The 144,179-nt window shown below is 34.6% G+C and overlaps 11 protein-coding genes across 18 annotated transcripts in view; 8 read left to right on the top strand and 3 right to left on the bottom strand.

Annotated features, from left to right (window-relative positions):
- Positions 1–1,825, top strand: part of dagla (diacylglycerol lipase, alpha) — a 44,956-nt gene extending 43,131 nt beyond the window's left edge. The window contains exon 20 of the mRNA XM_051115823.1: positions 1–1,825. This exon is cut by the window's left edge and continues 1,081 nt beyond it. The gene's annotated coding sequence lies outside the window, so the exon portion shown is untranslated.
- Positions 1,826–4,051: 2,226 nt separating this feature from the next.
- arih1l (ariadne homolog, ubiquitin-conjugating enzyme E2 binding protein, 1 like) lies at positions 4,052–19,839 on the top strand. 2 transcript variants are annotated; one of them, XR_007828137.1, is made up of 13 exons: positions 4,052–4,493; positions 6,292–6,359; positions 6,514–6,658; positions 6,819–6,967; positions 7,065–7,131; positions 10,115–10,221; positions 10,458–10,500; positions 10,635–10,706; positions 11,154–11,284; positions 12,688–12,745; positions 12,880–13,140; positions 13,225–13,467; positions 16,611–16,647. XR_007828137.1 is itself a non-coding variant. In XM_051115826.1 (13 exons), exons 1-13 carry the CDS (start codon positions 4,185–4,187, stop codon positions 16,693–16,695), a joined length of 1,608 nt encoding a protein of 535 aa, XP_050971783.1. In that variant the 5' UTR covers positions 4,053–4,184; the 3' UTR covers positions 16,696–19,839. The 2 variants fall into 2 exon arrangements, 1 of the variants encoding a protein (XP_050971783.1); XM_051115826.1 differs by having other exon boundaries at positions 4,053–4,493; positions 13,355–13,467; positions 16,611–19,839.
- A 4,976-nt stretch (positions 19,840–24,815) lies between these two features.
- Positions 24,816–46,374, top strand: plekho2 (pleckstrin homology domain containing, family O member 2). Its single transcript, XM_051115825.1, has 6 exons — positions 24,816–25,180; positions 32,384–32,533; positions 35,325–35,447; positions 38,996–39,100; positions 39,241–39,339; positions 40,613–46,374. Exons 1-6 carry the CDS (start codon positions 25,172–25,174, stop codon positions 42,218–42,220), a joined length of 2,094 nt encoding a protein of 697 aa, XP_050971782.1. The 5' UTR covers positions 24,816–25,171; the 3' UTR covers positions 42,221–46,374.
- Positions 46,375–51,950: 5,576 nt separating this feature from the next.
- On the top strand, positions 51,951–65,721 carry ankdd1a (ankyrin repeat and death domain containing 1A). The gene is made up of 15 exons (XM_051115990.1): positions 51,951–52,116; positions 53,623–53,726; positions 54,220–54,318; positions 55,340–55,438; positions 55,686–55,790; positions 57,664–57,762; positions 58,005–58,103; positions 58,190–58,288; positions 58,399–58,497; positions 58,782–58,880; positions 58,970–59,068; positions 59,174–59,269; positions 59,360–59,561; positions 62,456–62,587; positions 62,951–65,721. Exons 1-15 carry the CDS (start codon positions 52,077–52,079, stop codon positions 63,010–63,012), a joined length of 1,533 nt encoding a protein of 510 aa, XP_050971947.1. The 5' UTR covers positions 51,951–52,076; the 3' UTR covers positions 63,013–65,721.
- Positions 65,722–67,316: 1,595 nt separating this feature from the next.
- Positions 67,317–73,415, bottom strand: spg21 (SPG21 abhydrolase domain containing, maspardin). 4 transcript variants are annotated; one of them, XM_051116014.1, is made up of 9 exons: positions 73,286–73,415; positions 72,802–72,866; positions 71,838–71,999; positions 71,600–71,680; positions 71,375–71,520; positions 71,183–71,291; positions 69,926–70,033; positions 69,173–69,313; positions 67,317–67,996 (listed from the first exon to the last, which is right to left on the bottom strand). In XM_051116014.1, the coding sequence occupies exons 2-9, from the start codon at positions 72,862–72,864 to the stop codon at positions 67,871–67,873; spliced, it is 936 nt and encodes a 311-aa protein (XP_050971971.1). In that variant the 5' UTR covers positions 72,865–72,866; positions 73,286–73,415; the 3' UTR covers positions 67,317–67,870. The 4 variants fall into 4 exon arrangements, with proteins under 4 accessions (XP_050971971.1, XP_050971972.1, XP_050971973.1 ...); XM_051116015.1 differs by having other exon boundaries at positions 73,261–73,351; XM_051116016.1 differs by lacking the exon at positions 73,286–73,415 and adding an exon at positions 73,075–73,246.
- A 702-nt stretch (positions 73,416–74,117) lies between these two features.
- Positions 74,118–88,524, top strand: clpxa (caseinolytic mitochondrial matrix peptidase chaperone subunit Xa). 2 transcript variants are annotated; one of them, XM_051114730.1, is made up of 14 exons: positions 74,119–74,650; positions 75,228–75,379; positions 75,522–75,639; positions 76,656–76,810; positions 76,928–77,090; positions 79,125–79,166; positions 80,557–80,733; positions 81,986–82,150; positions 82,251–82,339; positions 83,344–83,508; positions 83,676–83,978; positions 85,612–85,704; positions 85,819–85,925; positions 87,356–88,524. In XM_051114730.1, the coding sequence occupies exons 1-14, from the start codon at positions 74,596–74,598 to the stop codon at positions 87,444–87,446; spliced, it is 1,875 nt and encodes a 624-aa protein (XP_050970687.1). In that variant the 5' UTR covers positions 74,119–74,595; the 3' UTR covers positions 87,447–88,524. The 2 variants fall into 2 exon arrangements, with proteins under 2 accessions (XP_050970689.1, XP_050970687.1); XM_051114732.1 differs by lacking the exon at positions 79,125–79,166 and having other exon boundaries at positions 74,118–74,650.
- Positions 88,525–91,251: 2,727 nt separating this feature from the next.
- On the top strand, positions 91,252–97,484 carry pdcd7 (programmed cell death 7). The gene is made up of 5 exons (XM_051113824.1): positions 91,252–92,280; positions 94,217–94,355; positions 94,611–94,841; positions 96,364–96,451; positions 96,545–97,484. The coding sequence occupies exons 1-5, from the start codon at positions 91,330–91,332 to the stop codon at positions 96,663–96,665; spliced, it is 1,530 nt and encodes a 509-aa protein (XP_050969781.1). The 5' UTR covers positions 91,252–91,329; the 3' UTR covers positions 96,666–97,484.
- A 126-nt stretch (positions 97,485–97,610) lies between these two features.
- Positions 97,611–116,331, top strand: ubap1lb (ubiquitin associated protein 1-like b). Of its 3 annotated transcripts, none has more exons than XM_051113946.1 (6): positions 97,611–98,363; positions 100,432–100,570; positions 103,997–104,575; positions 110,746–110,943; positions 115,075–115,176; positions 115,630–116,331. In XM_051113946.1, exons 2-6 carry the CDS (start codon positions 100,439–100,441, stop codon positions 115,762–115,764), a joined length of 1,146 nt encoding a protein of 381 aa, XP_050969903.1. In that variant the 5' UTR covers positions 97,611–98,363; positions 100,432–100,438; the 3' UTR covers positions 115,765–116,331. The 3 variants fall into 3 exon arrangements, with proteins under 3 accessions (XP_050969903.1, XP_050969902.1, XP_050969901.1); XM_051113945.1 differs by having other exon boundaries at positions 100,428–100,570; XM_051113944.1 differs by lacking the exon at positions 97,611–98,363 and adding an exon at positions 99,527–99,904 and having other exon boundaries at positions 100,428–100,570.
- A 4,139-nt stretch (positions 116,332–120,470) lies between these two features.
- kbtbd13a (kelch repeat and BTB domain containing 13a) lies at positions 120,471–121,973 on the bottom strand. The gene has a single exon (XM_051115874.1). The coding sequence runs from the start codon at positions 121,971–121,973 to the stop codon at positions 120,471–120,473; it is 1,503 nt and encodes a 500-aa protein (XP_050971831.1).
- Positions 121,974–124,750: 2,777 nt separating this feature from the next.
- On the top strand, positions 124,751–130,691 carry rasl12 (RAS-like, family 12). The gene is made up of 6 exons (XM_051115735.1): positions 124,751–125,024; positions 125,130–125,242; positions 125,677–125,733; positions 126,465–126,538; positions 126,674–126,864; positions 129,895–130,691. The coding sequence occupies exons 2-6, from the start codon at positions 125,131–125,133 to the stop codon at positions 130,226–130,228; spliced, it is 768 nt and encodes a 255-aa protein (XP_050971692.1). The 5' UTR covers positions 124,751–125,024; position 125,130; the 3' UTR covers positions 130,229–130,691.
- Positions 130,692–130,899: 208 nt separating this feature from the next.
- On the bottom strand, positions 130,900–142,834 carry si:cabz01068815.1 (solute carrier family 51 subunit beta). Its single transcript, XM_051115734.1, has 6 exons — positions 142,721–142,834; positions 141,753–141,811; positions 134,513–134,878; positions 133,229–133,348; positions 132,957–133,047; positions 130,900–131,710 (listed from the first exon to the last, which is right to left on the bottom strand). The coding sequence occupies exons 1-6, from the start codon at positions 142,831–142,833 to the stop codon at positions 131,332–131,334; spliced, it is 1,128 nt and encodes a 375-aa protein (XP_050971691.1). The 5' UTR covers position 142,834; the 3' UTR covers positions 130,900–131,331.
- Between the last annotated feature and the right edge of the window lie 1,345 nt (positions 142,835–144,179).

Genomic DNA, 144,179 nt, shown 5'->3' with positions numbered 1-144,179 from the left:
CCTTTTCCTGAACGGATTGTAGAAACATGCATGCGTAGCAACGCGGCCAGTCCGAGACTTCCAGACTTATGGACCATTAAGGATTCATCAAGAACAGAAGACCTCATTTTGTACTATTGTAAGACATGTCTGAATGCATTGTGTCTTGTGCACCACCATTATGAAGTGTCCTAATCGCTGCCTGCAACACACGAGAGCCTGACAAGCTCCTTCGAACACTAAAGATGTTGCTAGCATATCGAGAAGCTTGCACAAATGACCCTACGTTCACATTACAGTTATGTTTACATTGACACCAAGCTATCACAAAGGTTGGCAGTTTCGAATAAGGGAAAGGCTGGGATGGGAAAAGGGAAGTTTATTAAGATACGGGTGGTGTGCAAATGACAAGCAGTGGGGGTAAATTTCCTCAGGACCTTGAAGAATGGGACAAAGATGTCTCGGGCGAAGGATAATAAATAGCTCCTTTTGTTTGGATTGTACTTTTTCATTTTTTAATCGAAGATTGTGTGGAATGTCCTGCTGAGTATGTGTAATCGGTGGCACTGACGGTTGGTGGACATCTATGAGTTCTCGATGTGCATGAGAAAATACTGTATGCTCGTGTAAAACGTTTCATTTTGCTGACTTTTGTCATCTCTTATTTACATAAATCCACTTGAATTTACGCATGCAAGTTTTATATAATTTCCTTTTCCACCGATTGCCAAAAAAGCCAACTTCGTACAAGTCAAATGTTTGAACTCTGTGAAATTAATATATAGTTACTGTTATTATTTATTTTTACGAACCACTGCCCATAAATGCAAACGACATCTGGAAGAGTTGTCGAATGGTACGAGACGTGCACCAGTCACGAAAAAGCGCCCTTTAAATGGCTCGCCTGAATCTGCGACGTCTTTTACGCAGCACGAGACGCGTCCTTCGAGAAAAGTTTCATTCGGTATGGGTATGGCGTGCAATCAGTAGCAAAATAAGCATAGAGAGATTTCTTCTCATCTGCTTTTTTTTAAAAATCATTTCTACTGTTGTTGCTATAATACAATAAATAGTGGTTTATCTCGACGGCGAATATTTTAATAACTTAGACTTGCTTTTTATATATCGTTTCAGGATGAAGTGTTTAAGTTTTTGGGTGGTTGTGTGAAAAAGTACAGCGGTTTAAGCGTCGCAGGTCACAGATGCATCAAGTGTTTTATTTTGTATGCATTGTAATTGTATTTTATAGCATGTAATAATTTGTTAATTGGTTATAGGTTCTGCATGTGACAGAAACAAACTTATCACTTCTTAGGTTGATTTTTTTTTTTTTTTTTTTTTTTTCCTGACGTAAATGATAAAACGTTAGGTATATAGCATAAAAGTGCTTATTTTCCTTTACTAAATAACTCCACTTTCTAAGCTGTGACTGCTGTACTTTTTCACAACAAAGTTGTGTATAGCACTGCCTTTTCACGTGAGTGTAAATACTGTCTTGTTTCCAGTTGTTGTGTTCAGAAAATAGATATAAAATCAATGGGACTTACAATAAAAGCTCTATCATGTACCATAGTGATGAATTTATCTCAAATGTATAGCTATATTGATATATCAACATTATAGAGAAGAAATATGACTATTCAGGAACGAAAATCTGATACTGTGGCCATATGCTGACTTCAGATAATATATAATTATTGAACATTCATTCTTTAAAAAAAGAAGAAAACTCTTTTCATGTCTGTCACTACCCTGCCAGTCTTTCAACTTTCAAGAATGAGAATGTATTTAATGCACACACTTACACTGCCCTGCCTGTAATAGAATAAAACATATGGATCTCTGACTGACTTTGTTCTTCTTGACTTCTTCTAAATATTAAGCCGTCTACAGTGATTGTGCTTGAATGTTTTTTAAACTTGAAGTTTACTACATAATGAATACAACACAATATTTCATTCATTTTGAATCATTAAGAAAAATAACTAATTTTATGGGCCGTAAGCACAGCACCACAGATGACTTTCACTTCGTTGCAAAAAAACGTAAAAAATAAAGACACAATATAGAAATATTCTTCGTTATCTGGACTGTTTCTACAGCATGACGAGAAGAAAAAAAAATATATAGATTTTTTTCTTGAATTTATGGGAAATATAAATCTTTCACTGACTTTGTTGAATAAGAAAATATTTTCAACACTTAAAATACAGAGGTCAGAGGTCATGACCTCCTTGTTCCTAACAATTTAGTGTGTGTATATATATATATATATATATATATATATTTCTGAAGCATTAATTAGTCTGAATAGTAATTAGTAGTCTTAGTAATTAGTGTTAATTTAAACATTTACTAACAAATTGATACAATCAATACAATGATACAATCATTAATATTTTAATAAACTAATGATAACAAAGATTAAAATGTAAATACTGTAAAAAAAATATATTTCTCATTTGCCGTTAATGTTAGTTAATGCATAAACAGTAACCTTGGGAACTTATTGTAAAGCATTATCAGAATCTCAGTAACTGCTAACCAGTTAGTCCCAAACTAGCTATAGCACCTACTGAATGACACCTAATTTAGACAGGGCATTTGTTAATAGAAAATGAATTAAACAGCTCATATAAAATTTTGCTTGACTATCTGAGAATTAAAACTATTATAGTTTTCATTAATATTTTGAATTTGTTTTTATGTTTCCTATTTGCATTTAAAAGTCAGTTAACGTTTTAGTAATTTTGTCATTTGTAGTAGTTTTAATATGTTATAATTTCTATATTTATTTCAGTTTTAGTTACTTTAGAACATAAAGTTAAAGTAAATAAAAACAACAAATGCTGCCTCGGCAAGAAGCTGAAATGAAATATTTTAAATATTTCATTTATTTACAATATTTTTTACAGTAATGTTTTCATTTTATTTATTTTTTAATTATATAAACCATGCAATCCTATGGAAACCCATTTCTGCCACATAAAAAAAATCATGCTTTAAAAAGTCGAAATTATGACATACTTTTGTCATAATTACAAGATAAGTCAAAATTATGACTTACTAAGTTGGAATATGAGAAAGAAGTCAAAATTATGACTTAAGTCATAATTATGACTTAAAAAGTCTAAATTAGAAAGAAATAAAGAAGATTTACCACTAGTCAAAAGTTTTTGAACAGTAAGATTTTTAATGTTTTTTAAGTCTCTTCTGCTCACCAAGCCTGCATTTGTCGGATCCACATATAAAAAATTATGAAATATTTATACTATTTAAAATAACTGTTTTCTATTTGAATATATTTTAAAATTGAATTTATTCCTGTGATATCAAAGCTGAATTTTTAACATCATTACTCCAGTCTTCAGTGTGAAAAAAAACAGCATTACTGCTTTAAGAACAGCATTTATCTAAAATAGAAAGTTTATTCAATTTAAGGCATCCTTGCTAAATTAAAGTATTAATTTCTATCATTTTTCTCCCATAAATAAAAGAAAATTATACTGACTCCTCCATTGAAATACAGATAAATGCCGATCTTTGGATCTTTCTATTTTTCAGAGAATCCTAAAAAAAATGTTTTAAATATTGATAATAATAATAAATGTTTCTTGTACAGCAAATCAGCATATTAGAATGATTTCTGAAGGATCATGTAACACTCCAAGACTGGAGTAATGATGCTGAAAATTTAGCTTTGATCTCAGGAATAAATTACATTTTAAAACATATTTAAATTAAAAGCAGTTATTTTAAATAGTAAAACTTTCACAATATTACTGCTTTTGCTGTATTAAATAAATGCAAGCTTGGAGAGCAGAAGTGAATTCTTTAAAAAACCCAAAAATCTTACTGTTCAAAATCTTTTAACTGGTAGTATATATATAAACAGCACAGCTTTCTAATTTTTCAGATAGTGTTTAGGTTTTGTAAAATTAAAAAACATTTAATTTCCACTATATTTACATTTATGTATACTACAAGTAGGGCCTAACTAACAGAAGGAGATAAATGATTTCCTAGGAGGACAACTGCAAAGCATGTTGGATGTTTTCTGTATTGGTCGACTGTAGTGAGTGACGCAGTAGTGACGCGGCGGGTCTCTAATAAGGATCCGCTCAGTCAGTAAAGCGCAGGTCAAACAGCGATAGACACCCTCACACACTGACACTTTATTATATTCACCCGTACAACACTGAGACATGGACTCGGACGAGGGCTATAACTACGAGTTTGATGATGAAGAGGAGGAGGAAGAAGAGGAGGAGGAGTGCAGCGAGGACAGCGGGGAAGAGGAGGCCGAGGATGAGGACCTGGGCGAGGTGGAGCTGCTGGACCCCGCCGTGGCCGGAGGAGAGCCCGACGATTGCGTTGACACCGGCGGCGGCAGTGGCGGCGGCGGCCTGGGGCCCGGCCAGGATGATGAGGACTACCGCTTCGAGGTGCTGACCACCGAGCAGATCCTCCAGCACATGGTGGAGTGCATCAGGGAGGTCAACGAGGTCATACAGGTAGAGAACAAACAGCTTTATTGTGATTTTCCTGGGAGTTCGTAAGTTTGTTTATGTGGAGGACTGATGCTGTTAGCATTTAGCATTAGCGGCTAACTGATATGAGAGGACGACTGTTGCGAAACTAAACATTTGTTTTTAAATCTTAGTCATGGTTTCTTTACTATTTTTAGGTTTGTGTTGTGGTGCCTTGTGTTTGTGTGTTATTTTAGTAAATGTAAGTCGTTTTTCGTCAGCTAGATTTAGCTAGTTCTGCTAGCGCGACCCAGTTTACAGACTGAACTTTATTTGACAGCTTTTATGGATAATATCTAAATGTATCGTATGTGTTTAATCTTCTTAAAATTGTGTTATGAGTCACATGACAGTGTGTTTTATGTTTTTGCTGTTGTTTTGAAGCAGGCGAAAGTTTAGCGCTGTCACCTCAGCTAATGCTACATGACACATTTGTTAGAATATTGACAGTTTCAAGCTTATGAAGCATGTTTGGTTTTCCAAACCACTCACAAACCACTTTAAAAACCTGGGTTGACAACATCTGTTGAACTCAACAAAAGCACATCTATCAAACAAACTAGCATTGCAACTTTAGTGAAGATCAGAAAACTGGTGAAAAATTATAAATGTGTATTTGTACATGGACGGATGACAACCATTGGTGTCTGTTGTGTATTTTGTGAGTGTTTAGGAATATATCAGGAATATAGGAATAAATGTTTTTTCTAAACGAAAAGAAAGCTGCTAGATGAATCTGCATCAGTTCTTGGCATGCATGTTGTTATACAAAACACATGCATGCGTTATTGCACAATACATTTTTAGATACTTATTGATTTGTTTAGCATAGGGAAAACCTCAAAGTATCAGTGTTGTCTTCGTAATACTAGACTTTAATATATCACCCATAAATCGAGCTATTAAAGTCTTAATGGTGGAACAGTACTAAAAAATTGTGTTTATTAGTGAAAATATTAAAATATGTGCTTTGGATGGGCACCCATTCAGTCTCAGGGTTGCAGTTAACTGATAAATAGCTTGACAGACAAATTGCTTAGCCTTTTGATTTGTAAGCAGTCAAGTGGGGAAAACCTAATCTTGTGTAGCCAGATGATTGACATGACAGCAAAGTTTAGTACACTCTGCAGCTTATCCTGACCAAACACCACCCACTTAGACAGAAAAAGACCATCTGAGCAAAGCTGTTTTTTTGTTTTTGTTTTTTATGTAATAAGTGGTTCATGTAATATACCACAGTAATAAAAGAAAATGTCAAAGCTATAAAATCTATAATACATATTATTAAAACTAATTAAATAAATAAAAATGAACAAATATTTAATAATTAAAAATATAAATACACAAAAAAAAAATCAAAGTTATAGATAAAACAAAGATTATTGGAGTACATTTTTTAAATATTTTAAAAATTGCTAGCAATTTCTGAGTAAAAATTAAGTATGTATAAAAATAAGACCGAAATGCTGTACAAATGCTGGGAAATTTTGTATCAAAAGTAATAGGTGGAGATAAATTTGGGTCTTGGCTCTTAATATGGACCAATCTGAAATGTCACTTTTGTAATGTTACTTGTGCATTAGAAACAGCAATTATAGGACAGTTCATATCTGTATTTTAATGTGAGTGTGGCAAGCGGTTTTTGAGATTTCTGGATTTCCCCATTCAGTCAGATGAGACTTGGATTCCCGAAATAGCTGCAAATATGGCTGTAGAGTAAACAGACTTTCCTTGAAAGGGACTTTGGTTGAACTAGACCTGTCACCCCTTATGTCTCTTTCAGAACCCAGCTACGATAACCAGAATACTCCTCAGTCACTTCAACTGGGACAAAGAGAAGCTGATGGAGAGGCAAGTTATTTTACTGTATTTATTTATTTATTTTAACATTGTCATAGAAGATTTGCATAGCTCAGTTAAAGGAGATAGTGATAATAGATATGAATGAAGATTTATAATCGATCTGTGTGCTGTTTGAAAGAGCAACATTTAAATGGTGTTGCAGGTACTTTGATGGAAATCTGGACAAGTTGTTTTCAGAGTGCCACGTCATAAACCCCAGTAAAAAGCCCAAAACGCGACCAATGAGCACACGCTCCTCCAGTCAGGATATGCCCTGCCAGATCTGCTATCTCAACTACCCAAACTCGGTCAGTCTCCCAGTTAAAGCCAAATGTCATCTTGTTCACTACCACTCCTAAATCTTCTTCAGTTCCTTAGAAAGGCCTGTGATAACAAAAGTCCATTGAAGTGACTCAGTTTGCACAACTCTGTGACTTATGCGATAGGAATGTGTGTTTCCTTTCCTAGTATTTCACAGGTCTTGAATGTGGACACAAGTTCTGCATGCAGTGCTGGGGTGACTACTTAACCACCAAAATCATTGAGGAAGGGATGGGACAGACCATCTCATGTCCTGCTCACAACTGTGATATTTTGGTTGACGATAACACTGTAATGTAAGTGCTTTTGGGAATTTAGCTTGCTTATTTCAGGATTTTTGTTCTATATTTTGTTTAATATTTTTTTTAAGAGATTTTGTTGGTTCTTTTGTAGGCGACTGATCACAGATTCTAAAGTGAAGTTGAAGTATCAGCATTTAATCACAAATAGTTTTGTAGAGGTAAGATGTTCTTCATTTTTGTTGCATAAATTGAGCGTTGCTTGCTACTGCATGAATAAACTGGGTTAAAGGTACCAAATACCAAAATATCAAATCAGTTAGTATTTGGGATTTTATTTGAGAAGGAATCTATTATTTTATTTTATTTTTTAATACATTTAATAATTTAAATAGTTAATCCAAATGACTGCTGAAAATTGACTGACTCTCAAGCCATCTAAGATGTAGATGACTTTGTTTTTCATCTGAACTGGTTTAGGGAAATTTAGCATCATTTGCTCACCAATGATGCTTTTGCATTATTGATGCACTATTTCCTATTTAATACTGTACAGCCGCTTTGTCACAATTCTGTATTGTTAAAAGCGGTATATAAATAAAGGTGACTTGACTTGACTTGACAGTGGATCCTCTGCAGTGAATGGATGCCGTCAGAATGAGAGTCCAAACAGCCAATTAAAAACATTACAATAATCCACAAGCAGGGCCTAAAATTAACACTCGGCAAGCGCCAAATGCAAGTAAACATTGGCATTGGCGAGTAAAGCTTTTACAAATTATAACAATGCCATGTGAGAACAACACCTAGATTTAAAGAGATTTGCTGTTTCTGACGTAAGCGTAATCTTTCCCGAAGACAAACCCATCGTGACTGGTTAGTTTTGTCATAAACGAGAAGAGCAGATCAAATAATATGATATAGGCTACGTCTACATTAATCCGGACACATTTGAAAATAGAGTTTTCATTTTTAAAACGCTCTCCATCCACACTAGTGTTTTCAAGCATTTTCCAAATGTTTCTCATCCACACTGAAACATAGGAAAATGTTAAATTCGCCATACTGCGCATGCATAAAAACTCACTTAAAAGATACAGACGGAACAGACATAAGTTTTAATGCAAATCTTGGCATATTTACGGAAATATCTCATCATTCACTGACGCATCCATGTCACACGCTCTCATGTTTAATCTACAAAGCAGCTGCCCTCACGTTTAGCTGCACGAGTCAGGACAGCAACTGAGTACATTTTGTGTCATCTTTTTAGGACTGTAATGTGAAGAGTGTACAAATATATCTTTAGCAGCAGTGTGAAAGTGAATAGCACATAACAGCCACAATTACCGGTATAAACATAGATATCTATTGGTACAATATGCATCTCATGACTAAACATGCATCATCGTTTTCACAGTCCACGCTGCAACGCGAAAACAGCGTTTTCAAATGTATCCACTTTGAAGAGCGTTTTCAAAAAGCTCAGTTTTGCTTGACCAAAAACGCTGTCTCAGTGTGGACGGAAGGCCAAAACTGAGAGAAAAAGATGCGTTTTCAAACGAAAACATATTAGTGTGGACATGGCCATAAACGGGCTGATAAGGTCAGGGCAGTGTGATGGCTAGCTTGTCCCTAGACAAGGTTCTAATAACTTTTACCTTATGAGATATTGCTGCTTTATTTTGAAAGATTAACTTTTCCCTTCTATATTTTTCATAACTGGAGAATGTGGTGACATGTACCTGGGCTTTTGCCGGAACAGAACGAAAACATGAGTCAGAACGTCATGACGGTTCTCTTTGTTTTAGCGAGCGATGGTGTTTCACTGATGATGGATAAAAGAGAGGCTGGCTTGTATTTGATACTGTATGCCTGTTCCACACATACTCCGTTTGCAGTGCATATTTTTTCCACGCTCATGTTGACGGATGTGAGGGTTCACAATGGACACGGTTGTGGTCCGGCAGTTTGTTCCAGGAGTGGTGCATCTGCAGCAGTACAGCAATCATTTCCATACTTGAGTCTATTTTTGCTGTGCTGGACGTGCTGAAATATAGTGACCGCTCATTGTTTGCGCTAAATATGAACATGGATTGACACGAAAATGTAGTAATTACACCATAAATGCATATAATTAAAGTAACTGTCTGTTTTTGCAAAAATAGTTTCATGGCCAGTAAAAAATTTTTTGGCTGGTAAATTTTCTGAGGTCACTGGCCATTGGAAGGTGTGCCAAAAAGTTGGTTTTAGGCCCTGTCCACAAGTAATCCACACCACTCCAGTCCATCTATTAACATCTTGTGAAGTGAAAAGCTGCGTGTTTGTAAAACAACAAATTCATCATTAAAGGGGTCATCGGATCCAAAGTTCACTTTTACATGTTTGAAAATTAATGTGTTTGGCAGTGTATGTACAAATCTACCCTATAATGATAAAAATCCATGCAGCGGTTTTTAATTAATCTGGAAAAATAATATCCCCTTTTTCAAATCGAGCCATTCTCAGCCGCTCCCGTGATAGTTGGTTGATATGAGCGTCTTACCGCAGACCCGCCCTAAATCAGCTGTAACAGTCCGACCTCCATTGTTTTGATGGAGGAACAGGGATGTAAATTAGACAAGAATATCTCCGATTGCTTTTTCCTATAGTATGAGTCCTCTATCCATAATATTGCAAGTCTTATCTGATTCCAGAGAGAAATATGCACACATCATGCAATGTATAGTTTATAAGTGAAAACAAACAGTCCAAAACTGACCAACTCTTTTAATAATCCATTATTATGGATTGTCAGCTTTTACTGTGCCTAGAAGTGATGGTTTAAAGGTAATGACAAAGTGGTTTACTACAAACCCGCAGCATGTGATATTTTCATCAGCTGTTTGGACTCTGATGGCACCCATTCCCTGCAGAGGATCCATTGGTGAGCAAATAATGTAATGCTAAAAATTTCTCCAAATCTGTTCTGATGAAGGAATGAACTCCTATACATCTTGAACAACCTACACGACTATGCTTAATGTAATATGGCTGGCCAAACTACTGTATATCTATACAAACTGTATTGTCTCATACTGTATTGCTTATAAAAAATATATTAATATATCATACAAACTCAAAATACGGATCAGCCCTTGTATGTAATACTGTCTGTCTGTTGTGTAGTTTTTTTCCACTGGTTGTCTCTTTGCTCTTCTACAGTGTAACAGACTGTTGAAATGGTGTCCGGCTCCTGACTGCCACCATGTGGTCAAAGTTCAGTATCCTGATGCCAAACCAGTTCGCTGCAAATGCGGGAGACAGTTTTGGTAAGAGTCTGATACAGAATGCAGTGCAGAGCCTCCGTATGTTAATGCTGCAATAATTATGTTAGTATACGCAGTTTGTTCTGCTGTGCACCCTTTTCTGTCATTACTGACTCAACGCCAGCTGTATACTGTTATTTTTTTATTTGTAAGAAAAATATCAGCGTATGGCTTTGGAATAGCATGAGGGGGATGACAACAGCTCTTTGATTTATTTGTTTTGTTTTCTCAATAAATAGTTTCAATTGTGGAGAGAACTGGCATGACCCTGTAAAATGCAAGGTATGTTAACATCTAATTAGGCACTCATTGTCATGTTTAGGTTAGATTTATTTCCATTGTTGTTATTGGTATTTTTAAATTAGATTTGTCCTGAGAGGTTTTCCTTTTCTTTAATTATATTTCTACTTTTGAAGTGGTTGAGGAAGTGGATAAAGAAGTGTGATGATGACAGTGAAACATCCAACTGGATTGCAGCAAATACCAAGGTACTAAGGATCCATCAACACTCTGATGGGATCTATGTAGATTTTTTTTTTTTAATCAATTTACTTGATTTTATGTATGTATGTGTGTATGTTATTGTGATGAAGATAGTTGTACTATTTTAAGCATATACTGTGTCCAGAGATAATAGAAACTTTGTTAAACAGGTCCGGCTGTTTGTTTAACAAAATTATTTGCATTTATTTGCCTGGCACTAACAAACAGATATCCAGGACAAAAGAGTAAAAATATAGAAATGTGTCAAATCTTCACTCTGCAAAGTGTACTTTTGTTAATACAATACTTTATTGATTTAAATGAGTTGAATGGTTTATTTTATTTATTTTTAGTTTATTTTCTGTTGTAATCAGCAGCATGTCAAAAAACTTGCATGTAACCCAAAATATTCCTTTAATACATTTGGGTATTCCTGGTTTTTTTCGTGAAAGGAATGTCCCAAATGTCATGTGACCATTGAAAAAGACGGCGGCTGTAATCACATGGTGTGTCGAAACCAGAATTGTAAAGCAGAGTTCTGCTGGGTTTGTCTCGGTCCTTGGGAACCTCACGGCTCTGCTTGGTGAGTCTGCTTTACCTCTTATTAAAGGGGTCATAATGTTGCTTAAAAGAATATTAATTTGTGTATTTAGTGTAATGCAATGTGTTTATGCAGTTTAAGGTTCAAAAACACACATTATTTTCATCACATTATTGTTGCTTCTGTCTGCCCTGTCTTTCTGAAATGCATCAATTTTTACAAAGCTCATCGTTCTGAAAAGCATGGTGTGCTCTGATTGGCCAGCTGTGGCGGAAATGTTATGCCCCTTACTATATGTGACCCTGGACAACAAAAACAGTCATAAAAACAGACATTATACATAATCTGAAAGCTGAATAAACTTTCAATTGATGTATGGTTTGTTAGGATAGAAGAATATTTGGCCGAGATACAGCTATTTGAAAATCGCCTTTAAAGTTGTCCTAATGAAGTTCTTAGCAATGCATATTACTAATCAAAAATTAAGCTTTGATATATTTATGGTAGGAAATTTACAAAGTATCTTCATGGAACATGATCTTTACTTAATATCCTAATGATTTTTGGCATAAAAGAAATGTTTTAGTTTTTACCATACATTGTATTGTTGGTTATTGCTACAAATATACCCGTGCTACTTAAGACTGGTTTTGTGGTCCAGGGTCACCTATTTGGAATATCAGCTTCCAAAGCAATACTGACACCCATTATAAATGAGGCCTTTGTTGCATCCAGTGGGGACATAATTACTGATTATAATGACTTTTACTGTCTTTTTACGCATTGCGCCGTGGTAAAGATACTATGTAAACGTAAAACCATGTCTGCATTTGTGATTGTCGAAGCGACAAGCATTAAGTGCTACTCTGCACTGCTCAAAACTAGTGTTTGAATAGTCAATCGCAAACTCTTTAAATATGAAAACGTACTTACAGGCTGCGAGTCAGAAGCGCCATACTTTCCTTGCAAATTTGGAATTGCCCCACTTTTTAGAAACAGCCTAGGCGCACAGCTGGCACAAAACTGTACTCTCACTGGTTCAGGAAACAGTCCTGCACACTCAAATATTTGGGCTGTACTGTACTGGAACAGTGTTGTAAATACAACCTTTTCGGAAGGCCAAACAAAGTAGTTTTGCTTCTGCAATGGAACACACAACATCTCCACAACATGGCAGCAGCAGCAACAATACTGCAGCGAAAATAAAAGTTATGCCTTCTTTCTTTGCATATATATTTGGGCAGTGTTATGCAAATCTTCCCACATAGTGTGACGTAGATATGTAGGGGCGTGTTTGAATGAGTCGTTTTAGGAAGGTGGGTAGGAGTCTTATACTCGTATACTCGAAAACATGAAATCGCATCATATGACCCATTTAATGCTTATGTTTATGTTATATCTTTGTGGAACATTGAAATAACATGTAAATATCACACTGATTACAGGTACAACTGCAATCGTTACAATGAAGATGATGCAAAGGCAGCCAGAGATGCTCAAGAGGTACTAAGTCATCTGTAATCCATCATTTATGTATCCAAGGAGACTTGGAGGAAAGCATGACTGCCTGTTCAGAGCAAATCATCCCCTATAACTGTTGTTCTCTTTGGAATGAATGTGTTTTGTCCATGTCGCAGCGATCCCGTGCAGCCCTGCAGCGCTACCTCTTCTACTGCAACCGCTACATGAACCACATGCAGAGTCTGCGCTTTGAGCACAAGTTGTACGCGCAGGTGAAGCAGAAGATGGAGGAGATGCAGCAGCACAATATGTCATGGATCGAGGTGCAGTTCCTGAAGAAGGCCGTGGATGTGCTGTGCCAGTGTCGCTCCACGCTCATGTTCACCTACGTCTTCGCCTTCTACCTCAAAAAGAACAACCAGTCTATCATTTTCGAGGTGAGGGGAAAATCATGTTTTTTTTTTTTTAATTGCACAACCCCATGTTTTATAGCTGCAAAAATAACGACTGTTTTCGGACAGGTTTTCCAAACACTTCACCTGTCTGCCCTTAGTAGGACTAACATTCAAACTATATTTTCATAGCATTACATTGTTTACACTTGCTGGAGAAATCAACACACTGATGTCCTTCTGTTATGTTTTTTTCCAGAACAATCAGGCTGATTTGGAGAACGCTACAGAGGTGCTCTCGGGTTATCTAGAGCGAGATATCTCCCAGGATTCTTTGCAAGATATCAAACAGAAAGTTCAGGATAAGTATAGGTGAGAGATTTTTCCAAAAGCACAGTGTTGTGTATTTTTTATCTTTTAAATGCATGGAATTATTGTATATTTGACTGTTGCTTGCACGACTCATGCAGTGCAGTTATTTTATATGTTAGCATTATTTATATGCTGTTATAGTATTTATTAGTATTTTTAATTGGATGCTTTAGTTTAATTTTTAAGTTTTGTTTAATTTTTAGTCATTTTATTATGTGCTTTTGACTTTTTAAAATATTTCTATTTAGCTTTAATTTCTTTTTAAGTATTAGTTTTAGTAATTGTAGTACTTATTTAATTGTAGTACTACTTTTATTTCAGTTTGTTTATTCAGTTCTATTTTTTCAGCATTAATTCAATTTACCGAAGTGGTTTTTAATTAATTGATTGAACAATAATAACACTGAACTTGATAAAAAAAAAACAGTAATATTGTAAAATGTTATTACAATATAAAATAATGGTTTCTATTTTAATAACTTTAAAATATAATTTATCTGTGTGATGCAAAACTGAATTTTCATTAGCCATTACTCTAGTCATAAGTGTCACATGATCCATCAGAAATCATTCTAATATGGTGATTTATTACTTTTATTATTAGAAATCAGTAGAAATCTTTTCTAACAATATAGGTCATTACTATCATTTTTTGTTATCTATTTAACACTTCCTTGGTGAATAAAAGTTAATTTCATGAAAAAAAGAGAATTACAATTTACTGACCACAGATTTTTAAATGGTAGTTTATGTTCTTACAGAAGGATCATGTGACGCTGATGACTGGAGTAATGATGCTGAAAATTCAGCTCTGCGTCACAGGAATAAATTACATTTTAAAACCTATTCACGTAGAAAACCATTATTTCACATTCCAATAATATTTCACAATATTACTGTTTTTTTTGTATTTTTTCAAATAAATGCAGCCTTGATGGGCATAAAAAAGTTCTTTAAAAAATTGTAAAAATATTACAAATGAATGGAAGTATATGTATTACAATAACATATAGGCTCCAATATATTTAAAAAATCCAGTAAATTGACAGCTGCATAGAAAAGCATAATTATGAATATCATAATACTAAATGAAGAAAATGAAATGCACAAAGAACTCTCAAACTGATTTTATATAATACAAACACATCTGTTGACTCCAACATCTGTTACGGTGAATTACATAAGGTGTTGGTTAATCTAAGCCAGCGTAGTGCACGCAAGCAATTTGTTTTGAACAGAAAACATCATTAATTAGCCAGCATCCAACAGGAGTATCTAGAAAATTGCAAAATTGTATATTTTTAAGTATTTTATTGTCACACTGTGTGCCGTAATAATTAGGATATGCAATAGTACAATTACATTTGCAGCCACATATAAATTTGTAATGTTTCTAGTCTCAGTATATAATGCATTCCCACTTTCTTTACAAATCAGAACAATTTTCATTGAATGTGAACACAAGATTTTTCCAGGATTTATATTAAGTATAACTAAACATAGATGTTTTCATGTGCATGCTGCTTTTTCGTCTTGTCAAAATTGGTTATCCAGTCTGTTTTGGTTTCCATTGTTTTTCCAGCTATTTTGGTGTTTTACAGTATTTCTGATGGTGCAAATTCTGGTACATCCCTAGTACAGACCCAGTTTATCTCTATTCACCTTATTTTTCCCATACGAGCTGACGCGGGTATTTGTATGTTTTATGGGTCTGGCTTCCAGTCTCATCCGTGTCCAGCTATTTTTAGGTGTACAAAACAGCTTGTTTTGCTGCTTGATATTGCAAATTGGTTTCTTAAAGGAGAACTCCACTTCCAGAACAACAATTCACAAATAATTTACTCACCCCCTTGTCATCCAAGATGTTCATGTCTTTCTGTTTTCAGTTGTGAAGAAATGATGGTTTTTGAGGAAAGCATGTCAGGATTTTTCTCCATATAATGGACTTCATTGATGCCCCGATTTTGAACTTCCAAAATGTAGTTTAAATGCAGCTTCAAAGGGTTCTAAACCCAGCCAAGGAAGAAGGGTCTTTTTTTCTGAAAATTATTTTTTGTATACTTTTTAAGCACAGAAGCTTGTGTAGCACAGGCTCTGGCATGCGCGTTCACGACGCTACGTACTATTGAATCACGTCGAAAGGTCACACTGGAACATAGTTTTGTTTTTACAAACAAAAAGCTACAACGATGTCCTTCTCTCAAGTTGTGGGAGAAAATAAGATGAAGTTTTTCCGCCATATTCAGTACACAGACAATGAACTTACATGTGATTGGTAGCAGTGATGGGAAGTTCAGATCATTTTACTGACTCGAACCTTTGAGTCTCGTTTAAAATATAATAAAAATGTTACGTGTTACTTCCCTAACACATCTACTGCTTACACAAACGTTGATCACACTACAAACAAGACAAAGCTATAATGCTATAAGAAGCAAAAAAATATTAATTCATTGTTTACCTGGGTCTATAGTCTATGATTAGCTCACCTCTTATCTGACAAGTTTTTGGGTTCGAGTCATTCGTTCATCACGTGACAGCCCCATAAGATGAACGAACAACTCAAAAAACCCGAAGACTCGAAACAGGTGAACTAATTCCAGTACAGAACCTGATAGGATGTTGCGCATGTGCGACTGAACGAATCACTCCCCGAGACGACTCGTTCTTCCCGCGTCACATTAAAGATTCGTTCAAAATGAACGAATCATTCAAGAACAACCCATTACTAATTTGTAACTAACCGTGGACGCGCACAAGCTTAAAAAGTATACAAATTTTTATTTTTCGAAAAAAATGACAGATTGTTTCACTAGATAAGACCCTTCTTCTTCTTTAGAGTCCTTTGAAGCTGCATTTAAACTACATTTTGGAAGTTCAAAATCAGGGCATCAATGAAGTCCATTATATGGAGAAAAATCCTGAAATGTTTTCCTCAAAAACCATAATTTCTTTACGACTGAAGACAGAAAGAAATGAACATCTGGGATGACAAGGGGGTGAGTAAAGTATTTTTAAATTGTTGTTCTGGAAGTTTTACAGTTACAGTTTTAAATCAGGGACATTGTTAAAACATTCCTATCAGAAATGTGTTGAGCGCTGCTTACGTTTGAGGACTTTCCTGCGTTTCTCGTCCCGTATAGATACTGTGAGAGCCGGCGACGAGTGCTGCTACAGCACGTTCACGAGGGCTATGAGAAAGACTTGTGGGAGTACATTGAAGACTGAGCAGAAGCGCTGCGTCACAAGCTTCGGAGCATAGAAAAGCAGCGAACACGCTGCGGTCTCCAGTCGGCCATCACCGCAGCCCCTCTCCATGTTGCATCCTTTTTACGTGGCATCTGGATTTTTGTTATTATTTAGCGTTTAAGTTAATTTTACTGAAATAAAAAGGTAGAATATTCAAATAAAACTCCTACGTCAGTATTGCAGTCTGTAAGAGTTGATTGTCAAAACGGCACGGAAATGTATTCCATTCTCCAGGCTTTCTGTGGAGATTCTTCAGTAGTCCGTTTTTTATTTTTTTAGTGCTTTTTGTCATTTTGTCTGAAGTTGTTTTTATAGTTGGAGTTGAGATTGGCTTGTCTTAAGCATAGCTTTACAGGCCTGAGCCATGCGGAGTGTGTTGTGTTTTGGGAATGCTTGGTCAGGTGGCTTTATGCAGAAGTGTGTATTTCAAGCTGTAAATAGCACACGTGCATGGAACGTGGAGTGGGATGCATCTTTTTTTGTTTGTTTGTTTGTTTTTTTGGAAAAATATTTATTCTTTACAGATATTCAAGAATGTGTTTAAACAACATGAGAAGAGGTCACGTGACATTTTTGCCTCGTGTTTTTTTGTTTAGTTTTTTTCGCTGGAGGTTAACGACCTTTCCAGAACATTGCACACCCGAATCAGAGGCATAGTAACAGCAGGGTAACGGTAGCCTTAATTACATGCAAATATACAATGAATAAAAAGTAGAATTGCATGAATCTCACACAAAAATATCTGGGTCGTATTTCACCCCAAATTCAAAAGGAAAAAATTTTGCAAGAAAATTATGCCTATTTTTAGAAGCAGTATGTTAATTATGTTCCACTAAGTTTGCATCAAGTAATTAAATTTATTAAAATTAAACCAAATTCTCATTACTAAAATGCAAAACACAGCTCATTAATTTGGGAATAAAAGTTTTTTTTTTTTTTTTTTTTTTTTTTATATACAATGCATTGCATTATACAATGCATTGGCATTATGGAAATGAGAATTAGAGGTTTAATGGTCTAAAATATTTCCCTTTTTTATTTAAAATATATGGAAATAAATAATAAAATATTTTGATATTTATTCAATATAAATAATAGTAATTACTATTAATGTATTATTTGCAATAATATTGTTGTTATTATTATTATTATTTTTATACAGAATAAAGATTAACATTTGTTCATTTCTGTTATATATAATGTAAAGATCATTGTGATTTATAATAGTATTTTTAAAATATTAGTAGTAGTAGTAGTAGTAGTATCACTATTAACTTTATATATTATTGAAATAAATAAATATTTTAATATTTATTCAGTATAAATAATATTTTTATATAATTACTATTCACATATTTTCAATAATAATTTTGTTATTATTATTATTATTATTATTATTATATTATTATGCTGAATAAATGTAAAATATTTTACTGATTATTTCCATTACATATAATGTAAAGTTCATTGTGATTATAATAATATTATTTTTATAATAATAATATTATTACAATTACAATTTAAATATTTATTCAATATAAATAATAGTAATTACTATTAATGTATTATTTGCAATAATACTTTTGTTGTTGTTATTTATACTGAATAAATATTAAAGATTTTATTTCTATTATATATAATATAAAGTTCATTGTGATTTATAATAATAATATTTTTATAATATTATTATTAGTTGTAGTAGTAGTATAATCACTATTAACTTTACTGTATATATTATTGAAATTAATAATAAAGTATTTTAATATTTATTTAGTATAAACAGTAATAATTACTATTAATGTAATATTTTCAATGATGTTGTTACTGTTACGCTGAATATATATCAAATGTTTTATTGTTTATTTTTATTACATATAATGTAAAGTTCATTGTGATTATAATAATAATATTATTACAATTACAATTTAAATATTTATTCAATATAAATAATAGTAATTACTATTAATGTATTATTTGCAATAATTTTGTTGTTTATACTAAATAAATATTCAATATTTTATTGTTTATTTCTATTATATATAATGAAAGTTTATTGCAATAATAATAATCATCATTTAAAAATATAGATTTTGTTTTTGAGGTGAAATATGACCCAGAAATCTTCTCGACCGTTTACATGAGATTCACCGAATTGCTCTCATTGTCAATTGCAGTTCTGGATGTGGACGTTTTAAGTGTTTGGTTTGAGCTAAGATCGACTGGAACATACACTCATTTGTTTTAATGAGCCATCTCGTCTTAGTGGATGTTTGGCTGAACGTCTTTAAAAACAGCTGTTATAGCGAACGCACTACCAGATGTTCCATGAGAGCAAACTTGAGTGACATTCACTCACTAACAACTAAAGTCTCAAATGCTTTTACCTGTTTTTCGTTTTCTTTTTTAAACGTATGCACCTTTTGTAGTGTGAGAGGAGGCAGATGATATATTGAAAGCACTGTTGTATTTCTTCACACGACTGCCAAGTGGTTACGAGGCTTACTGGTACTGACTATCAAGCACTAATGTGGAGTAGATCGAAAAACGAAACACTTCATAGTCAAGCCTGGCTGTCATGAACAAAAAGTTGGCCTTTTCTGTTCAACTAAAAGGGCAAATATGAGCGCTGTGTTTACACTAATATCAGAAATGGCGAGAGACGTCGAGCTCAGTACAGTATGCGAACAGATGTGACACCCGTTGTTATTTTTTTATTTCGCAAGTCACCGTTTTTCCTTTCTGTAGGTCATTTCATCACCCCGTTTGAGTGCATGGTAATCATTCTCAGTGCATCAAACATGTTTGCATCTGAACTCAGTTTGTAGGGTAGTTTACAGCAGCTTCTACTAATTCTAATGTCACATTTTATGGCCTCCATGATTGGCACTTGAAGTTTGTGCTCATGTTTAATTAATCTCTCATTGGAAAAGGAAAAAAAACAACAACTGAGAAACAGCAGTGTTGCCTGTGTTGACAGATGAGATTTTTTTTCACCAAAGTGTGAATATATGAATTAAAAGTGAACAGTCTCTGATTTAGAGAAATGTTCATCTACGGTGGCTTTCCTGTGTTATAACCATTCTTATAAAAATGTCCTATTTAAATAAATCTCATTCAAAAGTATTTGGGTGAAATCATTGTTTTTTTTTATGCTTGCTGGAATTTTATTGATCTATTTATCAAACAGCTTGTCATGTCAAATATATGCGTGCTTGTGTACTGGTCATTATAATTTGTTAATATTCTGTGCATATACATAGATATATGTGCATATTTATTTTTTTATAGAACATTAAATTGAACTTAATTATTGTGCATGTTGAATACAGTGTGAACTTGAAAATAATGTACTTATTTATCATTTATTTCAGTTACACTTTTTTTTTACAGTGTCCTTGTTACAGTATAATTATGCATTTAAGTACTGAGTAATATTTAGTAACTACATGTACATATTATTGCACATACTATGGATTAGGGTTAGGATGAGGGTTTGATTTAGGGTCAGTTGCATGTAATTATGCATAATTTATTTTTATTTATTTTACAAGGACACCATAAAATAAGTGTTACCATCTAATAATAATAATGGTAATAGTTAGTATTAATGTTGTTATTATTTATACTTAATAAATATTAAATATTTTATTGTTTATGTACGTTATATATCATCAATAATCATTTTATTATTATTATTATTCTTTATACGGAATAAATATATACTAAATATACTTTATTTTTTATTTCTAAAATATAAAAAGTTCATTATGCTTGTTCATTATGTAACTTTTCATTATATATTATATAAATAAAGAATTTTAATATTTATTCAGTATAAATAATAGTAATTACTTAATGTTAATGTATTTGCAATAATACTAACTATTACTATTACAAATAAAATTGTTTATTTATTTATTGTTTGTTTGTTTTGGTCCTGGTTTAAATAAGCCTTAAGTTGCATATAAGTGTCAATCCATGAATGTTTATATGAACAGATTATAGGGAGCAGTAGGGGGCGCAATACGCTTCAGAAACTCCAGCCAGAAAAATAAAGGAGGGTCTTTGTGTGCTTCCCCTGTCCTCTCACTGCGGATGGGTGCGGTTTCACATCAGTGCAAGATTCATATAGCACATCATTTTAAACCATGCATGCTCACATGTATCGCACTGCATGCAATCCAAGTGTTATTTCCACTCATCTGTGCAAAGTGTAAAACAAAAAACAAAAAACATGCATCCTAGATTATGAGGATGGATGGTTACTGTATAAATAGTATAAAAGTAAAGCATGTGTGTAAAGATATTCAAATGTATTCAAATACAACAAATATAAAGACTCATTTGGATATAATGCATCTTTGTAGATGTTTCGTTGGTTAGAGATTTCATGTAGACTGTGTTGTTGTGTTGTTTCTCTGTGAAACAGGAACTCCTCCCTCTTCACTCTTTCTACAAGTAAAGCCACACCGCATATTACTGAAATATTCAACCTGTGCACTAGTTGACAGTCATCAGCCATCCTATTACTTCCTCTTGTGTGGTACTCTTAATGCATTAAACATTAATGTTGATTTTGTACAAGGACGCATTAAAAAAAAGACTTATAGCTGATAGCCATCCACCCGAGGAAGTATGACACATTTTAGAAAAAACACCTGAGGCTACATACAAAGCGTATGTGGTTTAAAACACAGCATGTGGTTTGCGTTTTGTGGCTCAGAAGAAGCACTAACTGCTATATTGGGGAGAAACTGTAGTATTAAGTACCTGATGTTGCACACCAAATGCTATATAGCTTGCAAAATTTAATATTTATACTTATGAGTATCACAAGATAGTGTGACAGACTTGTAAAAAGGAAATGTGCTAAATAAGTACAGCCCCATTTTGATAACCCGAAAGTGGCGTCTAAGCAGTGGTTTTTCTAAATGAATACCCCCATCTTGTACAAAGGTCAAGGGGGAAAAAAAAATCTGATATTTTTATCTTATCACCTCAGGCCTACGTGAAAACAGAAACCGAGTGGTTGTATTTATAAATAGCAGATAAGGTGGGTAAGTGCAAAAGCGCTGGCTGACACATGAAAATTTCCAGTTCTCACTGGGTCGCAGACTTGCGTAAAAAAAAAGGTACTAACTAACATCACCTGCCATTGTGTTTATGATGTGATGCGTGATTATTAGGAAACTGGTTGCATCCTCTTCCTATTCGGTTATGACACACGCTGACGCGCTCCACACCCCCAGGAAGTGCAACATCTCTGCAGATATATGCTTTGGCCTGCTTGTGCAAACATGGAGAAATCTAAATTAAGATTTGTATACTTATTTGTACTGTACTTGAGCCTGTTTACTGTATGTGCAGCATGCAGAAGTACTCTTTCTATCAGTGTTTTATTAATAAACTGCACGAACTGTGACTTAAAAGTCACAGTTGGAAACGTCTTAAGTTGAAAAAATGTGTCTTTGTTTTCACAAATTTTGTATGCAAATTGTGTAATACCCAAGGTACACTTTTCTAGTTATTGTGCAGTTAATTCTGATATTGTATTTTCAGAATGTTTTGGAATATTTGTCCTCTGCTTAAATTTGTCACTACTGAAACTTCTTCCTTGTAAATATATTTTTTTTCTATTTTATTAAAGTTTTCAGAGGTAAATCAATAACAATTACAACTTCAAATTTAAGAATTCATTTGTTCGAAAATACATTGAGCCAAACACTATCATAACATCTTAGTTGATAATTCAGTATATATGTTATTTTTGACAAAACATCCCATGTTTTGGTTGTGACTTGCACATTTTTGCTAATGACAGTAATGTTTTGGTAGCGACCACATCACATTACAGAATTTTAACCAACATACTAAAACACTACTAAAACGTACGAAAATACTAAACATTTGCATAACTCTACTAAAATTGTACTTATTTCCCCCAAATAAAGGATTATGTGTTGCCTCTTTTCACTTCTGAAACAATGATTGTACCGTAACTCCACCAAATCACACCACAAAAAATAGATATCGCTACCGAAACTTCTCCAAATGCACTGTAAGTAAAAAAAAAAATAAATAAAAAAGAACTCTAAACCCTAAATTTTAAGTTCAGTCAACTCAAATAAGTGTAGTCAACTAGTTAAGTTGTGCTAAGTGACAACTTAGATATTTGAGTTGACTTAACAAAAAAATTGGTTTGTTAAACTTAAAACAAACCAATTTTTTTGAGTTGAATCGACTCCAATATCTAATTTGTAACTTAACATTTCAAGTTGACTAAACTTTTTTGAGTTGACTGAACTTAAAAATTTAATGCAGCCAGGTAACAAATTATTTTAAGTCGACTCAACAAATTGTTTTTTACAGTGTTTTTCGGAAAGGGATAACACCCCAGAAAACAACAATGTCACTACCAAAACTTCACCAAATGTTTTGATCGTGACTGTTACGGTAGTGACGATTTTATGGGATAACGCCCTAAAAACAATGATGTCACTGCCGAAACGCCACCAAATGTTTTGGTTGTGACTGTTACGGTAGTGACCATTTTATGGGATAACGCCCCAAAAAACAAAGATGTCAATGCCGAAACGCCACCAAATGTTTCGATCGTGACTGCTACGGTAGTGACAATTCTATGGGATAACTCCCCAAAAAACAAAGATGTCACTGCCGTGTTTCAGTCGTGACTGTTACAGTAGTGACAATTCTATGGGATAACTCCCCAAAAAACAAAGATGTCACTGCCGAAACGCCACCAAATGTTTCAGTCGTGACTGTTACAGTAGTGATGATTTTATGGGATAACGCCCCAAAAAACAAAGATGTCACTGCCGAAACGGCACCAAATGTTTCAGTCGTGACTGTTACGGTAGTGATGATTTTATGGGATAACGCCCCAAAAAACAAAGATGTCACTACCGAAATGGCACCAAATGTTTCAGTCGTGACTGTTATGGTAGTGATGATTTTATGGGATAACGCCCCAAAAAACAAAGATGTCACTGCCGAAACGCCACCAAATGTTTCAGTCGTGACTGTTACGGTAGTGACGATTTTATGGGATAACGCCCCAAAAAACAAAGATGCCACTACCGAAACTCCACCAAATGTTTCGGGCGTGAGTGTTATGGTAGTGACAATTTTAAGGGATAACACAATTTTAGATAATAGGTTGGTTTATAATAAAAGGATCTTAGTAAACATCCAATATTTAAATACTTAAATGCTTTATATGTGCAGTATATGTAGTTATACTAGTTGTGCTAGTTTACTTAGCATTTGCATCATGCAAACACATTTATGCTTCCGTGAGTTTTATTTACACCCTTTTTTTTACTACTGACACATGAGTTTTTCCTTTCTCTCCATAAATATCATATTTTCCTAATCTTAGGAATTCTGTGACTTCAAACGGAAGGTCTTAAAGGGATAGTTCACCCAAAAATAAAAATTCTGTCATCCTTTAGGCTACTAACCCTCCACTTGTTACCCTCCACCAGTGTAAACAGGGCAGTGTTGGGCATGTTACTTTAAAAAAGAAATAGTTATAGTTACTTCTCACAGATAGTAACTGAGTTACTAAGGGGGGAAACAGTAGTTAATTTGATTACTTGTTACTGAAAAAAGTAATGCCGTTAGTAACGACATTTGTTTATAACGCCGTGATTCCCATCACTGAAAACAGGGCCTTAGAATCCTGGCTTTTTTGGCAATTCTAACTTTACATTTCGCAGTTCTGACTTTTTTCCTCAGAATTCTTTTTTCCCGCCACAGAACAAAAATTCAAACAGTAATTGCAACTTTGTATCTCAAAATTCGAACTGTACGCTGGGGAGGGGGCGGGGGTACGCTGTCAAAACATAAACACTGTTATTAATCAGGCTATTGTAGGTTTAAATATTACTAATTTATCACAAAAGACTTAAGTGTTGTTTATACAGCATCATTCAAATAGTTCAGGTGTTAGAGGCGCAGAGAGACAATTCGGCTTAAGTGAGATGGACCAAAATAGATCTATACAAATTCCATTCAAAAGTCTTTTAACTGGAAAGTCATTTTAGACCTCCCGCGATAGCCTACGACTGTCAAAGCGAAAGAGTGAACGAGCTCAGAGATGGCATTCTTGGCGTTCCGAGGCTATCTAGATAGGCGGCTCGCTGTGTTTTGAGACGCGGCCGTGTCTCTTGGCAGCGGCAGCGGCTTTTGGGGACTTACCGGAAACCAAACTTTTTTTTTTCTTCAAGCCTCAAACTTGTAACTGCTGAAAGTCGAAAGAGGAAAAAGAGCAGCAGTCCCGTTACATTTCAGCCTCATACACAGTTCCTTGTTTTTCATCGTCATGTTGGATGTGAGAAAGTTGAGACGAAGAGAGATCAACAGTTTTAACCCGAGATAAAGTCCTGCGTCGAGCGTTTTCTTCTGCGCATAACGGGATCTTTGTTTTTATAACATGGAAGATGTGAGTATTTCACATATCGTTCTTTATCGCTGAACAGATGGTGTTCTAAAATGGAACATTTTAGCATTATTTGGAATGTGCAGTGTCTGTTGCAACTTTTTAGTCTTCTTCATTTGGGATGCAAAGCAAAACTCACTTGACTTTACGTTAACTTTGACTTAGTTAACTTAGTAACCAGTGCTCATACTGTTATTTGTCATGCGAGTGTATTGAAACGACGGGTTGCATCACTTGTTTATCTGAAGCGTCTTTTGTGCACTAAAAACTCATCTTGAAATGCTCCAACAGTGTCAAACTTAGTTAAGAAGTAGCTTATTAATATTCTGTTCATCAGATCGAGGTGATGTTCCTTTAGATCGGTACCAGGAAGTACTTCAGCAGCATCCAACACCCCTTCCAAAGCAAGCCTTGTGTTTGTTAACTGGTTTATGGTTTGACAGATAGATAGACAGACAGGCAGACAGATAGATAGGTAGACAGACAGATGGATAGATAGATAGATAGATAGATAGATAGATAGATAGATAGATAAACGGATAGATAGGGCAAGGATATTTAGATTGATAGATAGATAGGTAGATAGATAGGTAGATAGGGCGTTATCCATCTATCTTTATTAGTTGTCTGTCGGTCATCTGTCTATCTGTCATCTATCCATTTATCTATCTAACTATTTCTGCCTGTCTGTCTATTCATCTGTTTATTGTCTATCTGTCTATATCTGTTTTTAAACCATTGGTATGTTAAACAGATAAGCAAATCTTTCTGCAGAAAAGATCATCTTACTATGTAAAAAGTAGTTTCAGGAAATACTAAAATAAGGAAGTAACAGTGGTCAGAGTTGAAAAACCCACACTGTTAATATGTAGTGTACATAGCTAGAATCGTTACCTTGACATTAGCATGCTATCACGGTTATCATTTATTAGAACAGACGTGCCTGAAGTTGAAATGTGAGTCGAGATGAATAGTGACAGATGCTTGTGTCAGGAAATCCATTTGTGCCTGAATGGCCTTTGTGTACATCGTGGCCAATTTGATGCCATATTTATCTGAACATAATGACAGCATGGAAAAAACATACCCAATTTAATGTGACGTTAAGACAAGGACCAGCTGCTGTGGTCACAGTAAATCTACGGCTGCATCTGTGGTTTATATACTTCAGAGTGCCATGAGAATACTTCTCACTGTTCAGTTTTTTTTTTATGAAGATCACCCAGTGTTTACCTCCTAATGAAGCTCTTAATGAGGCTGCGCTGTCTTTTCGGCTTGTTATAAACTTTTAAAAGCAGCAGCAGTAATAAAGCACTCGTGTGCCATTTTTGTAGTCATTTATCTTTTTACTATCAGCGTAACGTCTGCGTCATTTTGCAGCTTGTTTTGGTCAAGAGCCGCCAACTTATACAGGAAGAGACTGTCTGACCGTCATATAAAGAGACCAACCAGTGTTCATTTAGTTTTTATGTGGCATTTAGTGGCTGGTAAACAGTGTTGGGTGTAATGTATTACTAAGTAATTAATTACTGTAATTTAATTACTTTTTCCTTGGAAAAAAAAGGATTACTCTTCATTTTTCTGTAATTTAGTTAAATACTGTATCGACGATAAAACACTTCTATGTAAATTGTAAAACTATAGTGGATTTAACATAAATATTCAGTTCAGGAATAATTTATGCAATTTTAAATTTACTTGAAAGAGCAGTTTCAAGTCTATCATTGTATTGTACAAGTATTCCAAGGTTGATATGGGATTTAGAAAATAATAAGTTTTTAGAGAGAGTAACTAGTACAGTAACTGACACTGTTAAAGATGTAATTAACAGCTAGTAATTAACTACTTTAGGGTAACTTAGACAGCACTGCTGCTAAATATGAACTAGTCAGTGCCGGAATAAAAGAAAAAAACTTTATCAAATATTTTTTTTTAGTCCATCCAAAAATAATACACTACCATTTGAATGTTTCTATACAGCAAAGATGCTAAAAAATATTTTTTTTATATTACATTTTGTTACATTTTGTAACATTTTATAATGTTACACACAAATTCAGAAAAACTGTATCAAAAAATAATACTCTACCATTCAAATGTTTCTATACAGCAAGGATGGCAAAATTTTTATTACATTTTGTAACATTTTATAATGTTACAAACAAATTCAGAAAAAAATGTATCACAATTTCCACACAAAAATGTAAGAAATGTTTTTTGAGCTGTAAATTAGCATATTAGAATGATTTCTGAAGGATCATGTGACATTGAAGGCTATAGTAATGATGCTGAAAATTCAGCTTTGTATCACAGAAATAAATTATATTTTACAATATAATAACATAGAAAACAGTTCTTTGAAATTGTAAAAATATTTCACAATATTACAGTTTTTACTGTATTTTTATCAAATAAATGCAGCCTTGGTGAGCATAAGAGACATAAAAATTTTATTTTTAAAACATAAAAAATTTCACTTTTGAATGGTAGTGTATGTAATATTTTCAGCCATACAAATCAGAAAACACTTTCTGTTAAAATGTTTGTGCACAACATGCAACATGTATGCATTGGTCAGTGAATGGGCTGTGGGTGGTCTGTCTGTACGCATGCTGTCCAAAGCTGAGAGCGACCCGTTGTTTGCTGTCTTGCTCAAGGTTACAATGGTCAGAGCTCAAGGCTGTTTTCTTGAGGGGCTCAAACGAGCAACCTTTTACGTTCTGGCCGTTCTGAGTTTACGCCACACTATGCTCCCTCCATGCACTTGCGCATTCCAATTGATTCTTCCTTTGTTTGGATTGACCTGGTTTCACATTGACAATTGTCTCTACCTGTTTTGTTAAGCGGTAAGGACTCGTGTAGCAAGAATACTTAATTCCTGTAAAATCTCCAACGTTGGTTGCTATTTCCTCTTTTATACTTCTCTGATTGGCATTCGTGTTTTACACTTCCCTGATTGTGATCTTGCAAATACACTATAGATTTACTGCAGCAGTTGTTTGAGATGACAGGTTTCCATTCATTTGGACAGAACTATTACTGGGCCATGGAAAGTCAGATGCTTGCCAAAATTTGCAGTGTGAGTCTTTGAACAAGTTGAGTCGCTTTGCTTTGGGTTGCAGCGAGGTCTTGGGAAGAGCCACACAGATGATTCACATTTAGATATGCGGCGAGTCGACAGGCCGGGTCAGCGTGCAGCACAGAGCTCTGATATCTGACCCAGATGGGGCTTTGTGCATGCATGGCCTTTTGTATGCATATGAAACATATGATAGCTAAAGTGTGTCTCACCACCATACAATCATACAGTTATATGCATGGATCTTCAGTGTTAGAAACCATTTTCTACTGACAGTATAGTGTAAATTCAGTTTTTGAAAAAAAAAAAAAAAAAAAAAAAGTAACTATATTTTGTGCATTATATTTTTTAATAATAATAGTTGTTGTTTTACTTTTTATTTAACATTATATTATATATTATGGGTAAGTTTTATATTTTTGCCTTTAAAAACTGTTATATAATATATAAAGTTATAAAAATTATAATAAATATAATTATATAATATATCAAATGAATAATAATAATAATTGTTTTTTACGCCTTACGTAAACTGCTTTGAAAAGTTTACTGAAGCTTTATAATATAAAATTTTATTAATAATTGTATTGCTATTATTAGTAATAATAATAATTGTTGTTGTTGTGGGTATTTTACTTTTTATTTATTTATTATTTTTATAAAGTTATATATTTATGTATACTCCTATATATATACTACTACTAATAATAATAAAAGTTTTACTTTTTATATTTTATCTTATTTAATATTATTATATTATATATTATGTATTGTTTTTATATTTTTGCCTTTTAAAAACAATGTATAATATATATATAAATTATATGTAAATATGAATATATGTATACATATAAATATTTTTTCATGTTTTATGTAAACACATTTATTGGAGCTTTATAAAATTATTATTAATACTAGTATTGTAATTAATAATAATAATTGTTATTTTACTTTTTATTTTTCATATATATTATATTTATTGTTTTTATGTCTTTGAAAATCATTAAAACAGTACAGTACATAATATATAAAAATGAATAACAAATAATAATAATTTTTATGTCTTTGTCTTACACAAACTTTAAGAAGCTTTTATAAATTATTATTAATAGTAATATATACTACTAGTAATAATAATAATAATTGTTGTTGTTATTTTTTTACTTTTTATTTTATTTTATATTTTATACTATGTATTGTTTTAATATATTTGCCTTTAAAATCAATACATAATATATAAAATGAAATAATTGTTTTTATATCTTTATGTCTTACGTAAGCTGCCTTGAAACTTTAATGGAGCTTTATAAAATTATTATTAATATGAGTACTATTATTATATCACATTATTTTTATTTATCATTTTATTATCCACCAGTAGAAAATGTTTAAAAGGGTGACATCTTAACACTTTCACATTTATGTTTATAGCTCGAATGTGTGGGAACGAGTTATACTGCGAAATATACTTGGTGTTAATGATCTGAACAAACCCCAAACCCTAGTATGAGCAAAAGCAAAACTGATGCATGTCTCAGCAGACACTACCAATGTAACTTCTCGCTTTCTTAAATTATCTCATCTAGTACTGCGAGTTCCTGTTTGATCGGCGTGAGCCTAACGTATGTTTTGGCTCGTTTCCTGTTTTATCATACACTTTGAAACACTGAACACTCTCTCTGCTGTCATATGTGCTCCGCTTTGTAGGTCCAGTTTGGCTCCGCTCTGTTTTTTCACAATATCGATTTTTCCGTCCCACCCAAAGTCTCTCTCCAGCGAGTGTGTTGTGATGTGCCGTGCGCTCTGCTCCAATTTACACACAAACAGAACAAGCAAAACAAAGAGCCGCCTCACGCTCCGTCCCCCTCCCTCGGCACAGACGCTGCGAGGGCATGAGTGACCTGTCGCCCATGTTGGTTTCCCGGACGGGGCGATGTGAGAAAGTCATGGCACAGTGCTGCTCCTATTATTCTCCAGGTTTTCCTCCCTCGGACAGCTGCACCTTCTCTAATGCACACGCTACTCTTTCCAAAAGGCCTAGTGAAAGTGGAAAAACAGCTCGATGACCTCTAAAGAGACATCCTGAGGAATTTCCTCACATAGAGTCCTATTGAAAATTCATGGGAATGCAGCTGCATTGGGCTACATTTTGTTTTCTTAATTTGATAATAATTGCAAAACTTTATCTCAAAAGCATGCAACTATACACAGTCATGAAAGTTAGAACAACTGTTTTTCTTTGTGAACAAAAAATATTCTCGTAGCTTCATAAAATTATGATTTAACTACTGATGTCAAATTGACTCTTTGATCAAAGTCCTTAATACCTTTCTGGGCCTTAAACATGCTTGAACATAGTTGCGTTGCTGTCTATGCAGCGTCAGAAAGCTCTCGGATTTCATCAAAAATATCTTAATTTGTGTTCTGAAAAAGAACAAAGGTCTTACGGGTTTGGAATGACATAAGGATGAGTAGTAAATGACAGAATTTTCTTTTTTTTTGGTGAACTATCTCTTAAAACGTAATATTGCACCTTCAAAGTTTAATTCTGAAGGTTACAGGTTTAAATCCTTAATCCTAAATTCCTTAAAATAATTTAATATAATAAATAAAATATACATATATAGTTGAGGTCAAAAGTTTACATGCACCTTGCAGAATCTGCAAATTATTAATTATTTTGCCAAAATAAGAGGGATCATAGAAAATGCATGTTATTTTTCATTTAGTACTGACCTGAATAAGATATTTCACATGATAGATGTTTACATATAGTCCACAAGAGAAAATAATAGTTGAATTTATAAAAATCACCCCTTTCAAAAGTTTACATACCCTTGATTCTTAATACTGTGTTGTTACCTGAATGGTCCACAGCTGTGTTTTTTTTTTTTTTTTTGTTTAGTGAAAAATCCTTCAGGTCCCACAAATTCTTTGGTTTTTCACCATTTGTATGTGTTTGAAACCTTTCCAAAAATGACTGTATGATTTTGAGATCCATCTTTTCACACTGAGGACAACAGAGGTGCAACTATTACAGAAGGTTCAAACACTCACTGATGCTCTAGAAAGAAAAATTATGCATTAAGATCCGGGGGTGAAAACTTTTGAACAGAATGAAGATGTGTACATTTTTCTTATTTTGCCTAAATATCGTATTTTCTTTTCATTTAGTACTGCCCTTCAGAAGCTACAGAAGATAGTTGCATGTTTCCCAGAAGACAAAATAAGTTAAATTTACCGATCTTCAAATTCAAAAAGTTTTCACCCCCTGGTTCTTAATGCATTGTGTTTCCTTCTGAAGCATCAGTGAAGCGTTTGAACCTTCTGTAATAGTTGCATACAAGTCCCTCAGTTGTCCTCAGTGTGAAAAGATGGGTCTCAAAATCATACAGTAATTTTTGGAAAGGGTTCAAATACACAGAAATGATAAACCTAAGAATTTGTGGGACCTAAAGGATTTTACTGAAGATCAGCGGGCAGTTTAACTGTTCAGGACAAACAAGGGAGTCATGAACAACTATCACTAAACAAAAAAAACACAGTTGAGGATCATTCAGGTAACAACAGTATTAAGAATCAAGGGTATGTAAACTTTTGAAAGGGGTGATTTTTATGAATTCAACTATTATTTTCTCTTGTGGACTATATGTAAATGTATTTTATGTGAAATATCTTATTCGGTCAGTACTAAATAAACAATAACATGCATTTTTATGATTCCTCTTATTTTGGTAAAATAATTAACATTTTGCAGATTCTGCAAGGTGCATTTAAACTTTTGACCTCAACTGTACATTGAAATAATAATAGTAATTCTTTCCATAGCAAACACCAGTAAGCATAATGATAAATTCAGATAAGACCCCCAAAAGTCATGAGAAAGCTGTAAAAAATGAAACGGAGCAGATGTGGAAATATAGCATCATCTGTCCTTTCTGTTAAATTTGAAAAGGTGTCAAAGGTCGTATGAAACCCATTGGCCGGCCAAAAAATGATAATCTGGCCGCTGCATACTTCATCCTCCCATTTGAGGAATGCTCTTACTGGATCTCAATGCATGCCAAGTCAAACTGAAATTTTGGTTCACTAATAAAAGCTGATTTCCTTCTTCCTTTCCAAAACAGGGTGTGAAAGAGGAGCCGGCCAAGCCCAAAGAGGTGACGAGCGCTGGGAAGGCGGGCTGGTTGAAGAAGTCTTCAGGGAAGTTCTTGAGCAGCTACAAGGACCGATACATTCAACTGGAACGAACAGTGATTGCGGTCTATGAGAATGAGGTAAGTCTGCTAAGTCATGATGAAATGTAGACTACGAAGTCAAAATGAAAACCACCCCAATGTAATTTCACAATTCTGTGTATTTTTGAGTAAAATGTTATTGCTCAAGAACAAATGTTGGTAGGGGCTTGATTGTAAATCTGTTTGGACTGGAATGGATTGTAAAGTGGTCCATCATACCAGTGCTAAAACAGATTTTATTAATAGCTGTTTGGCTGTTGTTTAACATTGGTTTAACCTTTACATTGACTAATGTAGCGTCCTGTTTCAACTGAAATGAAGTCTTGTTAGAGACTACAGTTATAATGTTTGCATGCAAAACCAGTCACAAAACATGTATACATAATAAGCTAAATACATAAGCTTTCCATTGATGTATGGTTTGTTAGGATAGGACAATATTTGGCTGAGATACAACTATTTGGCAGTCTGGAATCTGAGGGTGCAAAAAAAAAAAAAAAAAAAAAAATCAAAATATTGAGAAAATCGCCTTAAAAGTTGTCCAAATGAAGTTCTTAGCTATACATATTACTAACCAAAAATTAAGTTTTTATATATTTATGATAGGAAATTTACAAAATACCTTCATGGAACATGGTCTTTACTTAATATCCTAATGATTTTTGGCATAAAAGAAAAATAGATAATTTTTACCCATACAATGTATTTGTGGCTATTGTTACAAATATAGCCGTGTTACTTAAGAATGGTTTTGTGGTCCAGGGTCACAAATGACAGCAATTAGATTAAGAAAGTATTAAGAAAATACTTGTTTGTACTCAACACAAGTTTTCTAGAAAGCTAGTTTTTGTTTCCGGATGATTCATTGTTTATTTCCATCCCTAATGCAAGCAGAAAGTAGTCAAATTAATTATTAGCCGTCTCTGCTTTATCAAGACATTTAAAATGGGTTACTTTTTTTTTTTTTGCCAAGTTGTTCACAGAATAAATAAATACCCACACTGTAAGAACTCTTAGAGTTTTAGAGTTTCATAAAACTAAAAGAGTTTTAGAAAAACGATCAGTGTTATTTTACTAATATTCATATACTATTTACTTAATTACTATTATAGTTTTTATTACTGTTTTGAATTAGTTTTCATTTTATATTTTATTAAAAAAAATATACATATATATGTGTGTATATATATATATATATATATATATATATATAAAGTTTATTTTTTTAGGAATTGTATGTGCTTTTGTCTATTTTATTAGTTTAAAAAAAAATTCTAATAATGTTTAATTTATTTTTATTACATTTTTTGTTTTATTTCCATTTATTATTTCATTTAGGTGCCAAGTCAACAATTTTCAGTTAGTTTTTTTTTCATCTAATATTTACGCTTCTTTTTCAGGCTATCTGCAGGATTTTTTTTTAAGACCTTTTTAAGACCTGCACAAATAAAATTAATACCATATGAGCATGGTAGGGCAATGTCTAACATACTAATCTGTAAAGTGACTGCATGATTTACAGTTCAGATGCAGGTTTTCACACACACAAAAACAAGTTTTATAAAATTAAAATTTCACATTTCAGCCTTTAAAACATTTTTAAGAAAATAGATGTAGTTATAATAATTTAAACAATTATTATATTAATAAAATAACATGTAAACATTTTACTGCCTTAATTGTTTACATTTCTATAATGCATTAGCTTGTCAATACACCAGCTCATATTTTCAACTCTGCTTGTTTGCTGCATAAAAATATGGGTACTTTTTTTTTTTTTTTTATTTACAAAAAAACAGCAATTGGGCTGATTGAAAATGCAAAATCATTCTCTACCAGCAGGTGGCACTTTTGGAACGGCAGAAATATAGCCCTCCTTTTCCCGTTTAATTGTCACATTAAGCCATATCACCATTTTTTTGCTATAATTAAAACTTTCTTGTACCATTTAAGACTTTTTTATGGCCTTAAAAGTGATGGACAAATTTAAGACTTTTTAAGGACCCGGAAACCCTGTTTTTATTTCAGTGAACAAAAATGCTTTTAATAGTGTCAGTTTTAATTTTACTTAACGCTAACTCTGCATCTGAGACAAAGATAATACCATTAAATAGCAATTCTGTCTCTATTTACTCACCACTGTCTTTTTATGACTCTTTTTCTTCTGTATAACATGCAAGGAGTTAGCAGAATGCCCAAGCTGCTCTTTTTGAATTGAATGGTGACCACAGTGGTCAGCAGTGTTGGAGAAAGTTACTTTTAAAAGTAACACATTACAATATTGCGTTACTCCCCAAAAAAGTAACTAATTACATTACTTTTTATGTTACTTTTTATGGAAAGTAATGCGTTATGTTACCTTTGCATTACTTTTTATGTCTGGGCTGGGCTTGCTTGTTTGATTTTAATATAAAAAGTACTATTTTGGCAAACGTAAAAGCCCTTTTACACCAAAAGTGAAATGAATAAGCCTCAGGGTGAAGGAAAAGTAAATTCACGTCTGTACAGTAAAATGCAAAAGAAGAAAGTTTATGTATTTAACATTTAATTATTGCAGGTTTGTGTCATATTCTGAGTTGCATTTCCCTGTTTTTATTCATTTTGAGGAATAATGAATCAGGTTTTTTTTTGTTTGCTCACTATCTCCATGTTTTCTGTAGAAGTGAGAAAGCCATAAAGGTTTGAAGCAATTATGGTGTGTAAATTTTGATAAAATTCATATTTGGGTGGACTGTTCCTTTAAGTGAAACTTCATCGAGCAACCACTGAGCAATACAATTTTCCTTTAGTTTATCCTTTCACAACTAAGAACATTTTCCTTGTCGTGCAGGAATTGACAACATGCCTGGAGAAACTGGACTTGGACAACTACGAAACTTGCCACGAGTTAAAGAGTCCTTTCAAGAAGAAACACAGACTGGTACTAATACGAAGCCCCAAGTGTGGTAACAAGGTAATAATTAACATTTCAGCGTTTCACCACGTCAAATATATCAGTCTACCATTTCCTTTGTGCGTGATATAAAGAGTGGCTCACATTAGGATGACAATGCAATACACAGTTGTCGATGGCTGGCTTGCAGTCGTGACGTCAGCGGTTCAATATGGCACGCACTAGAGGCACACTGGGTCATTGTACTGAGTCTAATGAATCAGACACATATCTGAACGGACACATGACCAATGTGAGCCAGTTACTCATGCCTCATGCTCTGTGTCACTTCACTGCTTTCAAAGTTGCAATAAATAAGGGCAGAGAGCATGTGTGAAAGGTCGCTTTTTGCACGAGTGGCATTTTTCTCCTAGTGCTCGGTGTTAAATATTGCAACACTTGTATAAAATTTGAGATAAAAAAGATAAACATCCTGTGTTACATCTGAGTTCACCCAGTGCTAATTTTCACATTGTTCATACTTTATTATGGGTTGGTGATTCATATTATAAGCCTTTGGTACTGTACTTTAATTTAGGTTTTATAACCCAGGTTTAAAGATGTTACATGTTGTTGACTCTTGGCCTTAATTTAAGGTTAAAAAGATGTTAACGCAGTCATATCGTGAAAAGCAAGACAGCATTTAGTAAGGCATCATTTCCTGTCCTGGTATTTATGTGTTCAAAATGCAGAGGTAAGATTTCCTGTATATCTATGCAAATACTTGTGGTATATCAAATCAGCCGCAAACCTAAATTTTTTCACTTTCTAGTGAAAAGTGGATTTTCCTCCATAGACGGTATGTGGAGTGTCAAAATAGCAGGTGCTGATGAATAAACATGTTTTTAAAGAAAGTTCTGATTTAATGACTCTAAAAATGGCAAGTAAAATAAATAGTAATATTTTCTTTCACACTTTAAATACCAGTGTTATTTCTTTCTTATTTATTTATAAAATTAAATTAACAAATTTAATTTTAGTAACCTTTTATTTTTCAGTTTTTACATTAGTTCTCATTTAATTTTTTTTTTGTTTCAAATTAAATTTGTTTTTGTCATTTTTATTATTTTATTTATGTATTTATTTTTATTCCGTTTTGGTTTTAGTAATTTTAGTATTTCAATTTATAGTTAGATCTCTTAAAAGTGATTTGTTTCTCTTAGACTGAGTATTATTGGTCTGTACTCTCACTGTATGTCAACAATGAACTCATTTAATCATTTTTTCTCCCATAAGGAGTTTTAGAAAAACATCTGAGCAGTGTTATTTTACTGTTATTTATATACTATTATAGTTTTTATTAATATGTTGAATTAGTTTTTATTTTATATTTTAGTTTTTAATATTTTATTTTTTATATTTTAAAATCGTTTAATTTATTTGCCTTTTACTTTTTGTTTTATTTTATTTCTGTTAGTAATTTTACTGCTTAAACTTACTTCATTTATGTGCCAAGTCAACATTCCTGATTTGTAGTTAGTTTTTCATCTAATATTTATCCTTCTTTTATTTCATATTTATTTTACTTTAATTTTAGTTAAGGATAGCATCTGCATCTGAGACAAAAATAATACCAATAAAAAGTCTGTCTCCATTTACTCATCATCATCTTTAAATACGTATTTTTAAAGAAAGTTTTATTTTAATGACTCTAAAAAAGTAAAATAAGAATATTATTTTCTCTTACACTTTACATACCATGTTATTTCAGTATTATCTATATACTATAGTACTGTATTATTTATTAATAATTTTAATTAGCTTTTATTTTTTGCAGTAATTTTTTTTTTTCAATTCATTTTTTTGTCATTTTTATTATTTTTTATTTATTTGTTTTTATTTTAGTTTAGTTTTGGTTTTAGTCATTTTGGTATTTCAACTTACAGTATTCCAGTTAGTTGCTAAAGGAACATTTCAAATTTTCATTGTTATTCATTTAATATATACATTTTATTTAAATACAAACATGCACGGATCTCAGTGTAATATTTTGTAATGTATGACCTAAATGTATTTTAAATCTTTTATTTTATTTTGTATATAATAATTACAAATTTTATGTATTACGATGCTGATCAAGTATTTGCCATGTAAATAGCCCAATGCTAACATGCCATTAAAAAATTACTAAACATAAACAAACAAACATAATACACTTACTCGCTTTGACACTCAACAGGGTGTTTATAAATTTGCATAATGTTTTGAAACAAAATAGTTTATTTTTATAAAAATAATAACTGTAGTCTTTTAATGGCAGTTCCAGATGGTTTCACCAAAAATACAGTTTTTGATGTTAAGCTCCACCGAAATGCATTTTAATTCAGAAATTGAAAGCATATTAATAATAGAAAAGGTGCATTGAAGTCATTGTCTGTATGAACTGCATTTTTAATGTATGTTAGCATGAATTAATAGACCTGTTAAAAAGAGTGCCATGCAGTTGACCCAGATACAGTTTTAAGGACATTGCGCTTTTAAAAAATGTTTAAGCATTCAGCGTCTTTTTGTTATGCGGTGAAATATTTTTTAGAGATAAGCTTTACTTTAAGCTTGCGGACTGCTGGATTGTCTTACTGTCAAACCATTCTTTTCTGGCACATCAGAGCTGCTGGTAAATGATGACTTCATCCTGAGGACTGTGTACAGTGTTTCACATGATATGTCATAACTTTTGGACACACACGGTCTGTGTCATACTGCTCCATGAGCTTAAATCTATTATAGACTAATTTATTCTGTGCCTATTAATTCTAAATATGTATTGTTTACTGTACACTATAACACTGAATCCAGACTCTTGGAGGTGGGGAGAGGACTTGAGAAATGCGGAAGATACCTAACAGGCGAAATATGCATTATTACTAACAGATGACGAGAGCGAAGCGTTGGCGAACTGCAAAGAGCCTAGCAGATGTCAAGAGACTTCTCCAGAAGAGAAAATGTGTGTGTGTGTGTGTGTGTGTAAAGAGCAGCCAGACCAGCATGTCACTTTTTCCTCTCCTGAATACTGTGACCAGCCAGCTGTATGAGTCAGGCACCACAGCCTAGTGTTTTATTTTATAAGTAAACCTCACGTACTGTAGTTCTTGAAAAGGGTTTAAAGATTTAAGAGATTCCAAACCCTCCTGTTTGACAAATATTTTAGACACACCCTACTCTAAGAGCTTAAATCTCATGCTGAGTCTGGCAATATACAGGATGCAAGACAGTTTATATAAATCTAACTGAACAATGGGACATCCTACGGATAAATCACTTAGTATTTTCCTGTTTCATTTTGATGATGTTTCCAATAAACAGGGACGTTCATTGCAAAACAGAAACTGGATCTACCTTTAGAGTGCTGAATGCAACTGTTGAAATGTGGTTTGGCAGCTAATGCATGTTATCCAGCATAAGATTAGCTGCTGGATCCAGTTTGGGTTATTTCATAATTTCATTTTGTAAAGAAAAACAAAGTAGGATTAGCGTGTGCAACTGAAGCTGTCATTTTTTCAACGCTTTATTCACGTGTGCGCACGTACTGGTTTCTGTGACTTCATCTAAATGCGTTGTGTTCATTTTAGGTCCATGATGTTAAACTTCAAGCCCAAACTCCTGAGGAGAAAGAGGCCTGGATTAAGGCACTCAGTGAAGGAATCAGTAAAGCAAAGAACAAAATTTTTGATGAGGTACTTTTATTGTTCAGCTTGTGAACAGTGATTTTTTTTTTAAAAAGACACATGCACATGAATGTGATCTTCATGAATAATGTGGCGTTATATAAATGAACATAGTTACAGAAACATATTTTGTATGTTTGAAATCTCAGGTTAAAGTTGATGAAAGCTGCTCTTTAGAACATGTTACACGGAACCGACCAAAGGGAAACCGTGGAAGAAGGCCTCCAACAAGGATACACATGAAAGAGGTATGATATGATCATTTCACACATACAAAAAAAGCTGTTTGAGAACAACTAGGTCTATAATACATGCTAGGGCAACATTTATTTGATCAAAAATACAGAAAATCAGTAATATTGTGAATTATTATTATTAAAATAGAAATATTTTGTTTTTTTATTATGTGATGGCAAAGCTGAATTTTCAGCAGCCACTACTTCAGTCTTCAGTGTCATGTGATCCTTTTGAAATAATTGTAATATGCTAATTTGGTACTCTAGAAACATTTATTATCATTATCAGTTTTGAAAACACTTGTGCTGATTAATATATTTTTTGAAAAAGTGCTCATCTTTATAGAACGTTAAAAAAAACTACATTTTTATGAAATAAAATCAGTGTACAATGTAAAAGTCTTTACACTCTAAAAAATGCTGGGTTAAAAACAACCCAGTGCTGGGTAATATATAGACAAACCCAGCAATTAAGTTAAATGTTTAACCCAACCTTCTGGTTAGCATAATTACTAGAGGAATTAGCAATAAACAAAAGGTGAACATTTATTAATAACCTATTTTAAAAAATATATCTATATAAATGTTTATTTATTGAACATGTTAATAAATGTTCATTTTAAGCAAGAAATATAGTATTTTTTAAGCAATGGTTGAGTTAAATAAAACTACCTAGAAAGTTGGGTTTTAACCCAACTCCTGGATCAAAACAACCCAGTTGCTGGATTTGTCTGTATTTCACCCAGTGCTGGGTTGCATTTAACCCAGCATTTTTTTAGAGTGTATTGTCACTTTTGATCAAATGAATGCATACTTACATTAAAGGAGAACTCCACTTCCAAAACAAAGATTTCACATATAGTGTACTCACCCCCTTGTCATCCAAGATGTTTATGTCTTTCTTCAGTCGTAAAGAAATTATGTTTTTTGAGGAAAACATTTCAGCATTTTTCTCTATATAATGGACTGCTGTGGTGCCTCAATTTTAAATTTCCAAAATGCAGTTTAAATGCAACTCCAAACGATCCCAAAATGCAGTTGAAAAAGATCCCAGCCAAGTCCATTATCAGTCCATTATAAGGAGAAAAATGCTGAAATGTTTTCCTTAAAGAGCTATTTCTTTACGACTGAAGAAAGAAAGACAGACATGAACATCTTGGATGACAAGGGGGTGAGTACATTATATGTAAATCTTTGTTTTTGGGAAGTGGACTTCTCTTTTAAATCACTAACAACAATAAGCCAGACATATCCTCTAAATGTATTATTGTTACTATTATTACAGGTTGCGAATGTAACAAGTGAAGGAATATTGAGACTAGACCTTGATGGTGAAGTTATCATGCTGAATGGAACTCATGACTTGAATACAGAAGGGGATAAACAAACCGAAACTTCTAAACCATCTGTGGCGATGAGCAACATTCCAGAGGAGGATGTCGATGAAGAGCCCACTCCCCAGAAGAAAGTTATAAAGCCACCCATGCCACCATCAAAAGACAACAAACCCAGTGAAACTAATAAAGAGGATGAGCCCAAAAATGAGGAACCTGCAGCTCAAAAGAAGATGCCACCGATGCCTCCATCAAAGGACTCTAAACCCTGCGTCTCTGTTGATGGGGCTGCTGTTGAGAAGAAAGTCTCAGATAGTAAAGAGGAGGTCGAAGCAGAAAGCACAGACTCTTCCGAACCAACTCCTTCCACCAAGAGTGCCCAGCCCCCTACACCTCCTTCCAAATGTATGAAGCCTAACCAGTCGGTAACACCAGCCACAGTTACAATAGAAGAAAAGGAGGAGGAAAAGGAGAAGAATAAGGAGGTTGACAGTGAAGGTACCAAGGTAGGTGAAGCCTCAAATGAGAAAGAAGACCTGGATAAGTTAGAAGAGGTAGAGACCTTTGTTCTATCCACAAAGGTTATGAAACCACAAGTAGTGATGTGGGATTCACCCAGTATACCATCAAAGGAACCTAGTGCTGAACAAGAAGTGCAAAACTCAAAGAAAGCCTCCAATACCACTGGAGAAGTTGCAACCTCACTAGATCCTCTCCAACTTAACCGTACTCCAGTTTCAACCCCTGAATCTGTAAAAAAGAGCCTTGGGCCCCCTGCTCCACCCAAGAAGAAGCCATTAAAGGCACATGCCAAGAAAGAGGACACTCCCGCACAAAGTGACCCAGTGGTCCTTACCCACTCCGCTGTTTCATCTTCAGAAACAGCTGACATCAAATTGACTATTCCAGAACCCCAAAATGAGCCAGCTGGTGATGTGTCAAGTGAAGATTTGGAGGAGAAGTCTTTGGACAGTGGTCAGCACTCAGGAGAGGAGTCTGAGTCCGGTGACCATGTTACGCCATCCTCCGCAAAGCTCAAAGGAAGCTCCCAAGCACTAGATTTGGAGACCAGCGAGGATGATCTAGAACCATCCGACAGCAAAGCCGAGAGTTTGGAGGAGCCATCGTTAGAAACCCCGTCCACCACCTCAAAGACCTCAGTCTTCAATGCACATCCAACCCCAAGCCAATGCGCCAACAAGTCCCTGCACTTCACCATGCCTCTCAAGCATTCTCCCAAGACCCGCTCTGCATCCCTAGGTGACCTCCTTGCAGAGAATGCAGAGAAGACGGAAAACACGGGAAAAGAGTTACCAGTTAAACCACACGGAAGTGATGTAAAGGACTTGCAAAGCAAAGTGTCTTCTGAGATCAAAGAGACTGGCGAGCTGCTGAACGCAATCGCGACTGGACAGAGTGGTGAGACGGAAACGAAGGGGGATGCCAGTCCAGAGATCTTGCTCTCTGCAGCAATGGAGAAGCTCAGGAAAGCTGACCAGTTCTTGAAGGAAGCCAGTAATCTTAAAGATCTTAATAATAGAAACAGATTAAGTTTGTAATGGTAAGTGTGGGTGCAAGGAACCTGTTGGGATGATCTATGCTAAAAATGCAATTTTACAGTAAATGCAAATGATCAAATGCAATTTCCAACCACTTTCAATTCTCCGAGCAACTTGCCTTGCAAGGCAAAAATGCCTTAAGGCCAAAGTATACTTCTCTTTCTGCGTTCCACTTTGTTTCGCGCATACCTGTCAATGTATGCTCAACCGCAGATGGATAAGTTCGACACTTGCGCAGTACCACCTAGTGCACCCGTTCTGTCTCAACATTTACCTGTCTGCGCTGTTGTATGTGGACACAAAAATTGGGATGCACGCAAGCGATGTGCGCAGTCGTCCTCAGACACTTCTCATGACAAAAATTGCTTCACGTGGAGAGTCCGTGGACCGTTGTGGAACGTGGATGGCCAAAGTATACTTGAGGCTTTAAAGTTTTGGTAATGTTGGTGTATAGCCTTTACAGCAGGGTTCCTCAAATGCTCAAATCTACAAATTGCATGTTCCTCAAAAGTTTAGCTCAAATCCTGATCAAATTCACTTGCCTCTAATTTTCTAAGTTTCCTCAAGACCTTGATGAGCTTGCTCAGGTGTGTTTGATTAGGGTTGTTCGCAGACTGTTTGGGCTGCACGCAGGTGGTGTGCGTGGATATCCGCGGGCACTTCTGATGACGAAAATTGCATCACATGTACTGTCGCGAATAGTGGACGGCCAAAGTTTATTTTGGCCTTTACTGCAGGGGTCTCCAAACTTCTCCAACTTGCGTCAACACACCTGCCTGGAAGTATCTAGCCTGCCTAGTAAGACGTTGATTAGCTGCTTCAGGTGTGTTTTATTAGAGGTGGAGCTAAACTCTGCAGGACACCAGCACTCCAGGATTAAGATCCCTGCTTTACAGTTTTGATAATGTAGCCCAGGGGTGGCGAACTCCGGTCCTGGAGAGCCGCAGCCCTGCAGAGTTCAGCTCCAACCCTAATTAAAACTCACCTGGCTGTAGCTTTCTAGCAACCCTTCAGACCTTGATTAACTTGTTCAGGTGCGTTTGATTAGGGTTGAAGCAAAACTTTGCAGGGCTGCAGCTCTCCAGGACTGACGTTCGCTACCCCTGATGTAGCCTCTAAAGCAGGCATAGGCAAACTCGGTCCTGGAGTGCCTGTGTCCCTGAAGAGTTTAGCTCCAACTTGCCTCAGCACACCTACATGGAAGTTTCTAACATGCCTAATAAGACCATCATTAGCTGCTTCAAGTGTGTTTTATTAGGGCTGGAACTAAACTCTGCAAGACTCCGGCCCTCAAGGACTGAGTTTGGAGACCTCTGCTTCATATTTTTGTTAATGCAGGTATTGGCGAACTCACTCCTGGAAGGCCAGTGTCTCTGCATAGTTTAGCTCCAAATTGCCTCAACACACCTGCCTGGAAGTTTCTAGCATACCTAGTAATACCTTGATTCGCTGTTTCAAGTGTGTTTTATTAGGATTGGAGCTAAACCCTGCAGGACTCCGGCCCTCCAGGACTGAGTTTGGAGATCCCTGCTTTATAGTGTTGGTAATGTAGCCTCTAAAGCAGGCAAGGGTCCAAACTCGGTCCTGGAGTGCCAGTGTCCCTGAAGAGTTTAGCTCCAACTTGCCTCAGCACACCTACGTGGAAGTTTCTAATATGCCTAGTAAGACCTTGATCCGTTGGTTCAAGTGTGTTTTATTAGGGTTGGAGCTAAACTCTGCAGGAAAATTGATTTCAAGGAACAGGACTGAGCAACCCTATCTCTAAATCAGGGTTGAAGTCCTCAAGGTCCACTTTCCTGCAGAGTTTAGCGCCAACCCTAATCAAACACACTTGAACAATCTAATCATGTTCTTCAGGATCACTAGAAGTTACAAGCAGATGAGTTTGGTCAAGGTTGGAGATAGACTCTGAAGGCCAGAGCTGAGAACCCCTGCTCTAGATGATGACACTGCATGTTGTCGGTAGGAAGACAAACCATTTTCTGTCCAAACTGAGTAAGAACTTTGAGCTTAATTTGTACATGCAATTTTATTTTGTGGAGAGACGTGCAGAATACACCTGCCTGGAAGTTTCTAGCCTGCCTAGTAAGACCTTGATTAGCTGCTTCAGATGTGTTTTATTAGGGTTGGAGCTTCCTGCTGGTTTGTCATGTAGTGTGGTTTTAGCTTGCTTCAGCTGACCAATCTCACTTTAAGATTACTGTGTTTCTTATTCTGTAAGTTTAGTTATATTTGGCACTTTGTTAGATAGATTTAACCCCACATAAATTACATGTGAGCATAACCACTATTAGGATAAGTTAGCGTTTTACATATTTAACACATTTGTTAAAGGGAGATATGGAGTAAGTTGAATTTTGCACTGCAACTTCTGTGTAAAAAGGAGGAGTTGAAAAATAAGAGTTAATGGACATCTCTTACGTTCATAAAGTTTCTGGCAAATATGTTTTAAGCAGAAGTCTCAATTTCACACCAATTTTTCAAAGCAATTTTGCTGACTTAGTCCAAACTTAGACCACCGGCCCTGTTAACCACACAACCTCTCTTCAAAGCCATCTCAGCCAATCTGAATATACAAGATAATTCACAAGGAGGTTGTTCTGTTTGGCCCCCTCACCCCCAATTCCTTTTTTTTAAAGTGTGTTTCTTAAGAACCTTTTTTCAGTAATATCTGTCAGGTAGGGTTAATAAATTAATAAAATTACAGCACCTTAAACTTATAATATATAAAGGTTCATAATCAGTTTAAAACTGAATATATAGTATATGAAGCATCGCTATATATTTTCTGTTAAATATATATTTTAAGTGCAAGTTAGAGTTTACAGTTACTGTAGTCTTTAGTTTGCATTTGCATTCAGTTCTATATGATTATTGACTACCTATTTTAAAAAATATCCACATTACTATTTAAAATGTTCACAAATACAATACTGTTCAAACATTTGGGTTTGGTGAGACTTGCTTACCAAGATGGCTATTATTTGATTAAAAAATACAGTAAAAACAGTAGTAAAAAAATCAATTTAAATATATTTAAAAGTTAGATTCATTCCTGTCATGATTATTATTTGATATTATCAAATTAATGTTGAAAACAGTTGTGCGGCTTACTACTTTTGTCGGAACCGTAATACATTTTATTTTCAAGATACTTTGATGAATAGAAAGTTCAAAAGAAATTGGAAATATAAATGTCTTTCCTGTCACTTTTGATCAATTTAATGCATCCTTGCTGAATTAAAATATTAATTTCTTTCAAAAATCTTTCTGACTGAAAACAACTGTAAGTTTTAACGCCTTCGTTTTCTGCCAGCCTTGTCTAAAAGTGTTTGCACATGGTAGCACTGCAAAAAGCCACATAATCGTGCAAAAATTAGTTAATAGTTTCTTCCTTGTGTTCTTTGTCATGTCGATGCAGTGGGCACAGCAGTTCCCTGTTCACACAGTCTATTAATAATCTACAGATACAAGTTTCATGCTACACTTCGCCTTTAGAGTCTTCATGCAGAGAAAGCTGGTTAACAAAGGCTATTATGGGTAACGGTTACTGACATTCTGCAAAACCAACTGTGTAGAAGTTGACAACATCAAGTTCAGCTTATTCTAGACCTAACAGAATCAAGAATATTCCCATGATGAAAAGTGTTTTTTGTGGTACCATTTTGTAAGATATGATCTTACATGTAAATATTCCTTGACATAAAGTACATAGTCTTTAATAATGAGATTTGTTTTTAGTTCTTTGTCTTTTGCGCAGTATATTAAGTGTTTTTTTTTTTTAAATTTCCCTCTGAAGTTTCAATTTGTATCATTTATCACACATTTTTAATGAAACTATAGCTCAGTGAATTTTTGAACATTGTTGTAAATAACACGGCCACCAGGGAAATGCTTAATATTTAAGTTATTAATGTTCTGACATATTCATGTTTATTGTCTGTCTAAAACAAAGCTTAAGAACAAATTTAGAATTACTGTTTACTGTTAAATGTTTACTGAAGTACTGGTTTTATGTCTTACAGTATCTGTTAATTGCATTACTAACTGGACTAATATTTTTTTAGATCTAAATGCATATTAAATGTGCAAAAATGGGAAATAATTGCTTTGCAAAGCATGTCTTAATAAAGACAAAGTGTCTTTAATCTTCACTATCTTGTCAGAATTTTTGACTTTATCCGCCCATTTCTATATATGAAATATCATATGCCGAACATGTTTTTGTTTTTAAAGGGGTCATCGGATGCAAAGTTCACTTTTACATGTTGTTTGAACATTAATGTGTGTTGGCAGTGTATGTACAAATCTACCCTATAATGATAAAAATCCATGCAGTGGTTTTTAATTAATCTGTAAAAATAATATTCCCTTTTTTCAAATCGAGCCATTCTCAGAGGCCGCTCACACAAAAGTTGATTGACATGAGCGTCTTACCTCAGATCAGCTGTGACAGTCCGACCTCCATTGTTTCAATGCCGGAGCAGGGATGTAAGTTAGACAAGAATATCTCCGATTGAGCGATTGAGGTGTTGTGTTGCTGGATGTAATAATGAAAATAGTGGTCATTTACTCCCGACATCTGAACCGCTGAAGATGCAGTGGATTATGTTTGTTTGTGAAGGGAATGCGTCTCCCGATCTACATAAATGCGTCTATGTTTACACAAATCATTCATGATCCAGCTTCACTTACAGCAGAAGTGAGTAAAAGTTTTTTTTTTATGAATTTCTGCAGTCACCTTTCCTAATAACGTGCTAGTTAGCAAGTTTTGTGGCTAAACGCGCTAAATGCGGCTATAGTAAACAACCTCTCAGAGCAGCTCATCACTCCACAGAGAGAAGGGAGGGGCGGGACGAGCAGAGCTCATTTGCATATAAAAGAACAATCCATCAGAATGGGTTGATTTTTGCAGAGCCCATTTTGACAAGGTAAAACTGATGTTGTTTTACACAACCATTGAGAATTTTTAACCAAAGTATATTATAGATTTTCATTAAGACCCTAAAGAATCATATCAACTTGGTCATCTGATGACCCCTTTAAAAGAAACCAAAATGAATGCTATGTTTGAAAAAAAAAAAAAAAGACTTTCAACAATGTCTTTGCATTAAACTTTCTAGATGTAACTTTAAGTTTAAAGTTTCTTTTATAAACATAATTAATTTAAACAGTGATGTGTGTTTATACTAAAATATCAATATCATCATAGAATTAATGTATCTAAGTGTACACACAAATTGAATATACATACACGGTGGTTTACAGATATGGTCAGTTTAGAATTGACTAAAACAGGAAGTGTTTTATATACAGAAGTTTTTGCTTTTAACATGTCTATGTGATGTCATCAACTGGATTGCATAAACAGATTAAATATGCTTTAGGAGAATCAGTCTAGTGTTTTTGTTCCTGGTATTTCCTACTATTCCTAGGGACCAAATGTCCCCTCAAGAATAGTAATACCGGTCATTTTGACCTTATGTGGACATTTTTGGTGCCCATGAGGAAAACAGCCTGTAAATCATACTAAATGAATTGCTGAGAATCTAAAATAGCATAAAGTTTTGTGTGAGGAGTAGAGTAGAGGGATAGAAAATACAGTTTGTACAGTATAAAAACCATTACGCCTACGGAATGTCCCCATAAAACATGGAAGCCCAGTGTGTGTGTGTGTGTTCAGATATGGGCCAGTATGGTTTTAGATGAAAGAATCGGTTCCGCTTCATGCATTAATAGTGAAATGTGGAACTGATGAGCAGGATGTTGAGCAGGATATCAAGCAGGACAACAGTGTTTCTCATAATATTATTTTAGGCCTAATGTATTATCATCATAGACTAGTTTGTAGTGCAAATAGTTTTACTGTTTACTGCACATTGTTCTAACATTAGTTATTCGACAGAGTGTCTTATGGAGCGGAAGTCCAGCACATTCACTGTAAATATTTTACTTCCCCATTGCAAAATAAGTGATCTGTATTTGTTCTTACCTTATGTGGTATCAGAATACTGTGTAGATAACAGGCGAAGGCTGTTTCACCCATCTCCCTCTGCTGGCATGATGGGAATTGTTTTTAAGAGCAAGTCTGTTTTGTTTCCCTAGTGACGTTGGCATACTGCAAAGTCCACATACTGACGCTATATTTGGAACTGCATACTATCGTACATACCTTTCGTAATATTTATATTGTATGCAGTACATATCCCTGATGAAAAAACTATAGAAACCATCACAGAAACTAATGGTTTCCACTACAAATACCATTACAAACCATCAACATTTAACCATTAAAACTGTTAAAAATGACTTTCTGTAGTGTGTTCAAGTGGACATATTCCATTAGGATTTAGCAGTTTTAACAGTCTACCATAAAAGGCGATCAACCAATAGAGATCAACAGGCACCATTACAGTTTCCAGAATTTCCATTAAGTAAAAACATTACAAATTCTGTAATGGTCTCTGTTGTATTTAAACGGGGATACTATGCACATTATGCCAATTTTCAGTATGGGTGTGTCTAGAATATTTTCCAGTATATGCACAAGCACACTGCACAGAATATTATGTCCCACAATGCAAAGTGGTCATCTTGACCTTTAATTTCTAATGCGATGAATAAACTAGAAGTATTAGCCTAAGTGCAGAGTTAAGTCACTTTCATTTGCACCAAAGCAGGTGAAACTGATTCACAATCAACTATGCTTCATAACCACACAGAATGATATCCCTAAGGTTTAAATAACTTGGTGTTACACTGTGATGATTAAGTGTTCTTTTAAGTTTTTGAGCAGTGTATATGAACATACACAGTTGAAGTCGAACGTTTACATACAGAACATGCAAAATGTTCATTATTTTACCAAAATAAGAGGAATTATACAAAATGCATGTTATTTTTTTATTTAGTACTGACCTGAATAAGATATTTCTCATATAGTCCACAAGAAAAAATAATGATTGAATTATGACTTAATTGAAAAATGACCTAATTCAAAAGTTTACATACACTTGATTCTTAATACTGTGTTGTTACCTAAATGATCCACATCTGTGTTTTATTGTTTAGTGATAGTTGTTCATGAGTCCCTTGTCCTGAACAGTTAAACTGCCCACTGTTATTTAAAAAAGCCCTTCAGGTCCAACAAATTCTTTGGTTTTTTAGCATTTCTGTGTATTTGAACCCTTTCCAACAATGACTGAATGATTTTGAGATCCATCTTTTCACATTGGGAACTGAGGGACTCATATGCAACTATTACAGAAGGTTCAAATGCTCACTTATGCTTCAGCAGGAAAAAACAAAGCATTAAGAGGCGGGGTGTGAAAACTTTTGAACAGAATGAAGATGTGTACATTTTTCCTATTTTGCCTAAATATCATATTTTTTTTTCATTTAGTACTGCCCTTCAGAAGCTACAGAAGATACTTACATGTTTCCCAGAAGACAAAATAAGTTAAATTTACCCTGATCTTCAAATTCAATGCTCGTAATTCCTTATAGAGCATCAGTGAGCGTTTGAATGTTCTGTAATAGTTGCATATGATCATACAGTCATTGTTGGAAAGGGTTCAGGTTCAAATGCACAAAAATGCTGAAAAAAAAAACAAGCAAACAAAAAAACATATCTGTGGATCATTCATGTAACAACTTAGTATTAAGAATCAAGCGTATGTAAACTTTTGAACAGTAATTTTTATAAATTCAAACTATTATTTTCTCTTGTGAAACATAAACGTCTTTTATGTAAAACATCTTATTCAGGTCAGTACTAAATAAAAAATAACATGCATTTTGTATGATCCCTCTTATTTTGGTAAAATAATTAACATTTTGCATTTTTTGCACTTTTGACTTCAAGTGTATGTACGGAAGAACTCATACAGACAGATGTCACATCAGTGGCCCAGTGTGAGAAAATGGACATTTAGCACAAAAGTGTGAAAACAGTGTCAACTACATGCACCTCATGCTTAATGTGTGAGAGTTGGCAGCCCTGTTTAAATTTAGTGTGATTTAACATGAGACTATTTCGTCAGACTGTCAAGAGTTATGGTTTTGTTGCACATAGTAAGATTAAAAATGAAAATGAAAACCTAAAAAGCTAAAGATGCTTGTAATGACTTGTGACAACAGTCACATCTTATTACTGTCTAAAATGTCAATTTCATTTCATTTTTGAAAGTTTGTTTAGTATAAACAATGTTGCTCTTAAATGATCTGTTCTGTTATGCAGAGCTGGATCTTTTATTTGCACATTTTCAAAACCTGTTGATCAAGTCATACTTTTGTAGTTTGCAAAATGAAAATCTGATGAAAATGTTTTCACCTTTAGGCCACCTAAGATGTAGATGAGTTTGTTTCCTTATTGGAACAGATAGAAGGCCTATTTTAGTTCGATAAAAACTAAGGAAAATAATTTTAAAAAGGCCATTTCTTTAAGTTAAAAATGTCTTGATAAATTTCACACACGCAACTTTTCACTTCACAAGATGTTAATTGATGGACTAGAGCAGTGTGGATTATTGTGATGTTTTTATCAGCTGTTTGGACTCGCATTCTGAAGGCACCCATTCACTGCAATGGATTCATTGGTGAGCAAGTGATGTAATGCTAAATTTCTCCAAATCTTTGAACATTTTCAGCCTAGGGGTGAACTATTCTGTTAAGACTTTCTCCTTGAATTGTTGAACAAAAACATGATAATTGCATTCCCACTTGGCCTTGTCCACAGTGGTTTCTTCTGACAAGCATATTGGATTGCTTCACTATCCAGCATGCATTGCTATTGCTTAACAGTTTTATGCATCTATGCAAGCACAAATTAACTCTGTTTGTGGCTCACAATCTTTAAATGGCCTATTAGCCCCCAACAGCTGTGCATGAAATACGAAATTGGGCTGAAATGAATTTTGGAAGTGAAGCTTGCTAGAAACGTGTCACAGTCTGTGAGTCTGCAGCTCTCCCTAGTGGAGGTTTCTTATAATAATGTCACAGCGTTCTTTGTTCAAACAGGTCAACATTTGTCCAGCATTCATGTTAGTTTACCTGAAGTCAACAGACAGACAAACAAGCTCAACTGCCTATTGTTTCACAACAAAGAAAAAATCCGATAAGAAAATGAATCCATGAAAAATGAAAAAAGCCTGATGACAACAAATAATGAATTTAATTATTTGGTGACGAGCATAAAATAAAGATGAGACCTTATAAATGAATTAAAAATACCCGGAAGGCGTATAGCCTTATGTGGGATATAATATTCTATATATGTATATATATATATATATATATATTATTGCATGTAGTGTGCTGTATCATGCATGTCATCGAATAAAAACCAATAATATCTGCATATCTATAATATCTTTTTTGTTTACACTAAATCATATACATACATTTTTTAATTATCATGTTTAAGTAGGTTACTATTTGTTCTTGTATGTTCACTTAAGGATGCAGATGTTTAACTTTCACTGTATATGATGACATAAAAATGACATCTGCTGTCTGTCACATTATTTACCCGGATGGCGATAAACTCGAATATATTTAACTATACATAACTAGTCTTTCGGCATTAGAATGTCACCAGGCTACGTCGACACACCCTGTTTATTATTCATGAGTCTCAAGCCGCCATTGGATGTGACTTAAGCGCATGGCGTAAGCTAATTAATATTCATTAGCCAAAGCTTCCTTCGCTTCAGCAGGATTCGTCATTTCCCAAAGCGGCAGGCTTGAGCTCGGATGTGTGGGAATCACACAGAAACAGCCGAACATCACATTAAAAGATGAAAATATAGACACATCAGAAGATGAGCCCATCGGAGACATAACACACCGTCGATTAATGACAATGGAAGACGGACTGGTGTCTGAAGACGATATATGTGAGTGTTAAAACACTGAAAAGAAAAAATATAGACAGTGTTGTTGTAGTGCGGTACGGACACTAACTAGGGCAAGTGAGAAACATATATTCAGTGGCTAAAATATTGTATTATATGGCTTATAAAACTAACTGTGGGTACTGAATAGTTATAGTAAAACAATACAACAATAAAGAGCCTTATTAAGTAGGGCTGGGTTGATCTGTCAGTTAAGTTACACCCAGCTCAACCGAATGTTTTCTGATATTATTATTTATTATAAATATTGTGTAACTATATTTTTAAAAACGTATATATGTTTATTATATTTTGTATGTATGTATAAAACTATGTATAAAATATGTAAGAATAGAATATAATCAAGAATAAGAAACTAAAATATTGTTGATGTGGACAGTCATGCATCCTGCTAATGTTTGTATCTGTATACACCATATGAAGTTTACATACACCTTGCAGAATCTGGAAAATGTTATTTATTTTACCAAAATAAGAGGGATCATACAAAAAGCATGTTATGGTGACCGATATGTAAACGTCTTTTATTACAAATATCTTATTCAGGTCAGTACTAAATGAATAATAACATGCATTTTGTATTTATTTTGGTAAAATAATGAACATTTTGCATATTCTGTATGTAAACTTTTGACTTCAACTGTATATGTTCAGAAGTAATTATGAGCATTAAATTTGAAGTTCAGAGTAAATTTCACTTATTTTGTCTATTTATATTGTTATGATATTTAGGCAAAATAAGAAAAATGTAGACATCTTCATTCTGTTCAGAAGTTTTTACCCCCCGGCTCTTAATGCATCGTTTTTCCTTCTTTCACAAAAGAAAATAATAGTTGAATTTATAAGAAATAATGATCCCATTCAAAAGTTTACATACGCTTGATTCTTAATCCTGTGTTGTTACACCCCACAGCTGTGTATGTTTTTTTGTTACGGAAGATGCATGTTTCCCAGAAGACAAAATTAGTTAAATTGACCCAGATCTTCAAATTCAAATTTGTCTCTTAATGCATCGTTTTTCCTTCTGAAGCATCAGTGAGAATTTGAAGCTTCTGTAACAGTTGCATGTGTGTCCCTCAGTTGTCCTCAGTGTGAAAAGACGGATCTCAAAATCACACAGTCATTGTTGGAAAGGGTTCAAATGTACAAAAATGCTGAAAAACCAAAGAATTTGTGGGATCTGAAGGATTTTTCTGAAGAACAGTGGGCAGGTTAACTGTTCAGAGCAAACAAATCACTAATAAAAAAAACACAGCTATGGATCATTGAGGTAACAACACAGTTTTAAGGATCAAGTGTATGTAAACTTTTGAACTGGGTCTCTTTTATAAATTAAACTATTATTTTCTCTTGTGGACTAGTATTTAGGTCAGTACTAAATCCCTGTTATTTTGGTCAAATAATTAACATTTTGCAGATTCTGCAAGGTGTATGTAAACTTTTGACCTCAACTGACCTCTGTCACATTCCACTCTTATTTCACTCCAGTGCTTCGCTCAGAGAAGGAGTTTCATGATGCTGCGAAGAGGAACGACACAGAGAAAATGCAGGAGCTCATCAGAAGAGGTGTGGACATCAAAGTCAAAAATAAGGTGAGATATAGCCAATGCAGAAACATTTGAACAATGCAAATCTACATGCACGGAATTGATTATGTGAATTATACTAGACCATCTAAAGCAGTCTTTTTAGTAAAGATGTTTATAAATGCCATTGGAACAGTTTAAATTTGGCTCCTTGACCAGATTTGGTCACAATAAGATGCAATAAATAACAAAATAAACCACGATGTACACTTCTGAACATGACTGCACGTTGAAGAAAGCTGAGCGAAGCATGCAGAATGTACAGGAAGCTGTGTCAGAGGAAGTTATGTTGCCATCCACCATGCCAATTTCTCCGACTGGAATGTTTTGTTTTTGTTTTTTCCCAGTTATGCACCACAGTGTTGAAAACACAAAAGCACAGGATATGACCCTTATTTTACCCCAGACAACAGTATTTATCACTTAAAACCATGGCGAAGACAATGGCTCCTAAGTCAGTGTGGATGTTTCATTTTTGCACGTGATTTTGGTTTTACAGATGGACCGTAAGGCCTTGCACTGGGCAGCTGGAGCCGGCAGTGAGCAGGCAGTGCGTCTGCTGCTAGACCACGACATGGAGGTGGATGATATGGACAGCGTACGTGTCAAATGCATTTTGTTTATAAAATCCTTGTTTACTTGCTGTATAAGCATAAATAAGTGAAATACTGCTCCACTGGATAAATCTTTAATGGGCTGCTATTCACCATGTGCCCTGTAAATTACTGGAGGCTATGAGTTTGTTAGACGAACAATGATTATAGAAACAAAGAGCAGCCCTGAAATGCAAGGCAAAACTTTTTTTAGATAATTGAGTAGTTGACTAATATTTGCATGGGGATTTTTTTTTTTTTAATAAGAATCATCATGATTACATTTTGGATTATTTTAGGTTAAAATTTATATAGACGTAGAAGTGCAAGTGTGTGATTTTTTTTTTTTTATAGAATATACTTTTTTTTCATATACTAAGAGCTGAATGCATAATATTTTAATTATTTGATAAAATTATACAGAGAATTACAAAATTCTGAAAAATGTTTTTTAAAAGAAAAATATTTTTAGATAAATTATAGGATGTCAAATAGTTTTTGTGTCATTCCACATGCATTTGGCAAAATAAATAAATAAATTAGGTGCACAAAATTTTCACAGTAACAGAGTGGGCATGAAATGCAATGGATAATTAAAATGTCAAAACTAAATTTAAGATTAAAATTAATGTTAATGTTTAAGTAAAACTGCTTATCTTTTTAGATGCTCTAAATGGTCAACATTTTTGAATCACATTTTTGTTTTTGCAGTTTATGTAAACAATCCTGTAGAGTTACTTTCATTTGAAAAATACAATTTAAAGCAGTAATGTGGGCGTAACTAATTTAAAATAAAACTAAAATAATATTAAAAAATATTCTAATTGTTAAAAATGGATTATTTTGAGTATATAGCATATCTCATTATGTCATTCCATATGCTTTTGGTTAAAAAAAGTCAATTAAGCTCTGTTATTAAAATTTTTACATTTATGCATTTGGTGGACACTTTTAAGTGACTCACAGCAATACATTTAAGCAAGCAATACATTTTACCAGAATGTTGTATACATTTTTGTTTTCCAGTTTGGTATGAATGCTCTGCTCTTAGCGGCATGGTTTGGTCACCTCTCAATCCTAAAGATCCTTGTCTCAACTGGGGCGAAGCTCACCTGTGAAAACAAAGTAAGTTTCTATTGGCAAAATCCTGGTCAATTTCAGATATGCTATAAGAAGGCAGTGGAACCATCTCACGTGATGTGCTCTGCTCTCTCACGGTTGACTATGCTCTTGATGGATAGTGTTCTGAAGCCATTTAAGGCCTTTAAAGTCTACTAACCAATACAAATGAGATGAGTGTGTGCACTGACCTACATTCAGGCTTTCATTTCAGTGCATCTCACTGATTGAATTGTCTTTTTTATACTTTCAGAATGGCTTGAATCTTTTGCACTGTGCTGCCCAGAAGGGTCACATCAGTATTTTGGACTATATCATGGAAGATCTGGAAAACGTGCAGCTTAATAAAGCTGACAAGGTGAGAAGCTCATGTGCTCATTCTGTGTGATCTTAAAGTACAGTGTCTTTTATTACACAGACTTGTATCCTCAGTTCCCTGCTAAAAAATAGAGCACAGACAAAGTTATGGGACAGAATGGGTGTTGTTTTCCGATGTATTGTAACATTTCAAGGTGCTTTTGTGCTAGAGAAAATTCTGAAAGTGTGTTTGACCAGTACAAATGTATAAGATCAGTTTGACATCATTTGTCAAAAAAGTTAGTTTGTTCTGTTTTGATTACATCACCTACATACTGTATTTGCAGATGCTTGAAAACAAAGATTAGCAAAAGATTTCATAAATGATGTAAGTCTTTTGAAGCTCAGTTTTATGCATTGATTCAAAGTAGAAAGTAGAAGTAGAAAGCAGAGGACAGGTGTTTTTCATCTAAGAGACTGATAACAGCTGTGATGATTGCACAGTGTTCACGCAAATACCAGTTAAACATTTTCAAGGAATGACTTTGAGGAAGGAATTGTCTTAAGGAAAAAGTTTGTTGACTTGTGAAGCTGTCAAGCATAAAAAGGACAAAAAAGCTCCATAGAATTCTAATGTAATTTGTATAGAGTAGGACATGGCAAAATTTTATCCATGAGAAGTTTATTGGATCTTTTGTTTGTTTGGATTGATTTGCTATTATTTTTGTCTGCTTCCACAACCTTGGTTATAAAAACTTAATTCAGAGGTGTAGAAAATAAATGAATCATGCACAGTCAATATGATTGTGGCACATGTATTATGAAGTACTATCCTGTACTATTTCACATTACACATGAGCTTAGGATGAGATTTATGCCCCATTAGATGTTCTGCAAAGTAGATCAATAATACCAATAACACACAATCAATATTCTGGTCTGGAGTAGTTTTATAGTGCTTTTTGTCAAGACATTGACAGTAAAGCTGTAAAACCTTAATGGAAACTACACTCAAAAATAAAGGTTTATGGTTTTATGAATACCCTTTAACATCCATTGAACCTTTCCATTACACAAAAGGCATTATAAAGGTGACATATCATGAAATCCTGACTTTTTCAGTGTTTAAGTGCTATAATTGTGTCTCTGGTGAATCTAACAACCCAGAAAACGTGAAAAAGGACAAGTAACTTTGTTTTAGTAAGACTTTATCTGCAAGCATGTGAAAAAACGAACGCGTCAGATTTTGCTTTTTTACAGAGTATCTGAGGTATGAACTGTAAATGCACAGCTCTATTCTGCAAAAGGGGGCGGGGAGCTGCGGCTCATTTGCATTTAAAGAGACATGCACGAAACCAGTGTGTGTCTGCTTCCACTCAGAATAGGCATTTTCAAAGTAATATATAATAAATGAAACTCCACAGACACATTCTGGGAACACCTGAGAGTTATATGTGACCCTGAACCACAAAACCAGTCATAAGGGTCAGTTTTTCGAAATTAAAAGCTGAATGAATAAGCTTTCCATTGATGCATGGTTTGTTAGGATAGGACAATATTTGGTCAAGATACAAACTGTTTGAAAATTTGAAAGCTGAGGGTCCAAAAAAATCAAAATATTAAAATCGCCTTTAAAGTTGTCCAAATTAAGTTTTTAGCAGTGCATATTACTAATCAAAAATTAAGTTTTGATGTATTCACGGTAGGAAATTTACAAAAGATCTTCATGGAACATGATCTTTACTTCATATCCTAATGATTTTTGCCATAAAAGAAAAATCAATCATTTTGACCCATACAATGCATTTTTGCTTATTGCTACAAATATACCCGTGCAACTTGAGACTGGTTTTGTGGTCCATTTTGTAAACAGGTGTCCTTTAAGAGTGTATTACATTATGTCCTTTCTAACTTGTCTCCATCTGGTGTGTCAGTCAGGTAAGACAGCGTTTCATTTGGCCGCAGAGCATGGACACCTGGAGGTGGTGGAGTTTCTCATTGGTATGGGCTGTGCTCGTGACCTCAAGGATAAGGTAAGGGACAGCACAAGTCACGGGTGCACAGACGCCCCTCAGTGTGTGCTAATTAGATTTTCTCTACTATTTGGATTCAAAGTGCCAAAGTAGAGGACAGTGAATACCTTATGTCCCCTACTTTGGTTTGTTAAACTAACCAAAACAAAAACATGCAAAGAATGGAAAAATACTGGCATTGACAAACGATAAAGTAATAATGAACACTGATGCAGCAATAATATGGTGTTTATGAACTGCAGGAGGAAAACACTGCACTGCATTTGGCAGCGAAGCAAGGCCACAGCGACGTCCTACAGAAGATCATAGAGATCGGGGAGAGCATTGATGAAAAAAACATTGTAATTAGACCTCATTTTTGTCTGCATTTGCACATTTTTTTGGTTATGGTGTTGTTTATTTGCTTTACATTGTGAACATTTATTAGGATGGCATGACGGCTTTACATTTGGCAGCTGAAGGAGGGCATTATGAGTGTATCAGACTGTTGCTGGAGGCTGGCTGCAATGTCAATGAGCTTACTAATGTGAGTACATTGTTTTATATTCATATTCAGCTGTCTTTATAATCAGTGAGATTTTCAAATTTGTTTAGTGCATCAAGTTAAAGCACATGGTAATGTGTTTCTTTTTATAGAGTAACAGGACAGCTCTTCATCTGGTGGCCCAGCATGGCTCAGAAAGTGAGGTCAAACTGCTGGTACAGGCAGGGATCAATCTGGATTCAGTAGACACAGTGAGTACTAAATGCATAATATTGATTGCTATCAAAAAGTATAATGTTTACTGTAGAGCAGGAGAGAATGTTAGGAAATACACATGCATGCACACATCCAGAGCACATTCAAAAAAGCCCATGTCCAGACAACAGAAATATATACTGATAAAATAATTAATTTAATAGGATTATAATGTGGATGAGGTGGGCATGTTTGCAAATTTACATTATTTGTGAATCAGAAGCTAAAACATGGCAAACTTTACAAAAACGCAGCATTTATGGACATATTTCTTTTCTAGCAACATACTTCAGCTCTACACCTGGCAGTGCTTAACAACTCCATAGGAATAGTAAAGGATCTTATCGATGCAGGATGTGACCTGGACATCTTTGACAATGTGAGTGTTTCACATGTAAATGCAGTCATGATTTCAGTGATTTAAGGAAATGGTTTCTGCATTCATTTATCAACAATTGTTTCTTACAGCGGCTTCAAACTGCATTGCACATAGCAGCAGAACATGGACGGCAGAACATCGCTGAGATGATCCTGATATCTGGAGTCAACCTTAATCTGCTTGACAAGGTGCAAATTACTGATGTCATAACTGGGTGTGGATGATATATTTTAAGATTGTAATACACTTGTGATCAAACAACTAAACAAAAGATGATTACTTCAATGTTACAGCAGGGAAAGACATCACTGGATGTTGCCGCAAGAGGCAACCATGTGAATGTCGTTGACATGATTATCAAAGCTGACAGATTTTACAAATGGGAGAAGGTATGTTTAGTGTACATTAGACTTAAATTATTTGAGTCAGATTTTAGCTGTCAGAATAATTAACGATGGTGTGCTATTTCATTTGCTTAGGAAAATGTGACGAGTGACTCAGATTCTCTTGTGGGAACAAGTCTTACTTTTAAACAGGATCATCGACAGGAGACACAGCATATCCGGTCCGTCCTATGGAAACTTGCCACCAAGTATTTCAAACCAGACGAGTGGAAAACACTGGCTCGGCACTGGAAGTTCTCAGACGCACATATTCGAGCCATAGAGCACCAATGGACAGGTACATCATTTAATGTAAACTGCTGAGTGCATCTTTAAAAAAATTTCTTGAGCAGCAAATCAGCATATTAGAATAATTTTTGAAGGATCATGTGACACTGAAGACTGATGCTGAAAATTCAGCTTTGCATCACAAGAATAAATTTTAAACTAGATAAAGTTTGTCAAGACAAACTAGGTTGGCTTGAGAAAGCCTAGCCTAAAAAATCTGTAGTTGTAAAAACAAAAGAACTTTGAAACAGATGTGAAGTTAGATAGATAGATAGAAATAGATAAATGTTGCTAACATGTTGCTAGAATGATTAACATGACGTCAACATGTTGCTAGCATGTTTCTAGCATGATTAGCATGTTGCTAACATGTTTTTAACAGGATTGGCATGTTGCTAACATGTTGTTAGCATGATTAGCATGTTGTTAGCATATATCTAGCATAATTAGCATGTTGTCAGCATGTTTAAGTGTGATTAGCAATGTTGATAGCATGTTGTTATTGTGCTTCTAACGTCATTAGCATGTTACTAGCATGTTTAATATTGTTAGCATCATTAACATGTTTCCAACATGTTCCTGGCATAACTGTCATGTTAGTAAACTGTTTATAATCATGTTTCTAATGCGATTAACATATTGTTAGCATGCTTTTAGCAACAGAGTAGCATGTTTTTTGTATGGTTAACGTTTCTATAATGTTGATATCACGATTAGCATGTTATTAGTGCGTTTCTAGCACGATTAGCATGTTGTTAGCATCTTTTTTCAAAAGTGATTAACATGTTGCTAGCATATTTGTAGCATGATTAACATGTTGTTAGCATGATTTAGCACATTGCTAGCATGTTTTAACATGAATTAGCTTATTGCTAGCATGATTTAATATGATTTAGCACTCTGCTAGCATGTTTTAACATGACTGAGCACATTGATACCATGATTAGCTTGTTACTAGCATGAATTTATACATTGATAGCATGCCTTAAGCTAGTTGTAGGGATAGATAGAGTTTGCATGTTGCTAGCATGATTAACATGATGTTAACATGTTGCTAGCATGTTTTTAGTAATATTAGCATGTTGATATCATGTTTTCAACAGTTTAGAATGTTGTTAGTATGTTTCTTGACTGGTTAATGTTTCTATCGTGGTTAACATCTTTCTAGCATGTTGATATAATGATTAACATGTTGTTAGTGTGTTTCTAGCTTGATTAGCATGTTGTTAGCATCTTCTTTTTAAAGTGATTAACATGTTGCTAGTATATTTCTAGCACGATTAAAGGAGAAGTCCACTTCCAGAACAACAATTTACAAATAATTTACTCTCCAGTCGTAAAGAAATTATGTTTTTTTAAGAAAACATTTCAGGATTTTTCTTCATATAATGGACTTCATTGGTGCCCCGAATTTGAACTTCCAAAGTGCAGGTTAGGATGCGTCGTGAACACGCATCCCAGAGCCTGTGCTACACCAGCTTTTGTGCTTAAAAAGTATACAAATTTTTATTTTCCGAAAAAAATGACAGATGGTTACGCTAGATAAGACCCTTCTTCCTCGGCTGGAATCGTTTAGAGCCCTTTGAAGCTGCATTTAAACTACATTTTGGAAGTTCAAAATCTGGGCACCAATAAAGTCCATTATATGGAGAAAAATCTGAAATGTTTTTCTCAGAAACCATAATTTCTTCACGACTGAAGACAGAAAGACATGAACATCTTGGATGACAAGGGGGTGAGTAAATTATTTGTAAATTGTTGTTCTGGAAGTGGACTTCTCCTTTAACATGTTGTTACTATGTTTTAACATGTTGTTAGGATGATTTAACATATTGCTAGCATGTTTTGACATTATTTAGCTTATTCCTAGCATGATTTAATATGATTTAGCACTCTGCTAGCATGTTTTAGCATGACTGAGCACATTAGGTGCATCCCAAATCGTGTACTTATACACTATTCTAAAACGGTTTGTAGTATAAATAGTGTGAGTACTGTGTTTACACTAAACATTACAAAAATAATGGGATGATGATGCACTTAAATAACTGAAAAAAAAAACAAATGCGGAATGTTGAACCCTTCATGCACTAAACTGTCACAGCTTTAATTAAGTAGCAAAGGGGGAGGGGCTATCAGACTCCATTTATGAATGACAAAACAACCTCGTATAATTCATACACTACATGGCTGAGTGCATAGTGCATAAGTACATAGTGTGTATAAGTGCATAGTGTATAGTGCGTCATTTGGGACGCAGTTAATGATACCATGTTACTAGCATGAATGTATAGGGATAGATAGATAGATAGATAAACAGATCAGAAATATTAGGAAGAATACTGCATTTCTGTGAAAGAAATGGAACAAAAATCTTAATGACTCTAAACTTTTAAACACTATGATTTTATAGTTAGAATATGGTTTAAATTAAAGCAAACTTCTATGTATCCCATTAAAATATAATGATTATAAATGGGGAAATACAAATGGGTAGATTATTTTATTATAAGTTATTAACTTTTCTTAATGGAGCTACAAATGATTTCCTAAAATTACCAAAAATCCTAATTTGGAAATTTGCACAAAAATACAAAACATCTTTAATATATGAGGTCTGGAAATAGACATTTAATTTAAGTTTTCTGAAGACGTGCTGTTTTTATTACACTAAGCAAATTAGGTTTATTACATGAGCCAGTAACCACAGTAATTAGAATTCTGAATCAGAAAACAAGACACTTAATAGCCGTTGTATTCACCTAACTAAACTGAAGACAGTTACACTAACCTTTAATTTGCACCATTTTCCCAAAAGTTGTGCATTGTTCTAAGATCGCAGGGCAGCCCAAGTGTTTTCAGTGTGATATCTGTCATAGTGATGAGAGGTTCTGAACTTTAAAGGTACAAAGAGCTACAAGGAGCACGGGCACAGGATGCTGCTCATCTGGCTGCACGGAGTGATCACTGCTGGAGAAAACCCCATCAAGGGCTTGTACGAAGGTCTGATCGGAATCTCACGGATCGATCTGGCAGGTGAATTCAGCATTACAGTTCATACATGAATAAGGTCTGTTCCTAAACCTGTTGTGATGCCCATTGACCCTGATGTTTTATGCATCATATGTGCACTTCAGACTCAAAGGCAGCAAAATGAAGAGCTTGCAATGCAAATGCATGCAAATTCCAATTTAAAATTCTAGTTGGGTTATTATTTTGGCCGAGAACTGACTGTCTTTTCCTGTGTGTGACCTACTAAAGTTTTGCATGGCATTTTTACCAAGATCATGCATAGACAAATGCAATCAGTGAGAAACTCTCTGACTTGAGTATATATTTTTAAGTTTCACTGTCTACAACCTTGCTTTACCTTTTACAACTTTCTTTTCCTTCAAACAGAAAGCATGCGACAGCAGGCAAATGCGGATCCGTCTTCTGCTAAAAAATGCTCTACGATGTAATATGAGATTTGGACTGAGCATGTACCAGCCATGAGATTGGATGCTCTTCAAATACAGAGCACTGATGAAACACAAATACTCCCAAAAATACAATCTCATTGATGTGAGAAGAAAACTTTTAACCTGTTCACACCAAGAGCAAATATTTAAAGCAAACATGCCTTTGGATTAAAACGATGCATTTCTGTGGAACTGTTCATATTGAGAAAATATGACAAAGCACTTTTTTAGGAGAACAGGTAGATTTTCTTTTTTCTTCAGTCAAAACTCCCCAAGCAATAACATTTTTGGTCATGCTGAATTTCAGTTTCATTTTTAGTTATGCATGTCTTTCTGTTTTTAATTTATTTGTAGATGCAGTTTTACTACTGTAATGAATTGTTATTTTTAAGACTAAAAACATATATAATACTAATGCAGCTGCATTACCCAGGATACTGGGTAACACGTTTTATGTGTGTTTAAATGTGTGATGTGCAGTAATGTTGAAGTCTCTCCCAACTGATCATCCTGTTCATTATGAGATTCACCAGACTGAAAGGTCCGAACTTTGGTATGTGCAAATGTTTTTATAAACGTGGGACAAAATAGAAAATGTGCAATAAAATTAAGATAAACCACTGCAGTATTTTATGCAGATTAGGACTGGGTTGGATCTCTGAGGAACCAATAGTAATTCCCCCGAGAATCACTCATAGTCTATGCTGTTTTTATTTGATGAGTACACAAAACTTCACTAAATGTTATTTGTAATAAATCCCAACAAGCTTTGTCCTTTGTTACTTTTGATTTAAAACAAAGTCTCAGCTTTAAAAATGTTCATTTTAATATGAAATTCAAACAATATGAAGCAAGACCGCTTTAGCGGAGTGCACATGAACCAAACATATTTTCCCCGCCCTTACTACTAGTTATTGCACAAAATAAACATCCTAATCAGAAAGTATGTTCAAAATGTATCATGTCTCATGTAATTCAGTGTTTCAGATGCAGAAAGACATCTATCCACAGCTTGTTAGCTAGAAAAATAAGCTTTAGAGATTGATGAATATATGTACTGTTGCGGATTCATAATATTTTTACTTAACCTGTTCTTCAATATTTTACAACGGCGTGCCATGTTTAAAAATTTAAAAAATAGATAAATAAAATGTTGAGATTAAAGTCGAAATGTTTCGAGAATGAAGTCGAAATGTTTCGAGAGTTAAATCGTAGCAATTAAAGTTATAATATTTTGAGAGTTCAGCCTGCACATGCAAATGGTCCAGATTGGGAGCACCGGGAGATGTTGCCAGGCCACTGGAATTTACTTGGATATATGTGGGATTATTAGCAGAAATCATACGATGTGTTATGTTGGGAATAATATTAAATCTTCGACTGCCTTAGGCCTATTTGTAGTGTGCCAGCCACCCAATAATAGCAATAAGCTTTGTGCTTTTGGTACTTTTAATATAAAACAAATGTTAACATAAGTTAACATTTCTGAGGTATATAAGTGACTATTCACAAGCTGTTTTATTCATGGTATAATACAGTAAATGATTGGACGTAATATTTAACGTCTTCTATTCATTTGTAGCGCGCCAGCAACCCAGTAAACACAATAACTTTGTGCTTTGTTGCTTTTAATATCACACATCTCAGCTTTCAAATTCTGTCAGTTTTGTCACGAAATACAAATTGTAAATGTGTTTTTCCTCTTTATTTCAATTTTATAGCACAATATAAACACAAAGGAACATTGGAAGGAATGATAAAAAACAAACCAACAGTATAGCCTAATTTAATAAAGCGAATGTCTCATTGTGATCGGAAAGATGAATGATTCATGTGCCGCTTAAACTGAGCCGAATACAGCGATCTGTTATACCACATTAAAGGGCATGAAAAACACATTATTGTAGTAGATATATTGTTTGTATTTTGCTATAAAACTGACAGATTTTGAAAGCTGGAATATCTCCTGTTTCTCCCAATCCAGGCCATTTGCATGCGCAATAGGCTAGAATATACTCTCAAAATATTATAACTTTAATCTCGTAATTGCTACAAATTCATTCTCGTAATTTTGACTTTACTCTCAAAATATTTTGACTATATTCTCATAATTTTGACTTTATTGTTGAAATATTTCAACTTTAATGTCTTGAATCTTAGATTTTTTAAAATGTGGAATTAAAATGTCATCGTAATATTTAAATAAATTCTTAATGAAAACAAGTTTTTACAACAGCCACCGTTTAAATTTCAAAAAAATGAATTGTAGCTAAATTGTATCAAGTATTCACTAAGCATATCTTCTTTATCCCTTTATAGTTTACAGCATTAGTTGAGTTTTTTCCTTAAGAAAAATTTGACATGTACCTGATACATATCCAAATGACTCGAATCGAATCACTTGAGAATCAAAATCGAATTCTGAAATTTGTCAACCCAGTCCTAATGCAAACATTCTGATATATATTCAGCCTGCCCAAGCAAGAGATAAATGTAAATGTTGTTTGTGATGTTCAAGGTGCCTGAAAAATGCATAGACTGTAACTAAAACTGTACTTGTTTGATTTGTAAGTGTACTTGTTTTAAAGTATTGTTAGAGTCACAGTCAGGGTTCCTTGAAATCCTTGAAAGTTTGTGAATCTAAAAAACTATTTCAAGGCCCTGGAAAGTTTTTGAAAATAAACATACATAAGATACAGGTCCTTAAAAGTGTTTGAATTTATTTTGTGCAACAAATTTTTGGGAAAAAGAATTCCATATTACTCTGTCCAGTCCGCTAACGTGTTATTTTGCCAACACGTCATGCCCTATGCATATTAGCTTGCTTGATTTTTCTGTAGTTAGGGTGACCATAAGTCCTCTTTTCCCCGGACATGTTCTTTTTTTGGACCTAAAAAATGCGTCCGTCGAGGTTTTCTAAATCTCCCAAAATGTCCAGGATTTGGCTTTTGCTTTCTACAGTTGCCATTCATTGTGTGCGTTTTTGTATTAAAGCCCTACGCAGTTTTCTTCAGTTTTATGCAAAACAGAAATGCGACAAATAGAATATCAGATCTCTGTCATATGCCAAAAAGAAAAAAGCTTTTTTGCAAAGTTGTGTTTGACACATGAAAAATGTAACAATGTGTCCTACAAGGAAACGTAATGTAACCTTGCTCTGACTTAAAATGGGTCCCCACATTAAGTCCTTGAATTTGAGGGTATTGGACCTGGAAAGTCCTTGAAAGGTCCTTGGATTTGAAGATAACCAAGGTGTGGGAGCCCTGCACAGTATGCAGCATGACAAGAGTTGTTGTTAGCCAACTAACAGGCTGTTAATTTAATTTAATTTAATTGTAGATTGTATTAAAAACTCCTATCTAGATATTTTTGTTGTAATGGCTTAAGTGGATTATTATTAATTCAGTGCTAAGTTAAAAGTTAATATTGACATATGAAAATATTTCTGCAACGACATAACACACAAATTTGCTGATACCAGTGGTTATCGGTTAGTAACCAAACCAAAGGTTATTATGTACACAAACCCAAATGCCAGTGAAGCGCATCACTGTTGTCAGTTTTATAAATGAAGTGAAAGTGTGACGAAAGCAAAACAACCATCACCAGCTGTCTCTGAGCAACAGGCAGCTGTTTTCTTTTGACATGATTTTGCAAACGGTGTCCAAGCAACACAAACTGTGTCAATAAACAAATATTACCACAGGAAGTTCTGTGTTCCTGTATTTTGTTGCCACAAGGCTTACTCCCAAGAAATAATGCAATAGTGCAATAATATTTGTTAATTGTTTTAGATTTTTTTCACTTATAATAAGTGCTTGGTCCATATTTTTTTCCCGATTTAGAAGCGATGGTTTAAAGTTAAAACGTCTTGATGGATTTGTTTATTACAAACTCAGCTTTTCGCTTCACAAGATGTTAAATGATGGACTGGAGTAATTTGGATTGCTTGAGGATTATCGTAATGTTTTTATCAGCTGTTTGGACTCTCATTCTGACGGCACCCATTCACTGCAGAGGATCCATCGGTGAACAAGTGATGTTCTTCTAAATTTCTCCAAATCTGTTCTGATGATGAAACAAACTCATCAAACAATCCTCATCTTGGATGGCCTGAGGGTGAGTAAATCATGATGGTACCAGAACATAATACCATGGTACTGAATGATTGCTATCTTCAGACTTATTGTATAGCCATAGCAGTGTTGCAATTGTATGATAATACTTTTAGCAAATGCAAAACATGTATTTACATTGTCGTGATTAGAACAGTTGACAATCTATAATAATGATCAATACCTGTCTTTTGCGGTTACACAGCTTTATTTAAGCAAATAATGATGTTTCCAAATTAAGGACTGCTGATAGGTCATTTGGAAAAGGGAAGAGATTTGTACAATCTGATGTTGAAGTTTCATTTTATATCAGTGCATGACTCCCAACAAACAACAGACATAATGACATTGACAACATTCATACAAACAAACCAAATACATAACAAAAAAAAAAAAAAATTACACCAACGTACAAAAGGCAGAAAATTAAGTTCAAGGAGTAAAAAGTGCTAAATTTAACAAAGACATGCATTTTATATTGTGTAAGGCAACCGGGTCAAAATATGGCATCCTATGAAAACTAACCACTTATTTACAGTCGTAATACTTATCAAAATATTGTTTATTTTCCATAAAGTAAAAATAGGCTCTTTAAAGTCCATTCACATTTAACTGAGTTTAAGGTCATAGAAAAACAGAATACCGAAGTGTGACCTCTGAATGCTGTTTAGCTGAAACGGGTTCAATTAACGTCCCTATTCATCTAGTAAGCATTCAAAGGATGTTAAAGCCTGTTGGTCTCTCTACGATTCGTCATCACTCTCGCTGTTGTTGCTCAGATTTGTCCTCTGCACTTCCAGCTCCTCTGCGCTGACCATCTCTGGATTGATAGCGGCATACCGTGTGCCATGAAACTGACGCAGGTGTATCTACAGATAAGTAAAACCAGAGTAACATTAGAAATTAAACACCTGAAATCACAACAAATTACCTATTACACTTTTTACTGAAAATATCAAGCTTCAAACAATCCAAGCCGAGGAAGAGGGGTCTTTTCTAGCGAAACAATCAGTTATTATTTATTTTAAAATAATACAATTTATATACTTTTTAATGTCAAACGCTCGTCTTGTCTTTGCCTGAACTCTGTTTTTGTTCCGGTTCATGACAGTTAGGGTATGTCAAAAAACTCCCATCTCATGTTCTCCCTCAACTTCAAAATCGTCCTATATCGCTGTTTTACCTTTTTTGTTAAGGGTGTTTGATCTTCTTTGCATGTTCACTTTGCAAAGCCTGGGTCGGTACTTCTGTAGTGATGTTGGATGATTTTTAAATGATTTTTGAAGTTGAGGGAGAAAATACGATGGGAGTTTTTCAACACCCTAATTGTCTTGAGTCATAATACACAGTTCAGGGAGACCAAGACAAGATGAGCATTTGAGGATTAAAAAAAAAAAGTATATAAATTGTAATTTTATTTTTGAAAATAACTGATTGTTTCACTAGATAAGACCCTTCTTCCTCGGCTGGGATCGTTTACAACCGCACTTGGGATCGTTTGAAGCCGCATTTTAACTGCATTTTGGAAGTTCAAACTCGGGGCACCATATCAGTCCATTATATGGAGAAAAATCCTGAAATGTTTTCCTCAAAAAACAATTTCTTTACGACTGAAGAAAGACATGAACATCTGGACGACAAGGGGGTGAGTACATTATCTGTAAATTTCTGTTCTGGAGTGGACTTCTCCTTTAACTTGTGCAATCAGATCATTGAGTCGTGAGTTTGTGAATTCGAGAATGAATCATTCAGACCAGTTTTCTTAATTAGATCAAGCAATTTGTTCAAAAACTGACCTAAGCAAATAACAACATAAATTACTCTGTTTCTCACACATATATCAGTGTTAGATAAGTTATCATATAAGATTTGGACACAAGTCTGAATACTTTTAAAAGGGTTTTAAATCTTCAGATTACTATAATTGCAGGATGTGCAGGATGATCATGTTCCACAAAAGAAAGTCAGTCATAAGGGGTTGAAACAACGTGAGGGTGAGTAAATAATCACAGAATTAGAATTTTTGGTTGAAACTGTGGACTCACTTGTATGTACAGGTTAACTTCTGCACTTCTGCACAGATATGGGAAGTTTCCACCTGTTTTGAGATGAGCTCTTCTAGCGTTGGGGTACAGCTTATACATTTCTTCTTTTGCCTCATGTGACAGGGCACTCTGATCAAAAACCTGTGTGACAAAGAAAGGCAAAACATTTTAAAGTGTTAAACGTTAATATCTTATTTCTTACTGTTAATTTGCTGCTCAAGATTTCATTAATGTTGAAAACAATTTTTGCTGCTTAATATTTTTGTAGAAATGATACACAAGAAAGTTTTTTTTTTGTTTGTTTTTTTTTTTAACAGCAAGAGTGCATTAAAGATAACAGTAAAGACATTTATAATGTTAAAAAATATTTCTATTTCAAATAAATGCTTTTCACTTTATATTCATCAAAGAATCCTGGAAAAAACATACTACGATTTTCACAAAGCAGCACTGATTATATTATGTATCAATCAAAAAATAACTGAGTACCAATAATAATTAACAAATGACTAACAATTGCATATTAGCATATTAGAATGATTTCTAAAGGATCATGTGACACTTAAGACTAGAGCAATGATGCTGAAAATTCAGCTTTACACCACAGGAATAAATGACATTTTAATATATATTCCAAAAAAAAACTGTTTTTGCAAAATTTTTGCTCAAATAAATGCCGGCTTGGTGATCAGAGACTTATTTAAGAAACAATTTAAAAAAAAATTCAACCAGTAGTGTGTAGAGAAGACCTACATCCATTATGGTAACGGCAATATCCTTTATCTTGTGAGGTTCCACGTAGGAGTTTTGGCAGTTCAGCGTGAGTCGAGAGGCCAGTTCACTCTGGTTCAGGCTTTCCAGCTGAAGCACCAAAAAAAAAAAAACAGAGCCCGCTTTGTTGATTAATGAGAAAAGAGTGAGAAAAATTTATCTTCGCGCGTCAGTATGAGATCTATTACTAACCACATCAATCCAGAATAAGCACTGAATGTGGTTTGATTTATGTGCAGTTTTTACTTTTAACTATTTCAGTGCAATGAAAGTTAGCATATCTACAAATTTAATAGAATCCGTAATGTTTTGTTTTATATTAAATGAATGTACACTACCAGTCAAAAGTTTTTGAACAGTAAGATTTTTAATGTTTTTTTAAAGTCTTTTCTGCTCACCAAGCCTGCATTTATTTGATCCAAAGTACAGCACAAACAGTAGAATTTTGAAATATTTTTACTATTTAAAATACCTGTTTTGTATTTGAATATATTTTAAAATGTAATTTATTCCTGTGATTTTAAAGCTGAAATATTTGAATCATTATTCCAGTCTTCAGTGTCACATGATCCTTCAGAAATCATTCTAATATGCTGATTTACTGCTCACAAAACATTTATTATCATTATTATGTTGAAAACAGCCGAGTAGAATTTGTTCAGGTTTCTTTGATGAATAAAAGGTTCAGAAGAAAAACAATTATCTGAAATAGAAATTTTTTGTAACATCATAAATCTCTTTATCATCACTTTTGATCAATTTAAAGCATCCTTGCTAAATAAAAATATTAATTTCTATATCTCTATTTCTCTATTTCTATTTCTTTCCCAAAAACATATACTGACTCCAAGTTTTTGAATGGTATATTGATTGCTTAATGTTACAAAAAAAAAAAAAAAAAAAAAAAAAAAAAGCAAATCATGATTTCTGAAGGATCATGTGACACTGAATACTGCTGAAACTTTAGCTTTGATCACATGAATAAACTTTATTTTAAAATGTATTCAAATAGAAAATAATTATTTTAATTAGTAAAAATATTTTGAAATTTTGCTGTTTATGCTGTACTTTGGATCAAATAAATGCAGGCTTGGTGAGCAGAAGAGACTTAGTGCATTTTAATTTGTAATCATTTTTCTGTGGCATTTTACTACAGGTGGGTCAAGCTGTAAAATCACACTTAATTACACTAATTATATCATTAACACTGTAAACAGTCAATAAGGTAGAATTACTCACTCTGTCAACCATAAAGTCAATTGCATCTGCCATTTTTGGGTCCACAGGTCCTTTGGCAAAGTTACCAAGCACAATCTTTTTGAGCATGAAAGCAGGCATCAACCAGAAACTAGAAGAGAAACATTATACTTGAGACAAATCCACAATGATGGAGACATTACCACTGCAAAAGTATCCAGTATAAGTCTCTACCTGTTTGCAGTCCAAGTCTGATTGAAGATCGATGTGTCGCTAAATGAGTTGCACAGGATCAGAGAATGAACTCTGGGAGATTTATGTGTGACTTCAGCAAATTTCTGAGCTAGGAATCCACCCAGAGAAGCCCCAAATAAATGCACCTGCACAGAGAGCGAAAAACAGGTTGTGAAAGAAACTCGCTTCTCATCCGTCATACATACAACAATCAATACACCGTACCTTGTCCAGTTGTAAGTGGTCTAAAAGCTTTCTAAATCCATCACAAAATTCCAGCAGATCCCAATAGACTGGATACTGCAGCTGGATACAGAAACATCAAATAAACCAAAAGCAATAATGTCAGAAGAGAAGGAAAAGCACATGCTGTTTGAAATGAAAAGCAATTGAATAAAGCATTCAACTGTTAACAGATAACTATTCTAACAGGACTATCTGTAGACGATGTGTGAAAACATACAGAGATGACACGGTAGCCCCATCCAGAGAGGGCCAGCACTTGCTGGAAGAAAACTTCTGCTGTACCGCTCACAGGCGGAAGAAAAATGATGGGGCACCTGATGTTTTTCGGCCCAGCATCGTACAACGACCAGACTTTACTGTCATCATCATCAACGATTATCTAAAGAAGATGGAAAGACAAGAAATCTCACAAATGTGCTACATAAGCATCATATAACACCTTTATTTTTAACTCTACTTTTTACATGATGTTAACAATGACAATTATGTTTCTACCACAATTTACATTTATACACTACCAGTCAAAAGTTTTTTGAATCTTTTTTTAAGAAGTCTCTTTTGCTCACCAAGCCTGCATTCCTTTGATTGAAAATACAGCAAAAGCAGTAATATTGTGAAATATTTTTACTTTTTAAAATAACTTCTTTCTGTTTGAATACATTTTAAAATGTAATTTATTCCTGTGATCAAAGCTAAATCTTTTTAGTGTCACATGATTCTTTGGAAATCATTCTAACATGCTGATTTGCTGCTCAAGAAACATTATTATTATTATTATTATCATCAATACTTAAAACACCTGAGTATCTGATTTCTATTTCAGATAAATGCTGTTCTTCTGAACATTCTATTAATCAAAAAAACTAAAAAAAATTCTACTTCTTGTTTTCAACACAATAAATGTTTTTAAGCAGCAAATCAGAACATTAGAATAATTTCTAAAGGATCATGTGATGAGTAATGATGGCAAAAACTCTACTCTGAAATCACAGGAATAAATTTAATTTTAAAATATATTAAAATAGAAAACAGTTATTTTAAATAGTAAAACTATTTCAATATTTTTACTGTTTTTGCTGTACTTTGGATCAAATAAATGCAGGCTTGGTGAGCAGAAGAGACTTGACTTGTAGATAAAGAGACAGACAGACAGACAGAGACACAGATAGATAGATACTTACTCTTTTCAGAGGTACGGTGCTTCTGAACCAGTTATAGTCAGGAGATACCCTTATCTCCTCCATTGCTGAAATGCAAATGAAATGTCTGGTTAAATACGTCTGTTTCACCGAATAACTGACAAGACCAACTCGATCCTTGCAATTTAGATGAAAAGAAAAGGTACAGTGGCATTTATTTTATACTGCCTTCATGTGTTTCACAACAGAAAAACATGTGACTAGAGTACAAAATGATCTCGTGCGTAAATGCGACAGGCGAACGTACATACACACCTTCTGCAGTTAGATCAAATTAACGGTTTCTCTTAAATACTCGTTTGAATATATTGAAAACGAGGATATAAGATTATTTAGATGCTCAAAAGCACAACATTTGCCTCTACAAAACTGCCGTTTGAATACGCTTCACAACAACGTAAATCAGGAGCTCATTTCGAGCGATAGATGAGTAAATATTACCGTGCTGATTTGTGAGATAAATCACCTTTTATTGACTTTCATCCACAGCTTTGAAAAAACATTGTAGCCTTTCCCTGAATCACATGACAGGAGCTTCCGCAGCCAACAAACGATTGATCGCATACGATCACACCAGCCAATCAAGAACCGCAAACTACGCGCATGCGCGGTGCGAGCAACGGGGCGTTATTAAAGGAACAGTTCACTAAAAAAAAAAACAACAACAACCCACACACAAACACAAACACAACTCATACTCACGTTGTTCCAAACCCGTATGACTTTCTTTCTTCTGTGGAATTAAAAAGGAAATGAATGACAGAACGATAGTTTCGGTCACAGTTCATTTTAGTCTCTTGGAAAAAACAGTTTCAATGTTTCAGTGTATTAATACATATTTTTTTACTTAATTTAGTGTGTAATGTGACATTACATATTTTTATATTTTATAAATATATTATTATGTATTAAGTATTCCTGTCCATGTTTATCCCTAAATTAATTATAGGGTTTGTTTAGCATCTTTTGTATTTTTGTTTAATAAATATATATATATATATATATATATAAGTAAACAGTAATATATATATATAAATATATATATATATATATATATATATATAAATATATATATAAATGTACTATGTAGACCGCAAAGTTTTTTATAGTTTATTTACTCAGTAGTTCATCTGTAACGAACCCTGAAAATGATGGAAGTGTCCAATAATACTTAAACGCACACGTTGTACTTTTCTCTGTACACTGTGCAGTTTCAGGACTACTATTTATTGCTGCGGTGGGGGTGTGTAATGATATAACATAAGTGAGAAGTGTAAGTGAGAAGTGTGTATTAGACAGGTGCAGTGTTTTAGTGGCGATGTTGGACTTTTTGTTTCCGCCTATTACTAAAGATTGATTCGCTGGCTTTAGTGATTTATTGATTCATTTGATTCGCTGCTAAATTAATTCAGTTACGCAGGCGATTCACCTACCAAATGATTCGAATCTTTGCAGATTGATTCACCGACACCGATGATTCTCGGTCAGAATGATTCAGTTACTCAAGAGTGTCATCAGTTGTTTACTCTTCTCACAGCGTCTAGTTTAGGCAGCACTGTGTTTAGGTCAGCTGCGTACAGCAGCTTCCGACATAACGTATATCGTATATTAATGTGATTGATTATTCATTTAATTCACATTTTGGCTTAAGCCATTTATTATTGTCTGGCCTGTTTTGAATGGCTTTCAGTGCGTTAGCTTTCAGCTAGCGCTAACCTTCAGCGCTCCTCAAATTCAACCGATTCAGTTCGTCAGAAAACACAACAACACTCAAACATGTCGTGTACGTGTGCTTCAGCAGCGAGACAACTCCTAAATTCAGCTCATAAAGGTAAGAAAAAAGTCATTATTTTAAACATATTCATGTTTGTTTGTTTCTTAGCCTAGTTAGTTGGGCTAGCACTGCTGCTAGTGCGCTAACAATATATAAACAAACTATAATTATTTTAAAAATAGTCATTTAAAAATATTTACAAGTCAACCCTCATTTAGAAAACGTATTTTTAAAGCTTTTAAAGTAAAAAATGACATGAATATTTGACTAGTGTATCTATTGCAATACATACGCGTGTTGTTTATGTACTCAGATTACTTATTAAAACAATAAACTACGGCTTAATTAGTTTAATGTATGTCATTAGTTAGACCCTGTGATTATGTCAGATCTTTTTCACGATTAAAAATATGAAAATATGAAAATGTGATTATTTGTCAAGACTGCTGTAGTCTGATTAGAAACATTTTATTTGTTGGATTGGATTTCTCTTCCAGTAAAGTGTGAATTTTGTTGATTTTTGCTGTCCTGGCACTTGTTATCCTGGTTATTGTTATCAGGTTATTGTTATCAGGTTTTTGTTATTTTAAGTGAATTTCCTCCTGAAGCTCTCATGTTTGTGTTTGTAAAACAGGAATATCCGGCTCCAGAGTCCAGTTACTGTCACTGAGCCGCCCGGGGACTCTTGAGGTTCGCCTGGCACGCCGTGTCCCCGTGAGGTCATTCTCCGAGACGGCTGTGTATTTTGCTTCAAAAGATGGAATGAAAGATGGAGATGGTGGAAAGGTAAGATCTCAGATATGTGGCGTTACTTGTCATACACTCATTATTCTCTGACAACAAGGGTCTGAGAAGGAAATAATAACTTTGCCAATGTCATTCATCCTCTTCCTGGAAATTGTATTTTTAAACTTGTTTTCCTTTTTAGAAATCTGTTGGTGAAGGAAGTGGAAAAAGAACCAGCTCTAGTAATTCCGGCAAAGGAGGAAGTCAGCTGAGATGCCCAAAATGTGGAGATCCATGCACACATGTAGAAACATTTGTTTGTGAGTACCTCATTTCATTTTATGTTATTTAAAAATTTATTATTATTGCATTTTTTTTATTTCTTTAATTTTATTTTATTTTACACATTTTACGTAATTATCTGTGAGCTCTGTGTATTACTGGATTTCTCAAGGTGATAACTTTTTTTTTGTAATACTGACCTTGTTTCCAAAGAGTTACGTTTTTTTTTTGGCCTTGTGCATGTTTAAGTAGGCCAAAGTGTTTGCTGAACTGACTGTTCAGTGCTAAAAATAAATCATACACAACAAGCCGCTTTTTCATCTGCTGGTACTTTAATTAGTAACATGGTTTAAAAGTTGCTTAATTAAAAGTAAAAATGGAGATTTTGATTTAAATTGCACTTTATTTCTTTTTTGCTTTAATTAAATGTAATTATGTTCTAAGGCTTCCTTTCAAACCTTTAAATCTTCTTCTTTGCTTGTTTGTAGGGCTGCAGAATAATAATAATAATAATAATAAATATTAGTATTTTTTTTTTTAAGGGAATGCAATATGCATAGATATCTTAGAATTGTAATTTCACAATTGTACTGTAAAACTGTAAAATACATTTATTATAATTAAATTTTAAGCAAAATAAGAAACATTACTGTTGTAGTTTTTTACTGTAAAATAAATTGTATTAAAAATGGAATAATAATTATATCATTATTCCATTATTCCATTCCATCGGTCATATCAATTTTTTATAACTATTTTTTAATTAAATAATTACAGTACAACTGTGCAATTACAATTTGAATATACAAATATTTGTGCGTATTGTGTTCCCAAATAAACATTATAAGCATCCCAAACTAGCTGCTTTAAGAAACTGAAAACACTGGATCATGAGTTGCTTGAGTACCATGTTTCACTCTAAAACACGTTGTGCATATATTTAATTAAATAACAGCTCTTTGCACTTTGAAAATCCCACTAAGCAATGTCACGTTTACGTTTTTCATTCAATTAACCATGCAACCCTGAGTAAGATGTTATTTCTCTTTTGCAGCATCAACTCGCTTTGTGAAATGTGAAAAATGCCACCACTTTTTTGTGGTGCTTTCAGAAACTGACACTAAGAAAAGTTTGAGTAAAGACCCAGAGTCTGCAGCAGAAGCTGTGAAGTTGGCTTTCCAGCAGAAACCTCCTCCGCCACCTAAAAAGGTAAGTATTCATTTAACTTTTGAGATTTTTAAAGCAGTGTAACACCCTACTACAAGGTTAGCTGGTGGTTTCCACCTTGGTATGTAATGTCTGTGTACTGTTTTTGTTGTATTGCAGATTTATGCTTATCTCGATAAGTATGTTGTGGGTCAGGATCATGCTAAGAAGGTTCTGTCGGTGGCCGTGTACAATCATTATAAACGCATCTACAACAACATGCCGGCAGGTTCCAGACAGCAGCAGGTGGAGGTGGAGAAACAGGCCTCCCTCACTCCTCGAGGTTTGTACTGCAGAGCTTGTGTATGTGTGTCGAACACACATGGAAGGTAGGAACAGGTGGTTTTCACTAAACGGTTCTTATGTAAGAGACTCATGGCCATTAGGAAATGATTCTGTTACAGGATACAGATTATACTTGATGTAATCAGAAAGCCAGGTTTCACTCTATCAGCATGAAATGGAGAAGTGACTCTTTGGTAAAACACAGGTTTTTTTAAGCTTAAATTATTCAAATCCTTAAACATAAAAATTAGAAATAGAAGTAGTGATGATTGCTAAAGGAAATATCATATCCCACTTTTTAAATAATTAAATAATTAAAAAGACCATTTAAAGGGGTGCTGTTATGCTTTTTCACTTTTTGAATTTTAGTTACAAATCTCAAAGTCCACTCCAAAGGTTTATTCATCATACAGTGTATATAGCTTCACTTATAACGCAAGTGTTTTTTAAAATACAACTAACTTGCACTAGAATAGGCTAGGCTGATCAGTGATGATGTTTTTCGATAATGTTAGGCTGCTTTTAGCCTTATGCTGGAGCTGGTTTCAGGCAATGAAACTAAGTATGTAAAATAATTAAATAAATTAGCGTGATAATATTGTGTATCTGCGATCTCGCAGGCTAAGAATGGGACTCAACACTACTGTCGTGTATTATTTACTCGCCCTCCATGCATCCTAGGTGTATATGACTTCCTTCTTTCAGACGAATGCAATCAGAGTCTAATAAAGTCTAATAAAGTGCATCCGTCCATAATAAAAAGTGCCTCACACGGCTCCCGGGGGTCTCCTGTAGCGAATCGATGCATTTTTGTAAGAAAAACATCCATATTTAAAACGTAAGATTCACTATTAATCTAGCTTGCGCTAACTGCTTTGACAAGGGGTGTGGCATTACTGAAACACCGTCTAAACTCTTCGCCAATCACAACGCAGTGGGACAGCTAACCAATCACAACACATTTCCTTTTCTTGGAAGGCTGGCCTTCATTAAACCCAGAACTAATCAAGCTATTTGTACCAGGCTGGGAGAAAGATATTGTAATAATGTAAATTATGTGATAAATAATGCTTTTTCGAACCACCAAGCATGAAAGCATGTTCTAGTAAACCCCCAAAACAAAATCAAGACTTTGAAAAAGAGCATAATGGGACCCCTTTAAAGGAAAAGTTCACCCAAAAATGAAATTTTTTTACCCACAGGCCATCCAAGATGAAGATGAGTTTGTTTCTTCATCAGCAATAGATTTGGAGAAATTTTCATCACTTGCTCACCAATGGACCCTCTGGAGTGAATGGAGTAAATATCACAATCATCCACAAGTAATCCACATGACCCCAGTCTTATCAGTTAACATCCTGTGATGTTTGTAAGAAACAAAACTGTCATTAAAATGTTTATAGTGTCACAGTGTCTGGACGCATTATTATGGATTATGCACTCCATGAGCTTATATAATTTGGCAAGAAGTCAGAAGTTTGAAACGCCTTAAGATAGATAGATTTATTTATTACAGACACGCAGCCTCTCACTTCACAAAATGTTAATTGATGGACTGGAGTGGTGTGGAGTACTTGTGAATTATTGTGATGTTTTTATCAGCTGTTTGGACTCTCATTCTGACGGCACCCATTCACTGCAGAGGATCCATGATAAAATGCTGCAAATCTGTTACAATGAATAAACAAACTCATCTACGTCTTGGATGGCATAAATGCTCTTTTTAATTATTTTGGTTGTGTCATGTTTGAAGTAAAGAACTAGCCCTCCATGATATGTTTCCATTGTGTACCTTCTTGAATCTTCTAATCTTCTCTTTTTAGAAGCCAATATAACCTCCATTGTGACGTATACCCTGTCCATTATTAAATAATCCAACAGCAGCATTTTATGAAATCTGTCATCTTTTGTCATTTGGCATTTGTACAATTCAGTTCCAATTTTGCAGCAGAGTTTACTCAATAGGTCAAGTTTTTTTTGTTCTGTGAGAATTGGTAGTGATTTTGTCGTAACTGTCCTCCTTTCTCTGTAGAGCTAGAGCTAAGACGACGGGAGGATGAATACAGGTTTACAAGTAAGTGTAACCCATAACCTGCATTATTGTCTATATGTGTCATTTAAACCATTATTTTTTTTCTAAACAAATCTGTTCTGTCTTGTTTCGGTTTGCTTTCATTTTTGTTGGGTGTTGTACAAATGCCAAAAAACACGTAGTCAGTTTTCTTCATTTCCTTCATTACCTTTTTCACTGTTGAAGTGTTATATTTATGCATAATTACATAAGTGACAATGCATGTATTAGAAAGAATGAAGCACACAGGGAGAGTGCCCAAATGGCCTGATTTAACTGCTGGTTCGTGGTTTGCTTTTGTCATATGCAGCCTTCAGAGGTTCATGTCACAGGAAATCCCTGTAGATACTGTGAATAGAGCAGCTGTGCACACTAAGCAATTTGACCTTACTAGTTAACAGTGCACGGTGCATCTAGTCTTTACTGAAGAAGAGAGTGCACAATTTGATGCTGTTGTTATCTGTGTTAGTTTAATATTATTTATATACTGCAAAATGATTGTATTTATAAATTGAGCTTTTATTTTTATATTTATAGTTTTTCATCTAATTTTATTTTTTAGTAATTTTATTAGTCTTGCTTTATAATATTTCTATTTAGCTTTTTTATTTTAGTATTAGAAATGTAGTACTTCAACTTACTTAGTGTTTCAGTTAGTTGCCAAGGCAACATATTTAAGTTTTTCATCTGTTATTTATATTTTAATTGATTTTAGCTTTATTTCAATTAATGATTGACTAAATGTACACTACCAGTCAAAAGTTTTTGAACAGTAAGATTTTTAAAGGAAAACTCGACTTCCAGAACAACAATTTACAAATAATTTACTCACCCCCTTGTCATCCAAGATGAAAAATAAAAATTTGTATACTTTAAGCACAAAAGCTCGTGTAGCACAGGCTGTGCGTCCACGACGCTACAAATCACATCTAAGTTCATCGTCTGTTTACTCCAGCTCAAAAAGGTAGAGTATGGTGAAAAACTCAGTGTTGTTTTCTCCTACAACTTCAGAATCGTCCGACATCGTTGTACCTTTTTGTTTGTAAACAGCGTTTGACTTACTTGCACTTTCTTAGTCTTCGCGCGATCGCTTTGTGAACACTGGGTCTGTAGTTCCGCGTGACCTTTCGACGTGATTCAATAGTATGTAGCGTCGTGGACACGCATCCCAGAGCCTGTGCTACACAAACTTTTGTGCTTGTACTTGTTTTAAACCTTGATCTTTCCCTTTAAAGATCTTATGTAAACAGGACTAATTATGTATGACATAAAAATTAGATTTTCAAAGCACTAAATCATTGTATACATTATGAAGATTCCTTCAAAGTCAGGAGTCATTTGTAAATTTTTGCTTTTTATGTTTTGCTTTTGCCACTGTTGTTAATTTGTCCAGAGCTGCTGCAGATCGCAGGGATCAGTCCTCATGGAAACGCTCTGGGCGCCTCCATGCAGCAGCAGCTGAACCAGCAAGCACCTCCAGAGAAGAGAGGAGGAGAAGTGCTGGACTCCACACACACCGACATCAAACTAGAGAAGAGCAACATAGTGCTTCTGGGCCCCACCGGCTCAGGTGAGACAGAAACACGCTTTCAATGCTTTGTACAGTTTGACATTTTTTCAAAAGACTGGAGTCAGTAAGATTTTTTTTAAGGGAACCCTGCATATTAAGACGTGTGGTTTATTATAACATGAAGGATGTCTCTTACCAAAATGTGACCCTGGACCACAAAACCAGTTTTAAGTAGCACGGGTATATTTGTAGCGATAGCCAAAAGTACATTGTATGGGTCAAAATTATAATTATGCCAAAAATTATTAGGATATTAAGTAAAGATCATGTTCCATAAAGATATTTTGTAAATTTCCTACTGTAAATATATCAAAACTTAATTTTTTAGCAATATGCATTGCTAAGAACTTAATTTGGACAACTTTGAAGGTGATTTTTCTCAATATTTTTTCTCAATAGGTTTTTTGTACCCTCAGACTCCAGATTTTCATATAGTTGTATCTCGACCAAGTAGTGTCATATCCTAACAAACCATACATCAATAGAAAGCTTATTTATTTATTTAAATCTCAGTTTCAAAAAATTGACCCTTATGACTGGTTTTGTGGTCCAGGGTCATAAATATGTAGTAGAAAAGCCATGAAAGAATTAGGTCTTTTTTAAAATTTATACATATATATACACGTTTTATACATATTTTGCACTATGAGGGTGCCATTATTTTGATGATGTCAAAAGGTTGCACTCTGTAAACTACTGACACTAACTGTTGCTATTTTTACCGCAACAAAACTGAAAATAAAATACTAATACGATGCCACATTGTGCAGCTTTTGGTTGTAATTTTTAGTCGAAGGGCAACAGTAAAAGCAATGTAAGTCTTTACTGCTTTCCTAGCAATAAGAAGAGGAGAAAAGAATAAAGGAAGATGCCTGTGAACGAATAAAACTTACTAAAGACCCACATTTTTGTTCACTGCACTTTAGCCCCGATGTCTTTTAATAGACAAAAAAAAAATAGCAACAGGTTGCACCAGTAGCTCACTGAGTGCAACCATTTTATGTTACCAAAGTAATTGCGCCCCGCAATGTCAAGAATATGTATTTTAAAAATAATCTTTCATGGGGTTTCTACTACATATGTCAGTATGAGACATTATTAACCTTAATACCCACTGTTTCCTTTAAAAAAAAATCTTACCGACCCCTAACTTTTGAACGGTTATGTATTAAATAAAAGCACCCTGAAAGAACTGTCTTGAGTAAAGTGTGCTAATATAAACGGCTAGAAACCTATTGAATCTGTACTACAGGGAAAACACTTCTGGCCCAAACACTGGCCAAATGCCTGGATGTTCCCTTTGCAATCTGTGACTGCACCACCCTCACTCAGGCAGGGTATGTGGGAGAAGACATAGAGTCAGTCATCGCAAAGCTACTGCAGGACGCCAACTACGTGATCGAGAAAGCTCAACAAGGTAACAGTTGTGAGAAATATCCTGTGACATGTAGCCAAAAACCACGTAGTCCAGGAGTTTGTTCAATTCAACTTTGATTTGGATGTTGAAATTGTTTCAGGTATCGTGTTTTTGGACGAAGTAGACAAGATAGGTAGCGTTCCTGGGATCCATCAGTTAAGAGACGTGGGAGGAGAGGGAGTACAGCAGGTTGGTCATTAAAAGGGAACCAGATTCCCTTTCCTAGGTCACACACTGCAGATATGCCAGCTGAACTTTGCCCTAAATCACAAGAATGCTCACATGGTTGTTAAAGATTAACAGAAACAGTGTGTTACTCTTGGAATTTCACTTCTGTATTTTTGTAATTCTTTAATCACCAACAGTAACTTGTGATGTACCCATTTCTGCAAAGTGCTACAGAAACTTGCTTCTACCACAGAATAAAAGACAAGTCACCTTTGTTTTTTATAGTGCTTTATACAATACAGAATGTGTCAAAGCAGATTTGCTGTTAAACAGGAAAATAGTGTCGATAATGTAAGAGGACAATAGTAAACAGTCAATTTTTCAGTTAAAGTTAGTTTACCATTGATTCAGTGATGTCATTGTGCAGCTCAATTCAGTTGTCTCAAATAGTGTCTATTATTACCAAAAAAAAACAGTTTTTTTTTTTAATCTTTCATGAAATAAAAAAGCATTTTTTTTAAATGTCAAGCCAAAAGTAATTTTTCATATTCCCAGTAAAATGCCAGGAATGAACAAAAATTCAAAGCAGTCCAAATAATAACAAAAATGTAATAATTATAACAATTTATCATCTTACAAAATAATATATAAAAAAGTTTTATATATATATATATATATATATAAAGGTAAAAATATATAAATATATAATGTGTGTGTGTATATATATATGTGTGTGTGTGTGTGTATATATATGTGTGAATGTGTATATGTGTATGTATATGTGTGTATGTGTATATATATATATATATATATATATGTATGTATATATATGTATATGTGTGTGTGTCAATAAATCCGGATTTGTACTTTAAATATATATTTGTGTGTGTGTGAGCTCATACAGTTGTTGTTTTTTTTATACAACTTCTACAAATCATTTATTAAAATAACGACAACAGATTTAAGTCATGCTTAAAAATATTATTTCTTTACTGCAAGGTTGTGTGTTGTGTTGTTTTTGATAGGGTTTGCTGAAGCTACTGGAAGGCACTATTGTTAATGTTCCTGAGAAGAACACAAGGAAGCTGAGAGGTGAAACTGTCCAAGTTGACACCACCAATATCCTGTTTGTAGCATCTGGGGCATTTAATGGCCTTGATCGAATCATCAGCAGGAGAAAGAATGAGAAGGTGAGAAATAACAGGATGTTGATGCATAACAGCAAGGTTTTATTCACACAATAATGCAAGACCTTCTTGGTTAATTTTTGGTGAAACTGGATGAGCCATTCAAACTATTTTTGGTGGGAAAATTATGTTTATATAATGTAACTGTTGCCTTCATATTCTATATGTAGTATCTTGGGTTTGGAACACCGTCTAACATGGGGAAAGGCCGAAGGGCGGCGGCGGCGGCTGACCTGGCAAACACCACAGGTGGAGAGGTGGACGCGGTAGCTGAGATCGAGGAGAAGGACCGGCTTCTGAAACACGTGGAGGCCAGAGACCTCATTGAATTTGGCATGATCCCTGAGTTTGTGGGCCGTCTTCCTGTTGTGGTTCCACTGCACAGCCTAGATGAAGAGACACTTGTGCGCATCCTCACAGAGCCACGCAATGCTGTTGTGCCTCAGTATCAGGCTCTCTTCAGCATGGACAAGGTTGGTACCTAATATACAAACTAGGGATGTACAATATTACATGGATGTAATATTGTAGGATGCACGTACAGAATAACGGGTTCAGTGTGTGATAATGTAAACAGTAATAGCAGGGTCCTAACGTCCATTTGGTAAGGAGTTTTAATTCTGTCCAAATTGACAGTTTTATTGACAATTGTCATAAAAATTAGTTTTAATTTAAAGATCAGAAGCTATAGCTTACATGAATAAAAAATAAAATCACAAACATGGCACTTGCAAATTAAATCATTTTTATATGTACTGATTTATTGATTGATGTGTAATATGTTGTTACATTCTTTTTAAACAATTTATGAGTTCTAAAATATTTTCAGAATTTTTATGACTCTTTTGTTTTAGACCATCTACAAATGTTAAATCTTAAAATAAAATGTCAATGTTACCACTGGATCTTGCTGAAATAAAAAAAAATGCAGCTATTTATATATATATATATATATGTTTATTTATAGTTATTTAAGCTTCAATGTACTGTCATTATAAAATCACTTCAGTATTGTTATTTAATTTTAACAAATAAGTTCTTATTAAAAACTAACCAAAATGAAGAAAAATTTCCTTACAATTTCTGCACAGGAGAGAATGGGTAGGAATAAGGAATAAGGAAATATATCGGTATCGGCTAAAATGAGCTGAAAAATATCGGCATATTGGATATCCGCAAAATCCAATATCTCGCGAGAGTTTTGTGCCAATCTATATAGTCCTAAGTATTTCCTGGGTGCAGTGTTAACTACAAAAAAACCATAAAGAAAAACATTTTTGTTACTAGAAATAAAAATGTCAACTTAGTTGTCAAGGCATCTTAGTTTAAGTAGTTCTAAAATAACTAAAGCTGGCAAAAACATACAAAAAATTACTAAAACTTTTGAACAGAAAATAAAATAAACTAATTTAAAAGGTCCCACTTTATATTAGGTGGCTTTAACTACCATGTACATTTAAATGAATCATCTGAAATAATGCACTTATTGTGCACATACATGTTTTCAAATTGTACTTATATTTTAAAAAATACCTGCATGCAATTACATCTGTAATTACCTTATTACACTGTTGACCCATTCCTTACACCTTATCTCACTTTTAAACCTACCCATACCACCAAACCTGTCCCTGACTTTACCTGTATACCACCTCAATAGCAGAAAGTGTTTTGCAATACAGTATCAACACATTAAGTACATTGTACTTATTTTTTGATGCAAGTACGTAGTTAGTCCAAGTAATATAAAGTAGGACCAATTCACATAGTAGAAAACAAAAGGGAATCCACATACCAAGCAAGCTCAAAGTCCAAGAGTACACTGAAGTATACAAACAAACCCTGATAAACAAACATGTTTATTAAGCCAATATGAATTAAAACCCTGAAATAACATGTTAATTAAAAATAATAATGAATATTGACTTTTTTTGATGTTTATATTAATGTTATTAATATTAGATTTGTATGCATTTTATTAGATTATTAATTAGTTGGTTTAAAGTACTTCTAAATTAGTCAAAATATAATACATAATATAGTATACTGTGGCATAAATTAAAAGTGAATAATTAAGTGCTTCTGAATGTTTTTGTTTTGTATTAGTGTGATCTCAACGTGACAACTGATGCCCTGAGAGCGATTGCCAGACTGGCTCTGGAACGTAAAACTGGAGCCCGAGGGCTTAGATCCATAATGGTAAGAGAATAGCATTTTGTTGTTTGTTTTGTAAAGTTTTCACTTCCTCACAGGCACGCTGGTATAATGACACATGCTCTTGTGAGCTCATAAGCTGCCATTATTTCCCAACAGGAAAAACTGCTGCTAGATCCCATGTTTGAGGTGCCACATTCGGATATTGTGGCCGTGGAAGTGAACAAGGAAGTGGTTCAAGGAAAAGCACCACCTCAGTACATAAGGTGAGAGCTTACATGACCTAGTTTATTTATCATCTTATCTGTCTGCAATAAAATGTAAAGCCTCTTTTGACACACGTGGAACTATTGACTGACCTTAAGTAACAAATGTGCTGAAAGTGGCCAATTTAAGGAGAAAAAAATAAATAATACAAGTTAAAAATAGGTCTGTCATGTATTTGAAGAACTTTTTTAAGATACTTTCTTTTGTTTGTTTATATATTTATTTAAACCGCAATGCACATTGCAATGAAACAATTTTATATATATATATGTACACCACCGCGTAAAAGTTTGGGATCAGTAAGACTTGTAATGCTCATCAAGACTGCTTTTTATCTGACCAAACATACAGAAAAAACTATAATACTGTAAAATGTTATTACAATATAGTATAATGGTTTTTGTTTTAATACTTTAAAATATTATTTATTCCAGTGATGCAAAGCTGAATTTTCATCAGCTGTTATTCCAGTTTTACACATGATCCTTCAGATACCATTCTAATATGTTGATTTATTACATTTATTATCAATGGTGGGAACAGTTGTGCTGCCGAATAATTATAATTATAATTATAATTATTATTATTATTTTTTTTTTTTTTTTTGGAACCTGTCAATCTTTTTTTCAGGATTTCTTAAATAACAAGTTAAAAAGAACAGCATTTATTCAAAATATAAATCTTTTCTAACAATGTAAATCTATGCTATCACTTTTTATTAAACACATTTCTTCAAAAGAGAAAAAAGAAAAATTTACTGACCCCAAACTTTTAAACAGTAGTGTATATTGTTACAAATGATATGAATTTATATTTTAAATAAATGCTGTCCTTCTGAACGTTTTATTCATCAAAGAATCTTAAAAAAAAGTTTTACAGATAAAAAAAAATAATAATAATTGACGCACAACTGTCCAACATTGATAATAAATCAGCATATTAGAATTATTTCTGAAGGATCATGTGACGCTGAAGACTGGAGTAATGATGCTGAAAATTCAGCTTTTCATCACAGGAATAAATTATATTTTGAAAGTATATTAAAATAGAAAACCACTATTTTAAATTGCAATAATATAACTGTTTTTTCTGTATTTTTATATAAATAAATGTAGCCTTGATGAGCAGAAAATACTTCTTTAAAATAATCTTACTGATAAAATAATTTAAAAATATATGTATCTGCTCAGTGTCATTTTTTTAAACATTAGCAAATAATTCCTTATCTGTGTTCAATTTAAAAAATATATTTAATTATTTTTAACTATTTAATTACTTGTTTGTTATGTACATACTGACAATCTATAGTGTTCTCGAAGTAAACCAGCACACTTTGCTGTCTTTTTGAATTTACTGCCTCATTTGTTTATTGCACTTTAGGGTCATTTTCTTTAGTCTCACTGACTGGTTTTCTTTTCTCTACATTTAGAGCTCCAGCTAAAGACTCCTCTGAGGAGGAGTATGACTCTGGAATCGAAGAAGATAACTGGACAAGACAGGCCGATGCCGCCAAGAACTAAAAACTACAAACCTGGTTTATAGTCAAAACATTTCGTTAGCTGATTGTTTGCCTCTTTGGTTCTCCTAAGGGTCCATTTCTCACTGTATGCTTGAGATGATTTATTACTCGCTTTAGAAAATCATATTGAACTGCTCCACCTCTACCCTCACTACCCCTCAGAAATGCAAAGTCAACCAAATTCTCCCCTGACACTTTCCTCGTAAAGAGATTGTTAACAGTATGTGAAATGTAAAGAGAATTTTATTTTATTCTTATTAACTTGATAATGTAAGTGGTTTTATGAATTGTTTGATTGGACACCAAACAGATGGAAAGCGAGGAGGGCTTGTACCAGTGTATGTTTGACTTCAGATTTATTATGTTTTTCCTTGCCCTGCTTGGAATAAAATGACACATTTGTGTTAAATAGAGATCCTTATAAAGCTATATCTGATCACTTTCATAAAAGTCTCCCAGTATGACTATGGTAAATCAATTTTTGTAGCTGAACCACATGTATAATAATTAGAACCCCATCTGAATATGTATTTTATTAAGGTCTGTTTCATTTAATAAGGTCTCTAAGCTAACTTTTTTTTTTTCCTTCAATCAATGCTATGGGATTTGTAAATGTCAGTTTTGCTAGTACACTCAAGCTGCTATCTGCATTATGATAAGGGTAAAAAAAAAAAAATCAGTAACTGACTGGAATTGTAATCTGATCTGTGTTTTCTGTTGTTATTCACAAAGTGGCCCAGTGATGGGAAATCTATTCGTATTGGTCAGATTAAAACAAATTGTATACAAGTAATTTTGGGGTTTTTTTTGAGAAAGTTGTGCATCAGTAACTGCGGTAGTTACACAGTGGTGAATTCCTGGTGTAATTCATTTTCAGTCGCTTCACAGAAATTACTATTTTTCCTTTCAAATTGCATTGTTACAGAATGTATGCAAGTTAAATGCAAAGTGGGAAGGGGTTACTTCATTTGTATAGGGAGAGTAGAAACCATGTATGTTTTTGATCCACACCCTTCAAGTCAAAGCATAGATGTACAAAACCAATGTATGTAGGAATAAAATGTAAATATTGTCACTGAGCAATGCAGGTCTTCTCTTGTATTTTAATGAACACCACAATGAGGATTAGAGAAAGATGCTTTTTCAAACCTGTATGACGTTCTTCTTCATTCTCAGTCATTCACTTTTGTCTTAACTTTTTATTTTTTGTTCAACTGAAGACATTTCTTACTAACATCAATGCAGTGCTTAATATTTTTGTGGAAACCGTGATACATTTATTTCACAAATAGAAGGTAAAACAAACAGCATTTATTTAAAATAAAAAATTTTACTCTCGCTTTTAATAAATTTTATGGATAATTTCTTATTAAAAGTATACACTACCAGTCAAAGGTTCTGAACAGATTTTAAATGTTTTTTTAAAGATATCTCTTGCGTTATGAAAATAATACTGAAACATTTTAATAAAAGAAAACTATTTAAATAAATTATTTAAACAATATATTATCTATATAATATCTAAATAATATAGTACAATATTAAAACATATTATAAATGATTAATATCTACATAATATAGTATAAAAACAATGTAGATACAGTATAACTTAAAATAGCATAATATTAATTAATTTCAATAAATGATAAGAATATATATTGTTATTAGACATGAAATATGATGTGAATATCTAAACAATATAGTACAATAAAAATGCGTTGTGAAATATTTTTACTTTTTGAACAACTGCTTTCTATTTTATAATATTTTTAAAAGTAATTTATTTCTGTGATTTCATTACTCCAGTCACATGATCCTTCAGAAATCATTCTAATCTAATTTGTTGCTCAAAAAATATTTATTATTATTATGTTGAAAACGGCTGACGTTTTTTTTTTCACGTTTCTTTGAAGAATAGAAAGTTCAGAAGAACAGCATTTATCTGAAATAGTAATATGTCTGTATCATCACTTTTGATCAATTTAAAGCATCCTTGCTAAATGAAAGTATTTATTTCTATAATTTCTTCCCACAAAACAACAAAACAAAATTTTGTAATTTGTAAAACAAGTTTATAATGTTAAAAAATATTTTTTTATTTCAGATAAATGCTGATCTTCGGATCTTTCGATTCATCTAAGAATCCTGAAAAAAACTGTTTTAAATATTAATAATAATAAATGTCTCTTGAGCAGCAAATCAGCATATTAGAATGATTTCTGAAGGATCATGTGACACTGAAGACTGAAGTAAGGATCCTGAAAATTTAGCTTTGATCACAGGAATAAATTACATTTTAAAATATATTCAAATAGAAAGCAGTTGTTCAAAAAATAAAAAATATTTCACAAAATTACTGCTTTTGCTGTATTTTGGATCATTAATTATCAGTCAGTTAAATGCAGGCTTGGTGAGCAGAAGAGAATTCTTTAAAAAAAAATTAAAATATTATTTTAATCTTGTATATTTCAAATAGAATTTTATAAAATGTAAAAATATATATATATATATATATATATCAGTGGCGGCTACTGGTCTGTCAAATAGGGGGAAGCTCATTTTCGGCCTACATCATAAAATTGTCTATTTATTTATTCACAAGAATGTGCCTTATTGTCATAAGTAAGTCACAATGCAAACAATCGTAAAAAAAAAAGCTTTAGTTTTATTATGCAAAATATGATGTATTTTTTCTTTTAGTCAGATGCTACTATATAGTATAAATATTTTGCAATTTAAATAAGGTTATTATGGAGATTTATTTATTTATAAAGTATTTTAATAGAAATATAAGGTTTCATTATGTTATGTTAAAATTTTTCAAGATTACTATATATATATATATATATATATATATATATATTAATTTATAGTCATCCTCCATGTTAATATTTAATGTAGTAATCTATATATATATATATTGATTACTACATTAAATATTAACATGAATGAATGAATGAACGATCTAAAAAAAATTTTACTCTGTAAAAGTGAAACAAGGAATGTGGTGTATAATTGTGTGAAATGTATGATGAAAATCAAGCAATTTCGCCAAGCAAATATAAAGAAATAGGTTGCAGCAGTTTTTATTTCGACTGAACTTGAGAAATCCGCGATGGGACTGAGCGCGAATAGCTTCAGTGATTCCTTATAGTACAAAATCGCTGTCAGTCAAAAGGAGATGCAATCTTTCGACAGACCCTCCAATCATCACGCAGAAGCTCGGAGTCCAGGCCAGCCCACTCCTCATTTGCTCCTCATTCACCCCCAGAGACGCTGAGCGTCCGTGGGCGGGACATAATCGCAGCGTTTATCCAATGACCGTCTAGTTTCAAAGCACTGAAAAAAAACGTTCAAAGCAGCCGCATTGAAGTCAATGGACGCTGGGCTTCAACGGGGAAATGCACTGTGACGCTACGGGAATGTATGAGAAGTTAGATAGTTAGATATAGCAAGTCAGCCGACCTGCTATATCTAACTGATTCTGAACGAACTCGTCTTTGAGATGAACGTTTTCTAACGCATTTTTAGTCAATAAAATGTTAATACAATAGTACATAATTTGACCATTAATTTTGTGACATTATAGGGGAAGCTGAGCTTCCCTTGCAGTCTTAAAGAAATCGCCACTGATATATATATATATATATATATATATATATATACATATTTATTTATTTTTTATTTTTTTGGGCAATTATGTCCGTTTTAGGAAAGAATGTCTCGGAACTGACCATAGGCTGCCAAAAAAGGACCCTTAACTTGAAGGGGCTTTTATTTTGAAGACTTTCCGGAAGTCGTTCCGTCATAACTTCCGTTTATAGCTTGTTGTCTTAGCGTACCTCACAACAGTGCTCTTCAACACTGGATTGCAGCGTAAATGAATGGATAACCCTCAGCAGTTCAATTATATGGGCGCTCCGCCGCCTCCCTTCAATAATCCCGCGGGTTTAGATGCCGCTGTTTATGCAGGAGGAGGTGCGGGGCCACCGCCGATGCCTCCTCCACCTGCAGCGGGACACACATGGAACATGTATCAACATCCACCACCCGCGGTACAGCATCACTGGCCCCCGTTTCCACCCTTCGACCCGAGCAGACCACCTCCGGGGAGCTTTGAACCTCCTCAGCCCGGCGAGAAACCGCCTCCGTCCTGGTCCCAGAACCAGTGGAATCCTGCCGAACATCATTTCACGGGACAATTCCCACCAAATCAACACCAGTTTCCAAATTCAACACCTCCAGCATACCAGTCCAGCGCCAGACCTCAGGTTTACCCATCTAACAACCAGTCTATGAACAGAAGCTGGCTGGATGACCAGCAAAACAACCAAAACCAGAGCAGAACCACCTCAATAACAGCTTCTGATGAAGAATCAATGCAGAGGTTGAGAGACGAGCAGTGGATCCAGAGCTTCTTGACTAAAAGAATAAATAAACCCATTGAACCAAAGCACACCGAGTCGAAACCATCCATCTCTCAGTTTAGAGAGAAGCTGTATGGGACTGTTAAAATGCTGTCTGAGTTGAATATGGTGTGTCAGAGGCTGAAGGATAATTTGGAGAATCAGGATGTTTGGACTGAGAGTTTTTCTAAAGCAACCGAACTGAAGAACAACATACAGCAGAGCCTGACAGATCTGAAGGACCCGGATTGTGTCAGCAACATCAGGAGGAAATTACTGATGATTAACAAGAAGAGAGCACGGATGAGGAGAAGAAAGATGGAGCAAATGGAGGAAAAGCTGGAACAGGAGGCTAAACGTGCTGAACGAGAGGCGGAGGTTGATAAATGGCGGATGAAACGCATTCAAGAAGTGGAGGAGAAGAACAGAGTGAGGAAAACTTACAGCTTACATCAGTTCATTTATGTTATCCATTATACTGTAATGTCTCCATCGTATATTTATTAAAATGTCCTATAAATAATTAGTTTGATTATTATTAATTAATTATTAATATTATACTGTATAATTGTTTTATGATGCTATTTAATAATATTGCATTATTCAGATGTTATGTAACTATAAATTATATTATTTATATAATATATATAACTATATTATTTTTAATTATATATTATATGCACTACCAGATTTTTAATGTTTTTTAAATAATTTTTTTGTGCTCACCAAGTCTACATTTATTTGATCCAAAATATAGCAGAAGCAGTAATATTGTAAATTATTTTTACTTGAAATATTTTTGAAAAATTTAGTAATGATGCTAAAAGTTCAGCTTTAAAATCATAGGAATAAAATATATTTTAAAATATATTTCAATAAAAAAGTTATTTTAAATAGTAAATATTTAAAAATGTTACTGTTTTGCTGTACTTTGGACTGAATAAATGTTGGCTTGATGAGCAGAAGAAACATTTTGACTGGTAGTGTATTAATGACTGGTCGGTATTAATATTAATTATAATTGTAGCATATTAATTAGATATCCCCATCATATATTTAGTTTGTCAAATAACAATATTGTGCAGCTTATCTTTAATTAATACTATACTATTATTATGATTTTATTAAGTATAGTGTGTATGCATGTATTATTAAACTATAATAATAATATACCTTATTATTTAAATGTCATATAAATTATTAATATACAGTATAATTTTAATTATTATATATTATTTATTTAATAATAATGTTAGTTAGTATTGTACTATATTGTTTAGATATTCACATCATATTTCATCTCCTATAACAATATATTCTTATCATTTATTAAAATTAATTAATATTATGCTATTAATTTTTATACTAAAATTATTATTTTAAGTTATGCTGTATCTACGTTGTTTTTATACTGTATTATTAATATAATACTATTATTTAGATATGAATAATTATAAAATTTAGTTTTACTATTTTACTATATTACTTAGATATTATATAAATAATATATTGTTTAAATAATTTAAATAGTATTCTTTTATTAAAATGTTTCATAAGTAAGATAAAACTTTGCAATAAAGTTTCATTAGTTAACATTAGTTAACTACATTAGTTAACATGAACTGAGAATGAACAATATTTCTACAGCATTTATTAATCTTAATCTTAATGTTACTTTACTTTCAGCATTTACTAATGCATTATTAAAATCGCAAGTTGTGTTTGTTAACGTTAGTTAATGCACTGTGAACTAGCATGAACAAACAATAAACAACCATATTTTTATTAACTAACATTAACAAAGATAAATAAATAGTGTAATAAATGTATTGTTCATAGTTTGTTCATGTTAATACATTAACTAATGTTAGCAAATGACAGCTTACGTTAAAGTGTTGCTGAAAATAAAATATATGATTTTTAAGTAATTTCACAATTATTTTTTTCTAGTTTATTTGTAGAGCAAATAAACTGTTTCTGAATGCTTCACATCAAAAATTGACAATTTATTAAGAATATTCTGGATGTTTCTGTAGTCTTTTAAAAATCAGACATGTTTTTTATGAATATTGGTTTCTAATCCGATTATAGTTTTTTGTTTTTTTGTCCTTAATATTACTTTCCGTCCTGTTAGTCCTTATTAAATAACACTTTACCTAACAAAATTTTCTTAATGACCTTTTCCTGTAAAAGAACTCATTTTTTCACAAACTGGACATTGTCACTATACTGACCAATCACTATCCAGAACTATTCATTACTAATTATAGTATATATTTTGAGTATATATCATAGTATATATTTGAGAGTATGCAGTTATATATCCTGCAATGTCTGATCTAAATGTTTTGTTGTTGTTGTTCAGGAGAAAGAGTTGAAGCTGGCTGCTGATGCTGTTCTCTCAGAAGTCAGAAAGAAACAATCCGACGCCAAGAGAATGCAGGACATCCTCAAATCACTGGAAAAACTCAGAAAACTCCGGAAAGAGGCTGCAGCCAGGAAGGGTAAAACGGAAAAATAAGATTTTGTTTGCATGATTTAACATGCAAAATGATCCCAGAGAAACTGATCTTGTCACTTTATCTTTGCTATAACCATATTGTTCAGACCTTTTGGAGAAATCAGTTTATGAACAGCTTATACTTGTTTCGGCATATGAAACTGGATTTTAAAAAAGCATTTTAACCTCTAAAAATTAATTTAGCTTAATTACTTTGCCTATAATGCCCGATTTCTTTCCATTTTTCCAATTTTACCAGGTATGTTTCCAGGAAAGGAGAGTGATGAGAGATTTGAGGGTCACTTGGAGCGGTTGAGGAGTCTGATCCGTAAACGCACAGCTGTGTACGCCACTGAAGAGAAAGCTCTGAGAGTCATGCTGGAGGGAGAACAGGAGGAGGAGCGCAAACGAGATCGCGAGAAACGACAGAAGAAAGAAAAAGAGAAGCTGTTGCAGAAGAAACGAGAGGTGGATGCAATGCTGTTTGGAGGTATTTTACACACACATCTTTATCTGTATTGTTTAGTGATGCAGTGAAATAAAATTCTGGGCTAAAATGTAGGATGCACTTGGCTGAAAACTGAAACCAAAATCATTTTTATTTAATAGTCAATTAATTCACTATAATATCATTTATCAAAATGCTCCCATCTAGGTTTTTTTTGTAGCCAACTATAGAGTTTAAATTGTATGTTTTTTTTCTAATGACACAAATATATGTATTTACACTACCAGTCAAAAAGATTTCTCATGTTTTTTTAAAGAAGTCTCTTCAGCTCACCAAGCTTGCATTTATTTGATCCGCAGTACAGCAAAAACAGTACAATTTTGGAATATTTATACCATTTAAAATAACTGTTTTCTATTTGAATATATTTTAAAATGTAATTTATTCTTGTGATTTCAAAGCTTTTTATTTAAATTTTATTATTATTATTATTATAATTATTATTATTATGTTGAAAACAGCTGAGTCAAATTTTTCAGGTTTCTTTGGTGGTTAAAATGTTTAGAAGAACAGCATTTATCTGAAATGGAATTTTTTTTTTACATAATAAACATTCTTATCATCACTTTTGATCAATTTAAAGCATCCTAGCTAAATAAAAGTATTTATTTCTATAATTTATTTCCCAAAAATTACATTTTACAAGTTGTCCTAGGGCTGTCAAATGATTAATTACGATTAATCGCACACAAAATAAAAGTTTGAGTTTGCCTAATATATGTGTGTAATTATGTATATATAAATACAAACACATTCATGTATATATTTAAGAAATATTTACAAGTATGTGTATTTATTATAAACTTTATAGAATTTATATTATATATAAATAAAAATATTTTGTATATTAAAAACATATATTTCTTAAATATATGTTAATTTGTGTGAATTTATATATACATAATAATTACACGCAGTACACACATATATTAGGCGAACTCAAACTTTTATTTTGTATGCGATTAATCGCAATTAATTGTTTGACAGCCCTACAACTATATATTCAAATAGAAAACAGTTATTTTAAATAGTAAAAATATTGTTTTACTATTTAAGTTTTTGCTGTACTTTGGACAAAATAAATGCAGGCTTGATGAGCAGAGGAGCCTTCTTTAAAAAAAACATTACAAATCTTACTGTTTAAAAACTTTTGACTGGTAGTGTATATATGCACACTATAAATGTATGAAATAGTGTAGGTCCAAAGCAAATTTCCTGTTGATTCATTAGGCTTGCATTCCTAAAGACACCACAAGTTGGCAGTGTAGTCCCTGTACTATTTCAGGATGTGCTTCGTTGTGTGTACAGATATATTTAGTGTAGTACATCTTGAAGTGGTACAGAATAAACCTACTGTTGATCTTTTTGTGCAGTGGTATTTATATGCCACTTGTTCTCCTATTTTCAGCTGGTAAGTTTTATAAATACCATGTAGGTTCATATGCATTCAAATGTGCATTTGTTCAATTGTATACGTGTAAACTGTACTCCTTTGTTTTTTTAGCTGAATTGCCACCTGATCACCCTCTTCAGCCGTTCCTAAATTACTACACACAGGCAGAGCGCTCCCTTCCTGCACTGATTCAAATAAGGTCTATTTTCAGATCAGAAGTAAGCTCTAAAAAATAACTCTGTGAGTAAATGTGATATAACTCAAAGAATGTGTTTTTATGGCTTTTCCCCAGGAGAGAGTGGGATCAGTTTCTGGTTTCTGCCGAACACCCCGATGGTACATCGGTTCCTCAAGGCTGGGTTCTGCCCGACCAACCAGCTGACGACATCTGGGCCACGGCCCTGGAGAAATGACATTCATGGCACAAGAGACTATCATTTCATAATGGGGAAAATGGTTGACTAGGAAAATGTGTGACCAGATTAAATTTTACAAAAATATTTCAGCCTAAAGAAAACTAAGCTTTTTTTCTTTTACATTGTGACATTATTTTTATAATTTTATATATCATTTTACACAAATTCATATTACCTTGCCTTGCAGAATTTGCCAAATGTAAATTATTTTACCAAAATAAGAGGGATTATACAAAATGCATGTTATTTGTTATTATTATTATTGTTACCTGAATGATCCACACCTGTGTTTTTTTTTTTTTTTTTTTTTGTTTGTTTGTTTCATGATAGCTGTTCATGAGTCCCTTGTTTGTCCTGAACAGTTAAACTGCCTGCTGTTCTTCAGAAAAATCCTTTAGGTCCCACACATTCCTTGGTTTTTCAGGATTTTTGTGTATTTTAACCCTTTCCAATAATGACTGTATGATTTTGAGATCCATCTTTTCACACTGAGGACAACTGAGGGACTCATATGCAACTATTACAGAAGGTTCAAACACTCACTGATGCTCCATAAGGAAAAAACATGCATTAAAAGTACATTTAATTTATATTGTCTTCTGGGAGACATGCAGGTATTTTCTGTAGCTTCTGAAGGGCAGTAGTAAATGGAAAAAATATGACATTTAGGCAAAATAAGAAAAATGTACACATCTTCATTCTGTTCAAAAGTTTGTACCCCCGGCTCTTAATGCGTTGTGTTTCCTTCTGGAGCATCAGTGAGTGTTTGTTTGAACCTTCTGTAATAGTTGCTTGTGAGTCTCTAAGTTGTCCTCAGTGTGAAAAGATGGATCTCAAAATGATGTAGTCATTGTTGGAAAGGGTTCAAATACAAAAATGCTGAAAAACCAAAGAATTTGTGGAACCTAAAGAATTTTTCTGAAGAACAGCAGGCAGCTTAACTGTTCAAGACAAACAAGGGACTCATGAACAACTATCACTAAACAAAAAAACACAGCTGTGGATCATTTGGGTAACATCTGGGTCATTTTTATAAATTCAGCTATTATTTTTTTTCTTGTGGACTGTATGTAAACGTCTTTTATGTTAAATGTCTTATTCAGGTCAGTACTAAATTAAAATTACCATGCATTTTATATGATAATGAACATAATGAACATTTTGCAGATTCTGCAAAATAATGTTTTGATGCAAAGAATAGGCTTCGATTTGGGATAAATTATAAGACTCATAGAGGTCATCGACAGAGATTCACCCATTTATTTGGAGAAAGATCCATCTATTAGTCATCCTTCAAAACACATCACATGTTGTTCTGTGAAAAAGCCAGAAGACTGATTACGTCACACTGTGTTCCCGTGGACTGCTTAAGACAATCAGGTTGATTGTGTTGTTTACAAATAGCAACACGTTAAGATATGTACAGATGCATTTTGTTTGTGTAATATTTCACTTGATTGAATAATTCCTTAGTTGTCAAAAAAAATAAAGTGTTCCCATGATGGTTTTCTAAATGTGGATGCTTTAGGTTGACTTCCTGTAGGTGTGAGCGGCTCAGGTAAACCGCCAAAGTCAGTGTGTGTTGTGTGAGTGGATTAGTGGAGCAGAGGAATCAACACACGGCTCTGTGAAGAGTGACCATAACACTGTGTACATCACACCGCTCAGACCAGCCACACGCAGGAGAACCAGAAGGTGAGTTAATATTTATTAAAACTGACTGTGAACATCTAGTTTTGACTTGAGTTTGTGTGAAATGGCTAATGTATTTTGAACTGATTTAAATTTAAAGTTTTTTTTTGTTTGATAAACTTACATTTTATTACATAAATTTGGAATTATTTGTTCTTTTTAATAATATTAAATGCATTGTGTTATTAATGTCACCAGTTTAAATGAAGGCTGATTGATTTGTGTATGTAATATAAATGTAATGTAAAATTTTATATATATTTTAAACTTTATATATTTATAGTATTTAAGTATAATATAGAAATGTGTAACAATTCAAATATAATCTAAAACATAAAACTTTTTTATGCCAAAACATTAAACATCTTTATTTTATTTTAAAAGATGTATGAGGGTTTTTTTTCTGCAATAAATACAGTTTGTAAATACAGTATGTTTTTTTGTTATTTTTTTAAATCAAAGTTTTAAAAAGAGATTTCAGATAAATGATCACTCTTATTTAAATGTGTCATTTTTTTCCCCCATTTAATTTTTTGTTAATGCCAAAATAAGTAAGATAATTCGATAACACTGTACAACAAGGTCCTATTACTTAATGTTAATTAACTAACTTACAGCAACTTGCAATAAACATTACATTTATTCTAGTATTTGTCTTAATGTTAATTTATAAAAAAATACAACTGTTCATTGTTATTTCGTGTTAACAGGTCCATTAAATAATATTAACACACACAACATCTGAGTTTAATCAATGCTTTAAAGTCATTTTTCATTTTTTGTTCATGTTAACTAATGGAACCTTATTGTAAAGTGTTACCAATATTTTATAAGTTTAGACACTCAAATGTTTATTTCAGTAGGTTTTTGATTAAAAGTTTTCTCTAGCATTAGTCTAATATTACTAGACCAGATATTTCATCATTAATGTACAAAAGAACTTATAAAAATAGTTGTAAATAAAGATTATTGGAGTGTTTTTACAAGAAATGCCATTTCATAAATGTGTTATTTTCCATTTCTTTTTGCAATTTCTGAGTGAAAGTTGTTTTTAAGTAAATCCTACACCATTTTTTTAATTCCGTAAGGCACTGTTATGGATTACTCACTCATTTCCAGTATCTTCTGCATGTGGTTTTTGGCAGAATATGGCAATTTATTGTAATTTCCATTGTTCGTTCTTGCACAAGAAGGAAAACAACCTTAGAGCTTACCGAGCATCTGGCTGTTAAGATTTGGCTCAGATTGAAAATCTAAAACCATCTGGTGAGAAAGGTGTGGAGCAGCATATTAGGATCAGATTTGAGCATCTGTCCCAGTGCTCTGCCATAGTGCAGGCCGTCTGGTGCAGGACACTAACTTTTCATTAACATTTGGCAAGGTTTTCTTAAGATAATTTCAATAGTACTTTTAGACAAGCCATAACTAGTCTTGAGAAAAATGCACCAACTCTTCCAGCATGGTTTTTTGCAGGTGTACAGATGATGAAGCATGTGTCGTGGCACATGGCAGTGACGTTGAGATGGTCAGGTGGTTGAGTCTTGGTAATCTTTAATCCTTAATCCTCTAGTCTCCTTACTATTGTGTAACAGGTAAACAAATATAGAGAAGTTCCAGCCAGAAGTACAACACCTATGTGTTTTCTGCAAAGAACTTGAGGAAAAACATGCAAGTGTAGTTTTTGTCTGTGTTTTTTTTTTTTTTTTTTTGTATTATTACACTATCTGTCAAAAATGTTAAATAATTTTTTACAAAAGACATCTCTCATGCCCACTATCATGATCAGAAATGCAGGAAAAACAGTAATATTGTTAAATATTATTTTAATTTGAAATAACAGTGTTCTATTTGAATATGGTTTAAAATGTAATTTATTCCTGTGATGCAAAGCGGAATTTTCAGCATCATTACTCCAGTCTTCAGTGTCACATGATCCTTTAGAAATCATTCCAACATTCCAAACTTTTGACAGATGGTCTACATTTAAAACCCATAATGTGAGATCTGGGGCATAGATTAGGTTGGTTTGCAGTCTGATGTTTCTTTATTCATTATTTCTGTTTTCAGATAGGAGTGAAATGTCCTGTCTGGATGAGGTGCCCTTTAAGATCCCTCTCGGTTTCCTTGAGGATGCTCAAGAACAGGTCGAGCTCATCACGGCTCCAGAAATCACTCTACCCGATTACCTGAAGATACTGCAGGAAACTGAGGTCTGATGCTTTTCTCTAAACACCGTGTTTCTGAACTGACGTTATCTGCTGGCGTCAAAATGCATTTGGACACTTAACGCACACTTTTCACATCGTCAAAACGATTCGTTTTCTAAGCCATTTAGGGAATTATTTTTAACTAGCTGGCACCAAGGTGAATTTTAGTGGATGTTTGAAGTCATTTCTTCTCTGTTTCAAACAGGTGTATTTCCTTACATTTACGCTCCACTAACATTTGACCGTCTAAATACATGTTCTTTTTGAAGTGTGTATAAGCCTTGTCTAAGTTTTTAAGAGTCTCTGGGAGAAATAAACAAATTAAATTAAATTAAATTAACAATTGCTCATGTGCATAGCCATAAAATAAATTTGGATGAGCTCATATTATTTGCTCTTGGAGGGACTGGATGAGAAATGTTCAAAACTTTGATTATGGACTTTAGTATTTTGTTATTTGTGAGCACAGACTAAGATTTTGTGATAGTGAGGCACAGGGGCGAACTGGCCTGCTCTACAATTTATTTTTGTTTATTTATTTATTTAAATATATATATTGTTGTTGTTTTTGTTACAAAAACATTGATTCTGAAGCCTCCATTTTCTGTCCATTTAATACCATTGCTATCTGTAGAAACGAATCTTCTTGACCTCAAACTTTTGAAAGGTAGCATACTTCATGTAGCACCTCTCAAGGGAACTTGAGTTCTGTACTAATACTAAATTACAGTATGTGGTTGTGAGATCTTAAAGACTGTTCCCAAGAGAGCATCTGCGACTTCCATAAACTGCATTAGGCTCAATGTAATTTGCCACTGATTACAGCAGCCGTCGGTCGTAATGTAATTAACAGTGCAGACTGTCACTAACAAGGTCATGGGAAAATACAAAGACACTTGTAACATGCATTGGTGTAAGCATATCCCTGCCACCTCTAACCCATCTGTGATTGCTCTATAATTGCACTGACATGAAATCTGTCTAGTACGCTGTTTGTTTAGCCCAGAGGTGTGGGATCGGCATGAGGACCATGTCAAAAATACAGTACAATTATGTCTCTGATTACAAAAAATAAACAGTAAGGGTGGAAAAAAGTGTCAGTAATCAATGGAATATTGTCGATGTAATTGTTACTGTAGATCCATTGGGATAAAATACTTAAAATTCCTAAAGGTTTGTCTGTTACTGGTCAAGGTATTTGCAAAGGAAACACACTGCTGTCAGAGGTTATTGCATTCGAATCGAAATAAGCTAATGTGAACCTTTTATGGTTATGTGTTGAACTGGAGTTTCTATAAAGTCTTAGTCATTTGTCCCACATCCATCCAAGAGCAACACTGTGTACCTGCCTTAGAGCACTGAACGCTTCATTTTGCATTGAGGACTTGAATGGGATGCAAATTGTTGTGTAATATTTGGCCGGTGTGTATACTTCTCTTTTTCACATCTGTTTTGTGGTGCTCTATGATTCATAATGCTGATAATGATAGATGTTAGTAATGTCCAGAGGGGTTCCCAAAGCAGTAGCTCAGCATACATTTAGATGAAGCTGAATTTACTTGTGGAGCTCATAAAGCAAATCTTGCTTTATGAGGGCTACACAGTCCAGTATTTATGCAATTATTAGGAATTTTAAAAAAATAACTATATTGCTGGTATACAATGGGCTGGAAATAAAAAATCACACTTAGAATTATACACTGTAAAAAACAATTTGCTGAGTCAACATAAAATAATTTGTAACCTGGCTGCCTTAAAATTTTAAGTTCAGTCAACTCTGTTTATTCAACTTGAAATGTTAAATTATACTAAGTGACAACTTAGATATGTGAGTTGAATCAACTTCAAATTTTAAGGAAGCTGGGTTACTTACCCATCTGTTAACTTTAGCAAACACAAATATCTAAGTTGTTACTTAGTACAACTTAACATTTCAAGTTGAATAAACTTATTTTAGTTGACTGAACTTAACATTTTAAGGTAGCAGGGTAACAAATTATTTTAAGCTGACACAACAATTTTTTTTGTTTTTTATTTTTTGCAGTGTTGGGGCAATAATCAGAAACACCCATGGACAAAAATATAAGACTAATAAAATTAATTTGGGTGAATACAGCATAGTTTACAATATTACATACATTTAAACTTGTTTAACAAGCATTTTAGAAATAAAAAATGTAACATTTAAATGTATTCAAACATTCTCTGTAATCACTTTTCAACAAAATAGTGCTAATTCTCATGCCAGTGTGCCACCAAAATCTGAGCTGGTGATGGGCTGCTGTTCGCCAGGGGAATATTTAAAACAAAACATAAAAAAGAAAATATGACCCAACAGGCTGAACCCAGCATTTGTGCTAAAAAACAATAACCCAGCATTTTTAGAGAGCAGAAAAACTACCCAGAACCTGGATAAAAAATGTTAAAAACGACCCAAGAAAGTGACCCAACAGGTTGAACCCAGCATTTGGGTTAAAAAAAATAAATATCCCAGCATTTTTAGAGTGCAGAAACACTACCCAGCACATGGGTAAAAATATTAAAAACAACACAATAAGATGAGCCAACAGGCTGAACCCATCATTTCAGTTAAAAAAAAAAAAAAAAAACAGCATTTTTTAAAAAGCACAAAAACTACCCAGCACCTGGGTAAAAATATTAAAAACAATCCAATAAAATGGTTCAAAAGGCTAAACCCAGCATTTGGGGGGGAAAAAATAACCCAGCATTTTTTAAAAAGCAGAAAAACTACCCAGCACCTGGGTAAAAATACTAAAAACAATCCAATAAAATGGCTCAAAAGGCTGAACCCAGCATTTGAGTTAAAAAATAACCCATTTTTTAGAGTGTACATTTACAATGAAATTCAGCATTTTCTCTGTTAAAAAAAAAAAAAAGCATGTGCAATAAATCTTTGATTTGTCTGGGATGTGAAGGATCTGCTTGTATCCTTTATGGCCCAAGAAATAAAGAACTCAGGCCGCATTTGAAGGAGCCTTTATCGCATCACTGTAATGCATTTGGTCTTTAAATACAGCTTTTGAAGTATGCAGCCTCTGAATTGGGGCATAGCAATAGTCTGAAGCCCAAAAAACTCTGTTTGAGTCTGTGCCCATCAAACATTATGGGATTTTTGGCAGAATCTGTCATCTCCAACTGCTTAAAATCAAGCAAGAGCAAGACTTGCTCTGATGGTCTGTAGATTCCAAAAAAATGTTCTCTCTAAATAATAGGATTGCAAATTAAGTATACGTGGTGTTTTTGTAGTCAGAATAGGACTGACGTGTTCCCAGTTGGCTCCATTTTGATGTAGACTTGGCATATAAACGATAAGTTATGGAAAAACTTTGGTTTGGATGTCATCAAATGATGTTTGACATTGATGTTAGCATGTGAAACACAAATCTAAAGATGTCTCTTTTGTTTTAGTATGTCTTCAGCCTGGAGAACTGGGTTCTCACGGGTCTCCAGAGTGGCTATCCAACACTCAGTCCCCACTCTTCCTTTGAGCTGACAGCAACCTGTCCTCCATACTGGATGATGTTCAGCAGCCCTCAGGAGAGCAGGTTAGCCAGCCGCTGGAACAGCGACTTCTGGGAGCCCAACCCTCGTCCACGCAGCCGCAGCTTAAATGCGGCCCACTACCGTGCGATGAACGCCCGAGTCAAATTCACTATCTCTGACTCAGAAGATGAAGAATTTACAGAAGAAGATGGGGCTGCTCTTGCTGAGGATGAAGCACAGTCTAAACAAAGTGGTTTAGGTTTGCCAAGACAAGGACCAGGGTTGAAAGACTTGCACACTTGTGGATCATCAAACTTCCTCAAGCTGCCTTCACCTTGCGGCCTCGCCGCGCAGCGCCAGGGGATGCCGTCCTCTCTCTGCAGGCGTAACTCACCCCAAAGAAACTTCCAGAGGAGTCAGAACTCTGCTGGGTGTACCAATGCATCTTCCACAACCTTCCTCAACAACCTACAGTTTGAATGCATCAACAATCCCACCTCAAAGGTAAGACATCTTCAACTTCAGCTCTTACAGTCTGCCTCCACTTTGGATTCACACTGAAATGGTGCATAGCAAATGCTGCAGTAATGACGTATTTCTGTAGGCCAGCCTGGAAGTTTGCATCACCCTACTTCTCTTGACAAAAACCCCCAAAATTTTTTCCATTGGTTTTTATAGTTGAAAATAAGCTCTGTGACCAACAAAAGTTTATGATTATTGCATGTTTTGTTTATAATGGTAAATGTTCGTTTAAAAATTATCACTAAGTGCTTTGATATTTATTTAAAAAACATTTCCCTGAAAGTTAGAATAGTTTACAAGAGTGCTAATGTAAACACACCTGAGGCAGTAAAAGTGGATTATTGAGCAGATGAGTTTTCGTGTTTGGCATGACGTCTAAAGGATTAGTTCACTTCCAGAAAAATTTACAGATAATTTACTCACCCCTTGTCATCCAAGATGTTTATGTCTTTCTTTCATCAGTCATAAATAAATTGTTTTTTTGAGGAAAACATTTGAGGATTTTTCTCCATATAGTGGACTTCTATGGTGCCCCCGAGTTTGAACTTCCAAAATGCAGTTTAAATGCAGCTTCAAAGGGCTCTAAACGATCACAGCCAAGGAAGAAGGGTCTTATCTAGCGAAATGATCGGTTATTTTCTAAAAAAAAAAAAAAAAAAAAAAAAAAAAAAAAGTACAATTTATATACTTTTTAGACTGCAGAAGTACCGACCCAGTGTTTACAAAGTGAGTGTGAAAAGATGGTCAAACACCCTTTACAAAAGTAAAACAGCGATGTAGGATGATTTTAAAAGTTGGAGGAGAAAATGAGATAGTTTTTCGATACACCCTAACTGTCTTGAATGGGTCTGCAGAGTATGCATGTGCATCACAGAGCTAGACGAGACAAGCATTTGAGGTTAAAAAGTATATAAATTGTACATTGTTTTAGAAAATAGATTGCTTCGTTAGATGAGACCCTTCTTCCTAGGCTGGGATCGTTTAGAGCCCTTCGAAGCTGCATTTAAACTACATTTTTGAAGTTTAAACTCGGGGGCTCCATAGAAGTCCACTAAAAGGAGAAATATCCTGAAATGTTTTCTTCAAAAAACATAATTTCTTTATGACTGAAGAAAGAAAGACATGAACGTCTTGGATGACAGGCGGGTGAGTACATTATCAGTCTCTATAGTCCCATTTAGCCCATTGTAACCACCCTTTTTTTTTTTTTTTTTAACAGGTCACAGGTGTATTTTATGTTGAAAACAGGTTCACCACAGACCTTTATTTCAGGCATTTAACCACAGACCCATTAAAAATGGGCCTACAAAAATAGGCCTTTCGAATCCTGAAGCTACAAATAGGATACCCTGTGGTCTTGTAGACTTCACAGATGCGCATAAGTGAAGGTCACAAGATGTCAAATCCTTATCAAAGCGTATCGTTTAGGTGCATAGGTGAAATTTTGGTGAAAATTTTCATGCATTGATGATGGAGGAGCTTTCTTTTTTTTATTTTTTATTTTCTTTCTTTTTTTTTTTGCTTGACACACTAGTCGCACAGAGGTCACTTCCAAACCAAGCAGATTTGAAATTGCATGGGGAAATTTTTTCACGGCAAGAAGTGCCTCGTTCTTTGCACTTGAGACGCCTGATTTCACTGATATTAAACTAAATGTGATTAAAAGCCTCCAAGAAAGTCAACAAACCAGAATGCAATTGTTTCTTTTTACAGTGTTGTATGGAAGCCTGTTTCTGCCACTGAATAAAAAATAAAACAAGGTTTTACAACTCTTTATCTCACAATTCTGACTTTTTCTCAGAATTGCAAGTGTATATTTTGCAATTGTGACACTTTTTTTTTAATAACTTGCAACTGTATGTTATAAAGTCAGAATTGTGTGATATGAACTCGCAAATCTGAGAACATAGTCTTTTTTTCCCTCAGAACTGGACTTCATAACTTCCAATTGTGAGTTCATATCTCACAATAAAATGCAGAATTGAGACAAAATTCATATTTTTTTATCTTGCAATTCTGACTTTATAACTCGCAATTATAACTTTATATCACACAATTCTGAGAAAATTAGTCACAATTTGCTAGTTTATGTCTTGCAATTACGACTTTATATTATGCAATTCTGAGAAAAAATGCAAAATTGTGAGTTTATGTCTTGGAGTTCTGACTTTTTCGCAAGACAAAAAAAAAGTAAGAATTGCAAGATGTAAACTCATTGCGAGGAAAAAAAGTCAGAATTGAGATAAAAAGTTGAAATTACCCTTTTTTTTTATATATTATATTTTTTCATAGCGGAAACGGGTTTCCATAATGTAGAACTGTCATAGAAAACTATATATATATATATATATATATATTTTAGGACTATTTCAGTGATATCAGTCGTTAATGTTATGCTAAAGAAATTTCTTCTTGCTGCTTGTTCTACAGTGGGAAAAGAGGATATTAATCAAATGTTATCCTTTTGAATTCAAGCAATTGGACTAAAAGTATAGTGATTTTGTGCCCACTCATCTATTAATGACAAAAACAAGCACACATCTTACTCTCAGGGTATACATTTCTCTACAAGCCAATGCACTTTAGAGTACAAAGTGCAATGAAACAAAAACAAAAACATGGTTCATCTAGATGCCAAAAGGTGTGGTTCAAATATCCTGCAAATTGCAGCTCATTAGTGGCTTTAAAACAATAAACACGCTAAATAAACGACACTCCTCTTTACTGAACATGTTTGGGCAAGTTTTGATGTACCTGAAATTACAGTTTGTACTCTTTGGGAGTACACATACAGACAGTCTGGCACAGACGACTCATTTCTTTAATCTATTTAGAAAATATTTTGCATGTCTGTGAAGAAGACCTTTTCACAGTTGCCAATTCAGGTTTTAACAGTTCAGAGCTCACAATAACAGTTGTCCCTAGAAGGCAACCGTTTGCCCTACTATAAATGGTGTTAACTGACAAGCCTCCAGAAAGGTCTTTTAATCACTTGAGCAAGAGACATCAGAGGCCCACTCGTCTTCCAGAAGCATTTAGTCATTTCTCGCCACGTTCCAGAAGGACTCATTGTAAATCCTGTGCTAATGTGTCTTACTGTGAGTGCAAGGTATTTAGTCGTTTCCCATGAAACGACTGTCTGAGCATCCCATTCAATTGATTCAGATATTAGACATGAATGACTTCTCCAAAGTACTTCTCTCTTTTTTGGGGGGTTACACATTTCTGCAATGTCTCAGAAGATGAACTAGCTAATAATAGTGAGTGCTAAGTCGTTTCCTGGAATCTTCCCAAGCTGCAACAAATTCGTCTGGATTAGCGAGTGGAAGTGCTCAGGAAATGTCTTTCTCAGCAAGCTACACTTCAAGGTTACGCTTTCGTTGACAGTCTAATCCAACACGTTATTAATGTCCATGACATCATCTCCTGCAAGGCCGGACGGTCACGGTGCACTGAAGATGCCAAGGGGCTTGTAGTTTTTCCGTACAGTTTTTTCATGTACAGTGAACGGGAAAAGAATGAAATGCATTTTCCAGAAGCTACTTGACCTTTGCTGATGTTTTATTTCATGTTTGGAGAATTCTTCCAGGCTTCCTTGGTGACTCAAGTGCTGAAACCCTTTGTGAACTTCAGTATTTGAATAGCTATAATAGTGTCATTTAGTATGAGCATGACCGAATGTACCCAAAAGTCTATAACTCCTAAACAAATCCTCAATTTCATGAAATTCGGTAAACATGTGCAACAGACGATTCTAAAGAAGCATGCAAACTTTTATGGAGATCGGGCAATAGGTGGTGCTATAACAGGTTAAAAATTATACACAGTGTTCATATGGCATATAAAAAGAAGTTCACTTCCAGAACAAAAAATTACAGATAATATACTCAGCCCCTTGTCATCCAAGATGTTTGTGTCTTTCTTTCTTCAGTCGTAAAGAAATTGTTTCTTGAGGGAAAAAATTTTCTTCATATAGTGGACTTCAATGGTGCTCCTAAGTTTCAACTTCCAAAATGTAGTTTAAATGCAGCTTAAAATGGCTCTAAACAATCCCAGCCGAGGTAGAAGGGTCTTATCTAGCGAAACGATCGGTCATTTTCTAAACAAATCGACAGTATATATACTTTTTAACCTCAAATGCTCGTCTTGTCTATTCTCTGGGATGCACATGTGAACTCTGTGTATCTGGGTCAATACAATTAGGATAGGATGAAAAACTCCATCTCGTTTTCTTCTCCAACCTCAAAATCGTTCTACATCGCTGCTTTATTTTTTTATTTTTTTTTTTTTTTGGGTAAAGGGTGTGTTCTTTGCATGTTCACTTTTAAACACTGGGTCGGTCACTTCTGCAGTGATGTAGGACGTTTTTGAAGTTGAGATGGGAGTTTTTCGAAATACCCTAACTGTATTGACCCGGATTACACAGAGTTCGCAAGCGCATTGCAGATCTTAGACAAGATGAGCATTTAAGGTTAAAAAGTATATAAACTGTCAATTTGTTTAGAAAATAACCAAGCGTTTCACTAGATAAGGCCCTTCTTCACAGGTTTGAATAGTTTAGAGCCTTTTGAAGCTGCAATAAAACTACATTATGCAAATTCAAACTTTGGGCACCATTGAAGTCCACTATATGGAGAAAATAGATGCTTTCCCTCAAGAAACAATTTATTATCGACTGAAGAAAGAAAGACATAAACATCCTGGATGACAAGAGAGTGAGTAAATTATATGTAAATTTTTGTTTTGGAAGTGAACTTCTTTAAAATGGTCATTTTTATCTCTGTTTTAGGTGGTTACAGGTGTGCTAAATAATATGCAGCATACTTTTATGCATGAAAACTGTCATCATTTGCTCACCCTCAAGTTGTTCCAAACCTGTATGAGTTTTTTTTTTTTTATTATTCTGTTGAGCACAAAAGATGATACTTTGAAAAATGTTGGTAACCAAACAGTTGATGGTAGTCACCGACTTGCATAGTATGAAAAAAAATACTATGGAAGTCAATGGCTAAACGATGACAGAATTTTCATTTTTGGGTGAACCTTAAAAGATTATTTCACTTCCAGAATAAAAATTTCCTGGTTAATTTACTTACCCCATGTCATCCAAGATGTTCATGTCCGTCTTTCTTTCTTCAGTTGAAAAGAAATGGTTTTGAGGAAAACATTCCAGGATTTTTCTCCATACAGTGGATCAACAGGTGGTGAAGGTCCAAATTGCGGTTTCAATGCAGCTACAAAGGGCTCTACACGATCCCAGCCGAGGAATATGGGTCTCATCTAACAAAATGATTAATCATTTTCTAAAAAACAATAAAAAAAGTATATACTTTTTAAACCACAAATGCTTATCTAGCAGTAGCTAGATTTCATGAATTACGTGATCATGTTGGAAAGGTCACGCTAAACACAAAGCGTAAACACAAAGCAAGAAGTCAGCTAGTGCAAGATGAGTGTTTGTGGTTAAAAAGTGTATTGTTTTATTTATTTATTTTTTTAGAAAATTAGACTGTTTAGCTAGATAAGACCCTTATTCCTCGGCTTGGATCGTGTAAAGCCCTTTGAAGCTTCATTGAAACTGCAATTTGGATCTTCAACCTGCTCACCACCTTTGAAGTCCATTATATACAAAAAAAAATCCTGGAATGTTTTCCTCAAAAAACTTAATTTCTTTTCAGCTGAAGAAAGACAGACATGAACATCTTGGATGACATGGGGTGAGTAAATTATCAGGAAATTTGTATTATTAAAGTGAACTAATCATTAAGGCACGTAGACCTCTGTAATAGGTTCTTGCAGCTACATTTGATTTTTTTTTTTTTTGTTGTTATTGTTGTTGTTTATCTTTCTGTAGCTCAGCTACTAAAAATGGCATTAATAACACCAAGGTCATGGGTTCGATTCCCAAGAAATACACATACTGATAAAATGGACATGTTGAATACGCTATAAATCGCTTTAGATAAACGTGTCTACAGAAAGCATGGATGCGAATGTTTTCAGAACATATCTGAAATGTTGTTTTTAAGTGTGAATCAAACCTTGCACCAACAATAGTGTGTTTATCATCCTAGACTTTCTCAGTATTGTGTTTCCTGCCCTCATCTCTCAAGGGTACTGTGACCATGAGGCACTGTTGTTGTTTTTTCCAGGCCCAGGGTTCATCCTCCCCCCCGGCCCCATCACGGCCACTCAATTCCCACGCTGCCGTCCTGGACTCTTCGGTCGAGCTGCTCTCCGCTCTCAGCCCAGAGGAAAGGGAGCTGCTGGCAGCCGTGACCGAGCGGGGCTACCCTCTCCGTACGGCCATCATCGCCCTCCAGAAAACTGGCCAGCAGAGTCCAGAGCAGGTCAGTGAGATCTGTTACAGGGATTCAGTCTGAAATAAGAGATGGTCGGGGTGTAATGCTGAGATTGTCCTTGGTGTATCGCAGGGGAAGGTCAATCAAAGTGCATGGTGGGTTACCGGTATAGTTCAGTTGTGAGTGTGCTTATGAACACTTCACCACATTCATGTGTCTCATTATCATAAAAACCTTTAGACTTGGTTTGAAATGCTTTACTAAACTAATATTTTAATTTCACTGAAATTAAATAAATCTGAATTAATTTAAATAAATCTGAAATTAAACATAAGTAATAGATGAAAAATATTAAACTTAATTCTGCCTTGGCAGCTAACTAAAACTGAAATTGAAACACTAAAATGCTGAAACTAAAACAAACAAACAAAAAACCTAAATAAAGCTAAAAAGAAATATTTAAAAAAGGTAAAAAAAAAAAAAAAATGCTAAAACTAAAATAAAAATGTAAAGTATGAATATAAAATATAAGAACAAAATATAAGAACAAATATAAAACTAAAAGCTAATACAAAATATTATTTAAATATTAGTAATATTTAAACTAAAAAAAATGCTAAAAGCTAAACAGAAATATTTAAAAATGTCAAAAACGTAAAATGCTAAATCTAAAATAAAAATCTAAAGTATAAATATAAAGCTAAAAGCTAATACAAAATTTTTATGATTTAAATATTAGTAATATTTAAACAAAAAATACTAAATAAAGCTAAATAGAAATATTTAAAAATGTCAAAAACGTAAAATGCTACAACTAAAATAAAAATTCTAAAGTGTAAAGTATAAATATAAAATATAATTATAAAATACAAGAATAATTATAAAGCTAAAAGCTAATATAAAGTTTTTGTAATAATATTAGAAATTAGCAAACTATGAAATATTAAAAAATAATATTAAATATTAGTAATATTTATATAATATAGTATTTATTTTATTAACAATTTATATAATAAATAATATTATATAAAGCTAAATACAATGTAAATAATTGTCATACTTTCATTTGTGTTATTTTATAGTTTTGATGACTTTTAAAAAAGCATTTAAAAAATACTAAAGCAAAGATTTTTGTGTTACTCAAATTTGCAGCTTTTATAGAGACTGATATGATTTTTCTTTTTCTATGTTGAGTACACTGTATAAAATTTTATGATCAGTAAGTTACGGCAACTTATGTTTTTACATGAATGTAACTCATCAAAATAAGTTATATGAGTTATATTAGAAGAATATTTAATGTAATATAATTTTAATTTAATGTAATATAATTTCAGCAACTGAACTTAAGTTTTTCATTTGACTTTTTTTTTTTATTTTTACAGTGTACTTTCAGTCTCCAAACAGTATGTCCGTGAACACATTTGTTCATCAAGGTCACTGAGGAAGGTTTGGCTGAAAAGCACCTGCTCTTTTTTTTTTTTTTTTTTTTATTTGTTTCTATCAGATATTCTGTACTGATCCTGACAAACTTAAGTAACTTCTGTAATCATTGCCAAAAATTTCACTCACAATCCCTCCGTGTTTCAGTTTCATCTCTGTGTCACAGCAAGACATCTGGTTTCAACCTCTTTTATCTGATTCTGGGTACGATGAGAAAAAAAGTCAGCAAAAATAGACACCAGATCCCACTGAAGTTTCCAAAATAGTATCTTGCTAGTATCTAGTTCTCAGCATCACAAAACTTCCCTCAGGAGAACACTTGAGTCATGAAGCTAAAATCATTGGCAAATATCACTGACGTTGTTGGGCATTGTGGAAAAAAAAATTACATTGAAGTTTATTTAAAAGGGGTTATGAGAAAAAGACTATGAATAAATCAGCATTTGAAGGCTGGATGATTGCAGGGCAGCTGAATACAGCCAGAGAAGTTCACTAATGAAAACTTTTGACTGATCTGAGTAAAATCATATCATGGGATTGGCTTGATTTGCGATACTGATAAAATAGTTGTACGATCACATCACATTTTGTTTAATAAGATACTTAATTCACATTTGACTGCCTATGTTATCACATTCAGGGTTATTATAGGTAAATAAAAATAATTTATTTGTAATAAAAGTTTACTGAAATACAATATATATTGTATTAATATCTATCTATCTATCTATCTATCTATCTATCTATATATATAATACATATATATATATATATATATATATATATATATATATATATATATATATATATATAATACAATTATAAATGAATACAAAAATAAATAAATATGAAAACTAAATTTAAAGTGAAAACAGAAAATCAAAATCTAAGTCTAATTAGAAATATTAACAAAAACTATAAAAATATCAATGATGATAAAATAACATCTCACAATATTGTCTGTGAGGTTTGGCAGCTGGTAGAAAGAATGTCTTATTTAATTAATGATTAATAAATTATTAAATTAATAAGTTAAATACTTATTTGTAATGAATATGTTTATTAAATTACTACTAGTAGTAGTAGTTATTATTATTACTAGAAATTAATAATTAGCAGTAGTAGTAGTAGTAGTAGTAGTAGTAGTAGTAGTAGTAGTAGTAGTAGTAGTAATAATAATAATAATAATAATAATAATAATAATAGTAATAATAATTATTTATTATTATTATTATTATTATGATTATTATTGCTGTTGGTATTATTTATAAAGCTTACTTGATTTTGTTCTGTATAATTAAATTGTCCGTGGGGTTTGGCAGCTGGTAGAAAGAATGTCTAATTAATTAATTAAAAACTTATTTGTAATTAATGTTTGTTAAATTACTACTACTACTAATTATTACTAAAAAATGTATAATAATAATAATAACTTTTATTATTATTATTATTATTATTATTATAAACAATAAGAACAATGATTATTATTATAAATTATTATTAATAATAATAATAATAATAATAATAATACAAGTTATTATTATTATTATTATTATTATTAGAGATTAAGAGTAAAAAAATATATTTGTAATTATTATCATTGCTGTTGATTATTATTATTATTGATGTTGGTATTATTTATGAAGCAATGTAAATTATTATGATTAATTCTTGTTTATTATTTTTAATAATAATAATAATAATAAACAACTGAAATGTATTTATTTAATAATAAATACTTGATTTTGTTCCATATCATTAGATTGCCTGTGGGGTTTGGCAGCTGGTAGAAAGAATGTCTTCTTAATTAATTATTAATAAATAATTATTAAATTAATAAATTAAATACATATTTGTAATTAATGTTTATTAAATTACTACAACTAATAATAATAATTATTATTTATTATTATTATTATTATTATTAGAAATTAATAATCGTTAATAATAATTATTATTATTGCAGTTGGTATATGTAAATTATTAAAGTAAATTATTATTATTATGATTAGTTCATTTATTGTTTTTAATAATAATAATAATTACTGAAATTAATTAATTAAATTATAAATGGTGCTTTTCTCAGCATATGAGTCGATTTCTACCAATAATTAAGCACTGTTGTAATTAAGAATTTATTTAGCTTTTTCCAAAGTTTACTTGAATTTGTTCTATATCATTAGATTGCTTGAAAGCCCTGAGGCGATGTGATGTGTCTGTGAAGTTGTTGACTGACCGAGGCCTGATGAATTTCTATTGGCCTGTATCCTTAGCTGCCTAGTAAGCCGCTCAGCGTGACATCAGACAGCTGCTTGGGAAGGATGATCACATTTGAATCAACAAAGCTCATCTTGTTACACAGATTAATCAGACCAGCCGGTCCTCCATGGCTCTTATCCAAATACGTCTCACGTTTCACGCTCCACTTTTAGTCCGCTCTGAGCCTGTCATCCAGCCTTATCATGAATTATGATAGCTCAGATTCAACAAATGATCATTCACAAGCCTATAGCTATGATGACGTGCTGTTGCGTCAACGGTGTGCTCGATAACCAGATCAGTTTATCTAATTACTTTGTGTTAGGGGATAAAGCAGTGCTCCCCAAAAGTCCATTACAACTTGGCCTTGTTTTCATGAAGCGTTTGAGAATCTCAGAGGGCTTTTCTTCAATCACGTTCCTGCAGTTAAAGTGATCCACGTTGCATTAGTGTTCAGGATTGTTTGTTCTCTTGCAGATCTTGAGTTATCTGGTGGCGTGTGATCGGTTGTGTGAACTCGGCTATGATGAAGCTCAGGTTGAAGAAGCTCTCGAGATGTTTCAGAACTGTGAGACCAAGGTATGCATATGACTTTTTTTTTAACATGCTACAAACTTGATACCTCAAATAAGTCTCTTATGCTCATCATGGCTGCATTTATTTGATCATAAATACAGTAAAAACAGAAAAACTGTGAAATATTATTACAGTTTTAAATAACTGTTTTCTATTTGAATATATTTTACAATTTAATTTATTCTTGTGATGCAAAGCTGAATTTTCAGCATCATTACTTCAGTCCTTAGTGTCACATGATCCTTCAGAAACTATTCTAACATGCTGATTTGAATTTTTTTTTTTTTTTCGGAATTCTTTGATGAATAGAACGTTGAAAAGAACTGCATTTATTTGAAATAGAACTTAATGTATCATTATTAAACATAGATAGTATTAATAATAATAATTTAAATCTAAACGCTAAATCTTTGAACGTTAGTGTATATTGTAACCTTATTTGTTCTTCTATTTTAGGCTGAGGAGTTCCTTCACCTTCTTGCTCAGTTTCATGAAATGGGCTTCCAGCAGAACGCCATTAAAGAGGTTCTTCTGGTGCATGAGAACCACAGAGAGCGAGCGCTGGAGGAACTCATGACCCGCGTGGCCTGATCCGATCCATGTTATGATGCAATAAATTAGCAGCGATCATGGTTTGTGTTATTCTCCGAGCTCATATAGCTGTTGCTTATTTATCATATGAGGAACTGTGTTTATTCATTGTGCATTCTAGACATGTGTTGAGGAGGAGAAGCACAGTTTGACAAACAACACCGGGGAATGAGTCTCTAACAACGCATTTTTATAGTGTTTTCCATAGCAATCAAACTTTTGCTTATTTAATGAAATGTAAACCATTGGTATTTATGATGTTAATTTGTTTTGTTTTTCTTGGAATTCATGCAATTATTAAACTTTTTAAAATGCATTAGAATTGTTAAAGCCATATATATATATATATATATATATATATATATATATATATCAATCTTTCCAGTTCCTATATGGTGCCTCCACTTATGTACAACATGCTGAAAATTTGCACTATTTAGTTTTCGTCAGACAAACCTCTTTGACAAAATATTTTCTTGAAGTATCCCCTGAGATTAATATTTCAATAATTTAACTACACATTTGCATATTTACGGTGCTCTGTTGGTTAACGGTCAAATGACATGCTGGAAAACAAATAAAATATTTCATTTTGTAAGCGTTTTATTTTGTTTGTTTTTATTTTGTAATTATCAAACAATACATTGGTTGAACAGTATATCGACAATATATCGCAATTATTTTGGCATATATTGCAATTGTGATTTGATAAACTGCAACATGATAAACAATTCATCTCATAAGAAATTATTATTTTAACTAATTATAAACAAAATCTGACAAAAATATAAAGGCAAACGGAACAAAGAGACCATTCAAGTGATAAAAATGTGATTTGTTTTATTATTATTTAGTTTTTTAAGACAGAAAGTTATTATTGTAATAATATAACTGTACTTTAAAATAAACTGAATATTTGATTATTTCTTTTTTCTTTTCTTTTTTTTTACAATGCTACATTTTAATTACATTCATAATTATTACAATTAATTTTTAAATTTGTAATTACAATGCTACTTTTAAATACTAAATGAAATTATGCAGATTTTATACAGAGCATTCGATCAGAATAATTTTAATTTTATTTCAATTGTAGCCTCATTTATTTACTTCGATTTTTCATTTAATGGATTTAATTCATTATTAGCTTTTCATCAACACACAAACACCCTGCATTCACCTTACAAACCCTTGTTTGGGAAACCCTGATGTAATGTACACTACCAGTCAAAAGTTTTTGAACAGTAAGATTTTTGATTTTTTTTTTTTTTTTTTTTTAAATAAGTGTCTTCTGCTCATCAAGCCTGTGTTTATTTGATCCAAAGTACAGAAAAAAAAACAGTAAAATATTTTTACTTTTTAAAATAACTCTTTACTATTTGAATATATTTTAAAATGTAGTTTATTTCTGTGACTTTAAAGCTGATTTTTTTAGCATCATTACTCCAGTCACATGATCCTTCAGAAATCATTCTGATATTCTGATTTGCTGCTCAAAAAACATTTATTATTATTATTATTATTATTATTATTATTATTATTATTATTACTATTATGCTGAAAACAGCTAAGTAGAATTTTTTCTGGTTTCTTTGACGAATAAAAGGTTCAGAAGAACAGCATTTATCTGAAATAGAAATCTTTTGTCACATTATAAATGTCTTTATCATCACTTTTGAAAAAATGTTATGAATGTTTAAATATTGATTAAAAAAACTTTAAATATTGATAAAAAAAACATTATAATACATGTTTCTTGAACAGCAAATCAGCATATTAGATTGGTTTCTGATAGATCAGAAAATCCTTGTAATGATGCTGAAAATGTAGCTTTGATATTCAATATATTCAAATAGAAAACAGTTATTTCAAATGGTTAAAATATTTACAAAGATACAACAGATATAATAAAATTGTTAACTTACAAATGGTTCAGTTTGTTGCAGAGCTCCAGCAATGGCATCTGTAACCTAAAAAAATGTTTGCGTTTGGGTGCAGCATTTGCACAGATTACCACTGTAAACAAAAAATGACTATTCAATATGACATTTCACTCAAATATTTGGAAGAAAACCCAAATCTAAACAATAATACCCATGTCTCATTGTTTTCATTTCAGAAAACAAGCATTTGTGAAATCTGTTTGAGGTCAACACACGCTTTTGTTTGTCAAATTCACTTTGGTATTTGTGAACGTTATTATAACATTATTATATGGCAAAGTTCCTATAAAATGTTACCTTCACTATTAAACAACTGCCAGACATCATGAGCGAGTAGCGAAGTCCTGCCAAGATCTATAGATTCTGTTGTTTGGCTGCCAAAGGTTGGACACAATGTTTTCATTGTGGTAACATGATTAGTTATCAGCGTGTCTTCAGGTTCCCATGTAATGAGTGGACCTTCTTACAATAGTTACGAAAGCTTGAAGGAATGTCTGGATATAATTTGAGTGTTTGAACAGTCAACGAGTCGCCACACGGTTACACTCTTACCAGTTTATGAGGTCATAAATGATTGTATGAATACAGTATCATTTGTGATGATCATGTTTCTCTTTCCAGCTGATCTTAAACTTTCTCTCGAGGATCTGCGCTCTTTCCTCGCGGCCTTATCTGACCCGACGCTTCTGGTATGGGTACACCAGGGATTGGGTTTTACAGATGGCTTGTTTGATATAAAAACAGGAAATGTTTCTATATTTTGGTCTTATGTAGCCATGGCGACATATACTGTAATGACCATCAATCATGTGTAATTCAGTCGTGAAGATTTATAGGGCCTGTTTGTTTTCCATTAATCACATCTCGCTTTTGTCTCCAACTTGTCTGTGTTGCTCTGGCAGAGTGTGGATAGTTAAATGTTAATCAGATGTAACAGATTAAGCTACAGTTAACTAATTGAATACACTGATTAAATTAAGAAAAGAGGCTTCAAATTCAAGTAGTTGCAAAAAAAACAAAAAACAATGTAGGGTTGCATGTGTGTATCAGGTTTTTGAACAGTAAGATTTTTAATGCTTTTTAGAGAAGTCTCTTCTGCTCACCAAGCCTGCATTTATTCGATCCAAAATACAGCAAAAGCAGTAATATTGTGAAATATTTTTACTATTTAAAATAATTACTTTCTATTTGAATACATTTAAAATTGTAATATATTTCTGTGACCAAAGCTAAATTTTAAGCATCATTATTCCAGTCTTCAGTGTCACGATCTTTCAGAAATCAATCTAATATGCTGGTTTGCTGTTCAAGAAACATTTATTTTTATTATTAGCTGTATTTAAAGGGGTCATTGGATGCAAAGTTCACTTTTTCATGTTGTTTGAACATTACTGTTTGTTTGTGAATGGAATGCGCCTCCCGATCTACATAAATACGTCTGTGTTTGCATGAATCATTCGTGAACCAGTTTCACTTACAGCAGAAGTGAGTATAAGGTTTTTTTTTTTTTTTATGAATCTTTGCGATCGCCTTTCCTAATAACGTTCTAGTTAGCAAGTTTAGCGGCTAAAGTAAACAGGCTCATCGCTCCACAGAGACAAGAGAGGGGCGGGGCGAGCAGAGCTCATTTGCATTTAAAGGAACAATCCCTCAGAATGGGATGATTTTTTCAGAGCTCATTATGACAAGGTAAAAAGGGTGTTGTTTTACACAACCATTAAGAATTTTTAACTAAAGTATATTATACACTTTTCATTAAGACCCTAAAGAATCATATCAACTTGTGGAAAATGAGTACATTTTTTTTTCAGGATTCTTTGCATTTATCTGAAATAAAAAGCTTTTGTAACATTATATGTATTTAAAAATTATATATATATATATTTATATTATTTTTATTTAATACTTTAATTATTATAAGTATTAATACTTTAATACTTTTATTTGGCAAGACTGCTTAAAATTGATCAAAAGTGATGATAAAGACATTTATAACAGTATCAAAGACTTCTGAACTTTGTATTTATCAAAGAAACCTAAAAAAAAATCTACTCAGCTGTATTCAACATTGAGAATAATAATAATAAATGTAAATCAGCATATTAGAATGATTTCTGAAGGATCATGTGACTGGAGTAATGATGCTACAAATTCAGCTTTGAAATCACAGGAATAAATAACATTTTAAAATATATTCAAATAGAAAACAGTAATTTTAAATAGTAAGAATATTTCACAATATTACTGCTTTTGCTGTATTTCGGATCAAATAAATGCAGGCTTGGTGAACAGAAGAGACTTCTTTCAAAAACATTAAAAAAAGGATTGTTATAATAATTCTTAAGTAGCAAATCAGCATATTAGAATGGTTTCTAAAGGATCATGTGACACTGAAGACTGGAGTAATGGTGCTGAAAATTCAGCTTTGCATCACTGGAATAAATTACATGTTAAGATGTATTAAAATAGAAAATGATTATTTAGAGTTATAATACTATTTCACAATAGTATGTTCTTTTTATTGTATTTTATTGTATTTTGAGCAAATAAATTACATTTTAATGAGCATAAGAGACTTCTTGTAAAAACATAAAAATGATCAACCCCATAGTTTTGTACAGTATGGTTTGAAAAAAAAAATGCTATAAAAACTAAATGAATTATTTTTTTTATTAATTTGATGTCAATACAAGTGCAAACCTCTCTTTTCTGTCAATAAAAATATCTGTTGTTACATAACATTTACCGCTATCACGAAACAACTCAGTCAACACAATGTACAGAAGCACTTGAACTGAGGTCAGAGGAGATCTCAGCTCCATTATCTTTCTTTTGTAAAAGCTCTCTGCTTTGCTTCGGCAGTCTCAAGAGGAACGTCCACATTGAGCCAATTCTTGGAAATCCAGTCATTTGTTTTTTTGTCCTCCATTTATTGTCCTCAATAGCGTATTCCACTGTCGCTCTGCGGTTCACCGTGAACACAGAATCACCTCGCACTACTGCGGTAAACAAAGCCCCCTTACTGTTCTCGTACTGCCCGGGCATGGCCGTCCACTGACCCGAGGTCAGGTTGTAACAGTCCATCACGCACCTCAAAAAATCATCAGAAGGCCCATTTCTCATAACGTACAAATTGTCCCTGTGAGCTACCATGCAGTGTCCATAACTTTGATGGCGGACGAGTGTCGTGATTAACACCCATTCATCATTATTTGTGATGTACTCGTAAATCTCAGTAGCATCTTTAGGTCTCCAAAGGCAGATGAACAGTCTTCTCATGGTTTTGGCGCAAGCGATGGCGGATGCAGGTCTTGGAAGATGAGCAGCAAAGCTCCAGGTGTCCGAAGAGACTTTGTACTTCTCCACAGAGGACATTACGGTCTTCTCAAACTCTCCGCCGATGATATAAAGGTCGCCCATGTGGCTGACCAAGGTACAGTTGTAGCGAAGCTGCTGTGGGCTGGAAAATGTGCTCCAGATGTCTGTAGAAACATCATAGCAGAAACCAGAATCCACAACCTTATTGGAAATATCATAGACTCCTCCAACAATGTAAAGCTTGTTGTCTAAAACCGTAACTCCTGCCATGGTGGTGCTGGCGTTGAGAGGCAAGTGAGTAAGAACCTTCCAGTCTTTCTCATCCTCATCAAGATAACAAACAGTCCTCATGAAGTCCTGCAATAGCTTGATGGTTGGCGAATGAGTGCCGACGGTGACATAGGAATTAGGAATCAACGACTCTATATATTCAATCAAATCGTCTGGTAGACACTTCACATCTTCTTTGAGGTCTACATGCATGTCTCGAATAAACAAAGCTGCGCTTCTGAAGAGCTTCAATAAACCAAAAGTAGCCGCTGTGTGATACATAAGAAGACAGTTGTCTGAATTGATAACATTGATGAGATGCTCAGTAAGAACCTCTATCTGAAAAAACGCGGCACATTGGATGGCGTCAACAATTTCGTCAGCGCTCAGCATGGGTCTTTCGCCATGCATCACACGGAGGGCGACCAGAAAGCCACAAGCGCTCGGCGCCTGAAGACAAATCTCATCCTCCATGCATTCCTTCATCCCAGATTGGAAAAGAGCTCGAAAGTATTCACACTGCTGCTCCAGCAGGCTTCTTTCCACCGTAAAGACACTTTCACCAAATCTCACTTTCACTATTGTTTTCGTGAAACCCATAGGCTGGTGAAGCGTCTTCCTCACGTCGATCTCTGAGCCAGCACAGCTGCTCGTCTCCATCAAGTTACCTCCTGTCATTTTTATCTACAAATACCCACTTCTGCAAAGTCAAACCTGCACCTTTGACTATCCATGATGTCTTCTAAACTAAAGCAAGGCAGATGCGTTTGACTGAGCGTGCAGTGTTTGTATTACTCCTAACAACTACGAGAATAGAAACGGCTATACATAGAAGTGAAAAGCGTGGCAGCATTATGCTGCTAGGAAAGTAGTGGCAGATAGCCATCGGTGTAGAGGGCAGCCGTCATCATGGTTATTTATTACCCTTTGTTCTTGGCAGGCATTAAAAGCAGGCAGAAAATTTCATCTTCTCCTTTTGATGAACAGGTGAAATCCCTAAAGCTATAACAATGGTATGCCTGTGAGGGTCAGTCTTTATTGTGGGTCAGCATTCCAGGTGTCATGTGACTGCTCAAAATAAAATCTGAATTAAAATAAAGACTTAGTATACTCCTACTGGAGCATAATTGATTAGCTTGCAGACAGTAGAATAAACAGACTGTTTAACTGTTATCTTGTGACTCCAAATAAGTTTTGGGGAAAGTTACTTTTAAAAGTTATGCAATACAATATTGAGTTACTCTATAAAAAGTAACTAATTGCATTACATAGTTACTTTTATAGAAAGTAATGTCTTACATTACTTTTGCATTACTTTTTCTCATCTGGGCTAGGCTTGCTTGCTTTAATATAAAAAAGTTATAATTTTGGGATGTGTAAAAGCCCTTTCACAGCAAAAGTGAAATGAATAAGCCTCAGGCTGAAGGAAATGTAAATTACATTTTTTACATATTTAATTATTGCAGGTTTGCATCATATTCTGAGTTTGCATTTCACAGTTTTTATGCATTTTGATAATACATCTGTCAGACAATACATGGGAAAACAAAGTAACTGGCATTACGTATCTGAAAAAGTAACTTAGATATTTTACTCTAAATTAAAAAGTAATGCATTACTTTACTAGTTACTTAAAGTAATCTGATTACGTAACTCAAGTTGCTTGTACTGTGCTACCCTGAACACTACTCCAAATTATATATATTCTTTGAGTTAGATAACTATTTCTTTGACTTTTACAGAGCATAAGCCCAAATGTTACAGAACTGCCACTGTAAACAGACTATGTCTTACAATATGTAAGCCTATAAGTCACTCATTGGTTAAACTCATTACAAAGTCTAAAATTTACAAATGGCTGCACCCACTCTTATAGGAAAAATAAGGTGGATATATTTTGGAATGGAAACAACAGTTCCCGGTAGCAATTAACTTCCCAAGTATGGAAAACATTTCTTCAAAATATCTTCCTTTGTGTTCGAAGGAAGAAAGAAACTCATTTGGAACAACCTGAGTGTGAGTAATCGAGAATTCTTTTCTTTCAACAATAAACATGTCTATTTTCTTTTCGAAGAGGTTTAAAAATACACAGGGACATAAAAAACAGTGACGCCAAACATGATGGTTTATCACGTGTCTCATGATCGATCGTGACGCATCAGTTAAAGGCAAACGAGACGTCAAATGATTATAAAAAAAATATATAGTTCCGTTTATTTGAGCAACCACAAAATTTCCGAGGCCCTGTATAGAGGTTTTGCGCTTACGTCACAGTTTGGTCAGTTACCCGGATGCACGGCAATATTGGAGATACTGGGATGTAAACAACAGCATGGATTGCACGGGTAATGTACTACTGAGTATGTTGTTCTGCTAATTTATGCTATCTAAACCATGGATAAAAGTGGAAACTGCTAAATTATATAGAGAAAGACCTAGTAAACAGGCAAGGGCGCAATATTTTGACAAACTAAAGTTAACAGGTGGTAAAGATACGTACGATATTAGCATAATATTTCACCTACCTGACCAGAAATGATAAGAACAAACACGAATGTTGTCAAGATTCTTGCCCTGGAAATCCTGGTTCAGTTTGGATAACCACAAACGCCTTTTGATCCTCAGACAGTTTTGTTGCACTCTTCTCTTTGATTTGTTATAACTTTTGGCAGTCTGTAGTACTCCAAATATTTTTACTAGTCAGACCGATTAGTACAGCCCAAAACATGACAAAAACGGATCATTTTCAGCAGTAATAATTAGTAAAATATGCGAGTTTCGTTCCGTTCAGTGGCACTGTTTACATTTAGTGCCGCCAATATGGCCGACTGATGACCCTTCGTGAAAACACTAGGTTGTAACCATGGCGACAAGTAGCTAACTTGTTCATTTCGGGCCATTTTTAGCTCAGAAAACATAAATGCTGCTTATTTATCACTTAATAAAAAGTTTCAACATTACAAATGATTTTACTGTTGTTTAAAACACTTTAAAACGTCCTTAGGTAACTGCTAGGGGCAATTGTCCCTGGTGAAAAAAACAGCATATGCTGGTAGGTATGTTTTGATGCTGGGATGCTGGTTAGGTAGGTTTTGATGCTGGTTTAAGCTGGTCCTTTGCTGGTTTATGCTGGTCCTTGACCAGCAACATGACCAGCAAAGGACCAGCTTAAACCAGCTAAGGACCAGCTTAAACTTAGCAAAGGACCAGCTTAAACCAGCATCAAAACATACCTACCAGCATATGCTGTTTTTTTCACCAGGGGTTCGAGATGAACGTCTGCAAAAGGTATCCCCCGACGATTTCCGCTAGGAAAATTCTTTCAGAAGTCATTGTATAATAAACAAACTAGTAAAGGGATGGGGTTTGATTTATTAAACGCGTTTTTTCTTTTATTCTAGTACAATGTGAGTTTTGAAGTTTCTTTTTATGTTCATGGGAGGCGGATCCACAGGAAAGCTTGAGTCCATAATGCGCTCCAGCCCACCGAGCCAAAATATCCGAGCATTTCACTGTTCACTCTCCTCTCACCACATCCTCCACTAACAGAAGCGACTTCCAATGTCCTGGAATACGAAATATACTAAAACAACCTAGCAACCTCGGACAAACGACAAACGGAGTCTTCTGTGGTTGTGGACATGTCGTTTATAACGTTACTGAAGTACAACGCGATCCAGCTGTGTGGCCAAGAGCGCTGGTGAGAAATCAGGCATCAGCATCATCCAGGTATGACCAAAGAAGATCAAAGCACACATGCACTGTGTCTAATGGGCTGTTTGATTCGGATCTGCTTCCTCATGTGTTCATTCTTCAATCTCATCTTGTCTTCAGGATGTCTCTGATGTTCGGGAAAGCAAGAACCTGCAATATTGTCACAGTTCCTGAGCATGAGCCTTCGGAGTGTAACATAGTGATTTTGGGAGCTGTGGGATCTGGAAAGTCAGGTATGACTGCCATGCCATGTTCACAATAACAAACAATTTAATTATGATTTGGTCTTGACTTTTTGTTCATGTAGGTAGTGGGTTTAATTTTTTAGGAACACTAAGACAAAATGTGCCTTGAATGCACTGTAAATCATTTTGAATTTGTGTTTTCTTATATACTGTATATTCATATAGATTGTATTTGAGCTAATAATTAAGCTTTTGTTAAGCATTCCATAATGTTGATAGTGATTTTATTAATATATATGTATTTATTAATGTAAGTGTTAGTTTGTTTACCAGGAGAGAGAAAACCCCACAATGAGATTTATTTTTAGGAGAAATGCTTAAAAAGCTAAATATGTCCCATTATCCTGTTGGGACGCTCTGTTATGCAATTGAAAATATTTCTGAACTTAGACTTACAGGAAGTTTGTCTGTCCCCCCCGCAGCACTTACAGTGAAATTCCTCACGAAGCGCTTCATCAGTGAATATGACCCAAACCTTGGTGAGTTTCCCAGTTTTTACTGTTGTCACCAAGGATGTAACTAAATATTGAGGGGAGTTTAAAGGTAAAAGTTTACTGAACGGCCACTTAAAAACCAATAACGAGTGACTGAGCATCTGGATATGGGAGACGTGTCCTCAGTGTCGTATGGTCCTGATCTTAAAACAAAACATATAAATCATACAGATATTTTTACCTTCCTGGCTGGAGCATTAATTTCAGTGCTGTTTAGTTTCATACAGATGTAATTAATGGGGACACATGACTTTAAAACATAAAAGGATTTTACTTAAAATCATAAAAGCTTCATTCTCATCTTCATGTTTTTTTTCTTGGCAGAAGATGAAAAGTTGAGGCTTATACTGACAGCTTTTACGGTACTAAAATGACAAGTTTGACTTTTTAAGACTTGCAGGCTTTGCCAAACCACTTTAAAACTTCGTCTTAAGTCTTTTTCCAATGCACTATAGTTTTTGATTCAAGTTCGTCCTTTGTAGTTGTATCACATTTCATTCAAATGTAATTATTTTATGAAATCATTACATAAAAAAATAATAAAATAAATTATCAAACACACATGGATGTCAGAAACTGAAATGTCTTCTGTTATTATGAAAAGAAAGACTTAATCTAAAGACAGAACACATTATGTAACTATCACGTAACTTTTTTTAATGTTTCATGTGAATGCCAGAAATACAGTATCTTTTCTTTAAATGTTTAATTTTCAGAAGACACATATTCCTCAGAAGAAGTTGTGGACCAGCAGCCGGTTCTGGTTAAAGTGATGGACACGGCTGATCAGGTAATGATTTCCATTTGTCTCTTTTAAAAAGTTCTGCTTTACGCAGATTGACAGCTCATATTTGTATATGGAAGCTTGTTGCATAACCTTGGCAACTTTACAGTATGTAAACAAATCTGTCTTTATTTAAATCAGGATGGACCACTCAACTGTGAGCGCTATTTAGGCTGGGCCAATGCCTTCATCATTGTCTACAGCATTGACAACCGGAACAGCTTTGAGGCCTGCCAGCAGTACTTGGAGACTGTGACCCTTTATTCAAAAGGCCTGCAGCCAGAAGCTCCTGTCATTCTTTTAGGCAACAAAGTAGACATGGAGAGATACAGGTGAATTAAACATCCTTTCTATTTTGACTGAATAGGTGAATAGTTAACCAAAAAAATAAGAGTTTGCTGAAAATGTGCTCACCCTCAGGCTGTCCAAGATGAAAATGAGTTTGTTTTTTGATCAGAACAGATTTAGAGAAATTTAGCATTACTGTACATCACTTGCTCACCAGTGGATCCATTGCAGTGAATGGGTGCCGTCAGAATAAGAGTCCAAACAGCTGATAAAAACATCACAATAATCCACATGTAATCCACACCACTCCAGTTCATCAAAGTCTTGTGAATTAAGAAGCTGCATGTTTGTAAGAAACAAAGCCATCATTAAGCAATTTTAACTTAAAACCATTGCCTCTGGTCAAAATATCTGGTCATAATCCATAATAACATTTTCTCCAGTGAAGAAGGCAATGTGTACAGTGTGACCATTTCAGTTGAATTTCGAGCGTGCGTGCGACAATGAAAAAATATTTAGGAGCACCATGTGCGACTGACCCGATCAGCATACAGTATTTGTGTTGGCGCTGAGGGGAGCTTCAAAGGTTTTTACATGTTCTTGAAACGTTGAGTAATGTATCACAGACATATCTCACAAATCCTTTAATAAACAAAGTGTAGAGAGAGTGTAAATAGGAGATTGATTGTGCAGTGTAGAGAGCTTTGTTGATTATAATGAAACTTTGTGAAATCGCAGTGAACTAAGATGAGCTTTTAATGATTTTTACGGGGGGCTGTAAATGAGATATTAATTTAAAACAACAGTTAAATAAACAAGAAGTTAATATTAAGTGACTTACATTGTTTCACTATAACACTATTGCCTGATTTTGCTCTATTTCGTGATCAAAAATAGTTTGAAACAAGTCACAACTGAGCCGCTGCGCATCTTCAGTTAAACACAGCAATGTTTTGTTTATGAATGAACTTGCATTTTAAAACAAATCTAGTGAGTCAATGATTTAATTTCCCATTCATAAAGACAGTCACTTGTTTATTCCTGAATGAATCAGCCGTTCGAACGAATCAAATGAATGATATGATTCAGTAATTAAATCAGTGACTTGCCGCCACCTACTGGCAAATTTAGTTTCATTTTTAAAGTGTCTTTTCAGTTATTTAAATCATTTAATATTTCTGTATTCAAAATTTTATATTTAAAACATTAAATCTCAACATGAATTTGACTGCACTCATGCCACCTCTGAGCATAATTAAACATGAAAATACACCTACAAGCCACTTTTGTGTTCTTCTGTGCCACCTCTGTAGTACAGATTAATTGTGTTAATACTGATTTCATTTGATTGGTAACTTATTCTTTTTCTACTTGTTCTTATTCTGTTGTTTTAATTAAAAATTTTAAGAAGCTTAAAAAATATAATTTTTTAAAAAATTTGACAAAAGGCAACATCCTTTATGGGAAGGCTCATTTTTAACATATTTTTTGAGAAGGTAGAAGGTGCATCAAAATCCACTAATATAAATATATTAGAATTGTTTTCACTGTGCTTGATCTGTGCATATTTCTCTCCTGATTCAGACAAAACAACTTTTTGCAATAGTATGGTTAAATGACTTAAAAGAAATGGTTTTGAAGAATGGATTTATTTATTATAATCACACAGGTCTTTGCTTAATCATGTGAATTACCAGTAGATTTTTGTGATGTTTTTATCAGCTGTTTGGACTCTAATTCTGATGGCACCCATGCACTGCAAAGGATCTGTTGGTGAGCAAGTGATGCAATGCTAAATTTCTCCAAATCTGTTCTGATGAAGAAACAAACGCATCTACAATAAATGTTCATTTTTGGGTGAACTATTCCTTTAAGTGTAAATCTTAAACAGCCAAGTTTCCAGTGCCAGGGTGGGTGCTAGTCAAAACACTAACCAAGCGTAGCAGGAAATGTTGAATTTACATAGTGGTATGAATGTCCATTTGTTAGTTTAGCTGGAAGAACATATGACCTGTGACTGGCTATAATTACAACAATTATGCTCCGTACCACCGCAAGTTATTTACATTTCAATTTTTCATGACCTTAAAATGTTTAAGTAAGGATTTGATTGGTCCAGGAAATGACCATTTATCGCTTTTATATTTTCCTTTCATTATGCAAACACAGTGCATGATTTATTTAGTATCATACTTAAAAATGACCATAATACAGCTGGACTTGATCAAATCTATCTGTTTATGTAACCGCAGATTTATGTGCGCTTCTTTGCCAGCCACGCTTAAAACAAAAGCTTTAACTGCTCATCCGCAGTTTCATTAGAGAGTTTCTTTATTGCACAATTTTACTTGCAGGTTTTATTTATACATGATTACTTTTTAGGATTTACTCTATGCACACTGTCCTTTAAACATTTGGGATTGTAAGATTTTTTTAATATTTCTAAAAAATCTCTTATGATCTCCAAGGCTACATTTATGTGATTAAATATACAGTAAAAGCAGTAATTTTGAGAAATATTATTACAATTTTAAATAATTATTTGAATATATTTTAAATTGTAATTTATTCCTGTGATGCAAAGCTAAATATTCAGCATCATTACCCCAGTCTTCAGTGTCACATAATCTTTCAGAAATCATTCTAATATGCTAATTTGCTGTTTAAGAAACAATATTTTTATTATCAATGTTGAAAACAGTCAGAAACTGATGCAGTTTTTCAGGATTTTTTGATGAATGCAATGCATCCTTGTTGAAAGCAAAAAATCAGACTTAACACCTTCTGAATGGTATTTAGTTGTTATGTTCAATAAAAAATATTTATTAAATTAGATTAATTGAATTAAGTTATTAATTGTTATTAATTGTTGACTCAATTTAACCACACTAAATTAATCATTATTTACAACACTAAATGTTCTTCCACGAAACAAACCTGAAATAATGTCCATATACTATTTTTCAGAATTTATTTTTAATTTATGTAGAGGTCCAATTTATGTATGAAAAGTGAATCAACCATGCTTTTATAATGCTGGAACATTTTGTGTAATAATACATAATATTTTTTAGACAGGTGAGCAAGGCAGATGGTGCCGCTCTGGCCTTGCGGTTCGGCTGCCTGTTCTTTGAAGTTTCCGCCTGCTTGGACTTCCTGTCCGTTCAGCACATCTTTCACGAAGTCGTTCGGGAAGTGAGGCGAGAAACAGAGAGGAGTATCCGTCCTCTCTTCATCAGTGAAGACAAGTCTGCGATCAGCCTGTCCTCCGCCCCTCCCCTCACCGCTTGTTATAAAGAGCTGCCCACTCCAGCCACCGCGAAGCTGGTTACGGTGAAGTCCTCGAGAGCTCAGAGCAAACGCAGAGCCCCAACGCTTACGCTCCTCAAGGGCTTCAAGATCTTCTGATGTAATGACGCCCTCTTCTGATAATTGAGAGGATCTACAGTACAAGAAGGAATACTTGTCTTGATGTTACAGCAGCTCATTTAGCATTAAAGCTAACAGGACCTGAAGGATTACGACGTCTCTCACATATGTAACTGTATGAGAACGGAAAGTGTGTTAAATATATCAGAGTGCTAATGAATGTCTTTGTTAGCATTTCTGATTTTTCTGTTATAATTGGTGATTTTTTGTTTCACTACTTTTTGCACCAGTACTATATTTGTATTTTATTTCGGTAAAACCATAATCTGTTAATTTCAGAAGATTCACCTGGACATTCATCTTTTACACAGCAAAACAAAACCTAATCATGCACGGAATACCAAAGAAGGTTTCAGGACAAAATAAACACCTTTATCTTTATTTGTTCGTGTTAAACCGTAAAAAATATGTTAGTATTGATTAAACATCTATTGAAACATCATGACCAATTTTATTATATTGCATCACATGGAGAGAATAATTTACAGTGCTTTATATGGGATGCATAAAAAGAAATATATGAAGATTAAATATTTGATTTAATTCGTATGATATAAGTTTGTATGGTACACTATTACTGTATGGTTTAAAAAAAAAGTTAGCTCATGATCGATTTTGATTACTTTTACAGTTTAAGTTTTTTTTTTAAGTTTTATAACAAATAGTAAAACTTGCCTTTTGAAATATAAACTATAAAACTTGTAAATATATTATGTAATCATTAAGCTGGTTGGTTGACCCAAGGCTGTAAGCATATATGTTGGGCTGGGGAAAAGTGCAATAATATACACTGGCAGGCAAAAGTTATTATAAAGAATAATTAATGTTTTTGATGTTTTTGAAAGAAATCTCTAATGCTCACAAAGAGAGCCTTGTATTTGATCAAAATACAGTACAACAGTAATATCTGCATTTAAAATGTTTTCTATATCAGTTCTTTTAAAACATTTAAAAAATAATCTTATAATAACTATTGGGTGCTAATGTAAATATTAATTGGAAATTTCCGAAAGGATTTTGAATGTGCACATCCCTCCCTGTGGTTATAGCCCAGGTGAGAAAATGAACACAAACAGGCTAAATTAAAATGCTATTGTGTCAGATGATGCTATTGCTTGGGGGCAGTTTTGGGACATAGTCTCTCCATCTGTTTTGTAGACATCCTTTTCCCCTTGTTCTTCCTCTGCAGGTTCAGGATACAAAGTAGACACATTCCCATCTCTCCAGGTCACCATAATTTCTCCAGGCTTCGGTCCCTCTGAGGTTTTGCTGTCGAATGAAGGCTCTTCCCAATCCTTATGGCTGTTGTATGTAGTAATGTGTTCGGATGGGGTGAAATGGGTTTTCTCTTCTTTGACCTCTGTGACCTTATCAGTGATGATGACCTGCAGCTCCTCCATTTCAGATTTCATGTCTGTGACTTTTGAGGCTACTTTGTATTTGGCTATTTTCTTCCTGTTCCTGTATGGGGAAACATGGAATTTATGGAAGAAGGTGTGGAAGTCATAAAATTAATGTGGATAGCAGCACAGATCTTTTTAGAATTTGATGGGAAATCTTTAAGTTTATATTAAGATCTCTGAATGTGTATAGCAGACTTGGGACTTCTTGCATGGTTTGCATTAGTTTCGAAGTAAAATGTATCCACCTTATTCTACAACGTGGAAGTAAGCTTATGTGTGAGACTTCTGGTTCATTAGCTGCTATAGGGAAATAACAAGAAGTATAACAATGTGCAGCAAATGGAAAACTGTTTGCACTACAAAGCAGTGTGTTCATAATTAAGATAATACATTAAAATAATATGGTAAGAGACACCAATTTGCAATATCAAGCAGTAAAACATAGCTGGACGGGGATGAGACCGGAAGCCAGACACATAAAATGTACAATTTACAGCGCCTGCTCTTACGGGAAAAATAAGACTTTAGTTAATGCACATATTGTGGCATTTTGGAAATCAAATGGCCTATGACCATGCCATTTTACCATGCCACTGCTTGGAGCCCTTTTTTCTAACAGTGTGTCACTGGAATCATACCAGAGTGCTTCACATTGAACATACCAGGTGAGCTACTAAGCAAGCTTACTTACTACACAATATGGATTTACTGATATGTGATGCATTAAAAAGTAGTAGTATACAAGTCATGCACTATGGTAAAAGTGGTTTGAGATAATAACAAAATACAATGATCATAATTTGCATGAAAAGGAATAAGTTGTATTTTTTAATGCCATATTTCAGCTGAAACCTGCAGCAAGTTGTACATATGTTTGAAGATGTTCAGTGCTTATCCTACATGTCATGAAACATGTCAAAGAACCTATTTTTTTGGAGTATATGTGTCTTCTGTATTTGCTTACTATCCACCTTATTCTTTAATGCGAAAGTAAGCATTAATAGGAAGATAACGAGAAGAATAACAGTGTGCATATTGCCATAAACAGTAAAACTGTTTGCACTACAAACCAGTGTATTCATAATTAAGATAATACTTTAAAATCACATGGTAAGAGACACCAATCTGCAATATCAAGCAGCAAAACCAGTTGTTTTGTACAGCTACAAAAAAACGACCCGGAAGCCATACTCATAAAATTTACAAATGGCCACGCTCACACTTATGCAGAAAATAAGGTGGATAAAACTGCTTTTTAGTCGAGATGTTTTATTAACCCATTGTGTTGCTCATGTGCTACTAACCTATTAGCCATCACGCCCATGACACACAGCACTGCGCCGATCAGGAGACCCAGAAAAGCAAATGCCAGCATGCCAAACTTCCACGGTGTTGCTGTTAAACGAAAACGGCATTGAACAGTTTGTGAGTATTAGTGTGATGAAACTGCAAGTACACACTTTATCACACAGCAATATGCAAGTGTGCATTTCAAGCCATTCATCGATGGCAATATTAAATTCTTTGAACATGACAAACAAGGGCATCATAGTCAGTGCAATTTTGGCACACTCACGGTTTTCTGTGCGGTAATACCACTGTAAAAACTTCATCTGTGCCTCTGTCATTCTCGGTGCAGGCGGCCCTTCTTCAAAGTCAAACTCATCCGTCTCTAAATCGCTGTCTCTTCTGGATCCTATGAGAATCAGTGAAGATGAGATTTATATTATAGCACCATACCATTAAGAGACAAAGTGAAGAAGGTCAGTGGAGTTCCTTATCATATTGTAAACGTGGCAGAAATCGTCTTTACACTCTTGTGAAAGGGAACCCTGGTGAAAAAACCAGCATATGCTGGTAGGTATGTTTTGATGCTGGAATGCTGGTTAGGTAGGTTTTGATGCTGGTTTAAGCTGGTCCTTTGCTGGTTTTTGCTGGTCATGTTGCTGGTCAAGGACCAGCATAAACCAGCAAAGGACCAGCTTAAACCAGCATCAAAACCTACCTAACCAGCATCCCAGCATCAAAACATACCTACCAGCATATGCTGTTTTTTCACCAGGGAATCCAGACATATTGACAACAAAGTCAATAAAATAAAATAAAATAATGAAATTAAAACATTTTCTAATACTTGATTTTTTTTTCATAGAATTATGTCAAAATACTAAATAAATAAAAGGTTTTAAAATAATAAAAAAATCTTGAGCAGTGAATCATAAGAGAATGATTTCTAAAGGATCATGTGACACTGGAGTAGTGATGCTGAAAATTCAGCTTTGCATCACAGAAAATACTTTTTTTAAATATGTTAAAATAAAACTGTAATTGCAACTTTTTATCTCACAATTGTGACTTTTTTACATCTCGCAAGTCTGACATTTTTCTCAGAATTGTGTCATATAAACTCACAATTCTGACTTTTTTCCCCTCAGAATAATAAGACAAACTCGCAATTGTGAGTTATGAAGTCCAGTTCCGAGGAGAAAAAAAAAGGGCTGATATGTACAGAGAATTGCGAGTTTATATCTCACAATTCTGACTTAATAACTTGCATTTGCCAGTTTATATCACACAATTCTGACTTCATTTCTCAGAATTGCGACTTTATATCTCGGCAATCTGACTTTATTTCTCAGAATTGTGACACAATTCACACAATTCAAAAAAAAAAGTCAGAATTGTGAGTTTGTATCGCACAATTCTGAGAAAAAAAGTCTGAATTGTGAGATAACCAGGGCTTCCACAGAAACAGGCTTCCATAGCTTTGGCAGTGACATGACAGTGTAGACACATAATTCAAATGAAGAATTAAATAAAAAATCGTAATTAAAATTATTTAGTTTACTAGGCTACTCACTCTGTTTATTCTGGCAGATGTCGCCCGCATCCAGAGATTTCCATGTGTCGTGTTCACCCGTGTTCAGTTTGACATTTCCTCTCTCTGTGCTCAATGCCAAAGAGTTTTGCAGGCTGATGAGCTGTTGAGCTTTGCACTGCCATTTGATATGTTCACCAGAATCACAGGTGATAGTCTGGACTGGGTCTGTGTGCACGGCAGAGAGACACCTCTGGGTGCCTGCGTTTACTAGAAACCAGTAATCTGTCCACTTCCACTGCTGCAGGACTGAGTCCAGACTGCATGTTCTTAACTCAACAACTCCTTCAGATGAGTCCTCTAGACACAGACCTTCCTTCATGCTGTGGATCGTAAAGCCGATTGTGCCTTGAAATAAAAATGGACTTTTAGCACATTATAACTCTCTTTATGTATTTTGTACATTGTGTGTTTATATCATTAATTAAAGCCGGGAGATATTTGTGAGACATGATTACATCACAAATTATAAAAAGTGAATAAATGGGAATTCTGTCTTGCATTCAGTCTGTAATTCAACCAATGTGATTGAATTGATTTTTTGTGAAATTATATGATCTGTAGTTGGGTGAGTCTCACATATTCACATAAAAACATATAACCTCTGTATTAAATGAGAAAAATTCGAAATAGACTACCAGTCAAAAGTTTTGAACAGTAAGATTATTAATGTTTTTTTAAAGAAATCTCACCAAACCTGCATTCATTTCATCCAAAGTACAGCAAAATTTTGAAATATTTTTATTATTTAAAATAACAGTTTTCTGTTTCACTATATTTTAAAATGTTATTTATTCCTGTGATTTCAATGCTGAATTTTAGCATCATTACTCCAGTGACACGATTCTTCAGAAATCATTCTAATATTCTGATTTGCTGTTAAAAAAAAATATTTATTATTATTATGTTGAAAACAGCTGAGTAGAATTGTTTTCAGGTTTCTTTAATGAAAAAAAGTTCAGAAGAACTGCATTTATCTGAAATAGAAATCTTTTGTAACATTATAAATGTCTTTATCATCACTTTTGATCAATTTAAAGCGTCCTTGCTAAGTAAATGTGTCACCACCGCGGTCTCTGTGGCTCCCTCCGACCGCCGCCAGCGGGAACCCTCCCCGGACTTTTAACCAACTACATTTCCCATAACCCCGTACCTGGACTCCCACTTCCGGTTCCGGGTTTCCCGGTTCACTTCCCGTCAGTCGGCCATTTTAAACTGGCCGATCTGGCGGGATCTTCGCGAAGTTTTGGTTAGCTAGACTATCTATCCTGAGCGTTTTCCTTTCTATTGTTATTCTGTTGCCGACTGGACTGTTTGTTATCGTTTGTTGATTCTTGCTGCCTGCCCCGACCCCTTTGCCTGGATTACTGTTTACTCTTTGGATACTCCTCGTTGTTCCCGTTTGCTGGTGTTTTGAACTCTGCCTGGTGTACTCCGTTTTGCTAATAAAGATGTCGCATGTGGATCGCCCGTCTCCGGATCAGTCTCTGACCCCGTCACAGAAAACTTCGCCACCTCACGATCCAGCGACAGTTCAACCAGCGCCCACAACGGACCCCGCTACGGTACTGCAAATCGCTACGGAGTTATCTTCACAAGCCTCCACGCTATTGGCCCATCAGCAGCAGCTGGACCGTTTAACCAACCTCACAGGACAGCTTGTGCAAGCTTTGCAGGGATTGCAGCTGAGCCCACCAGCGACACCACCGCCGGCGCCCACACCACCACCACCAGCAGCGCAAGCGGTCGCCGCCGGCCCACGCCTGGCTTTCCCGGAAAAGTTTGATGGGACTCCCGCGAAATGTAAGGGCTTCCTGCTTCAATGTTCGCTTTTTGTCAGTCAGCAGCCGCACTTACACCCCACTGACGAGGCTAAGATAGCGTTTGTGTGTTCACTGCTTACTGGGAGGGCATTGGAGTGGGCCACGGCGGTTTGGCGCCTAGACCAACCCACCTTTCCTTCGTTCTCTGCTTTCCTGCAACGTTTTAGGGAGGTGTTTGAACCTAGCTCAGGGAACGGAGAGGCGGGAGAGCAAATAATGGCGCTGCGGCAGGGCCGGCGTACGGCGGCTGATTACGCACACTGACCTTCCGAACACTCGCGGCCCAGAGTGGTTGGAACGATGGCCCCTTAAAATTACACTACCGCAAGGGACTCAACCCGGACTTACAAGTTGAGCTGGCGTGTCGGGATGAGGGCCTCCCATTAGAGCAGTTTATCGATCTCTCGATCCGGGTGGACAACATCATGCGGGCTCGCAAACCCAGCCGGCTGCTTGCGCCCACGCCTCATGCTACCTCCGTAGTTGACACCACGCCTGAACCTATGCAGATCGGCACGACTAAGCTGTCTTCGGAGGAGAGGGAGAGAAGGCTCCGAGCAACTTGTGTCTGTATTGCGGGCAACCTGGACACATCAGAGCAAACTGCCCCACGCGTCCGCCACGTCCGCCAACCTCGGTGAGTAGTGATGAATGTTCACTCAATCGCTGTGAGATCCCAGTGACTGTGGCCTTCGGGAATATTACAATTAAGACTACCGCTCTGATAGACTCGGGGGCTGCGGGGAATTTTATGGATGCCCAGTTTGTCACCACTAATCACGTACCTGTTTCCTCTTGTTCCTCACATATTACAGTGGCCGCCCTCGACGGGCGACCACTAGGCTCCGGCAAGATCCATCACACCACTGATGACATCACCCTCCACATCGAACCCAACCATCACGAGATCATTCGCTTCTTTGTCATCACATCACCCCACACTCCCGTCATATTAGGCTACCCCTGGCTCAACCTTCATGGACCCACCATCACCTGGACCAATCGCACCATTTCACATTGGTCACCCTACTGCCAAGAACACTGTCTCCAACCTAGGATCCCGTTACAGATCCCTTCTAAGACCCAGCCCGTCAAGAAAGCCATCCCCTCGGAATATCAAGACCTCCTCGAGGCCTTCAGCCCTCTCAAGGCCACCCAGCTACCTCCCCACCGGCCAGGGGATTGTGCCATCGACCTCCTTCCCGGGGCAACACCCCCTAGAGGGCGCATCTTCCCACTATCACAAGCCGAATCTACAGCCATGAACACATACATCCAGGAGGAGCTGGCCAAGGGCTTCATTAGACCATCCACCTCACCAGCTTCGGCGGGTTTCTTCTTCGTCAAAAAGAAGGACGGAGGTCTCCGCCCCTGCATCGACTACCGAGGGCTAAATGACATCACCATCAAATACCGCTATCCACTTCCGCTCGTCCCCGCCGCCCTGGAACAACTCCGCACTGCCAGAATCTTCACCAAGTTGGACCTACGGTCAGCCTATAACCTCATCAGGATCCGCGCTGGGGATGAATGGAAGACCGCCTTCTCCACAACCTCGGGCCACTATGAATACACGGTGATGCCCTTTGGGCTGGCCAACAGTCCGTCGTTCTTCCAGGCCTTCATCAACGACGTGTTTCGAGATATGTTGAACCGCTGGGTGATAGTCTATATTGATGATATCCTCGTGTATTCCAACACCTATGATGAACACATCACTCACGTTCGGGCAGTCCTCCAGCGTCTCATTTCACACCAGCTCTATGCCAAAGAGGAAAAGTGTGAATTCCACCTGGACAAGATCTCCTTTCTTGGTTACGTCATCAGCCCCGAAGGAGTATCTATGGACGAGCAGAAGGTGAACGCTGTGTTAAACTGGCCCCAACCCAAGACCCTCAAAGAACTCCAGCGCTTCCTGGGCTTTTCGAACTTTTACCGACGATTTATCCGCCACTTCAGTACCGTAGCGGCACCACTCACGGCCATGGTTAAGAAGGGCACCTCACGTCTTACCTGGTCCGAACCAGCACTCCAGGCCTTTAATGATCTCCGTCACAGATTCACATCGGCGCCTGTCCTCCACCATCCCGACCCTGACAAACCTTTCATAGTGGAGGTGGACGCTTCTAGCACCGGGGTAGGAGCGGTGCTCTCCCAACGTCAGGGCGAGTCACTTAAGATGTTCCCCTGTGCGTACTTCTCCCACAAGCTGACTTCCCCCCGAGAGAAATTACGACGTAGGCAACCGCGAACTCCTAGCCATCAAACTAGCCCTGGAGGAGTGGCGACATTGGCTAGAGGGCACCAAACACCCCTTTACAGGTCTCACCGATCACAAGAACTTGGAATACCTCCGCTCAGCTAAGCTACTCAATCATCGCCAGGCCCGTTGGGCTCTGTTTTTCTCTCGCTTCGACTTCACAGTCACCTACCGCCCCCGGTTCCCAGAATACTAAGGCCGACGCGCTCTCCCGCCAGTTCGAACCCGACCAACCCGCCAGCTCATCAGAAACCATCCTGCCCACAGCCATCATCGTGGCTCCCGTGAACTGGGATATTATGACTGAAATCTCTGAGGCCCAGGCCCAAGACCCTACACCAGCCGACTGCCCCGCCAACCTTACTTACGTACCGCTCGCCCTTCGACCCCGGGTCCTAGCTGACGTTCACAACTCCCCTAGCTCGGGCCACCCGGGGATCGAGGCCACCCTGCAGTTGCTCTCCAACCGATTCTGGTGGCCTCACCAACGCGCCGACACCATCGACCTTGTCAAGAGATGCGCTACATGCAACATCTCCAAAGTTCCCCGCCGCCTGCCGGCCGGCCTGCTCCAGCCCTTGCCCTTGCCACAACGCCCTTGGTCACACATAGCCGTCGATTTTATCACAGACCTGCCTCCCTCTAACGGCTACACCACGGTACTCTCGGTAATTGATCGCTTCTCCAAGGGTTGCCGATTCATCCCCCTCACCAAATTTCCCACCGCCATGGAGACAGCTGAACTCCTCTGTAACTGGGTTTTTCGATTCTATGGGCTACCTGAAGATATAGTGTCCGATCGTGGACCCCAGTTCTCGTCTCGCCTCTGGGCCAGCTTCTGTCGTCTGCTCGGAATAAACGTCAGCCTCACCTCGGGATACCACCCCCAGGCCAATGGCCAGGTCGAGAGACTAAACCAGGAACTGTCTCGCTTCCTACGATCCTACTGCCACGATCATCAGGAGGACTGGAGTCGCTTCCTGTTTTGGGCCGAATACGCACAGAACTCATTACGGAAACCCACCACTCAGCTCACCCCCTTCCAATGCATCCTAGGGTTCCAACCGCCTTTGTTTCCCTGGTCAGGTGAACCATCAGACCACCCCGCAGTCAATTCCTGGTTTCAGCAGAGCGAGGAGACGTGGAACCGGGCTCATGTCCATCTCCAGAGTGCTGTGCGCCGCACCCAAGCCCAGGCCGACCGCAGGCGCCGGCCCAACCCTCCTTATGAACCGGGACAGTGGGTTTGGCTCTCAACTCGAGACCTGCGCCTCCGCCGACCCTGCAAAAAGTTAAATCCCAGGTACGTGGGTCCCTTTAAGATCATTAAACAAATCACACCTGTATCATTCAGATTGGAACTGCCTGCAGAGTATCGTATCTCACCCACTTTTCATGTTTCTCTGTTGAAGCCCGCTGACGACCCGGGAGGAGTGGAGAACCTAGAGGAGACCGCCTCACAGGGACCTCCCCCCATCATCATCGACGGCGAGGAGGTCTATCAGGTCAACACGATCTTGGACTCCCGGCGCCGGAGAGGTCACCTCCAATATCTCATAGACTGGGAGGGCTTTGGCCCTGAAGAGAGATCCTGGGTCGCGGCCGAGGACATCCTCGACCCCTCACTCACACTCAGCTTTCACTCGGCGCACCCGGATCGACCAGCTCCTCGTAGGAGAGGTAGACCCCGGCGTCGGGCACCTCCTCGCGCCAGGAGTCGCTCGCAGGGGGGGGGCTCTGTCACCACCGCGGTCTCTGTGGCTCCCTCCGACCGCCGCCAGCGGGAACCCTCCCCGGACTTTTAACCAACTACATTTCCCATAACCCCGTACCTGGACTCCCACTTCCGGTTCCGGGTTTCCCGGTTCACTTCCCGTCAGTCGGCCATTTTAAGCCGGCCGATCTGGCGGGATCTTCGCGAAGTTTTGGTTAGCTAGACTATCTATCCTGAGAGTTTTCCTTTCTATTGTTATTCTGTTGCCGACTGGACTGTTTGTTATCGTTTGTTGATTCTTGCTGCCTGCCCCGACCCCTTTGCCTGGATTACTGTTTACTCTTTGGATACTCCTCGTTGTTCCCGTTTGCTGGTGTTTTGAACTCTGCCTGGTGTACTCCGTTTTGCTAATAAAGATGTCGCATGTGGATCGCCCGTCTCCGGATCAGTCTCTGACCCCGTCACAAAATGTATTAATTTCTATCTTAAAAAAAAAATATACTGACTCCAAGCTTTTGAATGGTATAGTGTGTAAAGTTACAAAAGCTTTTTATTTCATTTATCTTTGGATCTTTCTATTCATCAAGGAATCTTGAATTTTAAAAGAGTACTCAACTCTTTTAAATGTTGATAATAATAATAGTAAAATAAAAATGTTTCTTGAGCAGCAGATCAGCATATTAGAATGATTTCTGAAGGATCGTGTGACACTGAATGTTAGACTGGAGTAATGATGCTGAAAATTCAGCTTTGATCACAGTAATAAATTATATTTTAAAATATATTCAAATGGAAAGCAGTTATTTTAAACAGTAAAAATATTTCACAATATTACTGCTTTTTGCTGTATTTTGGATCAAATAAATGCAGGCTTGGTGAACAGAAGAGACTTCTTTAAAAACATTAAAAAAATCATACTGTTCAAAAATGTTTGACTGGCAGTTTAGTACTTTATTTTTTGTGCTTAAAATTCTTCTTAATTGTTATATAAATAATGTCATGACTATGTAATATAAAACTTTATTTATTTTAATTCTACAATGGACTGGATTTCCCAAAAGCACTGTTAAGCCTTGAGATTATAGTAAACCATTGACAAAAATAGTCTCAACGATTTATACTCGCAGATAAAAAAGGTACAAATCTTTCACCGGGGCAGTACCCTAATGTACAAAAGCGAAAAAGGTGCATATTTATACTTTATTCACTATAAAAATGCATATTACCACCTAAAGTGTACCTATTAGTACATTTGAAAGGGTGCCGTTCCAGTGAAACAGTAGATTTGTACTTATTTTTTTTCCGTAAAGTGTAGTTATATAATGCTTTTTGGGAAATGCAGCCCTGGACAAGTCCTTGCCAGGATTTATTTTCTTAATATTAGATTCACTCAATTGATTTCATGAAGTTAAGAATGTACTATACCAGGCCATGTGAGAGATAACGCTATCCACAGCAGCAGCATCGCTCCTGTAGTACTGAATCTGCTCAAACACGAAAAACAGTGCAGAGGTGTTAATACTTCCACGCATATTAAGTTAAAAACAACATACCAAGTTTCATTAGTCTTGTGTTTTCATTTCTGAGAATTTCTTCCCCACTCATGCTATGTTTGAACATGTCAGATGACTAAAGATGCCATGGTGCAATTTTTTAAACTTTCCTAATAAGTAAAAAAAAATATCATGCCTTGACAAAAACCAGATGTCAAATCCCACCCACCTCAACGTTACAAAATATTTCTTTCCCACTCTTGATTATTTTATTTATTGTGGTAAAGACCTCAAATCACATTTTGCCCCCTTTTTTTAATTGCATTTTTGTCCGTATCAGTGTAGGATGTAATTCATTGCTGTCTAAAGTAATTTAATTACAGTTAATTCTGATGTATTTGGATTAAATACTGTATGGAATATATAAATATTAATAAGCATAATTCTGAATAAATCAGAATTTAACATATAATGCTAAAATATATGTTTGTAATGTAACCTATTTTATGTAACATATACATGCTTTTCCATTCCATTAACCACTTTCAACAAAGTTAAATAGGATTGAACTTAATTTTTTTTTAAGTTTTTTAATATAAATGACTTGAAAAGACTTGCACAGGCAATAATTTGATCATACTTCAAAAATGTAAAGCATCAGTTGGCTGAATTTTAAATTGAGAAGGCAGAAATGTACTACAGTGGATAAGATATTTAAAAATCAATGTATTTTTTCAACCTAAGCATTACTGCACCAAAAAATGACGATATGCCATAAGATAGCAATTCTTATCAGCAATTCTTATCATAAGACTAACCCAACGGCTTCTTTAGATCACAGAGCTTCTGTATGATCCATACGGATGCTTATTATAAAGGACATATATGAATTCAACTCACCTGAAGAGCACGGTTTGAAGGCAGAAGTGGTGTAGAACAGAAAGAATGACTACACATGTTGGGAACGCTTTACCACAGCAGGGTTTCCAAAGTTCAAATGGGAGGAGATACATTCATGTAATTCCTGTCCCTTTTATAGTACACTTGAATTTCTTTATGAACTCAGAGGGGAAAGATGAAAGATGATGTCAGATGATAATATGAGAATGAGTTAGCAGCTCATGGTCTTTACATAAATTAGGCGAAGCTGAAGATATTGCATGTATATGTTATGTAAGCTTCTTTTGAACAAACCTTGGGCTGAAATAGGCCATCCAGGATATACAGTATTCTAAATAACTAGGCCATCTTGAGATGAATACAGGCAATAAATGAATTAACCAAAGTAAAAGTCATACTAGACACTGTTTATGATTGGTTACGTTCTGTAAGGCCGTTTTTTTGCTCATTGCAAGGATAGCCTTGCTCCAGCCTTGTCATGTCAGTGCAACTGAATACTAATGAGGGGGACTCAGTCTCTGACCCGCCGGTCAAGAACCTGTCACATGTGTGTGTGTTTGCTTGTGCAGACAGAGAGGTGGGTTTTATTTCTTTATAGCAAGCGCTTGGAGCTGCTAGGGGTGAATAAACTAGGTGTCACTTTCACTGTGGCAGAGGTGAAACGACAAAAAGCTATTTGTTACTGGAGTATCACAATACTAAAAATTGCTTGCAGCTCAGAAAAGCATAATGGATTTATAATCCACATAATTTTAAAATCATTCCTAAAGAGATTATCCCGATTAATCCCAAATTAGATAATCCCGGTGATGATCCCTTAATGTGAAATTCTGAAAAGTGATAGTCTTATTCAGTAGAATTTTGAAAGAATTCCAAATGATGACATAAATTCTTTTAGAAGATTCTTATTTGATCTTTGATTGGTATGTATTGTAGATTAGGGGATGGCACTGACCTTTGACCTTTTGTTATAAAGTGCTTTTGCCTACTATCAAGACATTGGGCAGATTATATTGTAAAATTAAAAGACTATATGTATTCATTTTGATGTTAAACTGATGCATTGACTTCAGAAGCTTTGTTGTTCATGTATGAACATGTAAAAAAAATCTATTTTACATGTTTATTTTCTGTTTTAACACTACACAAATACTTAAAATCAACATACAGTATTTTTGCTTTAGGGAAAATCGTATTTGATTCATTTACATCATCCTAGCAGAATTATTCAAAAGTAATACCTTTTGTAACTATTGGTTAATATTAATTGGCATCTAAATAAATCCAGGGGAGCATTTGCAATGTATTTTTTTTTTGTGTGTGTGTGTGTGTGTGTGTGTGTGTGTGTCTTTGCTCTGCCCCCTACTGGACTGTACAGGAGATGCTCATTCTGGATTTTTATTTATCCTACTGTGAAGCTGAGAAACAACCTTTAAAATAGTTTTTCCCTATTCCTTTT

The sequence above is a fragment of the Labeo rohita genome, chromosome 7, assembly GCF_022985175.1.
Source record: "Labeo rohita strain BAU-BD-2019 chromosome 7, IGBB_LRoh.1.0, whole genome shotgun sequence".
In the NCBI taxonomy this organism is placed as follows: domain Eukaryota; kingdom Metazoa; phylum Chordata; class Actinopteri; order Cypriniformes; family Cyprinidae; genus Labeo; species Labeo rohita.
Note: the sequence above shows the minus strand (reverse complement) of the source record. Positions and strands in the feature narration are given on the sequence as shown.

Excerpts from the sequence above, each read along its gene's own strand:
- ubap1lb (XM_051113944.1), top strand. The coding sequence starts at position 99,820 with ATGGTTTTTTGCAGGTGTACAGATGATGAAGCATGTGTCGTGGCACAT. Across the intron at positions 99,905-100,427 it reads GGTCAGGTGGTTGAGTCTTG|ATAGGAGTGAAATGTCCTGT; the intron begins GTAATCTTTAAT and ends TTCTGTTTTCAG. Across the intron at positions 100,571-103,996 it reads AGATACTGCAGGAAACTGAG|TATGTCTTCAGCCTGGAGAA; the intron begins GTCTGATGCTTT and ends CTTTTGTTTTAG.
- si:cabz01068815.1 (XM_051115734.1), bottom strand. The coding sequence starts at position 142,833 with ATGTATCTCCTCCCATTTGAACTTTGGAAACCCTGCTGTGGTAAAGCG. Across the intron at positions 141,812-142,720 it reads CTTCAAACCGTGCTCTTCAG|ATTCAGTACTACAGGAGCGA; the intron begins GTGAGTTGAATT and ends GTGTTTGAGCAG. Across the intron at positions 134,879-141,752 it reads GTTATCTCTCACATGGCCTG|GCACAATCGGCTTTACGATC; the intron begins GTATAGTACATT and ends TTTTATTTCAAG.
- clpxa (XM_051114730.1), top strand. The coding sequence starts at position 74,596 with ATGTCGTGTACGTGTGCTTCAGCAGCGAGACAACTCCTAAATTCAGCT. Across the intron at positions 75,640-76,655 it reads ACATGTAGAAACATTTGTTT|CATCAACTCGCTTTGTGAAA; the intron begins GTGAGTACCTCA and ends TCTCTTTTGCAG. Across the intron at positions 85,705-85,818 it reads GAGGGCTTAGATCCATAATG|GAAAAACTGCTGCTAGATCC; the intron begins GTAAGAGAATAG and ends ATTTCCCAACAG.
- spg21 (XM_051116014.1), bottom strand. The coding sequence starts at position 72,864 with ATGGAGGAGATAAGGGTATCTCCTGACTATAACTGGTTCAGAAGCACC. Across the intron at positions 71,292-71,374 it reads CAGACTTGGACTGCAAACAG|TTTCTGGTTGATGCCTGCTT; the intron begins GTAGAGACTTAT and ends TTTCTCTTCTAG. Across the intron at positions 69,314-69,925 it reads TTGCCGTTACCATAATGGAT|GTTTTTGATCAGAGTGCCCT; the intron begins GTAGGTCTTCTC and ends TTTGTCACACAG.
- kbtbd13a (XM_051115874.1), bottom strand. The coding sequence starts at position 121,973 with ATGACAGGAGGTAACTTGATGGAGACGAGCAGCTGTGCTGGCTCAGAG.
- pdcd7 (XM_051113824.1), top strand. The coding sequence starts at position 91,330 with ATGGATAACCCTCAGCAGTTCAATTATATGGGCGCTCCGCCGCCTCCC. Across the intron at positions 94,356-94,610 it reads AGAGGCTGCAGCCAGGAAGG|GTATGTTTCCAGGAAAGGAG; the intron begins GTAAAACGGAAA and ends CAATTTTACCAG. Across the intron at positions 94,842-96,363 it reads GGATGCAATGCTGTTTGGAG|CTGAATTGCCACCTGATCAC; the intron begins GTATTTTACACA and ends TTGTTTTTTTAG.
- ankdd1a (XM_051115990.1), top strand. The coding sequence starts at position 52,077 with ATGACAATGGAAGACGGACTGGTGTCTGAAGACGATATAT. Across the intron at positions 54,319-55,339 it reads AGGTGGATGATATGGACAGC|TTTGGTATGAATGCTCTGCT; the intron begins GTACGTGTCAAA and ends TTTGTTTTCCAG. Across the intron at positions 58,289-58,398 it reads ATGTCAATGAGCTTACTAAT|AGTAACAGGACAGCTCTTCA; the intron begins GTGAGTACATTG and ends TTCTTTTTATAG.
- rasl12 (XM_051115735.1), top strand. The coding sequence starts at position 125,131 with ATGTCTCTGATGTTCGGGAAAGCAAGAACCTGCAATATTGTCACAGTT. Across the intron at positions 126,539-126,673 it reads TGATGGACACGGCTGATCAG|GATGGACCACTCAACTGTGA; the intron begins GTAATGATTTCC and ends TATTTAAATCAG. Across the intron at positions 126,865-129,894 it reads GTAGACATGGAGAGATACAG|ACAGGTGAGCAAGGCAGATG; the intron begins GTGAATTAAACA and ends AATATTTTTTAG.
- arih1l (XM_051115826.1), top strand. The coding sequence starts at position 4,185 with ATGGACTCGGACGAGGGCTATAACTACGAGTTTGATGATGAAGAGGAG. Across the intron at positions 6,659-6,818 it reads ATCTCAACTACCCAAACTCG|TATTTCACAGGTCTTGAATG; the intron begins GTCAGTCTCCCA and ends TTCCTTTCCTAG. Across the intron at positions 12,746-12,879 it reads CAGCCAGAGATGCTCAAGAG|CGATCCCGTGCAGCCCTGCA; the intron begins GTACTAAGTCAT and ends TCCATGTCGCAG.
- plekho2 (XM_051115825.1), top strand. Across the intron at positions 35,448-38,995 it reads GCCCCAAGTGTGGTAACAAG|GTCCATGATGTTAAACTTCA; the intron begins GTAATAATTAAC and ends TGTTCATTTTAG. Across the intron at positions 39,340-40,612 it reads CAAGGATACACATGAAAGAG|GTTGCGAATGTAACAAGTGA; the intron begins GTATGATATGAT and ends CTATTATTACAG.